We start from the raw sequence: 144,179 nt of genomic DNA, 5'->3' as shown, positions 1-144,179 counted from the left end.
CAAGAATATTTCACATAACCAGAAAGCGAGAACTTATTTTCCTTTTCCTTAGCTCGAAAAACGTCGCGCTATTTTATAGCGTGTCACGTAAGCCAGCAGCGTACCACCAGCCCCACATATATACATGCGTGTCAGCCTCCGCGGGAATTAAAATGCTCTACCATTAATCGCATGTGCATTTTAAATGCACTCCTTGTTCTCCACAAAATTCCCCCATTTTTCGTGTCTTTCATTTTTTCCCCCGTGCCTCTCTGACCACTTAGAAAATGAGCACATTTTTTAGTTTCCGCTCTTTTATGTCTCTAGCCTAGGAGATAATGTATTATGAATACGTAGTTCTTTGAAGGATATATCGTGCGCGGTGGGTTAAGCGGGTGCCGGAATCGCATTTAAAAATGGGGCCCGTTTACGGGAAATATTTTCATGCGTACTCTTTCTTTCCTTGCTATTTTTTTACTTTTTGTCTTTACTTGATGTTTTTGTCTTTAATTTCATTAAACTCTCTCGGGGCTCACCGGTTACTTAATGCATGCGCTGCGCCTGCGCCGAGAACACACAGCTCCGTGTGTGGCTTGCCCTTGTTTCAAAACGGCATAGATTACAACTCGGAAGCTGGCATCGCGGAGGAAAAACTGCCTTCTTGTGCACCAAAGCTTGATTGGGGCCGAATAGTGGTTCGTGTGAAAGAAATCCCTGTTAGCAACAAGAACCCTTAAAATGGCTGCATCCCCTCTTTCGGGGTTAATTGTAATAGTGGCTAGTGTATACACAGCTTGCGGTTGAATACCGTTTCCGAATCTGCGGACCATCTTCGAAGTTTTGGAGTCGGACCCACGTAGTGCTGGCCATAGCTCGGCATTTCGGGCCTCGAAGCTCACGATCACAATCATCTGATAAGGCGCGAGTTCAGGCGTGGCTACGAACTCACGTAAAGGTCGACATGGCGTATCGGTGAGCTCGATCATGCCGCATATTAACGCACTCGCCAGGTCACATCACACCTGCTATGTTTACAAGTGTGATGTTATCCGGTGAGTGCACTAATATGCGGCATAGTCAAGCTCACTGATACCAATGTGGATCTTCATGTGAGTTCGTAGCCACGCCTGAACTCACGCCTTATCAGATGACTGTGATCGTGAGCTTCGAGGCCCGAAATGCCAAGCTATATGGTGATGGCATGCTTTAGTGTTTGCAAAATGTTTGCCCCAACTCTTGTATGCGAGATCCTAATATAGATGACTTTTTTCAAACAGTATGTTTTCACCGCTACTGTCCACTGTTTTGAGTTGACACCCATGAGTCAAAACCTTTTGTCCAGTGTCGCGGTGTTATTATGTTTTCACCGCTACTGTCCACTGTTTTGTGCTGACACCATGAGTCAAAACCTTTTGTCCGGTGTGGAGGAAGTGTTTTATCGCAACCCCGAAAGCTAGGCCCGCTTGCACTAGAGTCACTAGCCTGCACGAATGTTGAGGAAATTGCTGGAAATTGAGGAAAGTGCTTGACGGACGAGCAGCGTTGAGGACTGGAGTACGTGCCCGAAGCACTACAGCACCTACTGAGGACATCAACTGAGGAATATCCTCAACGTTCGTGCAAGCGGGCCCGCTGTAGGTGGCGATAAGCCGGAATCGGTGGAATAGTGTCTCCATCGGTCGAGGAAGCGACGCAGTTGTACTCATTCCCCCAAAAAGGTAAGTGATTGCTGTTACTGTTATTCTTGCGGCAAAGGTAATTTCTTACCGTTACAGGCTACTCGACTAAAAATGTGATCAAGTAACGGCTAAAAAGTAATGCGGTACTTTGACTGTTACTGTTAAGTAATAGAGCTAGATCAAATTATGCACACTTTAACATGCTTTCGAGATTGGAGAAAGGTAGAAAATACAACGTACCTGTAAAGAAATTGTAAGGGAAGTGCCTCAGCACGAGAGCCGCCTATATTTCGAACAGAGGCTGTTCTTCTTTTAGGCACCGTTCTCATCATTGACATGGTATTTAAAGGGTTAGGGATGACGGGGTAAGGATCCGTGGGTGCCGTAGGTCAAGAGCTCGGTGAATAGAAAAAATCCATCCAGCCTTCTACGGCAGAGGTGAACAAGCTGTGTCCGTAAGGTGCTTTGTTGGGGCGCAGAAGGTAATTATGGGAATGAACGCACCTTTACACCAGAGCTGAGGGTTCGTCATCTTCGAAAAGAATATAAAGGAGGGAGGGGGAATGACGCTCAAAAAGAAACGGAACATTCAACAGGATATGAGCGTTTCTTTATTATAGGTAGACACATAATTAGGCAAGAAATTGTTTTCGTCCTGTTTCTTCATCACCATGAGCACCTCCGAAAGTTGCCGGCATGGCGAGAAACGAGGAGAACTCTAGAAAGAGGTAACATTTCCTTGAGTTTTAGGAACACACAATACGAAGAGGACAACGCAAGACTCGTCGACATGGCAGTGTCGAAGTACGGCCGTCGCAACTATACGAACCCTGTGTTCTGCGCATCCTCTCTGCGAATCTCCTGCCAAGGCGTTGACCCTCAAAGCCTCAACAATAGAAGGTTTCGGCCGCGCTCCATTCCTAAGTTTCGAATTTCCAAGTGAGACAATGTCCGAAGTGACTATGACCTACTATACATATACTATAGAGTAGACTGCGGTAGAAAGCACCTGGGCACTGAAAATACCCGTGCAGAACGCTGTAACAATGAGCTTCACCAGGGTAATAGAAGAGCAGATAGGAAAGACAGGGAACTACTGCGGCCTGTCAGTTGGTTTTGTCTAAATAGATAATTAGCCTTTGGCTGAAACGTAACCCATCACTCAGTAATTGATTATCCAAAATTATAATCAGATTATTTGAAAAATTACTTGCTCGCAAAACTAATCGGTTACTCGCAAAGTTGCTTAAAAAGCAACGGATTACTCGCAACGCAGTTACCTACAGTCTGGGTGCGACAAATTTCTGGTCTGGATCTATCCTGCTCAGTGCCGGCCCGCCTGCAGTTCCACTAAGTGAAAAGTCCCTGAACATTCTCTTGCTCAGTCTGAGCAAGCGAAGTACACCGGGCGTGCCGGGTGGCAACGGTATACGCTCAGGACTCTGCACTCTAAGAAAAAAAGGAGTACTTTTACTCCTTTGGGGGGACTAAATGCATTGCCACAAAAAATAGTCCCTTTCGGGAGTAAATGCACGGGAGTGAATGAATGTCACAGAGTGGAGACTGCATTTCACGCGCTGTTCTAAGAGTCCCAAGTAAATAATTCGTGTGCATGCATGAAAATACTTTGATGCAAACCGTCAACCGTGATATATCGAGTGATATAAAATCTTGCTCCATACATAGGGCACAATTTGCCAAGAACGATGCGCTAACTGTTTCTTACTCTGTGTGGCTGGAAAATTGCTACGTTGGCTGAGTTATACAGCCTTATGCCGTTCAAATTGACCAAGGACACATGCTTACGTAGACTGTTGCATTCAGGAGACCATTCGCGAAGTTCAGTGACAATTTGCAGTCGTGGGGAGTAAATGTCGGGAGTGAATGTCGGGTTAGGGGACTAAAATGGGGAGTAATTGGGGGGGGGGGGCAGACTAGGGGAGTAGAAGCTGCAATTACTCCCCGCTTTACTCCTTTTTTTCTTAGAGTGTGCTGCTCCCGCTTCTTCGTTCCCGGGCATGCTGGAATGTCCAGCGATCCAGGATAATGTCATGTCCCTTCGCAGCACATGAATGCTAAATTGTAATAGCATCATCTACCAGAGTCTGAGTGAGGCCTGCGTTACCCACTGCTGCTTGAATGGCCCTTAACCCAGGTCTAGAATCGCTGTAGATGACCCAAGACATAGGGGATGCAAGGGACTCGACTAATTGCAACTCCATGGTAATGCCACGGATCTCTGCCACGGTGGATGACGTGCGTTGAGAATAGGGAGCCTACATACGCGACTCCGTGGTGGTGACATGCCCAGTCGACGTCCCCCAGGCGGCCACCAAATTTGGCGGGCCGCCATGGTGGTGCCCTGCTCTAACAGAATCGCGAAGGGTGTTATAGAAATGAACTTCATCGCATAACACGCTCGTAGCCAACCACCATCTCGAATGATATCGTTATCTGCTCTGATTTGTTGAAAACGGGAGGCGTATACGCCTTTTTTTTGTGGCAATTATGAACAGCATAAGTGTCATACAAAAGGCTTACGCCTCTCGTTTTCAACAAATCAGGGCAGATAACGATATCATTCGAGATGATGGTTGGCTAGGAGCGTGCTATGCGGTGAAGTTCATTTCTAAGAGTGTATGCTCGCTGTATCACGCAGGGGGGCCAGGGAGTGGGGACCAAGATGGCGTGGCGTGCCCGCTGGCAACACTCACATCTGCATGGCGGGCGGTGGCAAGCGGTGTGTCAAAGGCTGACACCACCCTAAGACGGAGTCGCGTAAGTAGGCTCTCTAGTTGAGGAAAGCATGTACATCCCTCAGCGGAGAGCTAAGGAACAATATACGCGCACTCGGATCCTCCTTCTGTCGTGGACGCATCCGTGAAGATAGTGTGTTCTTGATATTTGACTGTGTAAGGCATGAAGACTTAATTGGCGAACAACGCTTGAGAGGTATGTGTCAAAAACCGGAGGAGGTTCAAGCCAGGATGCAATGCGCTGGTAGCTGCTTATGCCGGTGGCGTCTATCCACGGCAAGACATGTGAAACCATGCTCAGTGAAACCACGGGCGATATAGCCCAGAGCAGGGGACACCGACGAAATCGCGTTCTTAGCTGTGAGTAATGGCCGGTGCAGCGATTTTTGTATCCGCAACGTACACCGCGATGGCCGCTTGGATTCGGCTATAGCTACAGGATTACTCGGGTAGGATTTGTGGAGTTCCGCTTCTACACTCTTAAAGCTCTCACTTCTAGTACAAGTAAACAATGTATATGCGTTTTTACCTCTAAGTAAAAGGTGCACTCTTAAAACGGTCCCTTCTCACGTTACCTCTGTAAACGTATAGCTGCTGCTACTTGACGTTGATTGCTGGGCTAGTTGGTACATGCCTTACTGAATCTAAGCGGGAAGACAGCAGGAAGGTGGGACTGTGCCTCTGTGCAAGGCTACATATCGGTCTTTTTTTTTCCCCTCCACTATAGAGTTTTTTTTTCCCACTACTTTCCTTTTCTCCGAGTGATACGAAAACGAGACAACTTTCTCACCTCGCCAGTCTAGTATCTTGCACTTACCTCGTGGAGGAACAGCCAAAACAACAACTACATAAATGATTATGGGATTAGGTGAAAACACACACACACACACACACACACACACACACAAAACGGTATGTAGCCTTGCACAGAGGCACAGTCGCACCTTCCTTCCGTCTCCCAGCAATAAACCCAGTTAAAAGTAGCGCCTGTCCTGTCGTTGCCCCTCCCTTGTGTCTCGTCCTAACCACGCTTAGATACAGTAAGTCCTGCTGTAGAGGTTACATAATGGGGGGTAACGAGCTTAGACGAAACTCTCTGGTGGCCAGAGGTTACAGGCAGCGTCATGATCACCCGCAGGAGTTACACGATCACAATGCGCTTGATGTAACCCGTAATTTTTTTCATTTTGTGTTAGCGCCGCGAAGCAACTGTGGCTATTGTAACCCGTAAACAAACTGTTACTCGTAAATAGGTATAAACAGGTAACGTTTATGAAGGTTTTGTGTGCACTGTGGCAGCGGAATACTTTCAGATTCATGCCACGAGACGGAGTAGTCACATCCTATATTTAATAAATTTCTGTGCACAAACATTGTCGTGTACAGTGCAGAGAAAGAGCACAGTTGAGAATTAATTTCAGTGTATTTTCGGCGTACTTTCGATCTCGACAGCCAACCACATCCCAGTATTACGCGATGTTGTGCAATGCCGTGTCGATTCTCGGTTAACTTGTTAGAGGTTATCCCAGGGGCGGAACCAGACCCTACCCGGTTTGGGGCGGGGGCGGTTCCTTTGTCGGAGCGCGTAGTGGGGAGGGGAGAAAGGGAAATCCAATGTATACACTGACGTTTGGGGGGGGGCGATCCCCCCTCCCTCCCCGTGGGTCCGCCACTGGGTTATCCTATGCCTTCTACTTTTAGAGGTAAAAACGCATACACATTTTTACTTCTATTAGAAGTAACCATTTTAAGAGCGCAATAAATATACTTTCTATAGTTAATTTCAAAGGGTCGGCGATGACCCTATACAAAGTCATAACTGAGGAGCGCAAACAGACGAGGACACATTTTTTTCTTTCTCGCCTTTTGCAGAGCACAAGCAGTACCATACTTTATCTTGCGAAACCCTGTACACTCCTGCAGATAACGTGTGCTTCACTCAAGGCTTTCTATCACTCGCATAACCATCGTTAGCCCTACAGGCAAGTGACGCCATAGAGGTCAGGGGGATAATTGAGGCAGCTCTCCACATGGTCTCAGTCGGCATGATTGCTGCATCAGAAGCCCGTATGCACAGCTAAAATTGTGCACTTAAATTTCTTTGCACTCGTTCCTCTTTCACGATCGGACAGGCGCCAGTTGATCATCCTGCAATTGGTGCACACCACAACACTGGGGCACGATTTTACCAATCACACTGCGTAATCATTCACCAATGTCTTACCCCGGCACCCCTAAATTGGGGACGTTATCAAAAAATCTCAGAACGACACGAAAATGCGACCATAAAAGGCTTCTAGAGAAGCATTCCAACAATGCCCCACAGGCTATGGCTTCGGTCTGCGGTTAATCTAAGAAACTGCTACGGGTAAGAGACAGTTCTTTGATGTCGATAAACAACAGACGTCGACGGAATTTCCAACCAGAGACTGCGTCATATCACATGTGAGTCTTCCACGCATGCAGAAAGCGTGGAAGAGGTGCTCTGCAGATTTCAAAAGCAGTTCGCTGGATATCCAGCCCCTGTGGCTCAGTGCTTATACAGGGTGTTTCTTTTATCCGTTACAGATTTTTTTTAAAAGGCTGTGAGAGCAGCACCGCTGCCATTTCTCGCGGGCGGGTTACGTGGCCATGCGGACGTCCTTTTGGAAAGATCATGCAACGCACGCACACACACACACATAAATGGGATGATGATGTGGTGATGTGGTCATCATGCAACGACTGGACGACTACCTACCTAAAATTAATTAATTAACGTTTTAATTAGACGTTTTCGCGAAAATGCGAGACAGCGGAACTGGAGGCATGCGACCATTATTTGAATCCACCCTCTTCCTCAAAAATTCAGAAACAAGCACGCACTTTGAGACATAACTAGCCAAACTGTAGTATGCAGATGAGGCGAAGTCAGAACTACACAATTCTCCAGCGCACAAAAAAAAAAAAAAAAAAAAAAGGAAAGGAAAGGACGTCCCCGTCAGAGTGACACGTGTTTTGTAGCGATCGAGCTGATTGAAATAAACGCTGATCTGTTGGCCAGATAGACAGCTTTCCGGCCCAGATAAGCCAGCTGTCCTCCTCAGTTCTATGTTCTAACCCTCCGGTTCGTGTTTCCATGCTGCAACATCATGCAACATAAATTTGCACCCACTATATATACCCCGTCTTGTTCCCGTTGTACCAGATAAGCCGAAGCGATGTCGTTTCTGCGCTCGAGAAGTGCTAGCTACCCTTCTTTCCCTGCTGGCCCTTGGTGTGCATATAAGCTTGCGGACGACAGCTGCGTGTGGCGCATAGGGAAACAATGGGCGGTCCTTCAGCGCAGGTTGCAATCCTCTCTGAACATCGCCGCACGGTACCTCACCCAACGAGCAAAGGATGTCCTCAGAGGCTTTTTCTTGCCCCACGAATGTGCCTTGCGAAAGTTCAGCTCAGCCTGCACGGCTGTCCTCTCCGCGGAGTGACCCACCATCCGTTTAGTTGGTTTCACCTTTGACCGAAGTCTCTCGTGAAAGGCAGAAGTCCTCAACGTCAAAGAACGCGTTGCAGCTCGCGCATCAATGTCCTGCGCTTGCTCACAAGCTCTCACTGGGGCGGTTCACGCATCGTTCATCGTCCAATGAAGTCGGCCCTAAGAACGTGTGACTTTCCTTAGAGCATGAACAATGTAGAAGGATATGATTCACGTCATCCACGATAGTGTATGTGGAACAATCTGTGGATGCCCGGTTTGTGCGTTCCCGAGCCTTGTGTAGCACGACATGGCAGAGGCCATACAAAATTGCTTTGTTGATCGCGGGGAAGTGAACCCAATTTGGCGCTTAAAGTTCTGCCTTATCCTAAGCAAGGACGTCTCTCGTGATTCCCATGAGGGGGGTAAATTTCGTCTTAGAAAGGATATAACAATCGCTTTGCATATCCCACCGTGAGACAGATTGAAGGGGATGGATTATGAGATGGGTGGTGGTAAGCACATATACCGCACTCAGAAAACGTAATTTCACCTCGTAACACGTTGAAAGTGCAAAGCATTGCACATAATGTTGTTGTTATCATACCTGATTTGTGGAATTTGCCTTTTTGTGACAATTGTTTATTTATTTATGTATTTTTGCTTTAGTAGGGACGACGCCCCACCAGTCCATGAAAAGAAGGTACTTTAAATTCTATACACGAAATTTCAATCCTGTTTGCGAGCGTTGTGCACTTCTATCAAGTTTTGAAGATCTGTTGACCTCCGCGAGTTTCGATGACGGGAGGACCAGATGACGTCATGTTTCGCCCACAAATTGCAGTGATGTCATGTTCTGGAGAGAGCGCTCGTCTCCCTGCAGCGACGATGGTCAACACCATCTAGATAACACACGGTTTCTTCATGCTGCGTGTGACGTAACGGTAGTTGCCCGAGCCTGATCCCGAGACTGATGGCCCGATGCATGCTGATGCAAGGGTTGTGCAACTCATCACGGTCATCTCTCCATGCTTCTAGAGTCTGTTTCGTGCGATTTTGGCCCGTGCGTCGCGCAATGCATTCTCAGGTTTCTCGCGTGACAGGTACGTCACGCTATAGGTACGTATGCTTTTGGAAAGCTCTATGTACAGCCATGCAGTGCCCGTTAACTGACACTTAAACTTAGCTGCTTCAGGGTTGTGTTGGGTTAGGTTAGGTTAGGTCACACTGATTGCCCCCTCCCCCTGAGCGCGCTTCCTCTCTTCATCTGTCCACACCTGTACGTCATAGCCACAGTTGCTTCGCGGCGCTAATTCGGAAGTAAAAAAAAAAGACATCACGATCTGAAACGGTGCTACTAATACGTGCGGTTTTCCATCTCCCCCGAAACCGAAACAAGCTTATTTAAAGGAGTACAGAGGGTCATCCAAAATATTTTCAAAAAGGGGAAAAAAATAAAACACTGTCAAGGAGCCCGCGAAGAGGGAATCACACACGTAACATGAAAAACGGTTAGGAGCAACTAATATTTATTCGAACAAGAACTTTCGTGCAAGAGACTGCACTTCTTGGAAGAAGTGCAGTCTCTTGCACGAAAGTTCTTGTTCGAATAAACATTAGTTGCTCCTAACCGTTTTTCATGTTAAAATATTTTCAGTTTAAAACATCCGATGAAAGTATATGTGTCAATTTGCCGAACAGTACAAAAGGTTTTGATGCATGCGGTTAAAAAAAAAGTATACAAACGTAGCCGCGCTCGTTCACTCTGGTCTCGCCAGCTGGGGTGTAAGAAGGAGGAGAGGGACGACCTATGACGTCATAACGTCTGCGCGGTCAGTCGAGGTCAGTGCTTGTTTTTTTTTTTCTTTTTCTTTTGTGCCTAAGGGCTTTCTTCTTTTGTAGTCGGCAAACCTGTTTCCTGGAAGTTAAAGGCTGAACGTGTGCATGGAGGAATTCATTGCCCCGCGGGAGCTTCCCTGTGGGCAATGCTCCTTCAGAGCCCTGAACATCGGACTAGCAGACGATACTGTGAACCAATCGGCGAGCGCGGACGATGTGGCGTCAGCGCAAGGTTCGTACGCAAGGTTCGTCAGCACGGCTCGTACTAATTTACACCACCGTTGCGACGGTCGCTTTTTGCGGCGTACTTTAAATTCAATTTCTGCGATAATTATGACTGTGGGGTGCAATACTTCTCACGCTGCATTTTAATGGCCTACTTAACAGTTTTATAGAAAGAAAAGAGGGTGTTAAAAATGACTTCCGTGCTACCTTAAGCAAGTGCAGGCAGCCAGTCGAAGTCATGCATGCTGGCAGGCAGTGGGTTACGTCGAGGGTAGATCCCTACTCTGCAGCAAGCCATGTAAGGGAATTAAAAAAAAGTTTGTCATTTGTTAAGTTGTGCTTTGCTTGTGCTCGCTGTGGCTGTAGTTAATAACGTGACCATTACCCTCCGACCCCAAGCCGAGACATTGCGGGGGGGGGTCCAGCAAATCAAATACCTTCCACTTCGCCAATTCCCAATGCTGTTATGTTTCCTTGTATTTTAATTGGTATTCTTTTTTGGTTTATTTTCAATGTTTGTGTAGTAACTTTTGACGTGTATCTAGCTGAACACTACCAAGGCCGATGTAGTAAGTGTCCGCGAGTCTCGGGCACGAGTCTTTTTTCTTGAGCCAGATTTATTTTGTCTTTTCGTTTATGGTGTGGAGGTTAACCGTTTGGAGGTTAAGCGATTACAGTTTGCAATTTTCGTACTGCTGAGCGCGCATATTAAACACTTTGACGCTGATGTATTCTGTTTACTGTGTCCTCATACTTGAACGGATATGAATGGAAAATCTCGCCCCGCTTGCTGAATCGCTAAATTTCCATTTCTTCTTTATCGTCAGCGTCGCGTTGGTTGACCACTATATCATGGTAATTCGCCTCCCACGGATGTAGCTTGATGAGCAAAGTGTGTGAAGGCGGTCATTTTTTTTTTTTTTTCACAAACTACTGTCATAGGGATGGCTTCCTAGCGAACACATCATAATACTCCATTGGCTAGATCGTGGAAAGATATGAGCCGGAAGAGGGCAACGTGAGAGTCGAAAACCCTTGTTCTTTCTTTTTTTTTTTTTTTTTGTAATCGGGGATTGTTCCAGCCAAAAGTGGGAGAAAACACCGTCCCCAAGCAGGCTGGTGGGACAGCGGGACCACGAGTGCAAAAGCGGGATTGTCCTGCGTAAATCGGGACGTCTGGTCACATTACTGTAGTACTACAGGTCGGGCTGTAAACCACGTGGGATTTGGGCTGGCAATTCCCACACCTTGTGCCTCGCGGTATTAGACCTTGTGGCGTCACAGATAGCTCCGCCTCTATAGGCTTGTAGGGTTTGACGTTCGAATTATTCCACAAGTCATGCCTCGTAGGAGGGCATGCTTGGATTGCTTGTATGATCTTCTGGCACGTGACATCGGCCAATGTCGCCTTGATGACTTCCTCGATGTTCATCGCGCGCGGTACCACCATTCGTGACGGGAAAGGGACGTACTCGTCAGGGAACCTGCTAGTTCGAAACGTGGTATTGGTACGTCCTACGGGGTGCCGTGACATGTAGTCTGAAGGATTTTCTGATCGTTTTTGGTATTGTACAGTGAAGCTACACGGCTGAATTCGAAAACGTAGTCATTCAATCCTCACAGATGGTCGCGAACTTGTACTTGTGCGTATACCACAAAAGGCATACAGGTAGATGTTGAAGTTTGTATGTCCCAGACGGCAGCGAGAGTCTCGTTCTCGACTTGCGAGTAGCGTTCTTCTGCTTCTGTAAGGCTACGGCTGGCATAGGCCACCGCACGAGTTCTGTCACCATCATCCTGCGCGAGGATGGCTCCAAATCCCTTTGGACCAGCTTCAAACATGAGATGCGTGGTTTTGTTCTGGTCGAGGTATACCAGGTTGCTGCTGTGCGTAAGCACATCTTTTAGCTGGTCCAGTGATTTTTGATGTTCTCTTGTCCAGTTCCATTGTGTCCTTTTACGTAAAGGCGCTGTTGCTGAGCTAGGCTATGAATGAACCTGGCACAGTAGGTGACCGATCGTGCGGAGTAGGCTTCTCACTTCAGACACATCTCTTCGGGGTGACACACTTAGAAAGCCTTGAACCTTAGCGGAATCTAGTCTGATGCCTTTCTTTGAAAAGATATATCCAAAGAATGTCAGCTTACGCTGGAAGAAGGAAGGAATTTCTTTGGACCCAGTGTAATTCCGCAGTCGACTAGACGTTTCAGGGTAACATCGAGGGAACTGTTGTGTTCTCTTTCATTCTTGCCATATACCAGGCTGTCTCGCCGATGTTTACCACTGCTACCACCAGGCTAGCTGGTGGGTAAACTCCGTGATAGGCAAACCTGAGCGATGGGCGAAGACACAGAAACAAAACACTGGTTCTGAGCCCTTTTGTTGTGTTTTGTTTCAGTGTCTTCGCCCGTCGCTCAGTCATGCCTATCAGGGATTTTACTTCTGCTTCAGTGTTTGCGAACGAGCAGTTCCAAGCCATTGAACGCAGACGCGTATAGAAGGAATCGATGCTCTCACCTTCTTGTTGTGTCATTCGTCGGAACTGAAACATCTTGTAGTCTTAGTTTACATTAGGCTTGAAGTGATCGTGGAGATTTTTCTTGGCTGCAGCATCGACATCCGCTGTGGAGGCTGCCTCGGATCGTGCTTCGGAGGATTGAGTTACGGCTGTACCTGAGTGCGGCTCCAATTCCAGCGAGGCATATATATACGTCATATCCGTCGTCCCCAATGTAATATAGAAGGAGTGCTTTCTTTTGGGCTGGGCCTGATATTGAGACTAACAAGCAGATTTTAAAATCGATTTATCCAGCGCTGCCAACGGTCCCCAATAAGAAGTCCCGAAGAAAGGTAAAATGGCCGGTAAGGCAGCGGGTACGACATCAATGTTGAATGCTTGTTGAAGCTTATGGTTTGTGCTCGTTGAAGCTTAGTCACGTCTGCCATCTACGAGTAGTTGGACACAGCAGTGGCATGTGCTCGAAGGAGTTCGCACTTGTCGTCAGTTGTTGTGTTGTTTAACATGTAATAGGAGGCTCGCACCGACAGGTTCACGTTCCAGTCTTTATTCCGCCTTTTTGCTAAAACTCCTTGGTTGCCAGCACAATACTACGGCTTGGCTGTGGGCGCGTACAGTGTATAACACGTGGTAGATCGCAAGTCAACCAGTGGGTATTTCATCAAGCTAGGTGGAAGCCCGTTTTTTTCTGGTCCAGTCGGAGACAGTGACAGTGAAGCAACTGAAGCGGAATACGTTTCAGCAGCGTACGCATCACAGGAGGTTATCTGGACCTACATGCATGTACGAGGAAAACCAGGGGGGGATATTTTTAATAGAGAGAAAAAAAAAAGGAAAAGGTTAGCCATACTAGGGGCTTGCTGTTCCCAAAAACTAAGACAAACAAAGAACAATAAGAAGAAGAATTAGGAGTAGCAACGCAGAAAACTATAGAGAAATACAGAAACATACAGCTCCTTCACAAGTCAGTCAGTCAGTCAGACAGGCAGTCATCAGGGAGGTATCAAAGAGTGTAAAGAGCCCAGCTTCTCGAAGGAATCCTAGAAGTGCAAACGTGACCTCAGCGTGCTCAGTATAGCGCCATGTAGCACTAGGAGGGAACGCTCTCGGTAGCCCAGATGAGCGAGAAGGCGCCGGAGATTGCTTCGTACTGCTGGCAGGCAGGGAGAATGTGTTGCACGTTCACTTCGGCATGACACGTGGGTCAAAGAGGATAAAGCAGTTAGCTCATCTTAAACAGGAAGAGGGCCACATTCAGCCTCAGCCGATGAAGCAACGTCTCCTTACTGCGCTGGATGCGACAACGCACAGCATGGGCCATTAGCGGGTCAATGGGTCGCAGGTATTGGTGCAGATAGCTTCTTGCTGAAAGAGTTGCGTGAGAGCGTAAGAGGAAAGACGGTTGCTCAGTGTCGTCGGCACACCGAGATAGAGTGTCAGCACGATCATTGCCTGAGATGCCGACATGGCTCGGAGTCGACTGGAACACTACGCAGTGTTCCAGGGATACAAGTTCGGAGTACAAGGCGACGATCATGGTGTAAGTGTCATTGATGGCTGAATGAAAGTGGCTCTGGAGGCGTTGGCCTCTTACTCAGCTAGAGTAAGAGGCCAACGCCTCCAGAGCCACTTTACTGTCTGTCAAGATGGTCAAAGCCTTTGGTGCCAACGAGGAGACGTGTGTCAAAGCGGCCAGTATTGCGAATGCCTCGGCGTCTGCAGATTACATGAGAGGGAGTTTGACTCCGTGCTCAATTCCGTCCTCTGGGACACAAAAGGCAAAAAACACCCACATCCATAGACTGGAGAATCAGTGTATACTTGAGTTCGATGCCGGTGGTGGGCATGGATGTGGTGCAGGGTCAGCTGACAGGCCACAACCGTTGGCACAGCATTGTTTTTCCGAAGTTGACACACACACACATAAATGGGATGATGATGTGGTGGGTCATTCACCGCCGTTATGGCGGTACACTACCCCATTGCGCTTGTGGAAGGGATGAGAAAGTGATGAAGATGGAAAGGTGTCCTTTTAGAGTTCGTCCATTAGTCGAGTGCTGGAGATGAACTCAGCAATAACTCGTAGGCCTTGCATTTGATGTGAGGGGCCCGACCATGGCCCGAAAATTTTGGCCAAGTCGAACTGGCGTTGATCGACGCGTTGCACAGCCGTTTCCATGAGGGCGCGCTCGCAATCGTACTGCCCGCGACCAGGAGGATGTGATGGAGGTCATCGCGCACCCTACACATGGAATAGAGGCTGGACGCGCCGACACCGAGGAGGTGTTTGAAAGCCGGTGTAAAAGCAACATTAAGTCTGATGCGGTGGAAGACTGTGGTAAAGGAACGTGGCATTCGGCGGGGGAGCGTACGGGACAATGTGGGTTGAACGAAGTAAAGCAGAGAGTGGGTGGTGATGTCATGTTGCCATTGAGAGTGCATCTTGGGGCCAGTGAGGCTTGAGACGAGGTAACGGCGATCCCCCCTAGACAAGATGATGGGAACACGCCGGGTGCACTGATGCGCGCTTGCGGCTGTTCGATCTGCGTCCTCGTTTCCATGCCCACATGAACCGGCATCCACTGGAAGACGATAGAGTGGCCGTGTGCGCTTGATTTCTTATATACTTGCAGAATTTCAATGACCACAGGGCTGAGGGAGCCGGAAGTCCAATAGTTGCCACACACTGCAGCGCAGATCTGGAAACCATAAAAACTACCCAGGAGCGAACGGGGCTGTCAATAATTTTCCGCAGGGCGAAAAGAATAGCATAAAGCTCAGCGCGTGTTGACGATGTTTTATGTGAGAGATGATATTCATCTGAAATTGACTCGGAGGGAATGACAAAGGCGGACGACTAAGTTCCCCTCGTGTTTGGATGGTGAAGTGTCCACATGGGTGCCGCGTAGGAGGCCACGGCCGAAGTTGAGGGGATGGCGCCCCGCAAACGAAGAATAGGGGGTGCACTAAGATGGCGCTTGGTGAACGGATCCGCGCCAGAAATAAGCACATCGACGTACGCCATCATTTGCGTGACTTGGTCGCCCGCAACGTGGTCAGCCTCCAATATTGTCAAAGTAGCGACATGGCAGCAGACGGCCTATAACTAAGCCGCTTCATCGTCTACGACATGAAGCCCTTCGAGTGCAGATGGGGATGGTAGTAGTTGTCAGAGGCGGGGGGGGGGGGGGGCGTGTTCTGGTTGGGCGAAAACGACGATCATGTTTTTTGGGTGCATCCACTGATGCGCACCTGTTCACGTCTGTTATTTTCATTAATCATGCCCAAGATTCGCGGACAAAAACTTAAAGCGTGCTTCGCCTGCATTGCACCCATAGACGCAATGCATGAGAAAAGTATAATTTCATTTTGACGGAAAACGCCGACACGTTTCACTGGTTCACCAATGGATCCTGTGAGATCTATATACAAGGGATTATGCCGAAAAGGAATTATCCGTATATCTATAAAGGCTTTTGTTCCCCCGGCGTTTGAAATCTTACACATTGCACTCAATGGGACAGAAGTAGAATTCCCTTCAACAAGTCTTATACATCAAAATATATCCGCTTTAGGTAATTTTCCACTGCAGTTTCACAATTAGGGGGACCATGTTTGGAACCTACACTGAATGTCTTGGTTTTGTAGCGAGCCAATTTTGTTCCCGAGGGCATCCAAGTGCAACTAAAATGTGAGACATCACACTTAAAGGGGGCTTAGTCTATCGACACCTCCGCATGTAGGAAAGCCGACTGTACATATGAGCACGTGTAAATGGGAGGAGGAATAAAACTCGAAAGGGAGGGGAATTATCAGAGTTCAGCGCGCATTCTCCTCTGATAACCAGCACCGCAAGACGGGTTTGATAAAAACATCTACAAAATTAACGTGTGCTTTCGCGGCTAAAGAGGCTGAAGAACATTTCTAGTGATTTCTGCTTTAACAACAGAAAAGACAAGGCTGCAGATACTGCGTTCCCCTGAGGTTCGCGTTTTGGAAAATCGAACGCTCTCTTCTTCTTAGTATCAGTTTCTTAAACTATTTTTGACGTTGTACTAATGGCGTTAAAAATATGTACAAACATTCTTATGGCTGTAGTGTACCGTTATTGCATTGTGATCTGCCCGCCGACGATTTCCTTTTCATCTTTACCTTATCTGTGACCGTCATGTTTTTCTATGTATACAATGTATGTTTACTTTCATGTTTCACAAACACTCGAGGTGACGTTGTACTTCGCCTTCGACAAAGTACTGCCAATAGCCTAAGATAACGTTACCCCAATATTCCCACCACCATGGCGATAGCCTATCACTCATTCTTTCTTTTTCTTATTGTCCACCAGGGGTGCCGAACTCATCCGTGTCTGCGGACCGCATTGAACCATGGAGGAACCACGCGGGCCGCATACGACTGCTTTGGGGTAGCCTGCTTCTGGTATACAGTGTGTCCCAGAAAACTTGTCATTGAATTCTAATAAAAAAAAAAAGAACTACGCCACCTAGAATCATGCGGTGAGCGCATTTGTTCTTACTTGGTTTTTGCCACCTCCTAATGTGCATGCCATGCAATCTAAGTTTAATTATGTAAATTTTTGCGAAGTGAACTCGGAAATTTGCCAAGTAAAAGTCACTTTTTTACCCCACCAACATGAAGAGCGTGCCGAATTCTGCCGTTCTCTGGGACACCCTGTAGATGCTCGAATTCACTCAGGAGATCACCAAGCCTGCCGGTCCGTGTCTAGTAGCTTTGAAGGCACTAATATTACAAATCGGCCTTGCAGGGTCTGCTCAGAAGTTTGATAGGAGTGTACTAGTAATACTAATCGAGTAAAAATCTGTCGCTGAGACAGGCTTACAGAGTCGTTAGCAAAGACGTCGAAAGCAACACAGAGGCAGACAGGAAATATCGAACTTTCAACTTCTTATCATATGATTAGAGGTTGAAATAACTTTTCATAAGTTTCTGCGCAACGCAGAACGAAGAAATCGTTCGATTGGAGTCGTTTTGATCAGGTAAACGGAAAGATTCCCTGACATCGCATTTGTGAGATCTCTCACGATACCTGTGTACAAAAGAGAGAGAGAGAGAGAAAAACGACGCTAACATGAACCGGTGCACCGTACCAAATCAGCGCTGTTTCCAGAAACGACCCGATCAAACAGCTCGCTTAAGGTGGAGTAATGGCGTGCTTACAGTGACTTGTGCGCTATCACAATATCACCTATGAACCGGCTCGGCGATAATATGAAATAAACTACAGTGATCGGAGGCATGTTTTGTGGCTGGGCTGTCAAGTTGTTGCTGTGGAGCGCAAAGAGATCGTGACGTTGTATGCCGTTCATAAGCAACTTGGTCTTGTAGCGACACTTTTCTGATTCCTTCATAGCTCTAAATTATACTGGTATTGTGGAAGGAGACTGTCTAGACAGGTGGAGCAGTACACCACAGCCGATGTCGCACCTGGGTTATTTCACGCCGAATCAGGTAGGGTTGTCCGGTCGACCTCTCCATTTTTTTTCTTTCAAACATATATTAAAGCCTTGTCCCTAGAGGGCATAGTGGTGCTGAAAGTATTTCAAAAGAATTGGTGGTTATTTCTTAATGAATTATCATTCAGATGTGGGCATTTCGACCATTGCGCTTCCTACGAAGTTTGACACCACGTATCTTCATAACCATTTGACATATTCAGCTGAACTTTTTCCCACGTATAGTCTAGGGTGGGTAGCATTGCATTCTATGTTCTGAGGATTCTAAGGTTTGCCTTTGAGGAGATAAAAAATCGCAAAGTTGCCTCATTTGTAAAATATGGTACGTTTTGGGAACTTCACAACTTCACAACAGTGGAAAATTACCTAAAGCGGATATATTTTGATGTGTAAGACTGTGAAATCACGATGGAGCGCGAATTCTACTTCTGTCCCATTGAGTACAATGTGCAAGATTTCAAACGCCGGAGGAACAAAAGCCTTTATAGATATACGGATAATTCCTTTTCGGCATAGTTCCTTGTATATAGATCTCACAGGATCCAGTGGCGAACCAGTGAAAAGTGTCGGCGTTCTCCTTCAAAATGAAATTATACGTTTCTTATGCATTGCGTCTATGGGTGTAATGGAGGTGAAGCACGCTTTAAGTTTTTGTCCGTGAATCTTGGGCATGCTAGTAAGTATTGCCACCACAAGATAGTTGCTTCCGCTTATTGCCGCCGTTCTACAACTGTGATTCCCGACTTATCATATCTGTAACAATGTCCGAAAACACAAATCCAACTAGCCCACATCGCCATCGTCATGTCCAAAAAGCAGGGGCGTTGGAAGGTGGGGGCAGAAGGGCGGTCGACCACCATGAATTTTCGCTCTGGAGGCCCTGCCCCCTGAACATTCGCTCTGAGGGTTCCGCCACCCCATTTTTCATCAGAGACATCCGAGTGTCATGTGTGTGTCCGAAACATGAGACATCCGAGACAGACTCGGCTTTCAGCTCTGTTACCGCGCGGAGTCAAGACGAACACCTGAATAGGTACAGCTTGGGACAGAAGTTTACGGAACACGGCACTTGCGTATTTCATTATCGGAAGGGCCCCTTGCTAGCTATCAATTACAGATCGAATAAGAAACGGGTGACTGGCTATTATATCCATCTCTCAGTATGTGTGTCCACTCTTGCTTGCTGCTAGGGTGTCGCACCAATAGAGAAATCCGATACCACGGTGTTCCGTAAACTTTTGTCCCAAGCTGTACTATCCACCAAATAACCCATATGACACTGTATGAGCGAACCTGCTGCGCGAAGAGTAGCGACACGCCATTCAGTAGCCTTGCTTAGACTATACAGAAAAACGCAGATTTCGCTCCAGCAAAGGACGTCGACTTGTTTTGGTCAACGCAGGGAAGCATTCGAGCATAGAAAGGGAAACTCTTATCCTGCGGCGAGGACTCCTTAAAGTGTCACTCTGGACCTCGAAAACAGCGTTTATTTTATTTAGTCCTTGAAAAGAAGGTGCCACAACGATTCTATACGCGAAATTTCAATCCTCTTTACGAACACTGTGCATTTCTGTCAATTTTTGAAGATCTGCTGAGCCTCCACAAGTTTCGATGACGTGAGGAGCGGCTGACGTAATCATAAGCCCACAAATTACAATGATGTCGTGTTCTGGAGAGGGCACTCGTCTCCTGGCAACGACGCCGGCGTAGGGGGAGGTCACGTGACGCTCTGATCGAATGAGGGGAAAATGGGGGACATGTCTTCTCCCTCCTTGTCTTTTCTCGAAGGTCCAAGCGGTCTTAGGATATGTCACGTGGGGCTTCGCTAACAGAGTGCAAAAAGTGAGCCCCCCGGAAGACGCGAGGGGAACAACGTTGCCAGATGAGAGCCGGACTCTCCGTCGGAGCCTAACATGACGTCACAGTTCCCAAAATAAAAATTAATTTTCTCTAGCTTCCGCGTCACGTAGAGCAAAAATATTTTGCAGCGCAAAGTGAGACAAGAAGATTTCAGTAAAATAACTTTGGTAGTATGCTGAAGACACGAGATTTAGTCCGTAGTGGCACTCCGCTGGTGTGCTTGATGACTCGTGTAGCATATCTGCTGTTTTTGCCTGAGCCATGACCACAGCACTGGGCAGAGCACTTTTAGTGCAACAATAATGACACCCTATGCAGATGAAACCATTGCGCTTTTGACGAGAGCAAAAATATAAGATAAAGGAACACGCTACCGCTCGCGTTCTTCTATTTGTCTTATCGCACTTAATGAAGCAATCAACCAATATTTCAGTTTGTGCTGCAAACGCCAATTTCTTTTTCGCCTCAAGAACGCGTGGTGACCTTCCCGTATGCGTTACGACCTCCAGATTAATTGGATTGCATGGACGAGTCCTTTCTAATATGCGCATCAAGGCTCCTCTGGGTTAGGTAAAGTTAGGTTCACTTGGGTTAGGTTAGGGCTGCCCCCCCCCCCTCCTTGCCGTGAGGGACTGCCGACGCCCCTGTCGAAAAGTTAGCTCTCTGATACACCTCAACTGAAAATCTAAGGAATAGCCACGACGTATCCGCTCAGATATAACTCGGATAACAGCTGTTCTGTATCACGGGCAGGTCACGCTCAGAACAACGCGTTCTCAGCAATTGTATAATTGGCCAAGACAGAGAAGGAGAACATAACTTGGGTTTTTCTTAACGTTGAATGGTCTAGCGTAAGACGACAACAAAGGAGAAGATGTTGAAAAGATTTTTTCATTTCCATCAATATTTTTTTATATTTGTTACAGGGAACATCTGCCCAATCATCATTTAAATACTTATATACTCGCACTCTTAAACCAAAACTTCACCACACAACACGTTGAAGGCTAAACCATTGCACAGTATGGTTATGTCTGGCATTATGTATGGAGGGCACAGCACCATGGTGTAGCCAGAGCCCGCCAGAAAACCACAGGCGCAGCGGCGATGAGAGGCGGCGCACGCCGACTTCAGTGTTCTTGGTATTAATAAATGACTAGTGAATGGAATGCATAAATGAATAAAGACTTGTACTTCCTTCACTAAAATCCCGCAAATGAGCAAAGGAATCTGAGATCGTGATGTTTTCATGTAAAACATTACGGCTCGGACCGTTCTCTGTTTGTTTGTTTGTTTGTAAGAAAAAAAAAAAAACAAGGAGAAATTGAACTCGTCTCCTGACTTGTTCTGCTACTGCTAACAAAAATTATCACCCCACCCCACCCCCCAAAACTACTTCCCAGGTCCTCTACTCTCAAGTTCGCTATTCACTGTTCACTGATCTTGGGATAATTGTGAATAGTGTTTAATTGTGGACTTCTAGTGAACATGTGGATAGTGGACTTCTGGACCGTTCTCTTCTTTCTCAATGTACTATAGCCTTGTTGGTTGGAGCACCAGCTCCCGTGACATAGTGATTAGGATGATCGCTTTGCACGCCGAGACTGGGAGGTGACACGGGTTCGAATCCAGTCACCGAGTGTGCTGTCTGGGATTTTCTCTAGGTTTTCCGAAAACTTGCCGCTAACACAGAATTAACTAACACAGACGCTAACACAGAATTAACAAAATCAATACCAGCAACAATAGCAGTCGCCATACTATAGGCATACAAACCTTCCGTGTAACATCACGGCTCCATTATTAGCAACAATAACATCACACTCATTTTTCAGCACCACTCCAAGATCATGCACCCATCAGTCTACGTGTGAAACAAATATTGTGGTATACCACAATATTTTCACACCTTTAAAGGTGTAAAATTGGTGTATTCTCATGTATTACACCTATTTTACACCCTAGAATCCTGGCTTGAAAATTTTCGAGGGTGTAACTATGGTGAATTACACCCTTTTATGAGACATTGTCAGGAGGGTGTGATGAGGGTGCAACAGAGGGTGTATTTGGAGGTGGGACAGGCTCCATTACACAGGCTAAGTGTATTCCTGTTCCTGTGCAGTGTTGGAGTGCTTGTGGTACTCGGAACTTAAGCTTGTGATACAAGTTGTGATATAAAGACCAAATGCACAGTTACTCAACATTTGGTACACTGTCATCTAACCCCTCAAGGTTAGATGACTGGAAAATATAAAATTACTACTATGTGATAAAACTGTATTAAGTGATACGTTTGAATACCTTCATGCCTACGTAATGTAGGATATGTATGCTGCATGGCATAATGTCAACCTAATAAAAGCATAACTATTCAGTTCTTGTGATTGTGTCTGATATGTATGATGCCCGCATATACCCACATCAATCACCTATAACATGTGTGTGCTGTGCAACATGTGTCTGCAATGTCCTATTTTTGCTTCACACAGGGTACAGCTGAGTAGTATACATGGAAAGTATTACAAGTTCAGTGTGAGAAAAGTATATTCTTGATTTTTTAAAGAATATATTTGCATGGCTGTGATCGAAGAGTGATGGCAAGATAGCCACAATGACACTCCAAACTACCAAGCATGTGCCTTCTGTAAAAACTAGAAACACTATATTTTCGCAGTGAAGCTGTAATAATTTCCAGCTGCCTATTCTATGGTCTGCAGGTTACATTACACCCTTCCATACAATTACACCCTTGATTTCTTGATGGTGTTCCGTTACACCTTAAAAGGTGTGCGCCATGCACATGTTCTTTTACACCCTTTAAGGTGTAAAATTATTCAGAGTGTAGCTTTCATAGCCTTCACTAGGGACTTTTTTTTTGCTTCTGTCAAGGGAGGAAAAAAGTGCTTTGCACGTTTCTAACGAAGACAGCCCTACGTGAAGCGCGCATACACGCATAAATAAATGTTGCGTGTCTTTCGTCCACATTCATCAATTTCTGCTGTTTATTATTCTCTTATTTTCCATAATTATACGAAGCGGCGCTTTCCCTCCGGGATCTGCAGCACACATATTAAACGTTAATTACTTTGAGAGCGAGATTAAAAGTCCGACAAAGGTGGACTTTGCGCAAGGAAAACCAAAAAGAAACAACATCGCATCGAATGGCAGCGCCGGCACGCATGCGCAGAGAGGGTACCGAGCCCTTAGCAGGGACAGGACGTCTCTTGCGCGCATGCGTGAGCACATAAGCAGAAGAAGGAAAAAGGAAGCGAGTGCAACGCGAGCAGCGGAGCTAGGAAGTTGTTCGTTTCAAATATTCAGTCTCTTGTTTTGCGTTGCTTTGTACTTTTGCGTGTTTTACTTATTTAGATACGCGTTCAGCTAGTCTCGTCCCCGTGTGCTATCCGGACCAGCTCATAAATACGCCGCCTGGTGGCAGGCCATTGGACTTCATGCATTTTGCAGACGACACATGGGCTCATGAGGGACTGGCTGCCACTCGCATCCGAGCGGCGTTAGGCATGGACAACTCGAATAAATTACTGGAAACGCCTCGCCTACATTGAGCTGAGGACCAAGTTTGGGCACTTGCACAATCTCTTTTGCTAGTCCAATAAATACGCGTGTTTATTTGATGTGATGTCGTCCTCAGGTGAAAGTTTCGTTGTGCATGGCCTATAGACACAGTGAGAAATATTTGAAAGGGACGTAGCAATAGGAAAAAAACAAAAATAAAAACAAGATAACATGACGTGCAGAAAGTTGGGTCTGGGAAGAGGAGACCTAGAAAAGAATATTTGCATGGGAAACGCGAGCTTGAGCGCAGTACCTTTCATAAAACAGTAAAAAGTAATGAAAAGCGCCATTGCGCCCTAATCGGAAATCTCAGCAGCACTAAAGTAATACACAACCGCAGATGTTGACTTCTGCGGTAACTAATCTGTAAACACCTATTCTAAGCCAGCAACAGTTGAGTCACATATTGTTATCTTCATTTGTCGTCACGACAATCAGGACTCTGAAACACTTCATGAAATGCGATAAGAGAGCGACAAGAAAGTCGCTTTGAGTCTCTCATTTTTGTCGCTAAATGTTTAAGAAGCGCGCAATAATTTTAAATAGTGAAGGACACGAGAGGGGCTGGGAGGTGGGAGAGGGAAGAGGTGGAGAGAGGAGTCGTCGGCAGTCTTGATGCGGTGTCTTTTCGGCGATGCGCTACACATGGTTCAAATCGTCTCATGGGGTCATTAATTGATTTTTATTAAATGGCAAGTCTGAAGAAAGAGGCTTGTGTAGACATCTGCCCAAAACGGAATAGTGGGTGACTTTCTACACAGAGTTACCGACGAAAGCACAAAAGGCGGTGAAGCAGAGAAGCGGAGTGCTTCTTTGTAACTACACGTTTACAGACACTGAACTAGTTCTAGCTGGTGATTGTTCTGTGATGTATCACAATCCGAACCGAACTGTTATATTGGAACATGAAGCCGAATGGGATATATCGAGCTCACTTCAATTCTTTGCGCGTCGCCAGCAGCATAGAGAAACGTAAAGCGTGCTTCACCGCATATACATTCTTTGAGCGGGAAAGCTGACTGCATGTGCTCATTACAGGTGTGCGCGAAAGTGGTTATATCTGCGGATCCGCGGGGTATCCGCGTGATGTCCTGGTTTGCGGATAAATATAACGTTTGGAGGTCCGCGTGGATACAATGCGGATAAAACCGCATTTTATCCGCGAAGAAGCCGTAGTGTCTATGCCGATGTCTCCTACCCTCTAAGAACAGAACTTCACCGCATAGCACGCTGTGCGCCAACCTTTGCCACGAATGCCAGCCATTCGAAGAAAGAAGAGGCGTACTCCTTTTTGTGACAATTTGGGTCTTTGGTCATTGCCACAAAAAGGCGTACGCCCCCTCTCCCTTCGAATCAGAAGCGATCCACCTATCATTCGTGGCAATGGCTGGCGCATAGCGTCTATGTGGTGAAGGTTTTAGAGAGTAGGTGGAACCAGAATTGAGAGAACGCAGTGAACCCAAAAGGGTGTCGAAGTGTACCGTCCCTTGCATTGCTATGCCTTAAACTACTGTTATTGGACGACTGTGGATGGCATGATGTTTTTGAGCAGTTTGTATGCCGAAAAGTAAAAAATTAAAAATTGGAACATGACATTTCCGTCGTGTAGATTTTTTCCCTACAAATGCAGTGCCCGCAAATGCGCGGATATAATCAATATTCGCGCGGATGTGGACGTGGATACACCTGTTTCAACTAGCACGAACGCAGTCGCGGATACTACAGGTGCGGATACCATGTGGATTCGGACATTGTCAATGTTACCCACGCCCATCGTTGCTGCATAGCTAGTGGCTAACAATGAGAAATGACGCTATGACGCTACGTGGCCAATGACGATATACGCCAGGATCTCTGCCAAAGTTACCAAGGAAAGAGAGAGAAGTGTCTTTTGTTTTTTCAAGGCTGAAACTTGCCGCCTTGGCTGAGCAGGCAGACCTCAGTCTTTTTGATTTTTATATTGAACGTCACTCCGCCCCCCCCCCCCCCTCACGAAGTTACCAAGAACACAAGTCCGGAGAATCTCACAGAGCCTTGGAGAGAGCAGAAAATATCCAGGGTAGAGTCGACGTCCAAGAGGTAGTAGCACAACAAGGTACACACAGTGAAGCTTTCTTGGTTGATTGCATGACACTAGCTTTCATGCAATAGACTACATTTACTCAAACGTTTATAAGTCACCACAAGGTGAGCTCACCTTCATTTACGTCCCGTTCGCCCGCTCGCTGACCGAATCCTCTCTACAGCGATTTATCCAGACCCTCCCCCTACACCCCCATAACAACCCCCAAATGTTTGGCAACTCACCCCCAAACTTAATCTCTTGTGCACCCCCTACAAGAGGGGAGGCTCTGTTCTTTCAGCGTTAGACGCCATGTCGCAATGATACAAAAACATAACTATAATATTAGCTCCCTTCAGTTATTTGCAACCCCCCCCCCCTCCGGTGCTTACGATACTAGGTAAACCACTGTCCCTCTACTTTCTCCAACAGAGTTAACAACTGAAACCAGTTCTAAAACAATCTCTACCCCGTTGCTATGGCACCGAAGTGTAACTCCGCATGATGTGCTTCAGAAGAGTGGCAACACTTTTGTGCTCTCTACCAGCCCAATGTTGCGGTACCTCCCCTCTCTTGGGTGGTGTTATCTTCTTTTAATTTCATATAGCTAATCTTGTAATTTAATAATTTCATAATTTATTAGACTCAGTAGACTTTTAGTATTGCATTGACCTCAAACTGGAAAGCCAAACACAGGGGCAGGCTCCATAAAACGTTTCAAACGGACTTAGGCCATCTGACTTACTGACATATCTGACTGCAAATCCTCGGCCACAACCTATAATCTGGTCAGGAATTGATGTAGTCCAAATTATCTTCCTGCAACAGTCCATACTACGGTGAGTTGCAAGTGGGGTAACGAGACGTGGAATTGGACGGTTCAGAAGTTCGTGAAAAATGTAAACCTACGATGGTCCATTTGGAAGAGTACACTGGATGTCCCTCACCGCCGGCTCGAACTCGACTACGCTTGGAAGTGTCCTCTCCCTGCAAGGAAATCTGCGCTGGCCGTCATCGACGAGTAGCGGATCACCTCTGTTACGCTATACGACTGTACACACTTATACACTGTACGGCAGCGCGCGATCCACAGTTACCATGCAGGAGAACGGCCCGAGAGGGGCTCTGCACAGTTCTTCTGGGAACGGCCGGAAGGCCATATAGCGTTGTGACTATGTATTGACATCAAAGTGTAAGACTATAACTACAGGGACAGGCTAATGTCATGAAGTAGGAGAACTACTTATACAACTCTATTCTTCTATTGAAGACTGGAGGAACAAGACGCAACTCTATAAAAGTAGGGTGCAAGCAAGCTGGTGATAATCTGGACATGACATTCCTTTAGATTGAGGGAACACAACGACGAACAAGAAGCAACAGGACAAGGTTACGAGACTTGACCTGTTGCTTCTTGTTCGTCGGGTTCGAATCCCGGTGCCGGCTGTGCTGTCTGGGGTTTTTCCTGGGTTTTCCTCAGACGCTTTCAGACATATGTCGGCACAGTTCCGTTAGAAGTCGGCCCAGGACGCACATTCCTCCAGGGTGTCAGTCGTGACGTTGCCCACCTCTGTGAGGCCGACAGCGGCGAGCCCTTTCACCATCACTACCACCACCAGCGCTTCTTGTTCGTCGTTGTCTTCCCTTAATCTCAAGGAATGTCATCTCCTCTATACGCGCGTTAGACAGACTGCAAAAAAAAAAAAAAAAATATCAAGCCATTTTTATATTCTCGAGAGAAGTATGTATCGTAAGTGAGATAAGCAAGTAAGTATCAGAGGCCAGCACATTCCGCGATGCTGTGAAATACGAGGGCTGTACCGAAAGTAATGGAAAAGTGGTTATAGTGGCATTAGTTAATAAAGAAGTTATGACCACTTTTGCATTACTTTCGAACATCGGTACAGTCCTCGTATTTCCAGGACAGCAGACGTACAGCAAGTGTTGAAGTCTTGCCCACATCATAGTGAAGGAAGGTCGAATTTACGGAACTTGCTCATTAGCCTCGTGCACTCGTTTATCAACTGCATCATTCTCCTTTTGTTGTTGTTGTTCTCATTAGCTTCCGAACCCAAAACTGGTACGTCGCAGAGCGGTCAGTTTTAAGTGCTCTGATGTGCACAATATCCGTGTGCGCCTAGTCAAATCCAATGTCAACGACTGCTGACAATATCGCACCTCAGAAGTTTCCATATAGCTTATGTCTTACTCCAAGACAATCTCTATGGGTGAAAGGAGTATCTTAAATTATAATTACCATTATTAAACGGTGCTTTGAAGCCACTATGCAGATCTCCCTTTTCGGTCTTCAGAGGTCATCTCTTTGGGAAGACTACCATTTTCAGTTCATACTGGGACTTTTTCCTTGATACTCGTAACATTACATATGCACGAACAGCGGGTATATTTTCAACCTGTCGCTCACGTGATCTTTCCAACCCATAGGCGTGTCGATCTCTCACGTTCGTGATAACGACGCGCTGAAAGAGATGCCTCATCTCTCTCTATTTCAATGGAGGGCAAACGTTAATTTTATTGGCCTACTCATCGAACAGCGGCGCGTACTGTCCGCGATAAAGCCCAATAAATTCTACTCTCAACAGCTTCCTCTGGCGGCAGGAAGGCCAACGAGAAAAATGACGCTTCTGGGCACCCTATGTGCTGTCAGTTTCATACATGGAGAACAGCAGCAATACAACCGAGCGAGATACGATATCAGGCCGCGCTTCTTACATAACAAAGGCCAGGGAAGAGCCTTACTTCCCAGAAATAAAATAGTGAGAGGGAAAAAAAGAGAGAGAGAAGGAAATCTCGCGGATTCTCTCTGATATATCGCGTGACCGGCTTGTTTCACCGATATGAGGAGGACCATACGTATATACACGGAGTCCATAGAGAAAAATAAAAACGTGGCTCACGTCTAAAGAGATAATACACAGATCAACGAGGAAGTGGTGTGAAAGAAGATGAGAGTGTAAGACATAGAAGAGAAAATGTATATACGCCGGGATATATAGGCAGAAGCCTGGCTTTATCTGCTGATATGAAGACTGCTACTTGTTCGCAGCCAAAAGCAATTTCATCTTTCTTTCGGAGGTCTGATCCCTCGGCTCTTTTCCTGGGGGAAAAAAGGGAAGCCGAGGAAGAGGGAAGGCACCAGTGTCACATATGAATAGGTGGGAGGAAAAGGGGGACGAGGAACCAAATTGAAAAAGAGAGGAGGTCTCGGGCTAGGATTGGGCAAATTACACTGCGACCGTCATTAACATACGGGCGGGTCGATAATTCACTCCCATTGGCTAACGCCGTCCCCGCCTCCCTTCCTCTTTCTCCTCTCCTCGTCGCTATGGCAGCGGCTGCCGGTCGCCTGGGCAACGCGCCTGCGCTTTCCTTACGAGTTCCGGTTTCTCCTCACGCATAGGGGAGTGCGTCGACGGGATGTTGCTGGTGAGAAAATGATCGGGAAATGTTTTCTTTCGATGCAAATTAAATCTGAGCGTTTATCACCCGATTTCGGATAAAACGAAAAGAGAAGTAAGGTTAGCGCATTCAGTGCTCGATGGGCATCGCTTACTGCGAAGTTTTCTCTCTTTTGAATCGTTGGTTGGTGAACGCATTTTGCGAGCCTTCCACTGCTGGCGCTGGTGCGCCGTAGAGATTTCTCTCTTTATTTTGTACATTTTATGGAGATGTTGTTGGAATGCCGTTACTGGCTGCACTGCTGTATGTGGGTGGCATCTTCCAAATGAATATAGGAGTGTTGAGGCTGAAGTCAAAGAGAAGGTATAGTTTTATAGGATTGGTTGGATTAAAACGACATGTACAAGAACACAGAACATTACGGAAGTGCTAAGGTAAGATTGACATCCTGACATAACGTAACAGCTCTTCGTATATTACGTATTCACTGAGCGAGTTTTGAGAGGAAACTGAAATGATTCGACGAAAATTGGCACGAAAACACCCATAGAACGATGGCAGTTCTTGATGACGATTGATTGCAATTAACCAATAGCTCTTCATTATAAAAGTCAGCAAGCAAACTGAAGCCAAGAAGAAAATACAGTGGTCACATGTGGCCTGGGACAGTAAGAAAAGGTGACTTGATGTAGTTACTGCGGACACAGACGTAAATTAGAGGGCAAACGATAAGGATGATTTCAAATAACTTAGAGAGTCTCATTAAGTCTCATTTTAGCCTGCCTCGGCTAATTGTCGTTGTTTACTCTCGAGCTGGACTCGCGCCACTTCTCCCTATCAAAATTGCTTGGTCCCTGGCCGAATCCAGCACACCAACGCCCTGCGCTCAAAGCTCTTTTGACCTTTCTATAGACACAATCGAGCTTCGATCCTTATTATGAAGGGGCTCCTTATCTCATTCCCCACATCACCACCAGCAATGGGGTAGAATATCTCCTCCGGCGATGAAATTACCCATTCATCATCTTAAAATAAAGTTGTTGTTGTTGTCGTTGTTTACAAAGATGATTTTGTTAGTATTTGAGAAGGTTAAGAATAGCAGTTTCCGTCCTTCTTGTTGAGCTACAGGAATTGTCTTTTTTGCTTCTTTTTCGCTACTGATTTGGTTCACAATTTTCATCGTTCATTTCGGTTTCTGTTTTCAGTATTTAAAATATGGAAAGTAGTACGCAGTACTATATCGGAAAAACATTAATGTCAAAATGCCTTTGGGGGGAGGGGTCTGTTTATGCGAGTAGCCGAATTTGTCGCGTCCCTAGTATTTTTTTCGTCAACATCAACATCAAAATACCTCTATATGGAATTAGATTAATAATAATAATAATTGTGAGTAGATTTACACGCAAGGCTTAGATTAAGGTGGTCGTCAACGAGGCATATACTGTAAAGTATGTCTCACAAATATTCATCACTGATTCATTATTGACTACTGATTCATTACTGATTCACTATCTATCACTTTCATATATTCACCACTGTCCCTTTCTAAGACCAGATCTTCTGTGCAGCCTCTCCAAAGAACCTCACATCCGAACTCTAGAACTCTTCCTAGCGTCTAGATAGAAAGAAAGAGAACTGCTGTTATGTTTTAGAGTATAGGAAAGCACTGACGGAAAGGCCAACAGGTCGTTCTTTCAAAAGAAGAACAGACCACACCGAGTTCCCGATCTTCTAACAGAGGGGCGTTCTGGATCCTGCGAGGTGTTGTTGAACGAAAAACAGAAAATATATTCCCAGGCAGCACACTTGGTCCATTATTGTCGGGACTCTGGAACTATCGGTCCTATATAAAGGACCATGTTTACCATTATTCTTCCAATAATTGTTGCAGCATGGGAATATTGGTCCAAGGTGGCCAACAAGCGGTTAACATTGACTGGTCATTGGTCGCCACACAGCCAGCAAAAGGGCGATATTGGCTGAAGGCTGGCAATGTGGTGTACATATAGCTGAGGAGCAAACAATATTGTCTGAAAGTGGGCAATGTGGTCTACATATAGCTGTCGGCCAAAGAATATTGCCTGAAAACTGGCTATATAGTTTGCATATAGCCGTCTGACAAACAAAACAATATTTCATGAAAGTGGGAAATAAGGCCTATACATATTGCTGGCGACCAAACAATATTGAATGAAAATGGGCAATATATGGTGTACATGTAGCCGACGGCAAAACAGTATTGGATGAAAACGGGCAATATGATCTACATATAGACGCCGGCCAAACAATATCCCATGAAAGTTCCCTAGGCCCCAGAGCAGGCATATATTGGATAGATGGGATGTTGGCCCAATTTCGCAACTGCAAACTGGTCCAAGGGTGGTCGAGCGTCGGCGTGCCTGCTTTCGGCTCAGACATGGCTACTGTATTTCCCATAGTGTACCAATTAGGCTAGCCTGCACCCAACCTATCCAATATTTGTCCAGCCTGCGGGACTTGTGTTAGTTCACCTTGTTTGGCAGCAGAGTGCCAATACTGGTCCCAGAGTGGCCAAATGTTTGCAACATTGGCCCAATTTTACAAACGAAATCCTGCCGTAGAAGGGCCAACTATTGACATCCCCTCATTCAGCCCCCGTATTGCACTTAAATAACAACAACAACAACTACATGAATGATTATAGGATGAGGTGATTCACCGCAACAATTGCGGTACCATACCTCAGTGCCTGTGGGTTAGTACATGAGTGGGATGACGATGAAAAAGATGAGGCATACACACTCGCACACACACGCACATGACAGGCGCAAATGAGATATCACACACGTGAGTGCGTCGTAACTGATGGGATAGTAGTTCATCCGGTCGGCTACCGGAGATGAAATGCTGTGAAGAACACATCTTCGCATTCATGGCAACAGCTCTGAGGTCACAGGAGTTCAAGCAGGTTAGAAGACGTCAGGATCACATAGAATGAGTGAGCATTGACGGTGCTGCACAGGGTTAGACCAAGGACCCAAAGCTTGCTGCAAGGCTGAGCAGTTTGTTGTTGAGACGGGTCAGTTGGGACTGGAGCATATGCTCTCTCCGAACTGTATAGAGGGCAGTGGATGAGGACGTGTTGAATGCTTGCCACTATGCCGCAGTTGGAACACGAGCTGGTTGATGTATAACCTAGTCCGTGTCGGATCTGCGGGGTGAAGACCACATTGAGGCGAAGTCGATGTAGAAGGGAAGTGAGACAGCGGAGCAAACGGCCTGGGAGAGAAAACGACATAGTTGGATCGATGGCGTGCAACAAGACCTGTCTGTAATGTCCCGGCGATATTGTTGGGATGCCATTGGTAGGATCATCGACGACAAGAATGCCCTCATGTCACCACGGGTCAACATATTCGGTATCACCGCCTGGCATTGTCTGGCAACAGCAGCCACTCTGTCAGCCTCTTCATTTCCGCTTAGTCCACCCTGACCTGGGATCCACTGAAAAGTGATGGAGTGACCTACGTCGCAAAGACGCTGAGCAGCGCCGAGGATGTCCGTGACAATTGGAGTCAATGTAACTCGTGGACCCATGCTCTCTATGCACTGCAGGGCCGCCCTGGAGTCCGTGTATACAACCCACATTCGCGGAGCTTCGTGCAGAGCATACCGCAGAAACGACAAGATGGGGTAAAGCTCTGCGGACGTAGAGGAAGTGCAATGTGCCAGGCGATACCCGTGAGACACCTGGACCGTTGGAATAACGAAGGCGGCCGATGAACTTACAGGTGTGGAAGACCCGTCGGTGTAGACGGCAGTGTGCTCAGCGTAGACGCTTACCATCATGTCCAATGACATCTGGCGAAGGACTGACGGTGGCACTTCATTTTTTTAACGTTGAGTCCCGGAATGCCGGGGGAGATAGAGGGCAGTGGCAGAGACCACGGGGGAGACGAAGACACTGTTGGCTTTACTACAAACGAGGGAAATTCAGGCTTTGCTTCTGCAGTGATTTTGAAGACGTTGCTCTTATTGCACTGCAATTCCTATAGAAATATATGGAAAAACATTTCTGAGTACCTCGGTAGGTAATAGGTCGTCACAATACGCGTGACATATCGAATAAGACACTGAATACTGGGTACTAATGCATATCAAAAGTATTCGCGCCAACAATTTTTGTCAATTTGCTTTTTTGCGAGGGTTCGCAGTCATCACACTGTTACGGGTGCGCTTCGCTCCCTTGTCCCACCCTCCCTTGCACTGAGCTTGTTTTTATGTTTTGTATCTCTTCTGATCCGGTGCCGAACAAAAACCACTGAACCCTGGTGGGTAGTTGGGTAGGTGGGGGTAGGTGGGTAGCGCAGGAATTACAAGAAGCCTGTGGTGTGATACCACACGTGGGCACCCAGGCGCCTTGTGCCAAGGGTTTTGTCGTTCTTTATCAGGCTCTTCTCCGTCTTCGTTTCCTTTTCTTTTATTTATTTATTTTTTTCAGCACGAAATTTTTGAGTTAGGACGTCATAATTCAGTTGATAACCCAATGATAACCCAGTGATAACCCAATATGAGATCATATGAGAGGCCAATATTGAGCTGCTGCCTGCGCAATATGGGCCTTACAAAGGCAATACTGGAGATGGATAATTGCGTACCAATATTAGGCCTTGCTTAGGCCGGGTTGCAATTGTAAAATTTGGCCAACATTGGGAATTCGAGATAGCCAATATAGCCTGGGACCTACATTAGGGTGCTGCCTGGTTTAACTCGCTCTTTTTTTTTTCTTCTTCCGCGTATTACGGTGTATATGATATAGTTAGAGTTATTTTCTGTAACTGCAACTATGTCGTTGTATAAATATTCATTTGCATTACACGAATTACCAGTTTGCTTGACGTATGTAGTGGCTAGGAACCTAGGATAATCGCCTTCCACGCTGAGACTGGCATCTGACCTGGGTTAAATTCCCGGCACCAGTTCTCTTGTCTGAGGTTTTCCCTGGACTTTCCAGACGAGTGTCGGCACGGTTGTCCCTGAAGTCGCCCCAGGACGGCTGCTAACCCCCTGTTCCTCACTCCTTCCTGCTGTCGTCTCTTCATCTGTACACTCTTGTACGCGCTACTCAGAGTCACAGTTGCTTCGCAGCGCTAACGCAAAAAACGCGCTAAAAATCAAAGTCATTGCTGAGCGTAGTTTTGCATGCACGTTATTGATTGAACACTGCACATGTATGTGATTTTTTTTGTATTTTGGTGTGGGCTGCCGCATACGTATACAACATAAAAACAGAACATCGCCAGATAACACGCTGATAGGCCAATCATTGCACAAAGCGCTACTGTTATCACTTCTGAGTTGTGGAAAGCTAGCGGCGTAAACCTTTTTTACGACAACCCACATCAATGAGTAAATTGTCACAAAAAGGCGTATGCCTCCAGTTTTCGCTAAATCAGGGAATAGAACGATATTATTCGGGATAATGGTGACTGAAGCATGGATGCGTTGGAGCTCTGTTTTTTAAAGTGCCAGATGGACCACGCTCTAATTCCCGTTCTCCTCCTCTAATACGTTCCGATTAAAGAGCGACCAACATCGCAACATTGCGAGACGAAAGGAAACGGCACGTATTGAATTCCCTTTGAAACTGTGGCGTTGAAAGAATGTTGGTGAGCCAACGCAGTTCTCTCTTTCGGAGAAGCTTAATCACCGAGGGAAATGGGCGTGAAGTGACAACGTGTGCACCTGCGTTCTGTTGCAGACCACCTCATCTTTCACCTGGAGCCCAACTCCGCGAAACTCCTTCCGAGCCTGCCCAGCCATACAGTGAGTCTTCCCAAGATGTTGCAGCGTTCGTATGTTGGCGTCCTGTGCTTGAACGTGCCCGGATGCTTCAGTGTGGTGGATCATTAGCGTAAATGAAAAGTGCCACAGAAAGGCGTATGCTCCTACTTTCGACGGCCCAGGAAAGAGAATATGATTCGGAATGATGAAGCACCAGAGAAAAACAGATGAAAAACCAAAAGTGTTTTATGTGGGTAGGTTTACATCTAGGGCGTAATCGTGTGCCGCATCTTTGTCTATATATTACAATGATGCATATTTTATTTTAAATCAATTTTTACTTCATCTGAGTTTGAGTTTGATTATAGAAAAAAAAAAACTGGTCGTGCTAGTACAGTAAGGTTGCCTTCTTCCTGGATTTGTTATACTCCAGCTATCTTGAAATGATCTCGATGTAGTTTTCAGCTTCCATTGCGATGTTCCATTGGTGTGTGTGTGTGTGTGTGTGCGAGTGTTTCTTTTTTTTTTTAATTCCATGTTGGCGCCGCGAAGCAACTATGGGTACGAGCGGCACCTGTACAGACGTGGACAGGTGGAGAGAGGACAGCAGGAAGGAGTGGGGGACAGGGGGCTAGTATGCGTCTGGGCCGACTTCAGGGGAACTGTGCCGACATGTGTGCGAGTGTGTACGCCTAGTCTTTTCCATCGTCATCCCACTCATATATTAACCCACATGCACTAAGGTATGGTACCGCAATTGTTGCGGTGAATCACCTCATCCCATTGTCATTCATCTAGTTGTTGTTGTTCAACATTACCGAAGGTGATTCGTAAACCGCATTTCACGATGTCGAAGGTGCTCAAAGACGAGACTTCAGGGACATATATTTATGACAGGCTGTTTTTTTTTTTCTTTGAATAATTATATAAATAATCCTGTATTGGTATATAAATATTATTCTGTGCATGGTGGATCCTGCTGGTGGTTGAAAGGTCACCGTCAACACGGCAATAAATTGGAACACAATGTGACAGACGCATAAAATAATGAGGTAACACAATCATCAGCAATTTTGCGATGACTAATTCGTCATTGATTATGAGAAGACCCTAGTTATTGCTAATCAGTGATGTCCCAGTTTCGGCAGTTTGTTAAAATGAATTATTCCGCGTTGCGCGCAGAACATACCAGACAAAATCGATATTCGAAGTCATGCACATGGAGCCGTTATAATTATGACGCACCTGAAACTTAGCTATATACATCCCACTACACTCTATAAATTCTGACCCATTTGGTGATGGGTTGTTTTACTTTTTATTTTTCATTACGTAGATCTGTCGATGACGTCAAGTTTCAAAGAACAACACGCACCATGTGTATACATTCTCTTTCCGTCCATTCCCTTGCCCCCTTTCATGATCTTGCAGTTTGATACAGTGCGTGCTTTCACGCAGCGTAGGTATATATCAGACTGGAAGGCTCTGGACGTGAACACAGCGTATACACAGATATAAATGCAGTTGTGTGATAGAGAACAAAGCCGTGCATGATCGGCTTCCCTTGAAGCCACTGCAATACCGACGTGAAATATTCTACAAGTTTGTATAATTTGACAACAGCAACAACTTTATTTTAGTGATAATGAACGGAGAGTTTCGTCGCCAGGGGCGATACTCTATCCCATTGCTGGCGGCAATGTTATTAAATAGGATAATCAGTCACCCCACAGGGAGGACTCTGAGGACAGTGAGGACCTACCTGAGGACGCTTGTCGAAAGGACGAAAACGCGCTAGGACGAAATAAAACAGTCCAAAGGACATTCTATCGACCGATAAGGCCGATCGTCAAAGGAAAGAGCAATGAACGCACTGTACGTACTTTGGCATTATGTCATGCACGATGAATACTATCCCAATTTAAATGCGCAGAAGTGCCAAATGTAGTCTGAGAAACAACAACAACAATTATATTTTGACGATGAAGTGGGGAGGTAGTATCCGCAGCAGGATTCAGAAAATGCCCAAGTCGTCATTGCCCAAATTTCGGCGAGGACAGTCAGAGAGTAACCTATTTGGCGGGATGTAGCCAAATCTGGCAACCCTAGTTATGAACAACAACAACAACAACAACAACGACAACAAATAAATCGCGACTATGACAAGGGGTGATGCACCGCTGGAGAGCGGTACGCTCCATTACACGCGAAACATTAGGTGTGAGACCCTGGTTATGAAGGTGTCTGTAGGGCACGCCAAAATATCACTTGTCCTCAACTGCCTGTTTTAAATTCGTTCATGCATGCGGTTATCTCATCAGTCAGTCAGCAAAGAGTGTTACTTAAGCTGAAATTATATGCATATGGACATGATGCAGATTAGCTGGTTGAACGAGCTTTTACATCACTTTGTCCTCGTCGAGCCATTAACAAGGACATTACCCACAACCCTTCAACGGGGTTTACCAACGCGCTATAGTGCTGGTGGTTAGGCATGAGAGTTTCGTGTTCCTTATTCCATCTTGGACACCATTCCGTCATACAAACAAAATTATATAGATGCAGTGGAGCAAGGCAGCGTTCGTTCGTTCAAGGGGGTATTATTATTCATAAAAAAGTGGTAAGAAATTGTCGGAGACACGTGCAAACTTACATGCACGTGCAAAGTGCTTTTCGTGCTTTGCTTTTGCTTTTGCAGAGAAAAGAGAAAAAAGTTAACCAGGGACGCAAACGCAAAGGCAGAAGCAACCGAAACAATGTTCGCACTAACACTGTCCTTTCTTCACCTTTTGTGTATTCTCAGCGTGTCTTATACGTGGAAACAACAACATTACTTTATTTTGATGATGAATGGTAGCAAAACAAGAAAAAAAGAAACAGTCACGAAATTCGTTCTTGATTAAAAGAAAAAGAGTACAACCTTTAAACTTTCGCTGAGCAGGAAGGAAGACAAAATCATCAGGTGTCTATAAGTATAATGTTCTTACTTGCCTCCACCAGCAACAATTTCCGCCGCGATTCTACACACCGACGACCCTTGCTCAACGGATCTGTCTTCCGACGGGCTTCCATTGATTGGCAGAATACGATGCGAACGCCGACATGAACCGGGATCGAGGGAGAAGGGGGGGGCGAAAAAGGGAGGAAAGGGAGCAAAAAAGAGGAGGGAGAGTGCGAAGGAGGAGCTTCCCTATAAAGCGACCACCGTGGGGAACAGCCACTGCCAAAAACATTCAGTGGCCTTTCGAGATCGAACGCTACACTTTTCGAGGGAGTGGTTGATGTCACGAGACCTCGGTCGTATTGTGCACGAAATTTCGACGAAAATAGGACTCTACGACTGCTGTGATGACACCTGCGAGTGGACGTTGCCTTCATTACTTACGAATTCTGGGAGGACAGTGGTACTGAGAGACTCGACTTAGACCGTTCCCTGGTCACGTGGGAAGACAGGTGAAATCACCTGAAGAGAATGCGGCACGTAGTTGTGGATTAGTGTAACATCGAACCAGTTGGAAGATTTGTGGCACGCATTCGTTCGCTCATGTTTACTTTTGGTAAACACGATCAGGAAGCTATTGGTGAAAGACTCGTGAATTGTTCCTCGAACTGCCACGTGCTTGTCTCATATGCTGGCTCGTCGACCATATGGGAGTGAAAGTTTGCGCATCAACGCACTGTGGTAAACATTGTCGAGAGGTCGAGTGATCTTGCAAAGTGTATTTGCGCGTTTCTGGACATCAGCCAAAGTAGGTGGTACAGTTCGGAAAGACAACGACACGAGGCATCTGTGGCTTCTATCTCGAAGATATTGAGACAGGAGTGATGTGGTGATTGTGTAGTCAAGTGTCGTGAAAATCAGGTGCAACGGTGCAGTGTAGAGTACAATACGTAGGTCATAACTGTGGGACGTGATCGTCAGGATGGACTACGGCTACCTGAACCAGGCGGGAGCATTCGAGTCGTGCATGGGCGCTGGCATGGAGTCGTGCCAGCTGTCCTGCTCGTACGCGGAACTGGGTCCTCCCACGGGTTATAGGTACACGTCCCCCGTGCCCAGATCCTTCTCGGCGCCTCCGACGTCCGCGCCTGCGTGCGGGGCTGCGGGCCTCATCGCCCGTGGCGTCCGTCCCGACCCGACCCAAGCGCAGCACCACCACCCGCCGCCACCACCTCCGCCCGTCTTCTCTGCTGCGGCCGCCGCCATACAGAGTAAGTATGCGCAGGAAACACCATATGTACAACCCGCTACGGGTAGTTGCCTCTTGTTTGAATATGTCGGCGATCTCGATATGACAGCACGGAAGAAAACGTCTGTTCTAAACGTATCAATATTTATGCATATTATATCGCTAGTTATTACTACATACAACGCCACAACCGTATGTTTCAAGTGTTGACGCAAGTGTCGTTTAACAACACATGAATGTTTACATAGTTTGATTCACTCTGTGATCGCCTATGGGTTTCATATGGCAATCATGAGGTTATATAGTGGAAATAGGATGACGCACGCTGTATCTCTGGCGGACAGGCGTGTCTAAAACACCAATCTCCTTAAATACGCGAAGCTATAGGGGTAAAATAGAATTTGTGCACATGAGGAGGGGGAGTCCAGATATAACAGAAACTTTTCTTCAGTATCCATTCCTTTGCCCATATCTTGTCTCGGTTTTCATGTGGCCGCACTCAGCATCATCCACAAGGAGCGCAAGTTTTCTCTTTCGTTGGTCCATCCTATGCTACGCAAACGAGACCGGATCTCGAAGACAGAAGCAGAAAAGATAGAAAAACTCACGGCTGTCGGAAAACTGACTCGTGTGAATGCCAGAAGACGTGCCTGTGTCCTCAGACGGATGGTAACCCCGTTTCCCTCAACCCTCTCACTCCTTCCAGATGCTCTGCGGGCAGAAAATTGACTCGTTTGAATACATGGTTGGGCTACTGGGCTGCAAGGGCTCAAACTTGCCCCTGCGTTGCTCTTCCGGAACAGTGGACGCAAACAACAATTAAATTACGGATGGTGATGTCACGGGGCGCTTTCTCCTTTAGGATGCGGGAGCTTACCCCAGTGCATGTTAATTAATCTGATTTGATGAGTTAGCATGATATGCACGCGAAGGTAGCAGGACAACTGCTTAGAGTTCGTCCAGTAGGACTGTGGTGTCTAGAAAAGTCGTAAGTGATCGAAGGGCGCAGCGCTGGTGCGCGTGACTGCGTCAATGTAGAAGAATCTTAGATGTGACTGAGACTGAGAACAGAGGACAAAGGATATATGTTTTATATTCGTTTTTCGTTCTCATGGGTATACGTGCAATTGGCTTTCTCCGGCCGGAAAGCGAATCAACAAAAAACTTTATGACACATATCGCCGAATTTCTTTTAAGCCAAAAGCACTCAACCATATTTAATCTGCTTCCTTAATGTTTCTTTGTCACGCTTTGTGGCCGTTGCATGCTCTGCAGCAAGTGTTTCCGAACCACACGCATTGCGCTCCCTACAGAAGGGGCTACTTGACGTCGTGGGATGGGGTCGCTCCGCTACCCAGTAACCTGCAGTCTGTACAGCCCCACAGACGGCGAAGTTTCTTTAGCGAGCCGCCTTCCCCGCAAGAGACGCGGGATAGGGCCTTCAGAGGCTTCGGTGAATAGGTGGTGATGAGGAATGATAGAGCCCGGTGACACCCTCGGCCAGCTCAAAGGCATGTGCGCTGAGAGATAGCATACTGTTGATCTCCGGTGCATTCGTTCAACGTTGTCGTCCTGAGGATATGTATATCGACAGCTTTACAGCATGGGGGACGACCGCCGCCGCTAAAAATGGGAGCCTACCAGCGTAGATTACCGGACCGTCACGGTCCTGCCTGGAGCGGAAGACCGCCACGGATCTTTGGGGTAATCACGAGAACTGTAGAAAAGGTAACGTTATTGATAGTTACCCACCAACCCCATCAATAGCCATCAATAGCCATTGTCGTCATCAATAGCGGTAATCCCAGATACACTATATGGGCCGCCGCTATCCGTTGACCTCACTCAACTGAGCCAGACACGTGGAGTTTGGACCACTTCTGTATTGTTCTGGCGCCTCCACGTCGCAATAATTTCCCAGGAAAGCGATGGATGTATAACGAACTGCGTCAAGTACAAGCAAGGGCTTGCCAAGGCTATGACATATGACTTCCTTGACTGAACAACAACATATTTGGCGCACAGTACGAAGACAGTTCCTTACCCTGACTCTATGCTTTTGCCTGACACCAAATATCAGTGTGAGAGGAAATTAGAACTGGCCTTGAGGTCGAATGGATCCCTTACAGGCGTGTCATCGCTGTCCACAGGAGGCATGTTTCAAGGCTGAGCCGCACACAGTGGAGATATTTATTGAGCCTCTTCATGTGCATACAACAACACCAACACCAACTGTATGATGGCAATGTCATAGGAAGTTTCACCACCTTCATGTGAGTTGCAGCGAGGGATATGAAGGTTGATTTTATAGAATGTAACCTGCACATAGATATTACGGGACGGAAGCATAGAGTTCATCTAGTACATAGTCCGGTTGAGACTCATAATTGACAGACGAGCATGCGCAACGCTGGTGTACTGAACTGCTCCAAGGTTCAATGACTTTAGGCATAGTGAACGGTCTAGTATCAATGGCTTCTAACTTGCACATAAAGGCCTGTCGTTCCGTGTGGTATCATGAGGATATACTCAATGCTAGCTAGGACACAACAGATTGGGCACATCGTGTTCAACGTGGTAGTGTGACTGGCGCCGCGTGTTAGTGTTACTCAACCTGTGTGGAATATGAAGAGCAAGGACGATGTTCAGCCGCAGTAGACGTATGAGTGACGCGGAATGGCGGTGAAATAGGACTGACATGCAGAAGGACATTGCGGGACGCTAGTGACTTCTCCGTGATGGCCATGGTTGGGTAACCAAGGTTGACGCAATCTCTGAAAGAAGAGATCGACTGTCGTCTCTCGATACTTAACGCTCACACGTCGGTAATAAACGTATGGAGCATCCTGAGATCTATAGAAGGACTTTCTCAACCAGCAAACCCGTAGGTCACGCGATCCGTGTCATTCAAAAGAGAGCTCAAGGACCTAGCAGAATTGGCAAATATGGGTGGTTACAATGACCGTCGTTCAACGTTAGTGCCTCTCTTGCCAATGGTGCACCAATGGATGACGATATCACCGTGACACAATGACAAGAGGCTCTCAAGTACTCAATACGACCCAGCACTGTTGGCCCAGACGAAACGTCAAATCAAGCACTCAAAGTTCTAGGTGATGGGCAACCATGACTCTCTCTCTCCACCTATTCATGCTGGAGATTTTGGATTTTCAGTCAGCATACTCTTTGGGTGGAAACCCACCAGTCACCCAGTATTAAAGGGCAAAGCACGAAAAAAATAATATACATTTAAGAAAAACTGTTTCCGGGAACAGCACCGCTCACGATACTGCTCCGCGACCGTTGGACCGTATTCCAAGACACAGTCCAAGGCAGACGAGGTTAACAAGGGGGTTCTCGCCCTGAAAATACAGAAGAGGCTGTTACAGGACTTAGAGGAAGACCATCACAGCTCGGGACATATTGCAGCCTTCAGGAAAGGCAAGTGCGCACCGAACGAAATGAAACTTTCTCACATTCGCGTCGTATCCTTGCGTCTCTTCAGCGAACCACCCTCGGAGCGCCAAAACAAACTCACGTGGGTAGCATAAAGGGCCTAAACTGGCCTAGGAGTGGGGCCGACGAGTTTGCACGGTGTCCCCACTGGTTCCCATTCCTGTCGTCCCCATTCAGCACCATCTATTGTACACGGAGGTAACCTTGTCCGGCATCCCCAAGGTTATCGGCGCCGCAGCGCATGCGCACGAGCGGTCGTGAAAAAGGTCCAACAAGCATTATGCAGGCGAAGGAGCCGAAGGTGTTTGCCCTTGCTTTGTTCTTGGATGACATTGCGATAAAGTACTCGGTGTGCTTCATGACAATTATTAAAACCAGGATTATTGAAACTTATTGAAACGTCGATAGCATACCCGAACTGCTACTCCGCCATGACGTGAGATAGTGTCCAATGTTTTGCTGGACATCCCAGGGCTAAAAAAGAAGGGCGAATCTAGTCTACCAGAACTGAAAGTAGCTTGAGCAACGAGGAGAGCTGGGCCTGTTGGTACGAGATCATAACTTTAAAGCGCTACAGGGACAAGGACGGAGACGGTTACATTAGAGAGAGCGCCTATATGTTGCGCCCCTATAGCGCTTTAAGTAATGATAAAAGTAGCTTCAAAGAGTCTGGTCTGTGACACTTTTCGTGCACAGAAGTTGGTTTTGTGTTCAAAAAAACTTTGAAGTCGTGGAAAGAAAATTATGTTGCTACGTGTTGTTTCTTTGTGTATACAGGGTGTTTCACGAAAATCCCCTGGCTTAATAATGCGTTAGCAGGTGGCGCCATCGAAGAAATTTCTTTTTGGTAAAGATCCTTGGGACATTGGCCATGAACTGAGTGGGGGGGGGGGGGTATCGTTAAAGAAATAAAAAATAAGAGAGGGCGGTCTGCCTGCCGAGACGGGCGGCAAGTTGCCACAGAGAAAGAAAAAAAGAAAAAGAAAGTCAAGAAGAAAGAAAAAACGGGACACAGCAACTAGACACACGACACATGGAGACACGACACATGACACATGGAGCTGTTATGTTCATTGCAAAGTTCGGTGGCTGTGCCATCTGGTGATCACCTTCGGCTGACACCATACAGTTCACCATAATCACTTTCAGTTGGTCACAGGTTCGTTGTTCACAGTTGTCATAGGTTGTTGGTAACTCAGTTCACCTTGTTGTCTATTTCTTCTTTGCTGTCAGAGAATACCTAGAGGTTACTCTCCTTCATGAAATGGTTTCTGTTACCCGCCGCGTTGACATTGGTCCAGTAGGGTAAATGAGTGATTCCAGAAGGGGGTCTGGGTGACCTAGGTTCCTCATTTTTTCCATTAGGCGTTTCCTTTGGCGTTCGTATGTTCTGCAGTGAAGCAAGATGTGTTCTATATTTTCGTCGACATCACAGGTGTTGCACAGCGCATCTTTACTTCGTCCTGTGATGCAGAGGACGTCCTTAGTCTTGGCGCTTCGAGTTCACAATCTCATTAGAAGCGAAGTTTCTTCCCTTGTGAAACCCCTTGTGACGCATAGGGGGGGGGGGGGAGCTGTTTGCATCGCCGTCCTGGCATCGGGGTGAAAGCGCCATACATGTTCATTTATAGCAGTTTGTGCTTGAGCATTACTTGGAATAGCGGGGAGTGTAGGAGGAAGCCTTGCAGCCTCCTTGGCTAGTGTGTCGGCACTTTCATTTCCAGGTAGGCCCTTGTGCGATGGCACCCATTGCAAGACGATTATATTGCCCCTGATCTCTAGTTCGTTCATTATTTCGAGAATTTGCAATGCAACAGAGTGGTCTTCGTAGTTGTTGGATATTGTTTGAAGGCCGGCTTTTGAGTCTGATAGAATTACCACGGGGCCAGGTTGTCGATTCATTTATCTTGTTTTCATTAGCGCAGCCAGGATAGCGGTCATTTCAGCGTCTCTAGTCGACGTCGTCTCATGGACGGCTTCTGCCACTCTACGTTCAGAGCTGGAATGCAGAAAGCTGCCGCACTAGTCCCAGCATTTCTGTCAATTGATGCGTCCGTGAATATTTGTAGTGAAGCATATACGAACGTACGTAGTACGAATGTATGTAGTCTTCGGTTAGCTTCCGAGCAACTATGTCTGGCGTATTTCCTTTTTTCTTCGTGTATAGAATTGTCGTCTTACAATGTGGTTGGCGTACAGTCCATGGAGCTGGGCTTTTTGGCGGTCTTGCTGTGTGGATTCCGATCAACTTGCGAGTTCTCAGCGTTGTTACAAAGCGAGAGCGTTGCGAGAGCTAGTGATTTGTTGTAGCAGTTGTTTGGTTGCGAGTAGGGGAATAGGCAACGTTGGGACTTCTGCATACGTTGCTACGTTTCTCGTACTCAGAGGAACTCCGATGGCACTTTTGAGTCCCCTCAGGTGAATCCTTTCTAGCACTCTTCGTGACGACTCACTAAGCTTTGCGTACGGGTAAGCGTACATAAGTCTAGCCGTTGTAAGGGCACTATGAACGAGTTGTATAGTGCTCTGTGGACAGACTGAAGTGGGGCTTGCTAGTCTCCGAGTAAGATTGAGCGAGGATTGGCAGCGCAGTTTGATGTCCTTCGTGTACGGTGCCCACGACGTTCGACTGTCTATGGTCGCCCCTAAGAATTTGGTTGTTTTAACCCTCTTTACTGGCGTGTTCTTCAAAGTGAGAGGAGGAAGTCGTCCCCAGCCTGCTCCTGGACCAACTAGCATGAATACCGTTTTTTTTTTTATGTGATAGTTGAAGACCCCTACCAGTTACGTAATCGTTCACAGAGTCGACCCCTCTCTGCACCACTCGTCTTAAAGTACTGGGACTTTTGCTTGCTGTCCATATGCAGATATCGTCCGCGTACAAGTATGTCTTGATACATGGCGTCGTCTCAGGGATGGCTGCTGGAAGTCCTGCCATAACGAGATTGAAAAGTAGCGGGCTCAGCACGCTGCCTTGCGGTAGTCCTACATTCTGTAATCTTGTACTGCTGAAGATGTTTCCAAGACGTACTTTAAAATGCCGGTCCGTAAGAAAAGCATAGACGAAGCGCACTGTACGCCCGCCAATGCCTACTGGTTTTAGTGCGTCAAGGGCGCTTTGTGTTGACACTGTATCCAAGGCCTGTTTAATGTCAAAAAATACCGCGGCAGTGCGTTTGCCGCGTTTTGCTGCCTCATCCGTATTTGATACCAGGTCCAGCAGTGCGTCCGAGGCGCTGAGGTGTTTGCGGAAGCCTGTCATGGTGTCAGGGAGTAGGTCATTTCCTTCCAGAGACCAAGTAATTCTTCGATGCACAAGGCGTTCGGCGAGTTTGGCTATGCATGATGTCAGCGATATCGTCCGGTATGAAGATAACTCGGATTTTGTTTTCCCCGGCTTTGGAACAGGTACCATTATCGATTCTTTCCATGTTTGTGGAAGACGTGAGGTGGTCCATGCTTCATTTGCATACGCTCACTAATTAAATAAACATCCTAACTTTTAACTTTTACTTCGCACACCTACGGAACTTCTTTTACGCATCGGGACCTTCAGCGAAAAATATTGCAAGAAAAAAAAAACCACGTCATTTAGTGATTTTTTCGAGTAATTAATCGGGGTCGGTTTACATATTTCTTGCGCGGAGTAGTGCACCAATGCGCTCTTTGGATCAGCTATCCGGCTGTCAATTTCGTGTTCATCCGCCTGGTTCACGCACGGGGGCGACGGAAGATTAGGAACAGCCGCAAGAGAGGCTTCGTTATTCCTTCTCAAAACGATTGGTAAACAGCACTGGCGGTTCTGTCGTTCCGTGTGTGAGATAGCGTGCTCTTATCATTGATGACGACGAATGCACCGCGAGCGCTTTGAACTAGAGGGATACACTCGTAAAAATTAACTGCGCCGCATCGCATACCCCTAGCTAACTATCATCCTGAATAACAACGTTATCGCGCGATTTGTTAAAGGGAGGGAGGCTGAACATTTTATTTATTTATTTTTCCTTATGTACGGCATCCTTTGTATAAAAAAAGACAGAAAAGAAATGCACGACTCCCATATTCATCAAATCAAGGGAGAGAACGTTGTCATCCTGGATGATGGTTGACTAGGATTGTGCAATGTGGTGAAGTTCATTTTCAAGAGTGTAGAGAAGGAGAAGGAACACCAAAGCATCTCCTGCGGGCTTGCGGCTGTTCCTTATCTTCCGTCACCCCCGTGTGTCAACCAGGCGGATGAACATGAAATTGACAGCCGGATAGGTGATCCAAAGAGCGCATTGGTGCACTGCTCCGCGAAAGAAATATGTAAACCGAAGCCAATTAATTACTCTAAAAAATCACTAAGTGTCGACGCGGTCTTTTTTCTTGCAATATCTTTCGCTGAAGGTCCCGATGCGTAAAACAGAAGTTTCGTCAGCCTGCGAAGTAAAAGTTAAAAGATAGGATGTTTATTTAATTAGTGAGCGTATGCAAATGAGCCGCCCACTACTCAGTTCATGATCGATGTCCCAAGGATCTTTACCAAAAAGAAATTTCTTCGCTAGCGCCACCTATTCACGAATTATTTAGCCGGGGGATTTTCGTGAAACACCCTGTATAAAGGGACAAAAGAAAAAACACGTGAAGGAGGCAAGAACCTTACAGGGAAGATAAAGGGGTTTCTGCATAGCACGTCTCTCTGTCTCTGTCTCTCTGCACGTCTCGAACTCTTTCTGTAATATTATTTTAGCGCGCTGCATGAGAAGATCATGTGCCCAAAATAAATAAATCGGCGGAGACATTACCTTGTATGGAACTTCTCCAATGTCGATGTGAGTGGCAACGACAGAGAGGGCCAACTAACATCTGCATTACGCCCTCTTAAAGTAGGACTCTGCCACAAAGTCACTACAATGGTCGTGGTATATCTGTGCTCTTTAGGCTGTCAGGAACATGTGTACGAAGTATCTCCCTCCAAAACTGCGCAGATTTTATGCAAATGAATTTATTACGAAGCGGGTGCGCCGCCTGTGTGAAGCAATAGTCTCATGTCACCGGTCTCCTTTTCCCGGCATTGCTTCGTTTGTCTTGCTCGTGTTTTCGAAGAAAACAAACACATTTTTCTGAATAACACAACCTAAGAGATTGTTGTGCAATGAGGTGGAATGCAGTGAGGAGCAATACCTTGGGCGCTGCAGAAATGACACGATCGATGATGTCATACAGCACGGAGGCTCCTTCATAGAAAGATACTCGAAAACTCTCAGCCTGGTCCGCTTCCTTCAGGGAACGGACCTTGTGCAAAGACTCTGACAAAGGGCCGTGCTCTGACTTTGCGTTTGCTGCTGATCCCTACTCATTACAGAAAGGGACTCCCTATACTAATCCCGGCGACGACCCACCTACTCACAGGCTTCCAACCTTTGTCATGTTCTTCCCATCTCACCTCGGCTGCAGTCGAGACGCTGAGCACATGGTTGAAGCCAACAACGGCAGGCCATCATCAACCCCGGAGCACGGCCGGATTGTCTGAGAGACAGAGGTTTGCTTTGTCCGGGGCAACGATTAATAAAGGACATGGTGTTCTCTATGTTATTGTATACTCGGCGATGAATGCATGATCCGGCGGCCCGTATGAGCTGGGACGCTTTACAGCCCTAGGGTCTCAGCCCAGGGCGCTCCTAACGGAACTTCCGCCACTGCATACGACGTGGTGGCAATCGGGCGTCTTTGTCGCACTCCGCAGGTCGCTACAAGTGAATTGAAAAAAAAAAAAAAAAAAGAAAACCTTACGAACAGATGAACAACAACACTTCATTTCGGTGACCACATATGGTGCGCTTCATCGCGATCACCCATTGCTAGAGGGACTGTGGTGAAAGGTATGATGATGGATGAGTGTGATTGGAGTGATTGTGAGGATTAGAGTCCAACATTGTCCAGAAAGTAGGGTTGTGCGAATAGTAAGTAGACCGAAGCGAATAGTCATATAACCGAACGCAGACACAGCACCAGGGTTGCGGAATGCGGTCACACATTCCAGTCCAATTCCATTCCCAAAAATGGAGGTTTACGATAATTCAATTCCTTTCAATTCCTCGGAAGGGAAAGCTATGATCAATTAACACTCCAGGAATCACTTGGCAACACCATTCCATTCAGTAAAAGAAGAGGGACCAGTAACCGTACTGGCTAGCCCAACAGTGCTGAGGAGATTGACAGTACCCAGCGTGCTGGCCATGTCACGTCGAGACTGGGAGGTACCCGTGTTCGAATCCCGGTGCCGGCTGTGCTGTCTGGGGTCTTTCCTGGGTTTTCCTCAGACGCTTTCAGACATATGTCGGCACAGTTCCCTTAAAAGTCGGCCCAGGACGCACATTCCCCCAGGGCGTGAGTCGTGACGTTTTCCCACATACGTGAGGCCGACAACGGCAAGCCCTATCACCACCACCACCACCACCACAGTACCCAGCTGTGCTGTCTGGGGTTTTTCCTGGATTTTCCTCAGACGCTTTCAGGCATATGTCGGCACAGTTCCCTTAGAAGTCGGCCCAGGACGCTCATTCTCCCAGGGCGTCAGTCGTGACGTTGCCCACCTCTCTGAGGCCGGCAACGGCGAGCCCTTTCACCACCACCACAGTACCCAGCACGGAAAAAGAGCAAAGTCAAGGTTGATTGATTGATTATTTGAAAGAAAACCAGGGAGAAATTGAAGGTTATTTTGCTCTTGACCGTGTGCAGGTGCAGTGCGTATATGTGCAAATGGCGCGAGGGCAGAAACCAGCGGGTTGAAACCAGAACTACCACCGGGGCACCCAGACCATTCCATTCCAATTCCGTTCCTGCGAAAAAATGCCTAATTACATTCTCATTCCATTCCTAGGACAGTTTCCGCCATTCCATTCCAATTCCATTCCGGGCTCTGATAAATCTGGGATGATTCCAACTCCGCAACCCTGACAAGCACATAAAAAGCCCGTATACAGCATATATGTATGTACTATACGAGTCAGCACTCATTTTATGGTGTGGTGTTGTGAAGTTGCTGGTCTCCCAGTAGTGAGGCCGAAACCTCCATTTTATTTTTCCTTTAAATCACTCAATCAATCAATCATTGTGGTGACCAAAGTGAGCGTCTGGATCCGCCCCTGGTTTTGGGACTTAGGAGTGCAGCTTCGGCAGTATTCGAATACTATTCGGTTTCGAAGACACATTGTGCAATTTTTCCAGTCCGGTGCACCACACACACACATGGCGTGCCACATGGCGTGTCACGTAGGCCTTTTTGTTTTGGCAATTATCATTTTCTAAATGACACAAAACATCGTACGTCCCCACTCTAAAAACACTACTTCATTGCATTGCACGCTGTGCGCCAACCATTGCCAAGAATGGTAGCGATAGCGATAGCGATAGCCCTATCATTCGTGGCAATAGTTGGCACATAGCGGGCTATGCGGTCAAGTTCTGTTTTCGGAATGTATACATGCCGTTTTCACTGCTTCCGGTTTGGTGCCAAAACGATATCCGGTTTCACAGCAAACACGCTCTGCGCCAACCACTGTGCCGACAGCTATCGCTTCTGATTTGAGGAGAGAGAGGGTCGTATACGCCTTTCTGCGGCAATTGAAATTGCCACAAAAAGGCGCACGCCTCCCGTTCTCAACAAACCAGGAAAGCGAAAGATACAGTTCTGCATGGCGACTGGTTCCGAACCTCGTTAGTCGAGGAAGGACCGGAAGATGTGGCGGGGGCTTGTTTATGTTTAGCCGGGAATGTCATGTATAGGTGGTAAATACAGTGGATTAGACCCACACAAAGTGAAAGAGGATATTTAAAAGAATACATCCCCAAAATTGCTTGTAAGTGCGCTGAGGAACCTCGCAGGGGGTACGCTCCTATTAGAAAATAAATATAAAACAGAGCAAGGGAAACCTGGAAGGCGACACGAAAACGAACGAAGCAGCAATTATCGAACGAGCATCCTTCCCGTGGACGTTGAAAATAGATTTCGATTCACACAACTCGGTTCGGTGCTTTCCTGGCGTACTACTACTTTTACTGGCTAGCCATTAGCATTTACTCTTTCGTGACTGTTGACCGTCCGCGCCAACCTCCTCTCTCTTACCCCCGACACGCCCATGTTTACCTAACACGGTCTCCCTCACCTCGCAATCAGGCTGTTAAGAGATTTTATCGGGACCTTATCGGTCGCCTGTTCTTGCGGGCTGCTTTTCCTGCTGGCGTGCCTCTCTTTTTACGGCATGGGTTATAACCGAGTTATCGCCGACTCACGGCGCGCTGTCCGAATTACCGCCGCCCCCTTTCCGACCTCCTCCGCCGCAAATTTGATCAAAGGCACCCGCATGGATGTATAAAATGCTCGGCCGGCCAAACCCACTTTCCCAGTCGACCAGAGTATTGCGCCTAGACGCTCCGTGAAGCGCTACGGACAAGTTTTTCCCCCCGACATCTCTACCTCTTTGGGGTGCGTTTGAAGAAGTTTCGTTTTGAAATGCGTCGTGGGAGTACACAGAAAATGGTCTTTGGAGAGAGCAGACTGTGTTGGTGCTACTCCGCAGTGCACGGCGACGGAGCGCGTTGCAAAACAGTGCTAGGTGCATCGGTGAGTGCGTATTTCATGTCCGTGATTGCATGGCCCTGTAATTTCGAAATTCTCCGTGAGATGACGTTACAAGCAAGACCTTCTTAGGATGTCTCAATACAAGTATTGAGGCACCGTAGGCCTTCTTCGGATTACAAAAGCAGAATCATGAACTAGTATCTGTCGAGATAGCTAGAAGATAACGCGTTATGCTTGCAGGAGTGTTTTGTTAAAGTGCCGAAAATAGAGCCCGTGGCGGCAACCGGAAATGCCTCATGTATAGTGGGTCGAAACCAAGTGTTAATTCAATGTCTTATCAATTGCTCTTACCTGCAATGCTGTTCGAAGGCCGCGGTAAGCTGAGCTCAAGAATTTGCTTATCAATTATACTATTCGTTTTGTTTTTGAGCGCACTCTAAAAAGAGAACACCACCGCGTCGCGCGCTCTGCAGGCGCCAAACACTGCTATACGAATAATAAGGTTGTCGCTTCTGATTTGAAGGCAGATGGGGGCGTACGCCTCTTTATGTCAACAATCATGTTTCTAAATTGACACAACAAGGTGCACCCTCCCTGTCTTTTCGAATCGGAAGCGACAGTGGCGTATCTAGAGCTACCTGCGCCCATGGCAACATGGTTAACATGATGTCCTTGGGGATGCGTTTTCGTGTGGTCCGCACTAGGTTTCACACTACAACCTCCCTAATGGCGGGTGCTTTAGATCATTTATGAATGTGCCAGGTTGAGTGCCCGACCTGGCACATTCACACCCGACCACATAATGGCGCCCCTGTTCACCTGGCGCCCATGGCACCTGTCCACACCTGCCACACCCTAGTTACGCCACTGGGAAGCGATAACCCTGTCATTCGTGCACTCTTAAAAATGAACTTCACCGCATAGCACGCTCCTGCACTCTAAAAACAGAACTTCACCGCATAGCACGCTGTGCTCCAACCATTGCATAGAATGATAGGTATATCGCTTCTGATTCGAAGAGAGAGGGGGCGTACGCCTTTTTGGGACAATTTGGATATATGAAAATTGCCACAAAAAGGCGTACGCCCCCCTCTCTCTTCGAATCAGAAGCGATAACCATATCATTCATGGCAATGGTTGGCGCACAGCGTGCTATGCGGTGAAGTTCTGTTTTTAGAGTGTAGCTAACCATCATCCCGAATGGCATCTTACGAAACAGGCGTACACCTCCCGTTTTCAGCAAATCAGGGGCGAGAACGATGTCATTCGGGATGATGGTTGGCTAGGAGCATGCTATGCGGTGAAGTTCTGTTTTTTGTGGCCAACAACGGCGAGCCTACCCTGCCATTGCTCCCCCCCCCCTCACCTCTGTTTCTTGTATGTTTGTTTTTTTATGTGCAAGCGAAGCGCCACGTTGGGAGGTTTACGCCTTTCTGTGATACTTTTGCGTTTATGTTAATTGTCACAAAAATATCACACACCCTTCGTCCTCTGCAAGTGGGGGGCGATATCGTTTTAAACCACGGTAGCGGTCGAAAAACATAGGGGGGGGGGGGGTCGAGGTAGCTTGCCGTTGTTGGCCGCACTCAAGTGGGCATCGTCACGACTATAGCGAAACGGTCGGTAGCGGTAGCGGTCGAAAAACATAACTTCACAACATGACACGCTGAGGACCAACCGCAATACACACTGTTATCGTTCTCCTTCTCGATGTTTTGAAAATGAATTCGGTTTTGCATTTTGGACATTTGTTAAACTCCACAAAATGGCGTACCCCTCCTCAAATGAGAAGCCATAATTGTATCATTACGGAGTTTTACTACACCGTACGCTATCGCCTTTGCGTATGGAAGGGATAGCGCTGGTGGTACTGCGCACTGCGCGAAGCTCTCTTTCTGCTGTGGGCGTGCGCAGAACCATCAACGCTATCCCTTACGTACGCAAAGGCGATAGCGTACGACGCACTAAAACTCAATTAGGGGCAACGCTTGGCGCGAAGCTATGCGACGAAGTTCTTTTTTGTTTAGTACTTTCACAGACTAGACTGTACTCGTTGCTGCAAGAAACTGTTACCCCTGTACGGACTAGAGATAATTGGCGATGCAGGTTTGAAATATGTTTGAGAGCACAACATGCACATTAAACGTCTTTTATTAATATTATTTTATTTTTATTTATTTTTTGGCGTAGCCAGTACATGAACCGTTTGTTGTGCTGCGAAGTGTAGAGGGTCAGCAGTTGTAAGATAGAGAATTTGGAGTCGGAGAAGAAAGACAACTTCTTTACATTATGAGCCGCGTTTATTTTAGCATCCGCTTCCTTCGGAACCCCAGTACAGACTGCCCCCCTCGGGACGCGCAAACCTGGTGTCAGGTTACACGGCGTCAGAGACACACCACGCATGGCAGGCGATCCCGCGAGTTCGAAGAAATTTACAGCGTCGCGGGTTCACGTGATCGGTCTGGCACGGCGTGTGTCTGTGAAGATGTGGGGGCCGCGAAGGAAGTCGATTTTCGGTAAATAATACAGAGAGCCTGCCGGCTGCTACAAGGGTCCCACTCCTAGTGAACAAGTGAACGACAAAGAAAAGGGTGGTTGTTCAAACTAGAAGGGGAAGACTTTCGGTCCCTCATAGCGTGAAACTGCGGAGAAAACATTTGGATATGCATGCAAACATAGTACATTATGAATAAATACACTATATAGTAAATTCGTACGAATGTTCGACAAAAATCATTATGAAATAATTGAATCATGATGAAATGAATAAGAAATATTGCACTGCATTAAGAATAGTTGAGAGTCATGATGCAAAGGTGTTAGAATGAAGTTGTCAGTTGTGGTGACCAGTGCACACGACGGAGAGTCTGACGGCGGGCAGCTGAGCGCGTCACAATTGTCGTATAGGCGGAGGAGTCCCATGCGGCGTGATGTCCAGGCGCACTGGCTTTAGCCTATCGACGGAGGCTGTGTCTTCGTGACAGTTGATGAAAATGACGAAATGCTTGTCTCGTCGGTGTAGGACGCGGTATGGTCCGCCGTACGGTTGTTGCAATGGCTTGCGGGGCACGAACGAAAACGTGTGTACACGTGTTCAAGTTTTCATCGACGAACACGGTGCGACGGTCTGGTTGTCGTGGGGGTTTCGGTCGAAGATCTTGTAGAGCGGACTGCAGTCGTGTGACGTAGCAGGTGGGGTCGAGAACTGCATCTGATGGTACGGGAACGAAAAATTCGCCAGGTAAGCGAAGTGACGTTCCATAGACGAGTTCGGCCACGCTGCAGCTAAGATCTTGCTTCAGAGCCGAACGAAGACCGAGCAGCACGAGCGGCAATCGTTCCAGCCAGTGGTATCCAGTCAGTAGCTCGAAGGGACGCTTGAGCTGCCGGTGAAATCGTTCCACCATCCCATTGGCAGAAGGGTGGTAGGCTGTCGTGTGGATATGCTTCGTTCCTACCGTCCTACAAAGTGCTTGGAACAGACGGGATTCAAATTGGCGTCCACGGTCCGTCGTGACTGTGGAGGGAACGCCAAAGCGCGATATCCACCCCGACACGAAGGCTTGTGCTACAGTGTCGGCACTGATGTCAGGTATGGGCACAGCTTCCAACCAGCGGGTGAAACGATCGACCATCGTGAGCAGGTAACTGCGTCCGCCAGATGACGGTAGAGCTCCAACGATATCGATGTGGACTTGGTGAAATCGTTTGTCTGGTGGTAGGAAGCGTGACAAGGGTGTGACGGTGTGTCTTTGCACTTTGGACTTCTGACAAGAAATACACGCACGTGTCCAGTTGCGAACATAGGTGTTGATACCCGGCCAGATTTAGCGTGTTGTGACTAGACTCTGCGTTGCACGAATCCCGGGATGCGAAAGGGAATGCAGCGACGAGTCGAGCACTTGGCGTCGGAATGCAGCAGGTACGAATGGACGTGGTGTTCCTGTCGACACGTCACAAATGAGGGTTTGTGTGGACACAGGTAGGGCGACTTCCTGGTAGTTGGTGGAAAGTGAATTTCGGAAGGCTTCCAACTGGGTGTCCTCACGTTGCGCTGTAGCCATGGCAGTGAAATCGACAGCGGGAGACGGGGGAGCAGCGATGGCGCTAACGTCGAGGCGCGATAACGCGTCGGCAACGACGTTGCTACTTCCGTCGATATGCTGGATGTCGGTCGTGAGTTCACTCACGAAGGACATGTGACGAAGTTCTCGTGGTGAATGATTCGAACTGCCGGACTTGATGGCAAATGTGAGGGGCTTGTGGTCAGTAAAGATGGTAAACTGACGTCCCTCCAATAAATGGAGGTAATTCTTGACAGCCAGATACACTGCGAGCAATTCGCGGCCGAATGTGCTGTATCTGGTTTCAGCAGGTTTCATCTTCCTGGAGAAGAATCAGAGTGGCTGCAAATGTCCATAGTCGTCTGGCAGGTATGAGCTGATTTGCTGGCCAGCACCCAGCTCATACCTCCCATGCGCGCCCTTGTGCAATTTCTCGTCTCGACGGACCTGTTTGACACATTGTGACACTCTTTGGTTTTAGTGCCTTGAGACTTCGCTTTTGGTGACCAGCTCGGTGATGATGTTCTCATTTAGTCTTTCAAAGCGTTTCAAAGCGTCGAGGTTAGTGTAGTTTCCCTTTCTTTTATTAATAACGCGTCCTGGAGTAGCCAGTCCCGAGTGGCTCGAGACTACCATCTCCATTTTTTTTCTTTTAAAATCAATCAATCAATCCATAGTCGTCTCGTTGGTGAAGTGCGGCTCTGACTGCTCTGTCCGAAGCGTCAACCACGAGAAACGTTGGTGCGCCAGAACGAGGGTAGGCCAAGCGTACGGCGTCGGAAAGGCCTTGTTTTGCTTGGTCGAACGCATTTTTCGCTTGAGGGTTCCATTCCACGGCACTGGTTGGATTGCGTGAGCCCGTCAAGAGGTTGCGAAGAGGCTCGAGAATTTGGGCGCAATGAGGAATGAACCGTCGGTAGAAGTTCACAAGTCCCAAGAATTCTCGCAGCTTTCGACGGGTCGGTGGTAGGGGAAACTCTTTGATGACGTCGACTTTCTCTGGCTGCGGGGTGTTATGCCGTGTCGATCAATCCGATGGCCAAGGAATTCCAATGCATCTACGCCGAAGATGCATTTAGCGGCGTTGATCACTACGCCGTTGTCCTGCAGTCGTTGGAAGAGCAAGCGAAGGTGATGTTCATGCTCTTCTTTTGACGTGCTGGCGACCAGGATGTCATCGACGTACGCGAAGCAGAAGTCGAGTCCGCGTAACACATCGTCGATGAATCTCTGGAAGGTCTGAACGGCGTTACGGAGGCCAAATGGCATACGGACATACTCAAAGAGACCGAAAGGTGTTATGATAGCTGTTTTTGGAATGTCCGCAGGCTCTACCGGGATTTGGAAGTAGGCCTTGATGAGATCAGTCTTGGAGAACATTGTGGCGCCATGTAGATGAGCCGTGAAGTCTTTCATATGTGGGACTGGATATCTGTCTGGAACGGTGATGTTGTTCAACGCACGGTAATCTTTTCTCCACACGGTCTCCAGTCGCCGGGATTCTTTTTGGGCACCATATGCAGGGGGGATGCCCATGGGCTCGAAGACGGGCGAACGATACCCATCTCTAACATATGGTCGAATTCACGCTTAGCAATAGCAAGACGTTCAGGAGGGAGGCGTCTTGGGCGAGCGTGTACAGGCGGACCGCTCGTCACGATGTGGTGAGTGACGTTGTGACGCGCTGGTGTAGGAGATGGTGTAGCGCGCACAACATCAGGAAAGTCTCGCAGAAGAGATGAGAATCGAGTAATGTCGAAGGGAGGAGAAACGTAGGTCCGATGGAGGAGTAAGAAGATGGCACGCCGAGGATGCTCAAGGTGGTGGAATTGTCCACGAGCCTCTTCCGGCGTACGTCAACGAAGAGATCGAAGAACTTGAGAAAGTCGGCTCCTAGAATGGCGTGGGGAAGATCAGCAATGACGAATATCCACTGAAATGTTCTGCGAAGTCCTAGGTTCAGAGTCAGTGAACGTTCTCCGTAAGTGGCGATGGCAGAGTGGTTCACTGCGCGCAACTTGTACTCTGGAGAGCGCAAACGACGGTCTTGTGGGGTCGGTGGGATGATGCTTACGTCAGCACCAGTGTCCACAAGGAACCTCGTACCATAGCACTTATCAGCAACGAAGAAGAGACGGCTTCCACATTCCCCGGCAGCACCAGCCGTCGTTAGTGGCTGGGAGTGGCATTTCCCGATCTTGCACAGGGTGGGCGGCAGCATTGGGCGGCGTCACCAAACGTGCGGTGGTACCAGCACATGATACTGTTGGCGGCCGGCGAAGTTGAGCGAGTGCGACGGGACTGCGATGGTATAGCCATGGACCGGCAATCCAGAAGATGTGGGTTCGAGTCCTACAGCCTTGCTAACCTTTTCAGTGACTTCCGTCTTTCACCGCGATGGTGTTCGACCGCGTTGGCGTGTCGTACGGCCGAATCCTTGCATACTGGCGACCATGTTTGTCAAGTGTGCCACAGTGCTCTGTAGTTGCTCGACGTTGGTCGTAAGTGCTGCGATGGAATCGGACACTGGCACAACCTGTTGAAGAGGTGGCGTGTGTGACGCACCGGAGGTTGGGCTCGACGCTGCGGCTGCGTCGACCGACGCGATCGGAGACGTTGACTGAACCGAAAGTTCCAAGATGCGGTCAGCGAGACGTGCCTGGTCAACGATGCTGATATCGCCTGCTGCTGTAAGCACCATGCGCACTTGCGATGGCAGGCGCTGCAAAAACAACTCCCGCAGAATGGTGTTGTCCAGTGTGTTGGAGACAAGAAGTTGCTGCATGTGTCGCAAAAGTTGCGACGGCTTCCTGTCACCTAGTTCCTCCGCGATGAGGAGCTGTTGAAGACGTCGCTGCTGTGACGCTGCTGTCCGTCGAATCAACTCCTCTTTCACTTTGTCGTACGGGTTGTGCGGAGGAGGTGACACGATAATGTCGCGCACTTCTGCAGCAATCTCCGGTGGCAGAGCACTAATTACATGTCCGTATTTGGTGATCTGCAGGCAAATTCCACGTGCACGGAATTGTGCCTCGTCTTGGCAAAACCAAAGTTCAGGATCAGACGGCCAATACTGGGGAAGTTTCAAACTCACGGCTTGAATATGATGTTCGTGAGCTGGAGCTTGGGCTGGAGTCTGGGCTGCTGTACCATCGGCGGGTTCGGTGTCACCAGGCATGGCGATGTGTGAGTAGTAAGTAGAAATCGGAAGAAGCCAGGCTAAGTGGAGCGCAATCCAGAATCACAGGGCGGACGATGATGAGCAGAGAAGCGTGTAGAGAAGGTGTACAAAAGTTCCAAGTCTGGAGTCACCGATTTGTTGCGAAGTGTAGAGGTTCAGCAGTTGTATGATAGAGAATTTGGAGTCGGAGAAGAAAGACAACTTCTTTACATTATGAGCCGTGTTTATTTTAGCGTCGGCTTCCTTCGGAACCACAGTACAGACTGCCGCCCTCGGGACGCGCAAACCGGGTGTCAGGTTACACGGCGTCCGAGAGCCAGACCACGCATGCCATGCGACCACGCGAGTTCGAAGAAATTTACAGCGTCGCGGGTTCACGTGATCGGTCTTGCACGGCGTGTGTCTGTGAAGATGTGGAGGCCGCGAAGGAAGTCGGTTTTCGGGAAATAATACAGAGAGCCTGTCGGCTGCTACAGTTGTTTCGATTTCTTTACATATGTTCGAAGTTTTCACTGCTGATTTCGAAGATTTTTGGTGCATAGTTGCATGCATATTTCGGGATTTTTAGTGATGGCCAATCCGGTCAGTGCTTGAATATAAGATTGAAATACGTATAATGTCCATTGAATGAGGCCCCTTATCAAGTCGTCGGCAAGCTGCGCCTGAGTATAGTGTAGCAGTTAGTGCGCTCCGACCGGCAATCGAGAGGTGCGCGGTTCGATTCTCGCCGCTGTCTGGCCTTTTCGACGTCTTGGCACCTTGAAGCTTGCGTTGTGTTCATCTGGTTATGTGTTCCACCTTCAGAACAGTTACTCTCCATCACGTGGCGGCGGCGGCGGCGGTAATGATGTGAACATCTTGCCGCTCTATGAACAGAACGTCACGACGTAGCACGCTCTGCACCAACCATTGTGTCCAATGGTTCAGTTATCGCTTTTCATTTGAGGATATGGAGACGCGTACCACTTTTTGTGAAAACTTTCGCATACTTTCGCATAGTCACAAAAAGGCGCACGCCACCTTTTTTTCAATAAACTACACTCTTAAAAATGAACTCCACCGCATAGCAGGCTCCTAGCCAACTATCACCTCGAATGATATCGTCCTCTCCCCTGATTTGCTGAAAACGGGAGGCGTACGCCATTTTTGTGACAATTATGAACTGCATCAATGCCAAAAAAGGCGTAGGCCTCCCGTTTTCAACAAATCAGGGGAAAGAACGATGCCATTCAAGATTATGGTTGGCTAGGAGCGTGCTATGGGGTGAAGTTCATTTTTAAGAGTGTAGGAAACAGAACTACGACATCCTGAATAACGGTTGGTTATGACCACGCTGGGCGGTGAAGCTCTGTTAAGGCCGTTTTACTTACGGACTCGAAAAGTGCCCTCTGTTCCGTGATGAACCACATGTGTGATAGCATCCTAGCTGGCTGTATAAAGAGGTCGTGTGCCCAACATAAGCTAATCGGAGGTTATCTTGCTCTCCAATGGATCCCGTCTCATGTCGGCATCAGAGGAAACGAACGAGCGGACTAGCTAGCATCCTCAGCACACCTTAGCTGCAGCCCATCCTTACCAGTTCCGGCCGACACCGAGAGGCATATGCCCGTTACGCAGCTAGTTGAAGTGCGTCATCCTGGCATACAGGACATCACGCCAAATCACCGACCTAGGCTGGGTGCATTAGAAAATGGTAACACGTTGAGGTGTGGACTCCGTATTGTGCACGTCATACATGAAATGTGGGTGTCTTCCTGCAAACTGGCTACGGTCGTACAACATCCCAGTTGTACGACCGTAGCCGGAAGACACCCACCAAGGCACCAAGCCCATCAGAAGAATCGCATTTGGTTCCAGAATTCATCAACCTTGCCTGTATAATCGAGGTTTGAGTGAAGTATCTTGGCATGTCACGCATTCCTACTCTCTAACAAGAAGGAAAAAGAAGCGAAAGTAAATTGGAGAGCAATTACGACTTCTAGACCCCTAGATTGCAATTACTCCCAAAAGGACTAACATTACTGCGATTTTTATTTTTTTATATTTTTTTAATGTGCAGCCTCAGGCATCGTTTAGTTTTTCGGAAAATGCCTTCACGAATGTGTCCATACGATATGAGGAGACACTGTTGAATGGGCGTATGCAAAATAAAATGAAATAAAAGCGGCTAAAGAAATTGTGAAGAATAAGGAAGCCACGGTTCCATTCCAACATTGCTTCCTTGTTGTCGGAAGCTATACATGCATGAACCCGAAACCCTGCACGCCTTCCGTGCTCAGGTCGGCTCGCAGATATACTCCTGGAGCTGCGTGGCAAGATCGATGGCGTTGGTATTGATTTTCTTTCCTTACTGCGAGAGTCCGATCCTCGGATGCAGTCTTCGTTTCGAGCTGTTATGAATTCTCGAGAGGCCAAACGTCTGCTCTTGTATGCGTTGGACGAAAGAGGGCGTGCCCTATAAAAGGCTGATATAAAATGTTTGTTTTCTTTTTGTGCTTGTTTTTCGTACAATCCTTCTTCTGTATCTCCAACTCACCCAAAGTGAGGAGACGTACTTAGCAAAAATGCGTAAGCGAAGTAGATTTTTTACACCACAAATGGCGGTATACTCTCCTAAACCGGAACTTATTACCTGCATGACACGCTCCTAGCTAACCAATGAAGCTACGTTAATTGTCACAACCATGACCTACTACTATACTACAGACCTGGACATCTGCAATGCTACCAGCACCGGGGTAGTAGTTCTGGCAATCGCCGCTTGTCTATGGGATTTGGCGCTAGCTCGCACTATTCGTTACCACGTGACTTGTCGAAACCGCGGCGATGTATGGTAGGCTGTGTTGACAACGACGAAGCAGTATAAGAGAGATAATAGCGCGTGCTTAGCAACAGCCTGTGTATCCCTGCGTAGCAGACTAAAGGTGGTGGCAAGGGTGATTCCCTCTCCCCAATAATGCTATGTGGCGCTCACAGCGGTCACTAACGTAACTAACCCGTGACCCGTCTCTCCCATAGGGGATCGCCAGCTGTCCAGGTCTCTAGTATAGAGTAGGTCGTGGTCACAACAAGGCTTGCGCCTTGCGCTTTCAAAAAATCGGGTGCGATAAGCCTGACCAATGGCTGGTCTCCCTTCAGTGTGTTATTTATTTATTTATTTTCTAGTACCCACCAACAGAGACTGTGGTCAACACCACCTAGATAGAGAAAGCCTGCTTACTCGTCGACGTGACGTAACAACTAAGAGTCAGCCAATCGGGATCGTGTTTTCGGCGGCGGTAGCCTATCACGAACGTGCTTTCAGCGGTCGTAGCCATGGAGGAGAAACACCGTCGTCTGCGAGTAATGATTGAACGTCCCGCGTACCAAATGGAAATCTTTAAAATAAAACGCAAAACAGTCCCATATCTTTCTCAAGACTGATTTTCTGGAAAGCGTGTTGCACTTTTTGTCTACCAGTTCAGGTCTGCAGGTTCCAACTTAGCTGCAATCATATATGCGAGTTCTTGAATTCGCAAAACGGCGACACGCAGTAGCAGACAAATTCTGACTTTATATGTCCACGTAGCCAAGGAGAGAGAGGAGGCAATAAGCACGCCGTCTGTACCTAGGTGGCGTTGGTGTGGTAAAGTTGTCTTTTAAGAGTAACGGTCGAAAATGTGTTGTCGCTTCCCAATTATATTTGTAGTACCGATGTTGCGTACGAAAATTTTGTACAGGTGTGTAGCAGGTAACCGTTGCATTAGCTTCTCATGACTTCATGAGCACATCCCCTGAGTGATAGCCTCATACTGTGCTAATACGATTAACGACATCTGCACAAGGATCACCAAAGCGCTACAATGAATTACTCGCCTCAGGCCACAGTGTCTGGTTCCAGTGGGTGACAGGCCATATTCACCTGCACGGGAACACATATGCTGACGACGCTGCGCACCGCGCTCATGCTGAAGGTCAGGTAATTGCATCAGTGCCGATGTCGTCGTCCGCCAGCAGAATTCAGGTACGGTGGCTTACGTTACGTGTGGTGTGTTTGCGCCCGCAACACACTACACTTCATAGAGAATGCTGTGCCTGAAAACACATACCTGCACTCCATCGCCCCGAAGATGGAATACACGATCACTTCTGCGGCTCACCCGAAGGGAAGAAACTATCGTACACCGTTTACGGTTAAACGTAGCCCGAACACCGTCACTGCTATTCAAGATGGGCCAACTGAACCAGACACAGCGCATCTACTATATTGCACTGCAGACGTTACGACACTGCCCGCGACACCCTCAAAGGACGCCTGACTGCTCTGGGACACACACACATAGACCTTTCTGTACTACTTGGCCCTGTGCGACACTCCCGTCAGTGGTGCGTCACTCGAGCTTTGCTCGACTTCCTCCAGACGACAGACCTCATGAACAAATTATGAGCTGACCTTTCATGTCATCTACACTTCACCCCACCCTCGTCATCTTATATTTGGTTTTGCTTCATCATATTTTTGTTTTATGAATAGCAAGCCGACCTTCGGTCTGGCTGACCTTTCCGAAATAAACGTACAATACTGCAGTATTGTACCGCAATGGCTAATAATGCCCCTGCAGCGTTTCATCTTGAGTGTAATGAATAGGTTGGTTAGGGTTTGGCTTGAGTTTTGAGTGAGGGTTTGGCTCCCTCACTTCCGCGCTAGAAGGGTTTCCGTCTTAATATGAGTGTCACATGGTGAAATGTTATTTTGTTTTTGTGTGTGCAGAGGCGGACGTGTGGCCCCGGGCGGATCGGTTGCCCGACTGGAGTCCGGAACGCGAGCGAAGTGCTGCGGCGGCGGCGGCGAGACAGGTGTCCTGGTTCGGGCAAGGTAGGTTACCGACTTTCTATACTACTAATATTCCATTATGCATATCGTCACTACATGCATTTATTGTTGTTGGTGTTGTTCATATAGCGTGCTACATATAACTTTAAATAAGAAAACACCGTTCTCCAAATACCATAGTGCAAAATCCGGAGCCTGGGCACAAACAGAAGGACGACAGTATAACACATTGTCCTCTTCTGTTGGTGCGCAGACTCAGTATTTCGCGCTATGGAGTTTCTCCACCAGCTAGCCTCCAACTACGCCATACTGTCCAATCTGGATATTGTTTACTTATCACTCAAGCTCATTAGCGTAATTTGCGTCAAATATAAAATATATACAATCAACAAGAAAACGACGTTGTATTGTCTTCGCTTTTTTTCTTCTTTCTTTTCTTCCACGCATCTCTGGCTTCTCTGAGAATGGAGCCTCCTACCAGCTTGAATTTATGCCATATTACCGGGCAGACTACATTTTCTCCACATACAAAGAGAGCAGAAACATGATACGTTGTTACCACTCTCGACCGGATATTTTATTTTTTCTGTGTTTTTCTCTCTCTCTCTCTCTTTTTAATCAACCAACCCGATCCATGGGACATACTATAGGATGCCGCGTACAACGCGTACGCTAAGGATTTCCAGGGGCGAACCTATAGAGGGGCGATTCCTGATGTCCTGACTCAGTTGGTGTCTTCACATACTGGTTAATTGACCCTAGATCCCCTATCTAGCATGCTGTCCATGGCTGGACACCCTCCTCAGAAACATCCTGGGTCCGCCCCTGAGCATTTCTAAAAGAAAATAGTGCCATCGACCTGACCTATTCTCTATCTCGGGTCTTACAAATCGTCTAAAATATATTTTAAAGTCCGTTGTCCTTGGGCTACTCCACATATTCCATCTTACGGACAATTGCACATTTTCCCTTGCCATTATTACTATGCTATACACTGCTCTACTACATACGTTACCTTCGCGCTGTTTGTCACGCAGCCATTTTTTTTTACATAAATATTCGTACCTACAATAAAATCAACTTATATAAGCACCTAAACTTATTCTATCGAAACCTTTTCGCTACTTTGTATTAGCGCCGCGAAACAACAGTGGCTATATGAGCGGCGTACACACGTGGATAGATGGTGAGGACTGCAGGAAGCAGTGCAGGGGGACATGTGGGTTATTTTGTGTCCCGGGCCGCATTCTGGGGGAACTGTGCCGACATCTGTCTGGGTAGTCTGCCGGAAGACCCACGGGAAACGTCAGACAGCAGCAGAATTCGAACCCTTGTGAAGCCACGATCGCTATATCGTATTATTTTAAATTGAATCCATAATATTGTGATGCTAAGCATTATGAGGGAGACGTCCGCCCTAAATGATGTTATGTCATAGGTGTCCGTATAACGTTACACGTCGCTTGCAATTTCGAAGGTTTAGTAGGCAACTACAAACACACATGCCTTTACGTATGACATTATAAGTTAGCATAATCCATCCGCCTATTTGCACGTCTGGTATACTGTAGGCTTTTTAGCGTCATTTAGCGTCACTCATTTGAGCGTCACTGATCTGTGAGTCAGTCTCTTAAACGGGCCGTAGAGGTACATGTATATAACTTCACGTACTCGCGTGCGAGTCACCACACGCAACTGGTGCGGTTTGAAAAAGAATATGGCCCAAGTGGATCCGGCTAACTCTAGCACGCTTAGGGTTTTGCTGCCATATCTGTAGAGAGTCCTGAAGAAAGAAATCATAGAGCGAAACACAACTTCGCTGATAAACGACCGACCTGTCGCCGAGTGCTTTTTGTCTTGGTGTCAAGGGCCACGTTCGAATATTTGTGCGCCACAGCTGCCATCCTTCTGTACACCATAAGTGCGCCTTCACCGATGAGCATTCGAACGCGCACACTTACAAGAATTACGCTAACCCTAGAAACCCTATACTAGACGGTGCGTGGATATTACTATGATCCTTGATGTGAACGGCGCGCTCGGTCCTGCGCGGTCGCGATCGAGACGCTCGCCCGGTGAACTTTTGCGGTGCGCTCGCACCTTCTGTGGTGCAACCGAACCGTTTCCTTTGTTTTTTGGGGGCGACTTGCGCGAACAGTAAGGTGCCGATGAAAAAGGTGGTAGCCTGGTACCTACACGTTGACCAGTCGATCTCAAACGACTCCTACGTATCAGGCACTACCCTGTAGCAACAAGTGACGGTGATGCTCGGCCGATTTCGGTGATGTTCCGAGTGAGAATCCCTGGCTGATGATACGCTGCTGAATCCTGAGATCACACACCTGTCTTGGTCACGACACCAGCTAAGCGCTGAATAATGATGGTAACTTATTGTGCATAGTATCGCCCCCTGGCGATGAAACATCCCATTTATTCACCAACATGAACCTGTTATTTGTACCTCCTACATATTGCTTTTTCTTCTAATGATGAGTGTGTGTGGGGGGGAGGGGGATATGTTTATTATATAAAAAATTATATTAAAAAGATAGGAGGGAAATGTTAGCCACCGCTACGGCGGGCTGTGGCTTAGATGAAGCGCTGATAGCTTATACGCGCCGTGCATCTGTGCGTCTACGTATACCTCCGCCGAAAAACCCGTTCTGCTCTTCTTCTTTCATCCTTTTTTTTTTTTTTTTTTCTTAGCCCATATAAGGCTGAGCGTCGAAGGAATGACGCCTTTGGATTGTGGTGCTGGAGAAAAGAATGAACAAGTTCTTCAGCAGACCACTGTTGCGCAGATGGGCAGGACATGCTGTGGTCCACGATGACACGAAGGGACCTGCCCGACTAAACATGCATGCATTGCCTGAATGGCTAGGTGCGATTTTCGTAGGTGGACAATGACATATTCTAAACGCTGGTGGCCTAAGGGCGCCTCATCATCAATCATCACTACAGAAAGCAGCAGAAAAGTTGGTCTCTACCAACTGCAGTTCAAAAACAGAGCTTAATCAGAGTGATGCATACTCAGCGCTTGTATTGCGTCTTTCGTCGCACTTTCGTCTCTGTCGTGTTTCGCGCTGTGCCGTCTGACTTAATCACATAAGACGTCCAAAACCACCCACGATACAGAATGCGATCAACACGTCAGCGGCAAGCCCGAGAGGGTATAAGAAGCATCTGCTTGTTATTGCTAGCCAAGGTCGTGCTGAAGACTGGGAGGTGATGTGTTCGAATCATACCACCGGCTGTGCTGTCTGAGGTTTTCTGTGGGTCTTGCGGCATACTTCCCAGACAAATGTCGGCACAGTTCCCCCTGAAGCCGGTCCAGAATGCATACTAACCCCCACGTCCCTCACTCCTTTCTGCTATCCTCTCTCCATCTGCCCACGTCTGTACGCCACTCATGGCCACAGTTGCTTCGCTTGTTAACTTCCTTGTTAGGCACCTTGTACGTCTTACCTTTTTCTGACAAATAAATTTGACTGTCATTTGAGCAGCATTACGTGAAGAACCTCTACCAGGTGTTCCATTTTCCGCAACTTATGCCTGTAGGTTTTCCGGTTTTCCGAGTTTATTTTTCGGCATATTCGGAAAGAATGATCTGTGGAGTGTATTGTTTTCCAAGAATTCGGAGCTCTTCGCCGTTTATTTTTTGCAAGTCAGTTAATATCGATGTTGAACATAAAAGTATGATGCAAGCGAGCTGGTGATAATCTGGAGATGATGACACTCCTTGAGATTGAGGGAAGACAGCGACGACCAAGAAGCAACAAGACAAGTCTACTCGGAGACTTGTCGTGTTGCTTCTTGTTCGTCGTTGTCTTACCTCGATCTCAAGGAATGTCATCATCTTTTTAATATCCATCATTGGGAGGAAAAGCGGCAACTGTGAAATGACGGACTCGCAAAAAGAATGAGAAGCTGCCTTGAAAAACGCTGTGCGGCAGAACTTGCATGCAGCCAGCACTGGGAAATGGCTCAAATGGCTTCAAAATTCCCTCATATCGAGTAGCGTCACTAGATAGGATTCAGTCAATAGGTCGTCAATTATTCTGACGTCGAGGTGTTGGTTGGTTGGTTTTAAGAAAAAATAAAATGGAGATTTTGGCTTCACCAGTGTGAGGCCCGCAACTCCACATCTCTTTCGCCAGTTACTTTGGTGGAAAACTCCTGTAGTGATGATGCCAATGAAGAGGAGGAGGAGGATGGTGATGATGATGATGATGATTAGTGTCTCTATGCAAGGATGGAGTCATTCCGCGTTACACAGACGCTTCAGATATTTTTAAGTAAAAAATAGTTTCACAGTGGAATCCGGTACAGGAGAGCAGCCCTTCCTTGCAGCGGAAGCTGCTAACCCGCCATACGAGGCAGTCTCGACACAAAACGAAACGAACCCCCCCGTCAAACAGTCATCAGGACATGGCTTTCCTGGCTGAGCTCTCGGTTAGCTGAATTTTTCGGACAAATCCGAGTAACTTTAAATTTCACCGGCGTATGTTTTTTGTAGTCACTCGGATACATATTGAAAAGCCGGAACCCTGCTCATAGGACTATTATACAACAACAGATGCATGATGATGAAGATGACTGGAGGTGTTACCAGCTCGCGTGGCCATGTCACGGCGAGACTGGGAGGTACCCGGGTTCGAATCCCGGTGCCGGCTGTGCTGTATGGGGTTTTTCCTGGGTTTTCCTCAGACGCTCTCAGACATGTGTCGGCACAGTTCCCTTAAAAGTCGGGCCAGGACGCACATTCCCCCAGAGCGTCACTCGTGATGCTGCCCATCTCTGTGAGGCAGACAACGGCGAAATCTTTCAGCACTACCACCACAGGAGGTGTTCCCTGGACAATATAGGGACTTCATCTCTGCATCGATTCTCAAGAAAACGAAGGCACGTTGAGAATAATTGTGTTTTCAGCGGCTGTATCAAACAGAAGGCATAGCGGCCGCGCGTAACATCGCTGCGGGACCACAAGTGTCACGGCACTGGTACATACGACCTAACTTGATGTAAGCACCGTCTAAGGCATAACACTATACTGTTAGAAGATACAACATTACGCCCGACATTAACGTTCACCGCTGCCAAATTAGAACTTGTGCATACGCCCACATTACAGGCTGGAACAGCAATGTCCTCTGCTGCGTACATGACATCGGATGAACGGGACACTGATCCGCAAGTTCCCCGGAATAATCAGGTTGGCGCCTGGACGGTAGCACACCAATACTCTCCTTGCGACAGGGGGAAATGGACGCCATTTTTACCCATTACTGACCAATTAGCGCGAGTGAGATAACGTCGGAGTTGTTCGTTAATGGCAGTCCCAACTATTTGTGTGCCCACTGCCTGGCTTGGCAAGAAAATTATGACACTTTGTGCCTGTTAGTTCAGATGGCAGGAGTCGGTAATTGCCCGGAGCGCGAGAGATGTACTGGAGCAGTAATGTGATAAGGAAAAGCTAGTAAGGCAAAGGTGGGCAGTTCTGCTGGCACTTAGACGGAGGAATGAACAGCTTGGCTGAGAGAGAGAATATCTGAGACGGTGCGGAAGCACAGCTATGTTTTACAAGTGCTATTTGGAGGTGCGCTTGCCTTTTGTGGGAGTGGCTATAGGAACGGTATGTGGCACAACTGGAATGAAACCAAATTATAATTCCACGCGTAATCAGATACATAGTTGTTCTAATTGTTTGGGCGCGACGCCAACACGACTTTCGGTCTAAATCTGCAGGTGCCACTCAGAATAGTCTAATGACCACGTGAATTGACGCTAATGCTCCCTGAGTACTGGCCTCCACGAATATGAGCGATGCGTTGGACGCATTGGTGTGCACACGTGTTCGTATACGACAGCTAGGCGTGTGACACATTGGAACATGGCTTTTCGTTGCTGGTCTAAACAAGCGATGAATATTCGAGGGTGACGACTGTAAAGTATCGGATTGTCAACCTGTATGCCCCTGCGCGGGCTACTCACACCAACAGTTTTTTTTCTTCGCTCGACGCGACCTTATTGTCCACAAGAAACGTCATTCTTGCGGGCGACTTTAATTGTGTTATCGACTCGCAGGTAGATGTCATAGGCCAAGGTCAGAGGCGCCCTGTATGGAATGCTCGGGAATTAGTTCGGCTTGAGGAAACAGTTTCAACTTGTTGACACCTGGAGAGTGGTTCATGGGCCACAACTTGTCAGCGCCACTTGGGGGCGTGGCATGTCTGGCTCGCGCTTAGACCGCATATATATCCCCGATAGTTTACGCGACAAGATAATATCTTGTGACCATCATAGCATTCCTTCGACTGCTAGATACAAGTTTGACCACTCGGCAGTCCTCCTGGCCATCCGCCTGCTTTGCATTGTCCTTTTTGGCGTTTAGATAGAACACTGCTGTCTGATAGTGATGCAGTGAGTGCGACCCGCACATTGCTGTCTGTTCCTGTCTCACCCCTTTTGCGTCACTGGCAAAGACGTAAACGCGATCTGCGTGCCCTTTTTACTGAGTGGGGAAAGTGCCGTTCAAGAGAGCGAACGCGGGAGTTTAACCGTGTGTGCGACAAAATACGGGTCGTTCGGAGGGGTGTTCCTCTCACCATGCAGTCTCAGGATTATCTCGACGGCCTGATTGCTAAAGCGATCTTCTGTTGAGATCCACCTCGACTGCTGCTCAGATGGAACGGGTACGCAGCCGCTCAGTGTCAGGTGTTCATATGTACCGCTTCCTGCAGAAACGGAAAATGCATAAGACGAGCATTCTTACATCCTGCCTGTTACCGAGCGGTTCTGTGACCACTGATCCTTCAACGGTCTTCCAGACATTTAACGAGTTCTACTCACGTGACCTTTCTGCAGGCTGTCCGCAATTCAATAGTGACGATCCCTTTTTTGACATCCTTCCTCGGTTAGACAGCGTGGACCAAGAGATTCTTCGCGCTCCTCTATCAGCACAGGAACTTGACAAAGCTCTAATCCATATGCGTCGCGGTACAGCCCCAGGTCCTGACGGTTTGCCAGTCGAGTTTTATCGAACCTTCTGGAGAGATTTGCGACCTTTTCTCTATGAGTTATTCTCATCCATGATGACTAGTACGAGAATTCCGACGTTCTTCACGTTCGATCGTATTATCCTTGTTCCCAAGAAAGGCGTTGATCTGTCGAACCCGGGCTCGTGGCGTCCAATCACCTTGCTGAACACTGACTACAAGCTCTTCATGTCGGTGTTGAGCCGGCGCCTTTGTACCGTTTCCACGAGCATTATTCATGAAGCTCAAGGCTGTGCAGTCCCAGGCCGGGGAATGTATCCAGCCTTGTCAGGCATTCGCGATTTGCTGGAGTATACTGGTCGGAGCAACGGCAGCGGTTGTGTCCTCTCGTTAGACCAGAGTAAGCATTTCGACAGGGTCCTGCATTCGTTCTTATTTTGCGTCCTTCACAAATATGGTTTTCCCCCGTGAGTTTTGCACTGTAATACAAAATATTTATAAGTCCCACACCAGCAGCATATTCTTGAATGGACGAGAAGGCCCTCCCTTCAGAGTAGCCTGCGGCGTGCGACAAGGGTGCCCTATGTCACCCTTGCTTTTTGTTCTCACGTTGGACATTTTTGTCCAACACGTTCTCGCCCATCCATGCATTCGGGGTCTCCCGATACCGGGCGGTGGGTCCATTAAGGCGTATGCAGACGATGTCACCCTCTTTCTGCGGGATTTGGAGTCTATGCGTAACGTCTGTAACGTTTTTCTCCGGTACTCTCTCCTTTCAGGCGTTCAGCTGAACTAATCAAAGAGCAAGATTATGGTATTGGGTTCTTTCTCTGTGCCAGCCGTGGTTCCGTTCGCTCAGTGTACGGTGCTGCGGGTTCTGGGGATCCTTTTTAACAGGCCAGGGATCCAAGCTGCAAACTGGGACTCCGCTATTACCGTTGTCAATGCGAAAGTGCGATCGGCGCAATGCTTCTCTTTCAGCTTCGCTGAGAGGAGTTATTTCATTCGCTCTCTCCTTTGCGCTCGTTTATGGCACTTGGGTCAGATTTTGCCTCCTCCTTCTCGAATTGTCATTCGCTTGAATGCCATCTTGTTTTCGTTCTTTTGGTCTGGAAGGCAAGCAGTGGTTAACCGCCCAACGTTGATGCTTTCAGTTTCTTTGGGCGGCTGGAGCATACCAAACATCTCGGTTGTCTGTCAATGTCTGGCTCTTAAGGTTCTGTTAAGGGTACTTCGTGATGTCACGTGTGCAGCACACCCACTGGCATTGTACTTTTGTCCTGAACAGACGCGCTTTCTGCCAGGTCTTCCTCCACTGGACAGTCAAGTAAGCGCTGAGAGAAAGCAAGAAAACAAGTGGACGTGAGTGAAAAGCGAATTAAAAGTAACTTGGAACTTAGCTTAAGTTACTTTGGCAAAATTACCTGAAAAAGAAACGAGTTCCTCTGAAAGTTACCACGACGCAAAAGTAGCGAGTTAAGTTATAGGTTACCGAAAAAATGAACTTAGTTACAGTAACGAGTTGCCTCGAACTCTAGTTGAAAGTGTGTATTTGCATGCAAATCTAGCCTCTATGAATCATGTTCCCTACTTAAGAGTTTCAAGCGAAGGTTGATGATTGGAATCAGTAACGCATGAAGAGCACCTTAAAGCTGCAACTAGTCCAGTGTATGAAAACACTCCTGAATTACGCATTCATATGCAGTTAAAAGCCACTCCATATAGGATAGGACGGTACTAAGATGGGCAAAAGCACATAATGAAAAAAGTATTGCATGAAAATTTTGCCTAACGTACAAACTCGTATTAGTGGGACATACAAACATACCAGCCACATGTCTCTTTGGTGCGTTCCAGCATGTTTACTTTACTTAGAGAAAATAAATAATTTTTCAACCTCGAATGTCTACTCTTTATTCTCCCTGCTTAAGTTTGCGACAACATATGTTTTGATGCAGCCCAAATGAAAACAATGTGATCCGACTGATCAAAGAAGTTTCCCAGTGCTACAGCAGTATCGGACTGTACCACCTTGCCAAGGATTATACAGAGAAGGTGACAGCCGGGCCTCATGTGCGAAAGAAATTCTCAAGGTTGATCATATTCAACAACCAGTAATGCACTCTGCCCACTTACCTGGTTGACTGCTTCAAACTTGCTCTTGCAACTGGACTTGTGATACCTTGATGTTGAAGCTTTCACCACAAGACCTTGCTACTTAGTCTTTTTATGACTCATTCACTCTACCTCTAGTCATTTTGAACTGTCTTTACCGCCATTTACCTCCCCAGTGCACATATTTGTAGTCGATATGTTTTTACCGTCATATAGCCTTTATATCACATACTTAATATCATATTCTAGTCCTTTGGAAGTGCTTTAGTGCCGTTCGGCATTTCGTGTCATAACTAGTCATATCTAAACTTCCTGTGCAAAGCGTAATGTCTATACTCAAGCATATTAAGGTGGTTACATAAACAAACGTGCCAAACATTGCTGAATGCCGTGAGTCAATTCTGAGAATACTGCTCCCTGGCATTCCACACCCCCGAGCAGAAAGGAAATGGGAGAAACATGAGAAGCAACACGCTGACAAGACGACAAAGGAAACGTAACAGAACAAATACAACACCACACAAAACCAGAAATAACATAATCGAAGTTCAAAGTACAAAATTGGAAAGACACGACCTCACACGAGTACAAAATAGACAGGAAATAACATGTGTGTGACGGGATTTCACACAAAAAACGTAAGGAACCCAATCACGAGGGATTTCTGCAGCGATCCGTGGCAAAATTTTAGCGAAGCAGCAAGGGAAGCGCTCACAAACAGCAAAACTTGTCACAGCTTACATGCATTCCTATGGGCTGTAGTGGCACTTTTGAGCACCGCAATATGGCGGCCGGTTGGCGTTCCCTTTCCCGCGATACCCTCACCCATCCGCTATCCAGCCTTTATACATAGAGATCAGTGGTTTAGCCTTCCTTCCTTCGTGCCAAAAGTTATCAAATTCGTGATAAAATATTGGAGTACAACTTTTCATTCGTTTTTCATTCTTTCGAACGGTTTATCGTTCTTGTTTTTGCTACCGCTCTACTGCGAGGGTACGCTGTCGGTGCGAGAGGGAAAAGCGAATGAATCCAGGGAACTCATTCCCATTTGATTTCACTGTGTGACACGAAACGAATGTCATTCAGTGCGAATACCATTCGCTGGGAATGACATTCAATTTGCCGTGTGTCAGGGGTATTACAGTCCATGCGTACGATAGCATTATGCTGAACTCATCAAGACGCATGAATACCAGGTTGTTCAATGATCACCTTCTCCATGTGAAGTTGTTGATGGGAGGGGTTTGCTTTTCGCTTGCCGGCCTTGCTAGCCACGTCTTGCTCTGCAACGCCACGACTTGCGCGAGTTGGAGATAATGACGTAGCCAAACGTGACGTAATGGAGATAATGCCGTAGCCAAAGCGATCAGAGCGAACGCTCCTCGCATGCGAAGAGTGTGACGTGATCCGTACTCCAACCCTTGCTGTGCAGTCTGCTGGTTGTTCGCACAAAGGATTTTCAAAAAACTGTTAGCGCTGTTCCCAGAAAAAGCGAGTGAGCTCACCTAGCAACCCATATAGATGGGATCTCAATTAGCGTCACATGTGAGGCAGCACGGCCAGACTTGTGCGTAACGCGTTACTAGTAATTGCGTTACTTGTAATCAATTACATTTTTGAGTAATTTTTCGAGTAATCAGTTACTTTGCTGTCAAAGTAATTTTTCCAGTAATCAATTACTTTTCTGAGTAATCGATTACTCAGTAATTGATTACTTTTCCGGCAGAGATTAGCTTATGTTTCACATGTTCTGCCCAAAGTCAAGCCCCTGGTGACATCAGCCTTTGTTGGGCTGTTCTACTATAGCAAGCTGAGGTCATTGTAATACTGCTCTGGAATTTCAGAGTCTCTCTCCCTAATCTCTTCCTACACCAGTGTGATGGTACCTGAAGCTTTGGAGGTTTAGTGAGTCATGGGGAAGTTCCAAGCAATGCTCTTCCACAATCGGGTGAACGTCTTCCCGGTCGTACAGATCTCCTTGTCCTACGTGTTTTTGTTTGTCTTGTTATTTCAGCTGTTAACGCTGTTGAACTTTTTTTTTTCTTTTTTCTGAGGCACACAAAGACGGTTAGACTTTGCGTGAATGCAGAGTAACGACAGAAGTAACGCGTTACTTTTCTACTCGTTACTCAATTACATTTGAAGTCGAGTAATTGGTAATGGTAACCAATTACTTTTTCCACAGAAGTAACGGTAACGGTAATCAGTTACTTTTTTTGAGTAACGGGCACAAGTCTGGCAGCACCTGAGGATGATGAACATGTGATGAACCCATTAACAGTTATTGAACGTAGGAGTAGCTATTAGACATTCGTACGGCGCGTGCTCCCGATCATCTCTCTGATATCATGGCCAGTTCCCGTGGCCTTGTGGTTACAGTGATGGCACTCCACGCCATGACTTGGGGTGGCCCGGGTTCGAATCCGGGCGACGGCTGTGCTGTCTGGGTGTCTTTCCTGGGTTTCTCTCAGACTAATGTCGGCACAGTTCCCTGTGAAGTCGGCCCAGAACGCACCCCCCTGCGACTGTCGTAACGTTACCCGCACAAGCATGACCGCGGCCATGGCAAGCAGTTCAATCACCACCCCCACCGCCTCTGATACCGAACTCGTCGTCTAAACTGCTACAAGCATATTACGCCTCCTTGCACTGAAGCAGCCTATATTTGTCTTGAAGACCATGTCCCTATGTTTATATCATGATCATCTAGTGTAAACAAGGCCTGCTCAATACTCAACGTGACATGTCAGCAGAAGGCGCGCCAATCACGTCCACCCTTCTGGGCACGTACACGCGCAAATAAGCCGCCATCAGTTGCACAGGCGGGAACACCCCTAACCGCAAGCTTCTTTATTTCAAACACGGTGAAACGAAGCACGGGAGAAGTAATGTGGCGGTTCCTCCTGTCACGAAAATGGCGGTTGCGCAAGGGATCATGGGAAGTTGTCTCGCCAGGTTTCTCGCATCGTTTCCAGGATTGCACTAGTCAACGACAACAACAACTTTATTTTATGATGATGAATGGGGAGTTTCATCTCCCTTTTGTTAGGCAGTTAACCAATAAAAGTCTAGCCAAAGTCAATACGTCTTTGACGTCATTTGGGATATCTGGAACTTCTGGACAACAAGTATTGAAACGGCCTGCTCTGACCGCGTCGGGACTAGCATACTACGCGTTTTTCTTTTCTCTATCTATAGTCTAATCTTATCTGCAACAAGCTTGCAGCTTTGGCTGAACAGGATGATGATGATAGTGATGACAGATAGAATTTAAAAAAATGGGTAAGTGAGTCGCGACTAAGTCGGACTGGCTACCCCAGTGCACCTACGTAGTAAGAAAGAAAGAAAAAAAAGGAAAGGAAGGGGAACGGCTGTAAGCAGAGGAGTTCCGTCGGCGCAAGAAGACGAAGAGCAGAGCGTCAAACACTGGTGTGAGTCACAAAATAGTTCCACGGTTGTCGGTAGACAATCACAAGACACAACGTACAGACACAATAGTCCCGTAGTCCTAATATATAGAAGTCGCAAGTTGCAAAACACAGATCAACTTGGTTGACTCAAGAAACTGCAGCAGAGCCTGCAATGCGACCGCTTGGTGGCGTGCTGGCCAAGGACCTCAAATTTTCGCAGCGTCCAAAGGGCGGGCATCCAGACAAGCCAAGCTCACGTCTGGGGCCCCGCGACTGTCGGCGTATTTCTAATAATCGAGGAGAATGTGTTCCGAGTTTTATATGACACCACATTGGCCGCAGTCGCGGAAAGCACACTTACCCAGTTTGTGCACCAAGCGAGCGCTATACGGGACGTTCAGTCGAAGCATATGCACAAGGGACGCAGCAGGGCGAAGGGGGACGGAGGCGCTTGGAATAGGAGCTCAGAGTCGACCCTGTATAACAACGAAAACTGTGCAGATGGAGAGGCCCAGGAAGTTGTGAACATTTATTGTCTGAGCCTGTGAAATAACACTGCTCGCGTCACTCATGGTGAAGCAAATGAGCCTCAGCTGTCCGCGACCGTGGTGAGCAGCTCGGCATGCAGCAGCATGCGCAGCCTCGTTTCCTGCGGCCACACTGACCAGGGATCCATTGAAACTGTATGTCATGCCCCGCTGAGACCGCAATCCCATGCATGTGCAGTGCATCTTGCACCACAGGTTCGAGGGATCCCGCAACAAACAGAGACCAGGGCCTCCAAACCACAGTTTGAGTCACTGTAAATGAACCAGCGAGAGCTGTTCGGCTGAGTCGCGAGGAAACTATGCTATATGCATCCCGTGCAACAACAACAACAAATAAATTAATGATAATGAATGGGGAAATTCGCCACGTAAGGTGCGGCCCAGGTGCATCCCGTGCAGCTCAGCTGCTGAAGCTGAAGTATTAATAACTTGGGGCTTTACGTCGCGAGACACCTGCGATCATTTACGAAGTCACAATCGTCGTGTCTGTGAAATATGAAGCTGAAGTGACGTGCGACAGACGTGCATGTCTTTCAACATCCAGCTCCGGAATTACAAATGCACAGGAAGAGGCAGACGGCGTGGTTGATGCATCAGTGAAAACTTGTCTGCCGAACTCTCGAGGAAATCAAGGCTAAACTGCCGAATGACAAGGGAAGAGAGATCTCTCCCGCTTGGCAAACCCGGTATCTTCACCCTCACTGCAGGAGGGTGCAAGGCCTACTTTGGCACAGTCGGGCAGAAGCGGTGCTCGTGTTTGGTAATAAGTAGGGGTGTGCGAATATTCGAGTTCTCGAATTCGAATCGAATATCAAACGCTCGAAGTATTCGATTCGCGAATCGAATATCCAATATTCGATTTTTCGAATATTCGACTATTCCACGAATATGAACGACACAACCCGAAAGTGGGCTTCACCTGATGCTTCCCTGCATAAGGTGAAGCCTGCTTTGCGAAATTGCCCTTGCTGCAGGACCAACACAGGCGGGACTGTGTTTAGTTTAAGATAACGTTATCCAAAGTTAGTTTTGTAGACATCGCCTGTGGAAGAAGTGGCGCCCCTCCCACATGCAGTTTAGCGGTGCCGACGAGGGACTTTGATTTGATGTCTGTGAGGTTGCCTTTAAAAAGTTAGGACTCTGGAATAATGACTACAGCCCACTGAACAAGAAGGGTGTCCTAAAGACGTCCTTTACGTCTAAAATTTCAGTAGTGTAACTTTCTAGGGCGAGTGCAAAGAAACTACAGGGTGTTCATGGCAAAGCTGAGGCAGGATGCCAATTCGTTTGTTTCACAAATGGCCTGTGGTTGTCTGAAACAATTACAGCCCCATTCGTATAACATGCTACTGCCTGACATAAAATTTTGAAATGAAGGTAACCACTCCAGTACTCCAGTAAGTGTGGGCTCACCTGAAAAGCAGGAAGCAGTCTCATGTAAAATTAAAGAGTAGGGGTTTTTATCAGACGAATTGCACGTCTCTCTTGTGACACTTAATGCCAGAAAAATTACACTAAATCCATGGGCTACAAAATGGAAACTTTTAGTGCGAAAGTCGCATATTGTAAATTTTGCACGAATATTCGATATTCGATTCGGTATTCGGAATTTTTTCCTCCATTCGATTCGATATTCGATTCGACTTAAAACATTCCGATTCGCACACCCCTAGTAATAAGACAACGTTGCAGCTGAACAGCATTAGTGAAAACAGAGCTGGTGCGTCGTGAGCTCGAAGTAAAGAGGATGGCGAAGGTGACGTGTAGCTAGCCACTGGACAGGGTTTCTCATGCATTTCCTTATTTATTCCATTTTTCCTTATTTCCTTATTTTCCTTATTTTTCTCATGCATTCCATTTGAAGTCATCAGCTAGGTATCGTATGTTATATTATCCGCAGACGACACCGGGATCCCATGCGACCGCATAGAGAAATCAGAAGAGGGTGCATCGAGCAGGCCTCCATTAGTGTACTGTAGACAGTGTTGGTCGTGCACAGTTCAATTAAACATTAGATGTAATGCATCTAAGTTCAAGCCCTAGCAGAGGCGACACGTTTTTTAGTCTGTTAGTCTGTCGACGGTCTTTTAGTCTGTTACCGAAATTACACGTCGTCATCTAATGACATTTCGGCGTTAACCCTCAGCTAAAGGACAACTCTCCCTCTCTACAGTGTAGTGTTATCAATATAAACGAGGCACAACATGAACGCCACCCGGATAACTTGAATCCCCATTGTAAACGCAACAAAGGATGGTGCAATTCATCAACTAAAATGCGTCCCTGGTAGCGCGCACAAAGGCTGAGGTCTCCTCCACTCCATGCATGACGGACTCGCTTGCCTGCGCCGCAAAATGCTCATATCGCAACTTCCCTATCCTAGGGTGCGGGACTGTAAACTTTGGGGTCACTACTGCTCGGTAGCGGAGAAAGCTGGCCGGTCTTTACTCTGCATTTATTTTTGTATTCGACGTATTTCATAGCTTCACGTTTGCATGCATTGGTCGTGCTGTTCAATTAGTGGAGCTTTTGTCGTTAATTTTACGCATATTTCTCCTTTGAAGAGTATTCCTAAAAAGAGCCAGCATCTACAACACAAGGAAAGGAAAAAAGTCAATGCTGGGCATCTCTGACCCTTGCTCTTCTTGTTTAAGAGTTTTGTGCTTCCTTTACTCTCGCTCTTGAAAGATTCACTTTAACGCGAAGAGCGGAAACACGCTCTGAGAGGGTGTCTAAATATAGGGACATGGCCTTATAGAACTTTTCTTGTACTTGAAATTTATTTTGCGTTTCTTAAATTTTTCTTGTTGGCCTTCTGTGACACTCATTGTCGTGACATTGGGACTTACTGATCATAAGTTCCCTTTCCTATTCCAGATTTAGAAAAAGGTTAACCACACACGTGACACCGTTGCCAAAATCTAAGCATTTGCGCGACAGTGTGATCATAAATTGAGGGCGTATCAGGGAGTGTCTTAAAGGGACCATGAAAGGATATTTGACAAGCCCACGATCATTTTTAGTTTGTTCCCCTATACTAAAGCATTCACCCTGTGAAATATGAAATTGAAAATGGTTCAAATAGCGAAGATATTCTATATTAACCACGGGCGTGAACGGCAGCTGCTACGGCCCGCCTCCGAGGCGAACTGGCCGTGACATCATACACAGAACATGTTGCGATTCGTGGACGGGCTTTTGCGAGCAAACTGCAAAATTTGCAAACAAGCTTGCATACCTCGCCATGAAATAAGTTTTAATTTTACCTGGAGACAAGATTGTATCTAACCGTTGACACAGAATCCTACGAGAAATGTAATATAGCCGTTGACTGTCAGCATGGTTACCGGAGCACGTTTTCCTCTTTGAACTTCTTCGTCAGAACATACCTCCGTCGGTGGCATTTTACGAGCTGCTAAGTACCGAACGATCTATAGGCGCAGTGTGTGTCGCATAATCTCTTCCTCCATTGTTGACAATTTGCCTTTCGCCATATTTCAAGTGGTTTCGACGGCAGATATACGATGTCGTTGTTGTCCAAACCGAAACCATGCACCCATATGGTCCCGCGGGGTGTGTCCTTCTCGTCGTTCACAGTTGGCTGACAGAATTGGATGGCGATGACGTAAGCCCGCTTCGAAGGCATATATCCAGCGGTCACGCCATGCTATTTTTGTCTGATAACTGCGCCCTCGTTGTACTGAATACGGTTAAAAGTCGATGTGTGTACGATAGTGAGGGATCATGAGAACGGTTTCCTGCAGAGCACTCGGAATTCGCGAAAATCATTTCATGGTTCATATCAGCCGCAGATTTTGAACATCACTGACCGGTAAAAAACGAAAGAAAAGGAAAGACGGAAAAGAGAGAGAAACAATAATAGAAGAGTGAAGTGACAAAGGGAGAGAGGAAGCAGAAATACAAGCAGAGAAAAATATGACACTGCTCTTTCCGCCAGGGCAGTTTTTACCCTTTTGAACAATTTTATCACGCACCTACACCAGATTGCCAATTATCACACATAAAGAAAAAGAAAGTTTCTCAGTGAGAAGAATCTTACACTGACAAAAGAGTTAGATATTCACTTCTGTTTCTTTTTGTAATGAAAGATGGTGGTAATGCGAGTCATGTTACAATTAAAATGACTTGGGACACTGACTATTGTATCCTCCACTTTTCTGCGCAAAAGCATGTCACGATGAAAGCTGCCACGATGAAAGCAGCCCTCGAGATGTCTCCCATCCAAGGACCGTTTTTTCTACCCTTAGAACAGCGGTCTCAAACACGCGGCCCACAATCAGCTATTCTGCGGCCCCAGGGCGCTTGACCAGCGAATAGAATGAAGCTGCCCTGCCTCTCAGAAAATTTAAATTTAATGCAGAATTAGGAACGAAACTAGATTTGCAGGTATATTTTTACCCTTGCCTGTGTAGTGACGCCCCTGTCCAGGCTGTAGGGGAAAGGGGGGGGGCAGGTTGAATTTTTTTCAGAAAACAGTCCTAATTCGAAATGTACCTCGAGGTGTAGGCGGTTCAGTGCACTAGCTGCACCGTTGATCCCTCTGGATACTGTGTAATACAAATGACGCGAATATTTCATGACAATATGACCAAAAACGTTTAATATGCAACAGGAGGCAGGGTGTTTCAATATGCCCCAACCTCTGGGCACGTAGCAACAGGCTACGGGTATGTTCAAACAATTGGGTATTGCATTAGGCAGCAATCACGGATTTGCCGTGCAGTCATGGCAAACGTATAATCGGTATTTGTTACTACAATCCCAATATGACCAGCCTTAGCAAACCTTGCACTGAACCCCCTCCTGGTTCGCTTCGAACTTCTCATGTCACACCAGACAGTAATATTCTATGAAGTCATCCACAACAGTATTTTGATGCCGTTTATTCCTGGGCGTCTTAGGCTTTGCTATGCTCAATGTTTGCTGTGTCTTGGTTTTCTCTGCGATGTACATACCGCCTTTACGTTTCCAAGTTGAAGCACATGTTGCAATATGCCCCATAGCGGCATGGCGCCGGAAAACGCGCCATTTTGCCGCCGAGGGAAACGCGCCAGAGTTTAGGAAGTGAAGACTGCGAAAGAACAACAACAACAAATAGATCATGACTATGGCCTGGGGTGATTGACCTCAGGAGAGCAGTACACTACCCCATTACACGCGAACCATGAAATGTGAGATATGAAAATGAAGTTATCTGCCAGTACAACACTTCGTCTACAACACTTCGCGCTACGTCACACAAAAGGAAGGTGAAGAAAGAAACACATGAAAGAAGGACCTCGAAGTGCGTCCCAACTTTCGTGCTTCTTAGGCAAGCATTCTTGAGCACACAGTCAATAAGTGTTGTTAGAAAAAATTTGCTTTTGAGGCCAGGAACCACTTTTTGTTGTCTCGGTGGCGATCCGCTCTACGCAACACCGTGACGCTGTTCTGAATGGAGCAGAAGTTGATGTTGATGTTGATGAAAAAAAAATGGAGCAGAAGTGTGGCACGATGCTGCCGTCGAAAAGTGGAGCTGCCTGTGCCAGAAGAGGACCAGAAAAGTTGACTGTTTCAGTGTAACCCGTGTTTCAATGTGCCCTCCTTTCCCCTACTACGTACATGTGAGCATTTCTCAGTGTGGCTCATGAACCTCAACAACAAGTCACGGTCGCAACAGCCTCGCCTTTGCGTGCACGTTGGTGAACTAACACTGTAACTATGATATGAGGATTAAAATTGGCTCACCTTAATCCTGTCACTAAGTTTATAAGCAGCAGCCTCTCCGAACGTCAACCGCGGCAAATTAGATAGGAACAGAGATGTGTAGAGCATGACGCTGTCTAAGGTCAGTGTGGTTCGCGACTCGATTTCAGTTTGAGGCCCCAGAAATTCCCGTTCGGCAACGAAATCAAGTTACTATAACTTTTTGATCGCTCGATATGCGAAGAATACGTTTCCGTCTTTCGCAATCCTCTTTCAGAGCGGCCTCTGCAAGGCCCCACGTGGGCGATAAAGGAATTGATTTTCCCGTCTTGCCCCACAGCTTCCACTACGTCTTTTGTCATTCCCTGTACCAATAACTGAAGCTCTTTTCTTGCACTGGTCGATATAGGTTCTGGCTCTTCTGCGAATGCAGAGAGGTGATATTCTTCCATGACGACTATACACGGATGACGTCTACACTCAATTTCAGAGCGAAACGGACTCCAGAACCAGTGTGAAGTTTCACGTGGGCTGTCGACAGTATATATATATATATATATATATATATATATGAGCGACCATGACCCATGACTATATATATATATATATATATATATATATATAGTCATGGTGAAACACTTTTCAAATATAACCTCTTTTCTAGTAGAAGGATATTCATTGAAATGCACGAGTTTGAAGTCTTCTTTACTGTTGGAAAATGTTTCTTCAGGCTCTGAGGCGCGTGACGCCACAAGTTTTATCTCTTCATAAGTTAATTCGGAAAGCGCACATTGAGGGTTGCAGTTGTGTCGTTGCCGTCAATAAACCATTCTCACGTGATCACAGAGCGTATGCGCTGGTCTCCTGGTGTGCCCGTATAGTTGAAAACAAACCCGCAGTTTTGCCTTGGTTGCTGTAAGGGAGCGATCTACGTTTTGTTAGTCAAATATTACTTGAATGGGGTCCCAGTCCCCATCAGATTTTTCACTTTACTCTGGTAAATCGAAAAGGGGCTCAAGCAGTTTGGTGGATAATCTGTTTACTCACAGCATGTGGAATTATGTCTAAACCAGAGATGGGGAAGTTACTCGACAAAAGGAACGCGTTACCAGTTAAGTTCCTGTGCAAAAAAATTTAACTAATACTAACGAATTACGGGTAATGAAAATGAACTTGAAGCTCTTAAGCTACTTTGGAAAAGTAACGAGTTACTTTCAAGTTACGTCCTACCTAATATACACTTTTTAGCTACTGACCTTTGTATAATTAATTTAGATATTGATCTCGCCATCTGCGGTATGTGCAAGACGTTTTATAATAGTTATGATATACGGAAACTATACCAATATCTAATATGACGAAAGAAGTCTACCTTTATGTGCTTCTTTAGGAAGGGATTTGATGATCTTGATCCCGTAATAAGGTTCTTGAACGAAGCACAAAGCAGGCATTGAAAGTGAAGGTTCCATGAGTTGTCCTCTACGCACATGTCGTAACCGCGCCATTATAAATATAATAATTTGTCATTATAAATACGCTTTGTCGTTATCAATACACTGCCCGTCGCTGTGATAGGCGCCACCTGAGCCTCCGCTAATGTATAAGGCCAAAACAGAATTTGTAAGGTTCACCGTGTAACAACAAGAGAGTCAGACACGCCGTGCACGTGGCTAGCGTTTCACCAGGGAGCGATGTTGGTAGACGAGAATGGAGATGTGAGCCCGCTCACCGCGGGACAATGCCCTACAAATTGAGGGCTATTATGAAAATTAAACTAAAAATTCCCATATACGAGTTACTTATCTTTACCCTGATTCAACTTTACTCTATTGTTCTTAACAGCATCAACAGCGACACGCCCAGTTCCACAACAACAATAAATGAATGAATGGTGATAACATGAGATGTCTCCCCACGGTTGTCGCTGGAACCCTCCCGGTCTTCGAAGAGGCTAATATCATAGGGTGAAATTAAAGGGGAGAACCGAGGGATGGGTGATGCGGAAAACCGAAGCGCGATAGCTATACACAAAGAAACAACACGTAGCAGCATAATTTTCTTTCCACGACTTCAAAGTTTTTTTGTTTTTTTTTGTTCAGACCTTAGTCGTAGTTCACGCAACTAATTGCACGTACATAAAGATAGCACTCAGTAATATGTAACGAGAAGCGGTTGCCCGTCCGACGTCGAGGACTGCTTCGCGTCAGATAGGCGGCCGGATGTGCCATGCACGCAGTCAAAGCCCGGCTCGTGTTTGCAGACGCGATTTTGATGCAGGCCGTGGCTGTTGACTGGCTCCCTGCAGAATGAGTAATCGGAGACCCGGGCGATAACCAGATTAGGCCTAACGCACATCTCCTTCTGTTTCTTGCTGCTGTTGCGTATGAACCACCGTTGGCCCTGTTTTGCCTCTCGTCCGACAATATCATCTGGAGATCCCTCTTCTTTTTTCTCTTTTGTTCCGAGAGGTAGTGGCGGTTTCCCCTTTTCTGGGATGTTGTTTATCCTTATTGGTGCATAATAATGGCACGTATACACCACTTTGCCTTTGGCCAAAAGGATATTTGTGCTCAGAATGCTAGATTACATAGGCTGCCAGAACAGCGCAAGGCACAAACATTTGCAATGCAGTAGCGAATGCCATAGCAAACAACTTTTCAAAAATTGAAGTAGAAGCTTCAGGTCGTGAGCCTTGTAACGTCTTACAGTTCTTTAACGCATAATATCCCGACTCTTGCTAGTGATGAAGACAGTGCCCAGCAGCTTTGCAATCCCCACTTCCAGTTCCTGTACAAAATATTGGCGAAACATGATTGGTGGAGAACGGGAAGCGTACGGCCTTTTTGTGGCAATCAACATATATCCAGATTGTCCCGAAAAAGCGTGCGTCTCCCATTTTCAACAAATCAGAAAAGAGACCAATTGAGCCTTTGTATGCAATAAGGGGATAAGTCGAAACATCTCCAACCAGAAAACTTCAAATGAATATTTAGTAAGGTAATTGCAGCTCTGTTTCCTAGAATGACGCAAATGCAAAATGTGTAACATATACAGGGTGTCCCAGAAAACGTGCCATTGAATTATAATAAAAAAACTACACCACATAGAGTCATGCGGTCAATGGCATTTGTTCTTACTGGGTTTTTGCCACCTCTTCATGTGAATGTCGTGTAACGTAAGTTTAATTATGTAAATTTTTGCGAGCTTAAGTCGGAAATTTGCCTAGTAAAGGTCACTTTTTTACCCCACCAATGTGAAGAGTGTGCCTAATTTAGTCAAATTAATGCTAATTGACAGGGATATTCAGGAGCTATCCCATCGAAAAAAATAGCCGAACATCATGCTCTACGGAGGTCGCACAGAATAGCGCACGATGAATATTTCAGCGCAATCTTTGTCAGTCCGACGAAAGGAGGTTGGAAACCCAGCCCTCCCCGATATCGCAGAAAGAGATAAAACAGGCACGGCTTATCACGTCCGACTTTCGCTGGGATAACGTTTTCCCTCTCCCAATTTTAGGAACTGTTGCTTTTTCTACTATCACTCTGTGGGCTGGCTTCGGAACCTCCTTTCGTCGCACTGAGAGCCATTGCGCTCAAAAAGTCATCGCGCGCTATGGTCCGGTGCTCCGAAAAGCATGATATTCGGCTATTTTTTCCGATGAGATAGCTCGTGAATATCACTGTGAACAATCATGAATTTGAGTGAATTCGGCACGCTCTTCATACTGGTTGGGTAAAAAAGTGACATTTACTTGGCAAATTTCAGAGATCAGTTCGCAAATATTTACATAATTAAACTTGGAGTACATGACATTCACATTAGGAGGTGGCAAAAACCTAATAAGAACAAATGCTCTTGACCGCATGATTCTAGGTGGCGTAGTTTTTTTATTATAATTCAATGGCACGTTTTCTGGGACACCCTGTAGGTATGTGCCTACTCTACAGCAAGCCACAATAGCGCAGGCTAACATTTCCCTCCTTTTTTATGAGAAACATATCCCCCCCCCCCCCCTGTTACCATCGTTTCTGGGTGTGTGACTTATGGCGATTTCGGGTGATGCATTTGGGGCACTTTTTTCTGCCCCGAACCCGAGCGGTAAATTCGGGTGGTGCGGCCAGAGCAAGAGCCGCGTGTTAGGATGATGCACTACGGAGCAGTTCGCTCGCCCCAAGAGCACTTTTTTGGCTCTTGCTGCGAGAGGCCGAGCCAAAACCGCTCTCAACTCTCTTCTTCCGCTCTCGACGGCGAGCATGCGCATATATGTGCCTGGCGAGTGTCGTCTGCCACGTATTGCTCTTGCGGCTGTCTTCCTGTCATATGGCCAGTCATCTGTTTCTTTGTTGCGTTCACCATTGACGGCATGGATCTTTACGAAAGCGATGAAAGTTCCATTGACACCGATAATGCGAATGACAAAGATTATATGACCTGCTTCCCGCAAGCTATGCTTGTTATTAGGTGAAAGTGCTCGACGATGCCAACGACATGCCGGAAGTTCACGAACACAACTAACGCACAATGCGTTGCGAGCGCAGCGACCCTCGCAGAAGAGCGTCCGACAAATTCGGGTGATGACTGCCCCAGAGCGACTCCCGTGTAGAGCATGCACTGGACCTGGGCGCTCTCGCTCGGATTACCAGGTGCATCACCCGAAATCGCCATTAGCAGAAATTGAACAAAGTCGTATGACATATCCACTTTTTCAATGTAACCCGCATGCACAGGGCTATCGTGCAGAAAAAAACACAAAAGTTTTCACGAGTAGGACTTTGGTTGCTGAACAATGGTGATGCCAAGTAGTGTAAAGTCACCTCCCAGTAAACCATCTACGTCCAAGAAATATTAGGTTCTGGATATCCACTGGAGTTTCGTGAGCATCCATCCGACGCCTAATGAATATCCATAGGGGATGCACTTTAACCCTGTTTTGGTATCCAAGAGATGTCTATACGATTTATTTCATGAATATGTGGATGTATCCTGGAGGTTAAAATACTGCGCGCCTGGTTGCTCCTTCGAAACACCATGCTACATGCCTGGGCTCTACGATGAGTCTGTACACTGTTCTCATTCTACATTTTATTTTAAAACCAGGGCCAGAAAAATATTAGAGATATATGGAGTGTTAAAAATACTGTCCCACAAGTATACAACGCTGGGGTTAGAGCCCTGCACCATCCGCGGATGGAAGCGGATATCCGCGGATATCCGCAAGATACTTGCGGATTCGGATGAAGATTTAGCACTTTCTGCGGTGTGCGGATCGGATGCGGATGGCGCGAGGTCGGATGCGGATACGAAGGCAGCGGATCGGTAGCGGATCGAATGCGGATATACCGCGTGCTGTCATTTTTCCACCAGCAATTTATTTGTATTGCGCGCCGATAGCCGACAGCGAGCGCATGTTCGGGTTCACCTTTGACCATGCACGGCGGCAAGACGGGAGAGGAGGCATTCTGGCGTCTCGAACCGCGCGAGCACCGACGAGGTAGCGTTCCACGCGTTCCAGAAGTCTCTCCATATCGCGTTTGTTGAAAGGTTTACCTTTGCTTGTCGTCATGACTGAGTCCTTCCGTGACAGCATGGAGGCACCCGAAATTATACCAACATGCTTCCGGCGGTCTTTACGCGTCTTTCGAAACGTGCGGATTTTGCGGATCGGATGCGGATGATGCGTTTTGCTCAGCGGATCGGATGCGGATGTAAACTGTTGTGTATGGTGCGGATGCGGATAACGTGTGCGCGGATGCGGGTCGGATGCGGATGCCAAAAATCCCATCCGCGCAGGGCTCTAGCTGGGGTCTCAGCCTTTGTGGTTCAGCCTTTGTATTGTCTACTGTAGAGCGTTCTTGGAGGGAGGCCACTTGGGCGTCCCTCAGTAGCCTCTCTTGGCTTACTGGATGGAACATATACAGAAATGCAAATTGTCGGGGCACGGGATTTGTTGTTGTTGTTGTTGTTGTAGGGTAGCGTGGCGTAACACGTTTGCAACGGTGACGAGAATACGGCCTTGCAATTATCCCGTACATCGGCAAAGTCAAAGTGTACGAGCTGATATTATCGACATCCCTTCCTCTCGGGTACCGTGTTTTTAATTCAGACTGTCGTCTGTAGCATGGTTGCATCGTGTGTGGAGCCATAAAGCCGATAGGTTTCCCCTGCAATATTTTGCAAGAATGCGGCACGGAAGGATGGAAATATCTCCAATATGATAAAACAGGCACAATCAATTTTCGCTTGCTATTATTTGACACCTAAATAGGAAAACCCTAAAAAGAGCTGTTGACTATAGTGCACAACTAGCATTACGTGCACATACGGATCGTGACATACGGGGAAACGTACGGGTCGTGAACCACGTTTTCTCACAAAGAAACATGTTTATATGAGAGGACGCACACTGTGTGTTGCCCTCCAAACACCACTGAAACGCTTTAAAATTTCCTGTGTCACGATGAAAGATGAAAGATGAAAGTCACTGAAAAGGTTATCCAGCTGTAGGACTCGAACCCACACCTTCACATATGTTTGCCTCAAATGAAGAAGAAGAAAAAAGGAAGAGGGTAGCACTTCATGATGGCCCATCGAATAACCTCTGAAAATCCCCACCGAATATCTTGCAGACATATCTGCCAGGATAATGTGTAAAGTTACTTTGTGGATATCGCCAGGATGTGCATAGGACGTATGCGATGTCCAAGATGTTCCCAACTTATTTTGGATATCCCTGGGAGATTAATGGTTTACTGGGCTGTATGTTGTGGGGCAGCCTGGATCATGCTTATCGTGCTGCTATACGTGTACAATCTTGAAAATAATGTCCAGATGACCAGCATAATATGAATTATTAGCTTAGTGCTCATGTTTTTTTCCTATTACTATTACTAGGTTACCATACTATTACAAAGCTCAGTGGCATTGCTGACATGATCACGTGAGGTATAGGAAGAATGTGTTTTTGGAGTGGAAGTCGAAGTTCATTGCGCATCGTAGCAAAATCTAAGCTACACCATTTGTATGCGTGTGTAGAAAAGGGGCCTGATCTTACTGTCCGTCCCATTGACGGCACATGCATACCCATTTCTTACCCTCCTGTAGCGGGTCAATAAATTGCAATACGGTCCTAAATTTTCTGTGGTAGGTATACTCGTATGTAGATGTCATCGCAACAAAAATGCCGAAAAGGGGTAAGTCGACTTATCCGCTTATTGCATACAGAGGTTCAATTTCATTGTGAAGGACGGTTGTTTCTCGCCGTGTTATGCTGTGAAGTTTTGCTTTTTAGAGTGCGTAGGAGACAACACAAAACAGATTCAGGAGATGAGAGTAAGGAACCTATACGAAGCTCGTAAATGTAGTTTGCTTTCCGCCTCTCTTTCCGCGATTAATTCTCATTGTTGCCAGCGTTGCTAAAACCCAATTTCTTGGTCACCGATAACGCAAACTCGAAACATTTTCCCCCATTTCAGCTTCTCCCGTCGTAACAAATGGTTCGGCCCGAAATTAAACGGCAAGCGGCTCACCAACGCATCGCTTCGCGCAACTAAAAAAGACGAAGAAAAAGTACAGGGACGAATAATTTTCCACCACATATTGCATTACAAGCGATCGGAGCGCGATAGCTATAGGCTGCCGTGTTCGCACACCTTTGATCAAATTAGAGTTGCTTCGACCGCGTGTGGAAGAATGCCGAACTTACGAGGCTGAAGGTCGTAAGCATAAAAGCAATAAGAAACCGTTTACGTAAGTTTGTGAGCCATTTTGTTTAATAATCAAATGGAATCTGTCTCCCCGTTTTAATATGACAAAGCAATAAAGCGCCGTTAAAGTTGCATACGACTGAGGCGCCTCGAATGAGCCTCGAATGCGAAATGATTGTGGCATTTGACGCATGCCAATTGTTACGAGAACGCTTCTTCTGCTTTTTTTTTTTTTTTGTGTGTGTGTGTGTGTGTCTGCATGCAAAGTAAGCGCACGAGAAGTACACTTTCGTAAATAGGATTCGCTGATTGTTCCCATGTTGCGCGCTTTCAACAAACGGGTCGTCCGCAGCCATAAATATTCATTTGATGTTTGCTTTTCTTAAAAGGTATAAAAAATGCATTCGCAGGCACAGACCAGGGAGGCCGCAAATAAATTTCCATTTGAGAATAATTTGCCGAGCGTTTTTCTGCGGAGAGGGTACAATGGGTGCTTTTCTCCGTCTTTTGTGGGTCCATAGAGATTGAAAGCGCAGTGATGCTTTCTACACGTTGAAGGAAAAGTTTTTGTACTTTCGTGTCACGCTCGTGCGGAACGATTGAAAAGGGTATCCATGTATTAGCTTTTTTTTTTTTTTTGGAGGTGTCGATGCCGAAGTGTACAGGGTTAGAGAGAACCCATTAATGTGTTACGGTGCTCATTGGGTCTACATGAGAAAGGGGGTGTCTGGTGAGGCGCTGTCCCCGAAGCACGAGGGAAAATTGATGTATATACTTCGGAGTCTGCTTCCTCTGGACGATTGGGCCACGTCAAAATGTAATAATCACGTATCGTTATTTGTTAGTGTCCTTCTACAGGGTGTTTCAAAAAACGTGTTATTCGGACTTTATAAAAAAACGGGGCGACGGAAAAATACGGGGTAAACAGCACTTGTGTGGCAACTGAATTTGCCACCTTGTAAAAATATTTTAATTTGATTTTAATTAAAAGAAATTGAATTTCTTTAATTGAACTCCAAAATTTCCCAAGTCAACCTAACGTTTTTTTTTACAGAATTAGAGATTAGCGAACTTAGTCAGATCCACCAAGAAATTCGCTGGATATTGCAAATGGAACTGCCCCAAAAAAGTCCAGAAATTGAAGCATCAGAGTTTCGAGTATTCAACACCCTAAAAACAGAACTTCACCGCATAGCACGCTGTGCGCCAACCATTGCCAGGAATGATTGAGTTACCGCTTATGATTGAACGAGAGAGGGGGGCGTACGCCTTTTTGTGACAATTTTCACATATCCAAATTGCCACAAAAAGGCGTACGCCCCCTTCTCTCTTCGAATCAGAAGCGATAACCGTATCGTATCATTCGTGGCAATGGTTGGCGCACAGCGTGCTATGCGGTGAAGTTCTGTTTTTAGAGTGAACGGCGCACAAAATCAGTCGCGAAGACACGCGGAGAGCGGGACATGCTCCTACCCCCACGAAGCTAGAACAATTTATTGCCGAACCGGCGTGCAGCACAAGACGTGCCGATAGCAAGGCGGTTGACATTCCACCATACGTTGATAAGCGGCAAATAAAAATGATTCCGCCTCTTTTTTCCCGCCCTCTTTTTTTTTTCGACCTTCTATCTTTCATGGGGGCAGGATGCTCTCCGCGCATATCTTTGCGACTGATTTGAGGCGCCGTTGAATACCCGAAACTTTGAAGCCTCAATTTCGGGACTTATTTTGGGCACTTCCACTTGCAATATCGAGCGGATTTCTTGGCGGATCTGACTAAGTTCGCTACGGGCTCTCTAATTCTGTAAAAAGAACGTTAGGTTGACTTGGGAAATTTTGGAGTTTCATTAAGGAAATTCAATTTATTTCAATTAAAATCAAATGAAAATATTTTTGCAAGATGGCAAATTCAGTTGCCGGACAAGTGCCGTTTACCCCGTATTTTTCCGTCGCCCCGTTGTTTTATAAAGTCCGAATGACACGTTTTTTGAAACACCCGGCCTGTAGGTAGAATTGCTTTATTTTCCGTTTTAATTTGAAAGCGCGCGTATATTGATAAAGTGAAAGCCGATGATTGTCCAGGTCCTGTCTGCGCAAAAAATTGTGCTATATAGAAACCTAACATAAGGAAAACCCTCTGCCACAGCCTTGATAGTGTGACACACCTTACGTGTAAATCTATTCGTGTGTTCGGGACGAGCTTAATGAACGTGTGCTTAAAGCAGTCGAGCTGCGCTAAAGGAGTTGTTGAGTTGAGCTGAAAGAGAGAAAAAAAATTGAGAAAGAGGCACTCATTATGAGAGCCGGCTACTCCAGGTCACTTAGAAAAGCAAAAATGGCTAACTACAATAAGAACAGTGTGAAACAACATTCGCTAAACGAAATTGCTTAAGGTTAGGTACCTCGCACAATTTTGTGCAAACTGGCCATGGACTTGTTTGACGTTAATCATCACTGTCACTTATCTTTACGGCGATCGCTACACCTGATCTTCGAAAATGAGTTTTCTTCGTTTCGACACGTTCGATTGAAATATTTTCGTTGTCTTACAAGTACGTTTCCGATTGAAGAAACTGGACATTATTTTCTACCTATTACTTATACTCCTTCTTACACTGGAGATCGCAATAAGGGCGCAAGATTTCGATTTTTGAAAAACATTATTTGTTCAAAAAATGCTTATGCTTTCTATTTGAGGAAAAAGTGTAAACATTTACACATTGCGCCCAAAATTGAACGGTAATCGGTGGATGTCCTTAGCAACTCTGATAGCACACAACTGCGCTTTTGACGATTTTTTTTACTATAGTGTCGCGATATCGCTGCTCAATTTCGTCAACGGTGCGTCGAATTCCTTCCTCGAGTTCAGGCATTATTGTTGGTTTGTTGGTGCGAAAGTGGTCTCCATAGATCGCGGTAACCGCGCAATCAAGGCCACCAAAACTCAGTTATGTTTCGATAGCGAACGCCATTCACTGTCGGCGCAACGCATGCCGGGCCAAAGCCTTCCTGGCAGTGAGAAGGCAGACGGGACAGCACTACACGCTCACCATATCCCACACTACGATATTGTCCATAGAGGACCACCGATCTCTCGTTTCGACTATATCCGCTACTATAGGAAGATGAAGGATAAGGATAACGATGCCTTTTTGGAACTGCATAAGTGTTCCAAAAAGGCGCACGCCTCCCGTTTTCAACCAATCAGGGGACAGAACGATGTCATTAAGCGGCGCAGCTCGCGCCGCCTCGCCTGCACCTCGCCAGCTCGCCGGCGACGCAGCTCAAGCGGGTACAAGCGGCACGTAAGCTGAGAAGAGAAGAAACAAGGAAAGAGGCACGGGAACCTTTCTAAGTCACGCGAGGATCGTGTTTGGCCGTCCGCGGCTGCATTCTCCGACTGTTTCTGTAATTTTGATTGCGCGGTTATAATACACCGCGAAAATATTTTGCATGGTGGCTCCCTAATGGACAGCTTGACGAATGAGACAGGGTTTCGAGCCACGTTACCACGTAACCACGTTAAATATCACCTCATCGCTCCTTTAAATTTTTCATTCTTATTGTTGGCATGAGATACGCCGTATTTGTCATTTACTCCGTAACTGCAAACCTGAGCGGGGCAAAAACAGATAGAAAACACAACACAGCAGCTCAACTATATAGTCTTTTACTCCTTCGACGATGTCGTGAGATTAGCTCACGCTGCTCTTAGGTGTCCTCGTTCCCTGTAGAGGTCTTGACCTCTTCAACTGTTTGTCCCTTACTTAGTCTGTGTTCCTCCTTCAGTGTTTTAGCCAGGATAACTCTTCTGTCTCGTTTCTTTTTATGTGTTGTTTTCCCACACCACATGTCCCGGAGAAGACACTCCTGACCCCAGAATAAGCACTCCGTGCTTTTCTTTTTCCCTCTCAGCTAGCCCAAATGTACAACGTACCTGTAATTAAGGCCCCTCGATGGAATCCCGTATTATAGATTTAGCAAAGAGCTGTGCTTACATATACAGCTGTTGATTACAAAAGAACTTAACCAAGCGACATGCATAACTACTTGAAAAGGTTCTTTCTTTACTATGGACTATACGTTTTCATTCATGTTCGCAAGGTATAGCTTTGGTTACAAATTAGAATATGCTGGTCCTTTAAAGGGACGGTCGCATCCAGAAACCCATATGTGAAACCCATACCGCCCATACGAAACCCATATGAAACCTGGCTAACCTTTCCTTTCTTTTTTTTTCTTAATAAACATATACCCCCCCTCCCCCTAATGAAACCCGTCGGCCGATGTTCGACATCGGCCGACAATCTATACTTGGCAAATTTTTTTCGTCCGAATAGTGCGTAGATGTTAAAGGGACTGTAAAAATGAGCGCTGCTTCCGCGGCCGCAGAAGCTCCGGCGGCGTGACGTCAGCTGACGTCACCGTGGTCAATGCTCCAGGACGAATAAAATGATACCATAGTTTCGAAATCGATTGGAAAGGACGCGACTGTCCCTTTAATAAGCGATCCTCCTATATTGGAACCGGAAGCCTTGTGCCCTGCCACAAATAGCATCCATGACTTGAGAACCCGAGACGAGGTAGGGACGATAACAGACAAACATAAACCCGATCTCAATGTTTGTGCTGCGAGTACGCTTATTGCGTTACAGTGTTCATGTTTCGTCGTGTTGCGATGAAACTCCCCACTGATCATCATTCAAATAAAGTTGTTGTTATTCATGTTTGCTGCTTTGGGAACGTTTTGTAAGCAAGCACTACGTTGCTTTCCAGGTGCCCTTCCCTACAAAGTGTACACAACGGCAGGAACCCCCGAAGGTGTTCTCACAGAGAAGAGGAAGCAGCGGCGGATTCGAACCACTTTCACTTCGGCGCAACTCAAAGAGCTGGAAAGGGCATTTCAGGAGACACATTACCCTGACATCTACACTAGGGAGGAAATAGCTATGAAAACGGATCTCACGGAGGCCAGAGTTCAAGTAAGTGACATTTTCTCGTTCCTGTCGTTATCACGCATTATGCAATCGCGCAAGAATGAAAAGCGAATGGAAGAGTGTTGTGGCGAATATCATACAGGCAACCAGTATCGCAGGAAACTTTGTCGTGTCAGTCTGGATACACGAGTACGTGATAATGGTCGCGGTTCCCAAAGTGCCTTTCTGAATTCCCGTCAGTTTAATGAGTCATCGACTTCAAAGTACGACCGCAAGTTTGTTCGTTGCTACTTGCGAACGATATTTAGCCCGTGCATTCTTCGGCACCTCCCCATGAAACAATGACGCAATCAGGGATCGGAACCGGAACTAAACCGAACCAAAATATTATTTTTCTCGCGTTGAACCGAACCGGAACTGAACCGAAATAAATTTAGGCAGTTACCAGTTCGCGAAACGGTTCAGATGTAATGTGCGTTGTGAGAGATCGGAAGTACGATTTACACGGTGGATTGAGCCGCGTTGCCAAACAAACACGAAAGCGACGAAAACAAAACTGCAACCCAAGTGTGCTAGGTATTTCCTCCTTGCAGCTATTGCGTTCATTCAGTTGTGTTAGGCCTTCCTTTTGGCAGCTGTAGGCTTCCTTCCGTCATCACCACCACCACCACCTTGTACGCGGATTTTGTATTCCAGCAACCCCACGTTTTCATTTTGCGCTGTGTAAACAACGGCCAGACCCTGAGGAAGTCGTAACAGGGTGTATACGGTGAGTGAACATATAGTACCGTAACGTTGCACCTGAAATGTAGATCTGTAACACAGTGTTGAGGGGAACCACTGTTGTGTCGGAAACAACAGCAAAAAAAGTACCGTAATTTCACGCGTATAAGCCGCACCGCAGATAAGCCGCAGGATCCGTTTTTAGGAACGTTTTAAAAATTTTCTGGCAGATAAGCCGCACTCGCAGATAAGCCGCGGACAATACGACGCGACTGATCTGTGCTATAAGGGAGACCAATAGAGAAGGTCATAAACCCTGTGGTCCGTACTCCGGAGTCGGCATGGTGTACAAGAAGGGCGAAGCGGTTCAGTTCTAGTGTTCTACCCGGATCGGATTGTGCCCTTGTTGCATGTTTTTCATGGATCGCTGGGTCAGTGGTACTCCAGGAGACACCAGGAAGGTCAATCTACTCGAATGTGGAGGCGCCACTGCTACGTACTGTTCGTGCATCGGCAGGGCGGTGCTGTCCCAGAGACACTGTCGGTTCTTTCGTTAAAATCGGTGCATGGGGAAACTACATAGGAAAAATAGTGATCAGATATGCCGCACCTGTGAATAAGGCGCAGAGCGCCCGTTAGAAAAAAAAAATCGCGCATAAGCCGCGGCTAATACACGTGAAATTACGGCATATTGTTATTTGAGAATCGAAAGGATGTGCATTTGCTTTTAGCCCATGGCAATCTGCTCAAAATTCACTTTCCTGAACCGGTTCGAACCGATATTTTGCGCTGCTGCGGAGCTGAACCCGAACCGAACCAATATCCCTGAACCCGAACCCCAACCGAACCGGAAAAAATAACGGTTCCGATCCGTGGTTGCAATGCATAAAGTCACACAGCTTCGATTCAGCGTCTCAAGAGTATAAGACTTCGTGGTTACATTATAAGGTAGTGGTCTATTTGGCGACAATACGTTGACGATACGAAGGCATACATATAGAAGCTCATAGTGCGTCTAGTGCATGCTATCAACGCGCAGAAAACAATGCCTTTTGTGCCTTGAGACAGTTGTCAAACAACGACAGGTCTGCGGTACATTCCTAAAAACCCCAACGGAAGTGATAACCGTAATGCTGCTGCTGATTTAATTCAGTCGCCATAATCACCGTCCTAACACAAGGGCGATCCACTCGAGCTGCCATCTAATATCTCAAACATGATCCACCCGCTTAACTATACCCCCATCGACCACATGGATCATTAACCCCAGCCGTCGCAGGTGCAGAAATCACTTCCCTTCTGTAACCCCTGCTCCCCACGAAAAGCACAATGCGCGCACAAACTGAAGTGGGGGAGAGCCTCTCTCTTCTCCGCTGGATGAGGAAGCAATTATGTGGCCAGCCCTCGCTGTCAGATCGCGAGCTCGTCGTCATCGCACTCCATGACCACTAGCCCCGCCTTACTTCCAGGCTGGGGAGCACGACTGATGTTCAGTTTTCATTTTTTTAAAGGGATCGCCTTTATGCGTGTGCGCACGGATGGCATCATCGCACGGCCTGCAGTACGCGCTACGGTGGGCACTTTGTGCGTGCTTGTTGCGTATATGGCGCACCTTTGGTGTTTGATGTTTACGAAAAAAATATTTGGGAGAGATTGAATTCGTCACACCGCCGTCACCTTTGTGGTTTCCAACTCCCCTTTCTAAACAGAAGCAAATCATGTGGTGGCTGAAAACAAATGTTTGGATGAACCAGAACGAGCAGTTCAACTATACATACGGTAGTTCATCCTCCCATCTTAGCCGCCAATAGTAAGCTGGTGGCATTGCACAAACTACTTACGAACGGCGCCATCCGCCAGGTGCGCTGCACGCGTTATGTGCTGGGTCTTCGGTGCGTGCTAGAAACTGCAGGTAGACAAAAATTTGGACAGTATTTTTTTTAGCGTATTTATAATGGCTAACCTAAACGAAATGTCCACGCCCAAGTAAGGCTATCTCATCAGACGATATCCTGTCCCTTTAACTGCACAACCTTCGGAGTTTGCCGGGGTACTGGCGTCATTTTCGACCACCCAATGCTAACATTTAGTAATGTTGGAGCGGGGCTTTCTTTTCTCCAAACTGCTCCAAAGTGACCATCATCCTTTCTTCCCATCCCATCCCATGGTATCGGACACCCTTTCCAGCGAAACAAGCCATGAAGGGCTTGCGCACAACAAGAAGGAGAAGATAAAGCGGCGGTAATAACGCAACAAATGAGGCGCCAGAGACAAGGCCCACGTGACCAACGAGGGTCTCTCCAATCAAGGAGAGTGCTCCGTGACGCGGACAATGTTTGATGCTCTCTTTTCCATTCTACGCGACACAGCAGGATAAAGGGGAACGGTGGAGGGGTGGGTACAAGCGTTGGGCTATAACTGACATCGGTCGGCGACACGGTCTGGTTATTAAAGCATCATTCGCCGTCACAACGCCACAGTTTCTCAATGGAAACGTACACAGCGACGCGTGCGCCATCTGTTGAGGTCCCTATATAGGGTACACAGAACGGGTGACAGGCCTGATGTGGGAGCACTTTTATTGGCATCAAGAATAGAAGACGGTCTGATATACATGCTGGTACACTTGCGCTAGCATATGTGAGGACATACAAGACAAGAAGAAGACACAAGAATACAAGGACCTCTCAACAGCTGCGGAACTCTATGCCATCCTTTTCTTTCTACAACACATCGCTGATTTTACCCCGCGGGAATGGTCGGTCTTCACAGACTCCAAATCTGCACTTCAAGCTATTGAAAATTCCGGCATACGAGGCCCATCCGCACTCCTAGTCACAGATGTGTTAATGGCTTACCACACTGTCTACGCAGCAGGCCAAAGGCTATTGTTCTCCAGTGGGTTCCAGCCCATTGTGGTGTCGTGGGGAACGAGCAGGCCGACAGCGCCGCTGAAGCAGCACTCTCGTATCGGACATGGACCAGTATTGCTCTGCTGAGAGGAGACCGCCGTTCCATTCTGCGACGCCTCGTGACACCACTGGCTTCCCGCCAATGGACAACCGACATTCTCCCCCCATCTATGTTGAGCAGAGTTGATCCAACGCTCGCTTTCCGCATGCCGCGAAACGCCTCTCGTCAAGATGTTGCATTAATCCACCGAATGCGCCTCGATGTGGCCTTTACAGCTCAGTGGCGTTACCGCTTGAGACAAGTTGACTCTCCCACCTGCTGTGCTCTGTGCTCTGTGCCACTGTGGTGCTCTTGAGGATCTGGAGCACATTCTTCTTCATTGTCCCCACTAGCAACATTCCCGGACCGCACTCTCCGAGTCTCTTAGTCAGCTGGACTCTCGCCCCTTCTCCATATCGAAATTGCTTGGTTCCTGGCCCAATCCAGCCCAGCAACGATCTGCGCTCAAAGTTCTTTTGACATTTCTGGACACCATCGGACTTCGGTGAAGGGGCTCATTATTTTATTTCCACATCCGCACCAGCAATGGGGTAGAGTATCGCCTCTGGCGATGAACCTCCCCACTCTCCATCTCAAAATAAAGTTGTTGTTTGTTTACAAGGGCCTCACCACACAACACGACCAAGGACAACCCTTGCGCAGAATGATAGCCTTATCGCTGCTGATTTGCGGAAAGCGCAGGGCGTGCGCCTTCTTATGACGATTAGTGACGATAACTGCACAACTGCCTCGAAAAAGACGTAAGCTTCCCGTTTTCAATAAATCGGAAAAGAACACAATGTCATTAGGGTTGGTGGTTGACTAAGAGCGCGCTAAGTGTTGAAGTTCTGTTTTAAGAGATGTACACTCTTAAAAATGAACTTCACCACATAGCACGCTCCCAGCCAACCATCATCTCGAGTGACATCGTTCTCTCCCCTGATTTGTTGAAAACGGGAGGCGTCCGCCTTTTTGTGACAATTAACATTTCTACATAAGTGTCACAAAAAGGCGTACGCCTCCCGTTTTCAACAAATCAGGGGAGAGAACGATGTCACTCGAGATGATGGTTGGCTGGGAGCGTGCTATGTGGTGAAGTTCATTTTTAAGAGTGTAGGGTCTACTGTTGGCCATGACGTACACATGCAGTACGGACGTACACTCTCAAAACAGAACTTCACCGCATAGCCCGCCGTGCGCCAACCATTGCCACGAATGGTTGTGTGGTCGCTTCTGACCAAATCACTTCTGATTCGAACCGAGAGGGGGGCGTAAGCCCTTTTTGTGACAATTATCATATATCCAGATTGCCACAAAATATGCCCCCACCCCCCGTTCTTTGAATCAGAAGTCATATCCCTGTCATCCGTTGTAATCGTTGGCGCACAGCGTGCTATGCGGTGAAGCTCTGTTTTTAGAGTGTATATATAGCTGTCTTCGCGTGTTATTGCACCTTGCACTGTGCAGTCGCAACTGCTGGTATCAGTTCATCCATCAGTACGTGTTCGATTTTGTCTGTTCGGTTGCGTTAACGTCGCTCATGATAACCCGGTGATTTGTCCATGCTTCGTGTGAGCGGTAGCATCACAGCCTGGCGTCTTAACCACACTCTAAAAACAGAGCTTCACCGCATAGCACGCTGTGTGCCAACCATTGCCACGAATGATAGGGTTATCTGATTCGAGGAGAGAGGGGGCGTACGCCTTTTTGTGGCAATTTGGATATATGGTAATTGCCACAAAAAGGCGTACGCCTCCCTCTCTCCTCGCATCAAAACAGATAACCGTATCGTTCACGTTAATGACTGGCGCACTACGTGCTATGCGGTGAAGTTCTGTTTTAGAGTGTGGTTAAGACGCCAGGCTGTGATGCTACCGCTCACACGAAGCATGGACAAATCACCGGGTTATCATGAGCGACGTTAATGGCTTACCTTGGCACAGCGCAACTCTATCACTTCGCTTCTTCTTCATCATCATCATCATTGTGCATTTTGCATCCTGTTTCCACTGCGCTCACCCCCGGACCATTTTAAGACAAACTCTGCATACTGTGTGTAAGCCCGGGTTTTGCAGCACACGGGCTTTTGACAATACTCGACAAGTCTTCAATTTCAATTTTTTTCAAAACTCTGTAACAACTGCGCAAATTATGGCAGTTAAGTAGTTCATGCCTTGCCTCTCTTTTCATAAATGCTAATGCTAAATGGTAATAATAATGCTAATGATGATAATGATTCAATAAACGCTAATCAAACGGCGAGTGTGACAGCTTCGTCCTCCAACAAGCACAAGCGAAATACTCAACCAACTAATGTCTTTGATGTACATATAGAGACGGAACACATGGCGGGTTTGCACACAACAGACGCGATAAGGGTATATGAGAGATGTCCACTTGCACAGCACGCATCGTATCACTATGTACTCACGCCCTGGTGGGTATATGTCGATCAGTTTAAATATTCTGTCTTTGGAGTTTCCCTGCAAACAAGCACAGAAGCGGCAGATGCAGTCACCAAAGTCCACTTAAACCTCCGTTAAATGCTAACACAATTGGTCGCTGGCACGTCACATGTCTGAGCCCTGCCCATTAATCAAACCTGGTGATGGCGCACGACAAAACACGTGTCCGACAAATTTCGGGCTTTCGCAGAAGAGCAACCGCATTGGACAAAGCGGCACGTGTCCGAAGGGGGGTCCGCGTGGCGCGTGCCCAAGAACAGCACGTGGCCTCCTACAAGGGGACTTCTGATTGTGGCGCGTGTGGGGCCATCTGCCGACACAAGAAGTTCTGGTGCCTATGCTTGGTCTGTGCGGGCTCTGTGCCTGGGCTACGTTTGGACACTGGTACTGCTAGAGTTGTTGCAACCCCTACTTCATAGTCACCAACCACAAGAAAGTTTCGCGGCGAATTGTGGCGTACGGAAATAAACGTAACCACAAACAAAGAACACAACGATAAACAAAATAAAAATATACAGAAATGCGCGCGTTAACCTAGGTAGGTTAGTAACAACAAAAAGTATTCAAAGTTTTGTGCCAGAAGCGCTACCTTTCCACAAGTTGTTGAACGGGGTGAGTGTTTGTTGCGCACATGCCGTCGCCCTCATTCCAGTAATTCCATAAATCTCATGATAGCCCATTGCTGCCTAGCTCCTGCTGGCCACGACATACTGTTCCAATGAAACATATGCGAATGATGCAGCGCGCAGAAAACATAAAGTGAATGCTGCTCAATACACGTACTGCTCAAAGCCTATACTACAAAGCATCCATTGGGCATTCTGTGTCACCGAGTGACTAGAAATCAATATGGTTCACAGGCGTCACGCAACAAGAAGCAAAGCAACGTTCTCCTGTACATATAGCTTACCCTGCAATCTTAAAAATGAACTTCACCGCATAGCACGCTCCTAGCCAACCATAATCTCGAATGATATTGTTATCTGCCTTGATTTGTTGAAAACGGGAGGCGTACGCCTTTTTTGTGACACTTATGCTGTTCATAATTGTCACAGAAAAAGCGTACGCCTCCCGTTTTCAACAAATCCGGGCAAATAACGATATCACTCGAGATTATGGTTGGCTAGGAGCGTGCTATGCGGTGAAGTTCATTTTTAAGAGTGTATGAACAGCATAAGTATCACAAAAAAGGCGTACTCTCCCGTTTTCAACGGGATAGACAATCAGGGCAGATAACGATAGCATTCGAGATTATGGTTGGCTAGGAGCGTGCTATGAGGTGAAGTTGATTTTTAAGAGTGTACGTCATTCGAGTGATGGTTGGCTAGGAGCATGCTATGCTGTGAAGTTCATTTCTAAGAGTGTAGGTTAGACGAGGAGAGAGCATATCTTTCTATTCTGCAGGTGGTACAACATCAGTATCATTTTCAGAGAGCTTGAGCCCAGCAGAACAACGGAGCTCCCGATGTGAATGACATGCAGGAAATCGGCCCGCGATAGCACCAAGTTCTTTCCCCAGCGCCGTGCATATGGGGCGCGTTTCGTTTAGTCAGTGGCTTTTTCCCCTCCTTCTTCCCTCTTTTTTCCCCATAATATTTCTCTTAGTATATGAAAAAGAGGATAGCTGGAATGGCAGACCGTGTTTTTGTTCTGGCACAAAGAAACCGCATGTTCCATAAGACCATATCTGCTATATACACAACAAAATGTATTACCTGCATCAATGCACGAAATTATATGCCTTCTCCCTTGTACAAAAATCTCTCTAACTGTAACGGTCGTCGTACGCATCTGTTTGTCATGATCCCTCTGATTTACTGATTTACCCGCACGTCGCCATAATAAGGTAACTTTCGTTCTAACTGGGACTATATCGAGCAGGAGAATCTACACTTACAATCGGCGCATATAAATCAAAGCTATACGGGAAACTGGCCCATCAAGAAGACGTTCTCCGCAGGGAATCTCCGCGAGACCGCGTACCTTTTATGCACCGTTATAGGAGACAGGGACGATCTATTTGCACGGGGAACTCACACTGCACGATTGATGACGATACCGATTAGGATCGCCCGCCTTCTCGCTCCGCAGGTCATCACCGTCCCCGTTCGGTCAGCTGCATCGGCCGCTTTGCAAAACGCGTTCCAGCCCCGCTTTCCGTCGTCCTTCGCATACGCGGTGCCAGATGTGTCGGAGTCCTCAATAGAGATTATAGCCGGGACGAAGCATAGAGTAGAGCACAAACAGTGTCACGAGTGCGTTCCTGCCCGCCAAACATTGAAAACGGGGGAAGTTCATAAAACAATGATTAACCGGACTTCTCCCTTTCTCCGTATATTTATATACAGTGTATACCGTTCTTTGTACTTTGATGGAGCGGGGAGAACTTTTTGTCGCGTAACCGTGACATATGTGGCCCGTTTTGTGAAAGATTAACACATGCGCGGCTCATACAGGCGACCGGGGACGTGCGAGGGGCGGAGAAGAGCTTCATCCGCAGCGCCGCTTAACCATCCCTAAGTAAGTCGTATAATGCGTTCCCCCGCGCTGGTTTTGCGGGTTCGTCTCCGCGTGTGTGGTTTAGCTCGGATTTTGTCATCGCCGCAGGTGGCAGATGTGACGAGTATGTCTCGCTTGCTGGAATTAAAAAAAGAAGGGGGAAGATTCGAAATAATATCCGTGACTGGGTAATCGCATCTGCGAAAATGTATTCACCTGCTGCTTTCAGCTTTTATTGTTATTCCCAATAAGCTTTTTTTTTTCTATCTCTCCTTTCGTGTCTTCTTTTCTTTTCTTTTTTCGTAGCTATACGCATGAATGAGCCCGTGATGTGAGCTCCTTTGTGCTCGTGTTGGCATTAACTGTGCCATGAAAAGAAATGGCGCGTGTATGGGATCCCGTTGTTTCCCTTGGCATGTTACGGAATACACGTGGTAATGGTAATCTCTTGTCTATGATATTCCTCTTTTAAATCGTGTCGTTCCTGGTGTCGTTCCTGGTGTTTTATTGTAGAGACCAGCTCGCACCCAGTCTGTGTATTATAAACAGAAAACAATGTTAGCCAACAGATGAAACATGAGCAAATAAATGAGTGCCTATGTTGGTGTCGTTCTTCTTCCTCGCTCCCTGTTTGTACTGCGTTCATTTCACTAAACGAGACGAAGCTTGTGTCGAAGGTCTGCTGAAGATTAACCGGATGCGACAATACCCTGAAAAGGAGAAACAGTTTTTTACCCAAGCAATACACGCGCGTCAATATATGAAGGAATCCAGATATCCTGGCAGTGTGCGGCTTACCCAGACATTGACCCCGCAGAAAGAGCTGATGTAGCTGTACTCGAGTATCAAGATTTTGCGGCAGTGGGTCAGTTGCTTTTTTGTGTGCACGTCCCGCGGTCATCAAAACTTAACGCACGTCTCTTTCGTGATCAGCGTGCATGCAGAACAAAACGTTACCTGTGCCTGTGCCGCATAATACAGAAATATCAGAGAGGCTGTAGCCAGGAAAGAGGGGGGAGGGGGGTTCTTCTTGTCAAACCCCCCGAAATGGTACCTTTGGTAGTGCATTTGGGAGAGGGCAACGAGGGTGTAATACTCCGCTCATATGTAAAGTCGCCATATAGAACCCCTCCCGAAATATTTTTCTGGCACGCCACTACAAAGCTTTACTAAATACAGTGACCAACGGAAGGACCACCTATAGGAACAAAGCCTGATCGCCTAATGACGTGACGTAATAATTACGAGTCCGCCAATCACGACAGTGCTTCGGCGGCCGTATATCCATGGAGACGAGCGCTCCATGAGCCACATGGACAGCCACTGGTAGCCACAGAGAGCCAGTGTTCGCAATTGTGAAGGTGCCCCTATAGGCTTACAAAATGACTTCGAGTCAAGTGGATTGATTGATTGGCAAAAGAAAAAAAAAGATGTTAGCCCCGACCTATTCGGGACTGGCTACTCCAGTATGTGCTGTCTAGGGCTCATTATACGTAAAACAAATGAAGGAAAAGAAGAATTGAAGAAAAAGAAGAAGAAAGGGAAAACTATACCAATCTATACATTTGGTGACGCACACTTGCCCAGACGCCAGTGCGGAAAATTAACTCAATCACGTGCGAAAGCGCGAAAAACTCCACGCACGAAAAACAAACAAAGAGCGTCATAGAGTGTGAAAGAGGTGCGTCGAAGCGAGGAATCGCACAAGGGCACGTATGGCAGGTATGAGCTGATTTCCAGGCCAGCAACCAAGAACCTTTTCGGTGCAGTATGAGCAATTATCCAGGCGGGCCAGCCATGACAAAAGGATACGACGTACCGGATACATCAAGTAGACCACATACTCCAAGACCAAGACCACATACTCCAAGACTGCTCATGGGCAGTCTTGGAGTATGTGGTTCACGTCTTCCGCTACACCACACATAACGCAGTTGAGGGGAGAAACCCTGCCGAGTACAGTAGTCGGCCGCTGCGTGGCACGTTGAGACGCATCCTGCATCCTATATCCTGCTGTGAGCGACATGATGGGTCGAGGAAGCGCTGACGGCATATAAAAACGGGGTCCACCTTGAGCAGGAATGACGCAGCAGGGACACTTCTTCGCCAGAGTTCATTGCACAGACGTCTCGTGAGTGTACAGATTGCTCCTTCGCGTCCGCTTGGGTAAAATACGCAAACGCCAACCTCCATGGAGGGAATGTACAGCGAAAAGGCGGCGAACTTCGCTCGCGCATCGAACGACCTGCGCGAGGCGCCAAAAATGCGAGCGTCCCCCGGCGATCTGCCCTATGGAGTCACTAAAGTTACTAAATGATCTACGCAGCTTATTTAGTGACTCTAGCTCACCTTACCATGGTGTTGGTGCCGCCGAACAACTGGCGACGGAACGCGTGTGGTAGTCTGCCGTGCGAACTTCGTTGCCAAAAATTCGCTCCACGGAGGTTGACCTTAACCCGCGTCGGTACACCACGTGTGAGCTAATCTCGCAACTAACAGCTTCATTCGGCGCAATGTTTGTTTTAAGTCTTCTGTACAGTGTTTCCACGCAATACCGAGGCTACTGTCCCTTTGTCGTGTCACATCCGCTTTTATCGAATTCCTCTCATATACACTTTTTTTGTGATCCTGTTCACTTCGTTATAACGAGGGCTTACTGTATGTTAATTTCCACAAATAGGCGTACGGCGCTCTCTCTCCAAATCAGAAGTGATAACGGCTTCATTAGGTGCAATGTTTGTTTTAAGTCTCCTGCACAGTGTTGATACGCAGTACCTATGCTGGCTGTCACCTTTCTGGATTCCCATCCGCTTTTATCGAATTCCTCTCATGTACACCTTATTGTGATCCTGTTCACTTCGTTATAACGAGGGTTTACTGTATGTTAACTTCCACAAATAGGCGTACGGCGCGCGCTCTCTCTCTCCAAATCAGAAGCGATAACGGCTTCATTCGGTGCAATGTTTGTTGTGTTTTGTCTCCTGTACAGTGTTAATTGCCACGCAATACAGAAGCTGGCTGTCACCTTTTTCGTGTCCCATCCGCTTTTATCGAATTCCTCTCATATACATCTTTTTGTGATCCTGTTCACTTCGTTATAACGAGGGTTTACTGTATGTTAACTTCCACAAATAGGCGTACGGCGCGCGCTCTCTCTCTCTCCAAATCAGAAGTGATAACGGCTTCATTCGGTGCAATGTTTGTTGTGTTTTGTCTCCTGTACAGTGTTAATTGCCACGCAATACCGAGGCTGGCTGTCACCTTTTTTGTGTCCCATCCGCTTTTATCGAATTCCTCTCATATACACCTTTTTGTGATCCTGCTCACTTCGTTATAACGAGGGTTTACTGTATGTTAAGTTCCACAAATAGGCGTACACCGCTCCCTCTGTCTCCAAACCAGAAGCGATAACGGCTTCATTCGGTGCAATGTTTGTTGTGTTTTGTCTCCTGTACAGTGTTAATTGCCACGCAATACAGAAGCTGGCTGTCACCTTTTTCGCGTCCCATCCGCTTTTATCGAATTCCTCTCATATACATCTTTTTGTGATCCTGTTCACTTCGTTATAACGAGGGTTTACTGTATGTTAACTTCCACAAATAGGCGTACGGCGCGCGCTCTCTCTCTCCAAATCAGAAGCGATAACGGCTTCATTCGGTGCAATGTTTGTTGTGTTTTGTCTCCTGTACAGTGTTAATTGCCACGCAATACAGAAGCTGGCTGTCACCTTTTTCGTGTCCCATCCGCTTTTATCGAATTCCTCTCATATACATCTTTTTGTGATCCTGTTCACTTCGTTATAACGAGGGTTTACTGTATGTTAACTTCCACAAATAGGCGTACGGCGCGCGCTCTCTCTCTCCAAATCAGAAGCGATAACGGCTTCATTCGGTGCAATGTTTGTTGTGTTTTGTCTCCTGTACAGTGTTAATTGCCACGCAATACAGAAGCTGGCTGTCACCTTTTTCGTGTCCCATCCGCTTTTATCGAATTCCTCTCATATACATCTTTTTGTGATCCTGTTCACTTCGTTATAACGAGGGTTTACTGTATGTTAACTTCCACAAATAGGCGTACGGCGCGCGCTCTCTCTCTCCAAATCAGAAGCGATAACGGCTTCATTCGGTGCAATGTTTGTTGTGTTTTGTCTCCTGTACAGTGTTAATTGCCACGCAATACAGAAGCTGGCTGTCACCTTTTTCGTGTCCCATCCGTTTTTATCGAATTCCTCTCATATACATCTTTTTGTGATCCTGTTCACTTCGTTATAACGAGGGTTTACTGTATGTTAACTTCCACAAATAGGCGTACGGCGCGCGCTCTCTCTCTCCAAATCAGAAGCGATAACGGCTTCATTCGGTGCAATGTTTGTTGTGTTTTGTCTCCTGTACAGTGTTAATTGCCACGCAATACAGAAGCTGGCTGTCACCTTTTTCGTGTCCCATCCGCTTTTATCGAATTCCTCTCATATACATCTTTTTGTGATCCTGTTCACTTCGTTATAACGAGGGTTTACTGTATGTTAACTTCCACAAATAGGCGTACGGCGCGCGCTCTCTCTCTCCAAATCAGAAGCGATAACGGCTTCATTCGGTGCAATGTTTGTTGTGTTTTGTCTCCTGTACAGTGTTAATTGCCACGCAATACAGAAGCTGGCTGTCACCTTTTTCGTGTCCCATCCGCTTTTATCGAATTCCTCTCATATACATCTTTTTGTGATCCTGTTCACTTCGTTATAACGAGGGTTTACTGTATGTTAACTTCCACAAATAGGCGTACGGCGCGCGCTCTCTCTCTCCAAATCAGAAGCGATAACGGCTTCATTCGGTGCAATGTTTGTTGTGTTTTGTCTCCTGTACAGTGTTAATTGCCACGCAATACAGAAGCTGGCTGTCACCTTTTTCGTGTCCCATCCGCTTTTATCGAATTCCTCTCATATACATCTTTTTGTGATCCTGTTCACTTCGTTATAACGAGGGTTTACTGTATGTTAACTTCCACAAATAGGCGTACGGCGCGCGCTCTCTCTCTCCAAATCAGAAGCGATAACGGCTTCATTCGGTGCAATGTTTGTTGTGTCTTGTCTCCTGTACAGTGTTAATTGCCACGCAATACAGAAGCTGGCTGTCACCTTTTTCGTGTCCCATCCGCTTTTATCGAATTCCTCTCATATACATCTTTTTGTGATCCTGTTCACTTCGTTATAACGAGGGTTTACTGTATGTTAACTTCCACAAATAGGCGTACGGCGCGCGCTCTCTCTCTCCAAATCAGAAGCGATAACGGCTTCATTCGGTGCAATGTTTGTTGTGTTTTGTCTCCTGTACAGTGTTAATTGCCACGCAATACCGAGGCTGGCTGTCACCTTTTTTGTGTCCCATCCGCTTTTATCGAATTCCTCTCATATACACCTTTTTGTGATCCTGCTCACTTCGTTATAACGAGGGTTTACTGTATGTTAAGTTCCACAAATAGGCGTACACCGCTCCCTCTGTCTCCAAACCAGAAGCGATAACGGCTTCATTCGGTGCAATGTTTGTTGTGTTTTGTCTCCTGTACAGTGTTAATTGCCACGCAATACAGAAGCTGGCTGTCACCTTTTTCGTGTCCCATCCGCTTTTATCGAATTCCTCTCATATACATCTTTTTGTGATCCTGTTCACTTCGTTATAACGAGGGTTTACTGTATGTTAACTTCCACAAATAGGCGTACGGCGCGCGCTCTCTCTCTCCAAATCAGAAGCGATAACGGCTTCATTCGGTGCAATGTTTGTTGTGTTTTGTCTCCTGTACAGTGTTAATTGCCACGCAATACAGAAGCTGGCTGTCACCTTTTTCGTGTCCCATCCGCTTTTATCGAATTCCTCTCATATACATCTTTTTGTGATCCTGTTCACTTCGTTATAACGAGGGTTTACTGTATGTTAACTTCCACAAATAGGCGTACGGCGCGCGCTCTCTCTCTCCAAATCAGAAGCGATAACGGCTTCATTCGGTGCAATGTTTGTTGTGTCTTGTCTCCTGTACAGTGTTAATTGCCACGCAATACAGAAGCTGGCTGTCACCTTTTTCGTGTCCCATCCGCTTTTATCGAATTCCTCTCATATACATCTTTTTGTGATCCTGTTCACTTCGTTATAACGAGGGTTTACTGTATGTTAACTTCCACAAATAGGCGTACGGCGCGCGCTCTCTCTCTCCAAATCAGAAGCGATAACGGCTTCATTCGGTGCAATGTTTGTTGTGTTTTGTCTCCTGTACAGTGTTAATTGCAACGCAATACCGAGGCTGGCTGTCACCTTTTTTGTGTCCCATCCGCTTTTATCGAATTCCTCTCATATACACCTTTTTGTGATCCTGCTCACTTCGTTATAACGAGGGTTTACTGTATGTTAAGTTCCACAAATAGGCGTACACCGCTCCCTCTGTCTCCAAACCAGAAGCGATAACGGCTTCATTCGGTGCAATGTTTGTTGTGTTTTGTCTCCTGTGCAGTGTTTCCACACAATACCGCGGCTGCTGTCACCTTTGTATCCCACATCATCATCATCCATTCATCTATGTTGTTGTTGTTGTTGTTGTCACCTTTGTCGTGTCACATCCGCTTTTATCGATTTCCTCTCACATGCACTTTTTTGCGATCCTGTTCACTTCGTTATAACGAGGGCTTACTGTATGTTAACTTCCATACACATCGCTCTCTCTGTCTCCAAATCAGAAGCGATAACGGCTTCATTCGGTGCAATGTTTGTTTTAAATATCCTGTACAGTGCTTCTGCGCAATACCGAGGCTACTGTCACCTTTGTCGTGTCACATCCGCTTTTATCGAATTCCTCTCATATACAGCTTTTTGTGATCCTGTTAACTTCTTTATAACGAGGTTTGCTATATGTTAACTTCCACAAATAGGCGTATGCCGCTCTCTCTCTCCAAATGAGAAGCGATAACGGCTTCATTCGGTGCAATCTTTGTTTTAAGTCTCCTGTAGAGTGTTTCCACGCAATAGTAGGCTACTGTCACCTTTGTTGTGTCACATCAGCGTTTACCGAATTCCTCTCATATACACTTTTTTTTTTGTGATCCAGTTGACTTCGTTATAACGAGGGTATACGTGAACTTCCACAAACAGGCGTACGCCGCCTCTCCAAATCAGAAGCGATAACGGCTTCATTCGGTGCAATGTTTGTTTTAAGTCTCCTGTACAGTGTTTCCACGCAATACCGAGGCTACTGTCACCTTTGTCGTGTCGCACTCCCTTTTATCGAATTCCTCTCATATACACTTTTTGTTATCCTGTTCACTTCCTTATAACGAGGGTTTACTATATGTTAACTTCCACAAGTAGGCGTACGCCGCCTCTCCAAATCAGAAGCGATAACGGTTTCATTCGGTGCAATGTTTGCCGTAGGTCCCCTTTATAGTGTTTCCGGGGCTTATCGTGGCTTTACTGTCACCGTTCTTGTGTCACCCCTGCTTTTATCGAATTCCTGCTCATAATATAGATTTTTTCCGATCCTGTTCACTTCGTTATAACGAGGTTTACTCTATGTTAACTTCCAGAGAAATGCGTATACTCTTACATATGATGCTAGGTGGCGGTACTGCTGAAAACGCTCGCCGCCGTCGGCCTCACAGACATGGGCGACGTCACGACTAACGCTGTGGTTGAATATGCGTCCTGGGCCGACTTCTGAGGGAACTGTGCCGACATATGCCTGAGAGCGTCTGAGGAAAACACAAGAAAATTCCCAGACAGCACAGCCGGCACCGAGATTCGAACCCTGGTACGTCCTTGTTTCGACGTGATATGGCCATCAGGCTAACCTCTCAGCCACGCGAGCTGGTCTCTTAAAAATGAACTTTTCGAAATAGCACGTTCCTAGCCAACCAACCACCACTAGTGATATCGTTCTTTCCCTAGAATTGCTGAAAACTGGGGGGCGTACGCTATTGTATTACGCATTATCAGTTGTATTATGCAGTTCATAATTGTCACAAAAATGGCGTACGCCCCCCCCCCTCTTCATCAAATCAAGCGAGAGCAAGTTGTGATTTGGGATGATGGTTGGCTATATAGGAGCGGGCTATGCGGTGAAGCTATGTTTTTAGAGTGCGCGCCCCGCTCCCTCTCCGAATAAGAAGAGATAGCGCTTTCATTCGGTGCAATGCTTCTTTAAAGTCTCCTATGCAGTGTTTCCGCGCAATTCCGTGACTCTTAGAAATGATGGTGGTGGTGGTGATGGTGAAAGGGTTCGCCGTTTTCGGCCTCACATATGTAACGTCACGACTGACGCCCTGGGGAATGTGCGTCCTGGGCCGACTTCTAAGGGAACTGTGCCGACATATATCTGAAAGCGTCTGAGCCTCTTAGAAATGAGCGGGGGGGAGGGGTAATGGCAGGATCGGCTCGCCGTTGTTGGTCACACAGAAATGGGCATCGTTCACAATTATGAACAGCATAAGTGTCACAAAAAAAGCGAACACCTCCCGTTTTCAACAAATGCTTTCATTCGGTCCAAAGGTTGGCGCGGAACGTGTTATGGGGAGGGGGGTTCTGTTTTTAGAGTGTAACAGTATTATCTCCTGAAAGGCTCAGCCACTGCATATGCTCACGTGAGCGTAGATTCGCAGTGCGCATATATGCAGATTTTTAATAATTACCAGCCTCGAGAATGCAAAGGGACGAACAGCGTGATTTAACGCATCAAAATAATGGCGTCTATTAGGCGACATAGAGACGTTCTCTCCCAATATGACGGGAAAGAAGCAACACATGCGAAGAAAAAAGTCATTTGTCGTTCTCAATAGAGAGACGAAGCAAAAGGCCTGTCCCGTTTCCTCATTCTTCTTCACGATTACTCTTCGCTTTTCGCGATTTTCGGAGAGATCTATTCTCTGAGAAGCGCTATTGGGTACGAGTGAGTTTGGCCTTTAATTTCCCAGTAATGCCTGCCGCCTTAATGGACTGCGCCCCTTTACTTATTCATCTATCACTTGCTCCGGAGCGCACTCCAACGACACAAGTACAAGTGCACGATGCTCCAGCAATACTCGGCGGAAAGCGCCTCGCGATGCCCGCCATCTTTGATCTTTTTTTCTTCTCCTGCGAGTCTGCTTAGAGGGGTTCATTCGCAGTGAACGTTGTTGCGAGGCTCTTGTTTACGTAGGCGGGGGTCTCCTAACATTAGCGTTTGTCATTTGGTGCGTTTTGCTGTTCACGCCGTGGAAACTGATGATTGTTCGAGTTAAAGGCGATCTGGCACGCTCTATATTCTGTGCCGTTTTCCCCATTTTTTTTCTCTTTTTTTTTTTAATGTTGACGTTGAGTGTCGGGGAGGAGATTTCGTCGACTGGAGTATGTACATTGTTCTACCGGACTCTGTGGATCAGTCCAAAAGTGAACTGCATAACGCACTCCTATAATCAATCATCATCCCGAATGACAATTCTGTCCTATGACTTGTCCAATACGGGAGGTGAACGACTTTTTCTGACACCCTCATGAAGCGGCGTTTTGGCCGCCTTCTGTGCTACGTTATCGTAATGCCAATTTAGTTAATTGAAATGGTAATGTTCTATATGGTGAAGGTCTGTAAAAGGGTGCGCTGCTCCCACTGTTGCGGATTCGCATCCAGCCGAGGGTGCCAGCAACTTTGGTAGACCTTAATCAGACACGTCGCTTCGCGATGCTGCCAGATATGACGTCGTCTGACTGTTCAGGCTCGCTTTACACATACGACAACGGCGTACGACTACGGCAGTGGAAACGTGCCGTCGTCGTAGGCCGTCGTTCATGCCTCAGTCCTGCCGTTGTCGCGGGATGTTCCGGAGGTCGCGGGATCTTCCTTTCCGCGACAAACTAAGTGCATGTGCTAGCAACGACGGGAGTGGCTCTGCTTCACTGTTATTTCTGTGAAATTTTCTGCTGTTTTACGTCAGTCGGAAGGTAAACGCAGAAAAGAGCCAGAAACGCCGAAGGTTCTGGGATCGCGTCCGTCAGTTCGGTCTTGAGTTATTAAACAGCAGGCAGAATACATATTTTCACGGATGCATCTACGGCATCATCCGTCTCCTCGTGTGCGTTTGTTATCCCGGAGGCGAATATCGAAAGAGCGGTGCGGCTGTCTCACGTCACCTCTGCTTCAGCCGTTGAACTTCATGAGGTCCTCTTGGCACTGTGTTCCATCCACTCCCGATCCTCAGATGCTCGCTGGATCAACTACGGCGACTCAAAGTGTGCGGTACAGACTCTTGCTTTCATGTTCACTACGGGATCTCTGGCATCAGCAGTACAAAATGTATTGCACACATACCATGCTGCAGTTCTAAAAGGTCATGATATCCAATTGCAATCGATCCCTAGTCATTGTGGTATTGCAGCCAAGAGGATGCGGCCGCTGCTGCACGCCAGGCTCTTCAACCCTAGTGCGTACAACGGATGCCCGTTATTTAACCAAGGGTGAGGCGGGGCGAATGCTGAACGAGCTTAAGCAACAAATGTGCAGCTCCTCCTGGCGAACAGGATCTGCTCGGGATTCGGTTTTGTACAAGGTCGATCCAGAGTTACGCGTTCAAGTACCATCTTCCTTCACACACAACCTATACGACTGTCATACATAGGCTACGGCTCAATGTACCGTTCAGCGCACGTCTTCTCTTCAAACTGGGCAAGCGTGACTCTCCTAACTGCAGTGAGTGTGGCGTTGTAGAAGACGTAGAACACATCCTTCTCAGGTGTCGGAAATACGTTGATACTCGAAGGGTTTTATATGTCCATCCCATATCATCGTCATCATGTACTTCTCTCTCTCTCTCTCTTTATATGCGAGACTGTCTCGTGTGAACACCCGAGCCTTCGACATCGCGAAACTGTCCTCAAACGTTTCTCAATCGTCCGACAAGGCGCTGAGGGCACTTGAAGATTTTCTACGTACAACCGGGCTGATGGACATTCTATGACTTGCTGAATGTGTGCTGTGTGTGCCTCCAGTGATTCTGACATTTTACACTCACTTGGTTGAAACTTTTGAACTACATGTTGAACTACATCACTTTAACTCCTTCATCTGTTTGTATTTTCTCTGTGTAAGCGGCATGGCGTATAGCCAGTTCGAATTCGTCGTGACTCACATCCCCTTTGTTTTTTCTTTATTACGTCACAACAACAACAACAACAAATAAATATTGACTATGACTTATATAGGGTGATCACATCACAATCATCATCTGAGTTTGCGAAATTCATTTCCAGTTGGTCAGTTTAACGTAAGTGAGGTCGCGGCACGGCGAATGTTGGACATGTCTCAATGTCCTTTCGCTGAGGAGCGGAGGCGATAACGGCGTCTATACGGCGAGAGAACGGCGCGATTTGCCGTGCCCTACACAGATGCCGTCCGCCGTTGCCGTACGTGTGAAGGGGCCTTTAGACTGTTAAAACAAGGGGGGGGGGGGTCGAAGTAGCTTGCCGTTGTTGGCCGCACGCGAGTGGGCATCGTCACGACTATATCAAAAAAAAAAAAAAAAAAGAAAGGGAGAAGAGAGTTGATGAGTTCAAAGTGAGGCATAGGCAGGATGAACGATACTGATGGGATGGGATGTTAAAACAGAACTTCAACACATAACACGATTATGCACTCATTATAAACTCATTATGCACTCTTAAAAATGATGGTGGTGGTGGTGGGTGGTGATAGGGCTTGCCGTTGTCGGTCTCACGTATGTGGGCAACGTCACGACTGACGCCCTGGGGGAATGTGCGTCCTGGGCCGACTTCTAACGAAACTGTGCCGACATATGTCTGAAAGCGTCTGAGGAAAACCCAGGAAAAACCCCAGACAGCACAGCCGGAACCGGGATGCGAACCCATTTTACCCCCTACCCCCCAAATGTATGGCGACACCCCTAATTTTGTCCTGCACCCTTAAAACAGAGGGGGGGGGGGTGATGGCAGGATAGGCTCGCCGTTGTTGGCCACACAGAAGTGGGCGTCGTCACGACTATAGCCAAAAAAAGAAAAGGAAAACGCATAGCAAAACAAAACACAAAGGAAGGACGGACGGATGGAGGAGGTTGAAGGATGGGATGCGGTGAGGTGCACGAGTTCATCGGGGAGAGTTCAGTATTCCTGCACCCTTAAAACAGAACTTCACCCCATAGCACGCTCCTAGCCAACCATCTTCTCGAATGATATCGTTATCTGCCCTGATTTGTTGAAAACGGGAGGGTACGCCTTTTTTGTGACACTTATGCAGTTCATAACTGTCGCAAAAATGGCGTACACTTCCCGTTTCCAGCAAATCAGGTGAGAGAATGATGTCATTCGAGATGATGGTTGGCTAGAAGCGTGCCATGCGGTGAAGTTCTGTTTTAAGGGTGCAGGACAAAATTAGGTGTCGCCATACATTTGGGGGGTAGGGGGGTAAAATGTTGGCAGCACTTCTGGTTGCAAAGAGTGAAGAACATATAGAAGTAATCCCTACATGCGACAAATCAGATCAGGTTGTATGGTGACACTTAGGCTGTTCATAATTGTCACAAAAAAGCGTACGCCTCCTATTTTCAGCAAACCAGGGTAGATAACGATATCATTCGAGATTATGGCTGGCTGGGAGCATGCTATGCGGTGAAGCTCATTTGTAAGAGTGTGCTCCTAATTTATTGAAAAGAGGAGGAAGCGCCTATATTGGGAGCGCGCTCCGTCCACTCTGTCCCTCTCGCTCTGGAGCCTCTGCCAAACCGATTTTTGGGTCAAGAGAGCGTTGTGTGTGCACGTGATGTGTGTACGTTGCGTGTGCAAAGCGCCTAGGCCTCTGCATATTACTGAATGTTGTTTTCCGGTAGAGCAGTCTTCCGATCCGGCTCTCTGCAGCCTTATAAAGATTAATTAAGGTGAGGTGGGTTCAGACGGAGAGGAGGGTGGCGAGCGCGAGAAGCACTCCGATTTGTGGGTAGGATCGCGGGAGCGTCACGCTCCCGAAAATGGGCGACGCCGTTTAGAAAAAGGAGCGAGCTCCCTGCACTTAGGAGCCCTTGGACTTGCTTGCTGTGTTCAATTTAGGCACCTCTCTCATATCTAACCACACAGTACAGGCCCGCGGAATGTTGATGTTTCAAAGTTCATACGAGGTCCGTCATCAAACTAAGAACTTGTGGAATTCAATCGCTAGTTCTTCAATGGGAAAACTTCGTTACTTGTCCGCGTATATAGATTTTCGTTCGAGCGATGTTCGCCCTTCAAAATATTAGTAGATAGTTTCGGTTTCCACAGTGTATGCAATTTGTGTTATCCAGAGAGCCAATCTTGTATAATTCTAATATAGTGAAAGCGCTTCCTGTTCGCAGCCTAGAGAGGTGACTTCACCGCATAACCCGCTCAAGGCCAAGCTAGCATTCAGAACGATATCGTCCTGTCTTCTGATTTACTGAACAGGATGAGGTGGTGTACGTATATATGGTGCTACAGAAAAGGCACACGCCAGCAAATCAGAAAAGGAGAACGATATCCTATATGGCTGTATATGTTCTGAGCGTGTTATACGTGTGGGGAAGTTATTGACACAGAATGTGTTTATACGCCGGTTTTCGTCACGCTTGACCGTCACACTTGACGGGCACGCTTAAACCGTCACGCAAAGACATCAGGAATCTCTCATTGGGAAAAGCCTCAGAAAAAAACTGAACACCGATTCGACCTACGCCCTGGTACTGGAAGCACATACCGTTCTATAGCACGATGAATCGACATGACATTTACCAGAAAACTATAGCATCGAGATATTATAGCATACATAAATTACTTCAGCTACCAGAGCACACCGGCCGTCCAGAAGCCCGCTTAGTACAAAGAGGTGCCGCTTCCAGTTCAGTGGCTTCCAGTCAGACTTGTGCCCGTTACTCAAAGAAAGTAATTGATTACCGTTACCAATTACTCGGCTCCAAATGTAATTGAGTAACGAGTAGAAAGGTAACGCGTTACTCCGGCCGTTACTTTGCATTCACGCAAAGTTTACCCGTCTTTTTGTGCCTCAGAAAAGAAAGAAAGAAACAAAAAAGAGGTTCAACAGCGTAACAGCTGAAATAACACGAGCAATAAAAACGCGTAGGACCATGGTCACTGGTAGGACAAGTACATCTGTACGCCTACTGTATTTATCGCCCGTGAAGACGTTGACCCGATTGTGGAGGGAACCGGAAAAAATGTTCCCGGAAAAAATGTTCCCGGAAGAAATGTCCCCTCGAAAAGATGTCCCCGGAAAAAATGTCTCCTGAGAAAAACATCCACTTTTGGTACGCGTGGAATTGTTGCGAAATCCCCGGTTGGTATTAATATTGGCAGTCTTGAAGTGCTCAGACTCAAAATAAATACTAAAATACCTAACCACTTACTAAGTGTTTTTGACTTGGAAAGCTTGGGCCACTTTCACTTATGATTTCGCGTAGGGAATACACTGCAATCAATTGTCATGCTTGTTGATACAACGTGCACACTTGGCTGGGGTATTCTTAATTTGTTTCTTCTTATACTAAGAAGTATATCCTGGTGTCCAATCAGAACGCCGGGATTTTGCGACTGTAGATTTTAGGCCTGATGACACAGCTATCCTTTCAGGTTTGAGGGAATTAAGAGCGGGACGTACATTCTTTCTGTACATACTCACGTGGAGTAGCGGTTAGGATGATCGCCTTTCACGCCGAGGCTGGGTGGTGGTACGGGTTCGAATCCCCGTACCGGCTGTGCTGTGTGTCGTTTTCACTGGGTTTTCCAGCAGACTTTCCAGACAAATATCGGTACACTTCGCCCTGAAGTCGGCCCTGGGCACATACTAACCCCCTGTCACCCTCCTTTCCGCTGTTCTCTGTCCACGCCTGCACACCGCGTACAGCAACAGTTGCTTCGCGGCGCGCGCTAACACGGAAAAGCATTTTCTTTGCGAATTAACACAACTGTAAAGTGTCACAGAAAGGCGTACGCCGCCCAGTTTCAAGGAATCAGGAGAGAAGATGTCATTCGGAACGACTAGGAGCATGTCAAGTTCCTTTTTAAAAATGCGCGGATCGGCGTGCAGGGTGATGTGTAAAAAGTGTGTAAAAATTGTGTAAAAAAAATAAAATGCCGGTGGAAAAGCAACAAAATTGACAGGCAAAAATGTATTTCAATATGTCTGGCGGTGTCACGCGTTGCGTCTCGGGAGCCCCATGCACTGTACAGGCCGCTTTAGTGCAAGAAACAACAAAATAAATGCACCAAAACTGACCCTGGTCAGCCACAGCGACGCCCTAGGCAACGAAATGCTATGTGTGAATAGTCATTTTAAAACGGAATTGAATACGAATAAATTAAGCGACTCGTTGAATAACCGTATCGGATACATATACAGTGAACCCTTGTTATTATGACCACGGTTGTTCCCGGAAAGTTTGGTCATAATGCGGAATTGTCATATTAACGGGAGGGATTTGCAGAGGTTTCACTGCATTGTTCCCCAAGAGTATGGTCGTAAAGCGCGTATGTCAGATTATCGAGGGTCATATTAACGAGGGTTCACTGTACAGCATATGTTGGAATATACACATGTACGGTATATGTAAGTGTAAGTATATAGCTGATATAGCGCTCACTCTGTTTTATGCCCTCCATGTGCCGGCCTTACGTGTGCAGCTTCGGGACAATTCAAATATATTCGGTTTACAAGAAACATCAATTCGATTCGGAATTCGAACATTGAATTCCATATTTGATTCGGATATGGAATAGGATATACGATTACTCGCTTCGGTGTTCCAAAAATCCAAATATTCACACCGTCCTAGTAAAAAGTCAACGTCCGAAGTCAACCAGTCCACGCGTACCAAAAGTGAATGTCCCTCAGGCGACATTTTTTCCGGGGACATTTCTTCCTGGACCCGATCGTGGGTGAGCATTGCGTGGAACTTCCCCATGACTCACTAAACATCCAAAGCTTCATGTACCACCACACTGGTGTAGGAAGAGATTAGGGAGAGCGACCTGAAATTCCAGAACGTCAACACAATGACCTCCGCAAGAACACCCCAAGACAAGAACACCCCAACAAATGCTGACGGCATGAGTGGCTTGACTTGGGGCAGATCATCTGAAAGATAGGTTAATCTCTGCCGGAAAAGTAATTAATTACTGAGTAATGGATTACTCAGAAAAGTAATTGATTACTCGAAAAATTACTTTGATAGTAAAGTAACTGATTACTCTATGCTACGCTATTACTCTATGCTACGCTATCTATTACGCTACGCTAAACACATTCTGTGTTACGAGGCCTTTGTCGGCATGACCATGATTTGCTTTTTTTCTTTTTAGGGTCCCCCCCCCCCCCCCCAGTGTATACATATATTACAAAAAAGACACGAGTTAATTTTTGAAAACTTGTCCCCCCTTTTTGGTTTGTTGTTCTTTAGATCTTCACTGCGGTTGTTAGCTGAGACACCAGCAGAGCAAAATTCTACCACGTTTCCAAGTCGGCAGCCGTAGAAAAGACAATCCACATCCATTTGTCGCTGTGAAACTCATCTCATTGAAAACCTCCATAGGAGATCTTCATCGTGGTGTCCGTTTGTCTTTTGAGTCGTCGTCTCGAGTGAGATTTGCCATTTGAATCACGTTCCCCGCGGAAAGGCGTTTTCGCCATTCCTCTATTTGGTCTCGGATGGCCTCTCCCTCTACTGTTTGACGGCACGAAAGGACTCGTCCCGCATCGATCGCCAACTCGCTCTTTTCGCCATTGGGGAGAAAACTGTCAATAGAACGTCTCTGTGTTTCTCCAACCAAGTGCAACGCTAACCCATTCTCCCGAGCGCAAATGTCTGGGAATCGTGAATTTAAATATATACACATAGTATACTGAAGGAATTTGGATAGAATTGTTTGCGCTTTGCATTTCGCTCTTGTATGTTACGCATCACCCGTGGCTGTTCAGTGACGTTGAAGTATGGAGTGTACGTTTGAGAAAGTAGCTTCAGTATAGCGAGGTACTGAGGTGCAGGTGAGTGAGCGGTGTTGCCGAGGCGGTGTTGTCTCACATGAGCAGTCTCGGAGGCTTCGATGGCGAGAAAATGCCTCCGTGACTCGCAATGCTCTCGACTTCCGGTCGACCAAGTGTCAGTTAATAAAAATCCCAACGACAGCTGTACATGCCATTTTCACCACTTCCGGTTTGGTGCCAAAACTACACTCTTAAAAATGAGGGGGGGGGGGGGGGGTGTCGAGGTAGCTTGCCGTTGTTGGCCGCACTCAAGTGGGCATCGTCACGACTATAGCCAAAAAAAAAAAAGGAAACGAAGGTGGGAGAAAGGGGAGTTGAGGACTTCAAAGTGATGTAGAAGCAGGATGACCGGTACTGATGGGACGGAAGCACACTGTAGGTGAGAGGTGCACTAGAGTGGTCTCTCCGCTAGGCCCGTTGCTTGGAGAAAGCGCACGAGGCCGCGAGTTTTTGAAAGTCGTTCCGCACAAGAACCTTCGGGGAAGAGGACGTCCGTCAGTATACCAGGCCTGGCGTGGGGAAGATGGGTTTCCCGCATGGCATGGTATGCACGGCATTCTGTCAGGATATGCGCAATTGTCTCCGGATGATTACAGTGTCCGCAACTGGAATCCTCCCTGGAGCCGATCTTGCACAGTTGAGAGTTCGTGAACGCAGATCCTGTGCGTAATCGATGGAGCATTGTCTGCATACCACGGGGAAGATCTTTCGTGGGGAGAGAGGGTCGGTGATTCTGCATGATGTCCTGTATGCCAGGGTGACGCACCTCAACTAGCTGTTTGACGACCAAGAGCCTGTCAGTGTCGGCCGGGACTGCTAAGGATGGGCTGCAGCTGTTGTGTGCTGAGGAAGCTAGCTGGTCCGCTCGTTCGTTGCCTCTGATGCCGACATGAGATGGGATCCATTGGAGCGTAAGCTCACCTCCGGTTAGCCTATGCTGGGCACACGATCTCCTTATACATCGGGCCAGAATGCTACCACACATGGGGTTTATCACGTTGTTGAGGGCACTTTTGGAGTCCGTAAGCAAGACGGCCTTAGGTAAAAATGAACTTCACCGCATAGCACGCTCCTAGCCAACCATCATCTCGAATGATATCGTTATCTGCCCTGGTTTGTTGAAAACGGGAGGCGTACGCCTTTTTTGTGACAATTATGAACAGCATAAGTGTCACAAAACAAGCATACGCCTCCCGTTTTCAACAAATCAGGACAGATAACGATATCATTCGAGATGGTGGTTGGCTAGGAGCGGGCTATGCGGTGAAGTTCATTTTTAAGAGTGTACATCCTGTTTCACAGCAAACACGTCTGCGCCAACCACTCTGCAGATTGTTACAGCCTCGCTACTGATTTGAGGAGATAGAGAGTCGGATACGCCTTTTTGTGGCAATTCAAATTGCCACAAAAAGGCGTACGCCTCCCGTTTTCAACCAATCAGGAAAGCGAATGATATAATTCTGCATGGCGGCTGATTCCGAGCCCCCATTAGTCGCCGAAGGAATCGGAGGGAGGGGGGCTCATTACAGTTACGTCATAAGCGCTTTGTGTATCATTACTGACACGTAACTAATGCTGAAATAACACTGGCCCCCTTGTAACCGCACTCTTAAAAATCACGGTGATGATGGTGACGAATCAAAAATGAACGAAATGAATGAATGAATGAATGAATGAATGAATGAATGAGTGCTTAAAAATAAGGTGGTGGTGGTGGTGGTGATAGGGCTTGCCGTTGTCGGCCTCACGTATGTGGGCAACGTCACGACTCACGCCCTGGGGGAATGTGCGTCTGGGACTTATGCAGTTCATAATTGTCGCAAAAATGGCGTACACTTCCCGTTTCCAGCAAATCAGGGGAGATAATGATGTCATTCGAGATGATGGTTGGCTAGGAGCGTGCTATGCGGTGAAGTTCTGTTTTAAGGGTGCAGGACAAAATTAAGGGGTGTCGCCATACATTTGGGGGGTAGGGGGCTAAAATATTAGCAGCACTTCTGGTTGGAAAGAGTGAAGGATATATAGAAGTAATCCCTACATGCGACAAATCAGATCAGGTTGTATGGTGACAAAAAATAAAAAAAGTAAAAAATTGAGGCACAGAAATCACCCTCTTTGCGTCTCACATTGGAGCGCCTTATGTATAGTGAAGTTCTGTCGTCACGCACCACCGCCACCACCATCTATTTTAATAGAACACTCTATACCTACCATCTTCGTCAAAGTCACGTCTTACCGGCTGCAAATTTGTCATCGATCTTCTTGACCCTTCAAGTGACGATCTCCTATAGTGGTCAGCCCCCAACACGTCACTCTTCTAGGAGAGTGGTGAACCTGCGATGAGTCCGAATCAGTTTATCGAGTCGCAGTGTCGTCGGATTTCGGTTGTCCCCGAAGTTACATGTAGCGAATGCGGACCTCTCTGTTCCTTCATGGAGATGGTGTTGCGAAGTTGCTCTCAAGCACTGGGTTTTCGAGCATCTCGTGGTACTGGGCGTCTGGAAGTCAATTATTCCCAAGTGTTCGATGCCGGAAGTACGGCCAAGCTCTTCAAAGTCCACTGTCACAATACATACAGCTGTCTCAATTTGCACACATCGTCCGCAGAGTGGATCGTTGGAAACTCTAACAAGTGACGAGTGCTCCGAAACGAATCGTTCTCTCTGTCTGGATCTCTATATGCTGCTGCCGGGGATTTTTTGTTGGCGAGATCAACAACTTCGATAGCCAACTCGGCCTTGCCATTGACTATAGACCTCAATAAATGAGCTGCCGTCCAAAACCTGCGTGATTGTCTTGACGAACACCTTGAGGAACCCTTCACCCCCGAGGGCACACCTTGCGGACCCCCGTCGGAAGTCTCTCACGGCAGGGGGAGCGGGCTCTAACCTGACCAAACATAACCTAACCTATAGAGGAGCCATTAATGTGCTTATTAGAAACAACTCGTCCATGCAATCCGATGACTCTCGAGGACGTAACGCACATGGGAAGGCCACCGCCTCGCGTTCTTGTTTACCTTCAGGCAAAAAAGAAATTGGCGGTTTGAGCGATTGCTTCGATAATCGATATTTCGATCCGTCGATAAGACAAACAGAAATATAAGCGAGCGTTGGCGTGTTCCTTTATTTTTGATTTTTGTTCTCGTCAAAAGCGCAGTGGTGTCGTCTACAAAGGGTGTCATTATTGTTGCACTAAAATATCTCTGCCGAGTGTTCTGGCCAGGACTCAGGCAAAGACAGCAGATGTGCTACACTTGTATGTCATCAAGAACACCAGCGAACTCGACCCCTCGCGTCTTCACGAAATCTGCGTTTTCTAGTATCGTCTCAGCGAGGCTAGACTGAATGGCGTCTGGCTACTCTTCGCGCATCAGGTCCGCACATACAGTATCACATAGGGTAATTTGGTGGATGGTACCTAGTCCTCGGTTAAATTTCGTCTTCTACCTTTTAAACGGGTGCTCGTTTTCGCTCTGCGTGGTAACAGAGCTGAAAGCGCGCGAGTCTGTCTCAGACGACAGCGTACAGAAGAAAAATGGCGCGACGGGACCCTCAGAGCGAAAGTCCAGAGGGGGCAGGTATCCCGGAGCGAAAACTCAGGGGGAGGGGGCGACCGCCTCCTTTGCCCCCCTCCCCTTGATGGTTCACCAGACCTGCATCGATGCGGCTTCATGTAATTTTGCAAAAAAGTTCGGTGGCTCTCTAAGATATCGGATGTATCCACCTCTAACGTCGAAACAGTGCGCTGTAGCCATATGAAGAAGTCATGCGATGCTGCGCGTACTTATCCGTGCAGCATGACATGCCTTATGGTATTTGGCGTGCGTGCAAAGCTCTGTGGCAGGGATCGATGGTTGGCGCTGACAGGCCAGCGTCGCAGCGCCGAAAGTCGGACACGTCTGCCTCCAAACCCTCTGCGCTGCCGGCTGCGAAATCGATCGACGCTCGCTCGGCGCGATACCGACGCCACGATCGATATGAATTGAGTAGGCGCAGCATGTGTCTTCTATAGTATTGTGTAGCAACCGTGTTTCTGGTCATAGGCTACCTACCAAGTTTCCTGTGACTTTCGGTTGTAACCGTATGACTGATTCCTAGTTGGTTAGTAATGGAGCGAAATTCGACAGTCTGGGATCAAAAATTGAATGATCGCACATTTGGATTTGAAAGGGTAATGCACGCCTTCTTATTGAAAAATTTGAAGTTTAGTGACGTCTCCCAAAAGACAACTAACTCCATGACACATTCAACCAGGGTTTGTATAAAATGTGCGTGTTCTCAAATCAATCAATTCCCATTCTTCACGCCGTATAACGAAACGAAGCAAGATGTAAAGTAAGAGGTTAAGCTACATATATGTCTACCAAATTGACACACACACACACATAAATGGAATGATGATGTGATGGGTCATTCACCGCCGTTATGAAATTGAATTTCTTATTGAATTTCTCGCTTACTGGACACTGCACTGCACTTATCTGGTATGAATGCTGGGCGGTTGCACATGTGTCACCGCTATATGTAAAATGTTAAGTTCGTGTATTTGAAATGGTATCGATGCGTAGTCGGATCCGCCTGGGGCATAAAGTAGGGAATCTTGAAGAACATTTGACACTATGGCTATTTTCCTCAGGAGTGCTAATTTAGTCCCGTACCATCCGTTGCATTGTGTTCTGATTTTCTTACGGGCATTGTGTAGAATCTTAAAAATGAACTTCACCGCATAACACGCTCCTGGGCCAACCGTCATCGCGAATGATATCATTCTCACCCCTGATTTGTTGAAAACGGGAGGCGTACGCCTTTTTGTAACCATTATGTAATGCATAATTGGTACAAGGGGGGGAGGGGGATCCCGAAATAGCTTGCCGTTGTTGGCCGCACACGAGTAGGCATCCTCACGACTATAGCCGAAAAAAAAAAAAAAACAGGAACGGAAGAAGAAACGTGAAGGGTTGAAGGTGCGGTATGGACAGAATGAATCACACTGATAAGAATGAAGTGCACTGTGGTCTGTGGATGAGAGGCGAACTGGTAAAAAAGGGCGTACGCCTCTGTTTTCAACAAATCAGGGGCGAGAACGATATCATTCGGGATGATGGTTGGCTAAGAGAGTGCTATGCGGTGAAGTTCATTATACATACAGAGTCCATTGCTGCACAGCCTCGTGAATACGCAGATATTCGCTGAAAACTGGGACTTGTAATTCGCATATAAGCAATGTAGCGGTTATTACCGTTTGAAATGTAACTCTTTTTGCACCACAGCAAGCTCAAGGGAAGAGTCCACGCTCTTCCCCTGTGTAGTACGTGCTTATGTGCCCCTCGAAGTTGGGTCACCGAGACGGATTGAGAATGACAATGTACCATCCGCCTGTGCATGCATCGAAAGCCATACCTCAAGTCTTCTTGACCAGATTCGCAATTAAAGGGCAGGGTAACCAGTGCAACATTATGCTATATAGTTCCACGCGCTATTTTCGTTCCACACCTTATACAATAACTTTTCTGGCGGCATTTTGTCACATAATCAAACAAAAAAGGACATCTTGAAAGCATCTTTAAATTTCCACGGTTCAGTGGTCAATGCATTTCAGAGTTGAATGAAAGATTCACGCGATAGCTCTTTGTTCTTTGCTATAGATCGTTCGACCCTAAATAATACAATGTACACGTAATGAATAATACAAACATTTGTGCAGCAAATGCATAAATTTGTGGCTCCCGCCGTACCTTCCATTTGCGGAGTGAACGTTCACAACAGTATACGCTCTTCGTCTTCTCTTTCATCTTGTTCTCCTTCTTCTCATTTTTCCTTCTTCTTTCTTGATTTCTTCTTCTTCTTCTTTTTCTTTTTTAATCCAGAGTGTTGGCAATGCCATGACGGGCCTTCGTCTTTCTGACCCACCACCAACAGCAACATTGTTTTGGTGATGGTGATTGGAGTGTTTCCTCTCCACAGGCGAAACTCTGTCCCATTGCACGCCGTAATTTGGTCCCATCATAGCAACACACCATGCGGCTCCCTCAAACCGTGCTGCAAATCGCTATTGAGACCTTCTGACACACAGCGCAACAGCGCCTTTGAACGTGGTTAAAGGGGGTCCGCGGCGTGCCATCACGTGATATCAGGCGGCATCAATCGATCACCTTTCTGGAATACGATCGCCAGCACGCGAGATTCTCTACGAGCACGTTCCCACTTGCTCCGTTAGCTCCGTTCTTCCCCAGAAGCGACCTCTCCTTCCCTACGTCACCTCACGAACATCTCAGATGAGGATAGCGGGGGATGTATGCGGAATGCGATAGGAATGGAAAGGGAGTAACACTTGAAAGACACGGAGATAAAGGAGGAAATTGGGGTTGGCGACTGTGGCCTCATTTCAAACGGACGATTGGAAGCTACGAATGTGAGGGCGACTTTTCTTTATTGCCCAATGGAAGAGCGACAACTGTATGCCTTGGAGCGCACTTGTAGCAACGATTCCCGTTCACATAAAACCAGTCGTTTGGTGTCAACAATACGCGTTTGCGTTTCCTGGAGTGGCACTTTCGTCAAAATAAGAATAGCTATAAGGACAGAACGGCACGAAGGTACGTGGTGTCCTGTATCACGAACTGTCACCCGGTGATAGCGAGCCAGTCCGCAAGGTAGCGTGCGTGCGAGGGTTCCTGGTGGCCAAAGGCATGTGACCGTGTCTAATATAGCGCGGGGAGCATTTATTATGATCATAGCTGTCCCCTCCCTTCGACACGACGGTCCTCCCTTCTGCTGCCCTTAGGGATCACGGCTCCCGCGCATATATTATGTACATTGTTGCCTCTCTTGCTAGTGAGACCGGAGTTTTAGTAATAAAATCGTCTTTTAAGTGCGTGGAAGGTTGTGCGAAATTGAGTCAGCCCAACGAATGAGGCAAATATTCCTTGCGAGTACAACACGCACAAATGCAAAAATGTGGATTGACCAGCAAGGTCAGAAGGAGCCAGTCGAACATTGGTGGTGTCCAAATTAGAATCTGTGTAAGCGAGCTGGAGCGCTGTAGAAAGAGGTAACATTTCCTTGAGTTTGAGGGACGCACAAAGAAGACAACACAAGGCTCCATGAAGCCTTTGGCGCGCGCTTTTTTTGCGGCACTTAAAACAGTTATGTCAATTGTCACAGAAAGCGTAGACCCCGTGCTTTCCACAAATCGAGAGTGATAACGGTATCATTACGAGCAATGGTTGGCCATCAACATGCTATGTAGTGAAGTTCTGTTTTAAAAGCGTCCGTCCGTCCGTCCTTTCTTTGTGTTTTGTGTCCTTTTTTTTTTTTTTGGGGGGGGGGGGGGGGCTATAGTCGTGACGACGCCCACTTCTGTGTGGTCAACAACGGCGAGCCTATCCTGACATTACCCCCCCCCCCCCCTCTGTTTCAAAAGTGTGCTGCTTGTAAAGATTCGGGCGTACGCCTTTTTGTAAAAATTAACATTACCGTATGCTACCCTAGTACAGACAGCCAACCTAAGTCTGTTAGCGGAATGGCCGTTACTTCGCCTGTTGTCGAACCATCAGTTTGAATGACATCGTTACCTGCCCTGATTTATTGAAAATGGGAGACGTACACCATTTTCTTACAACTATGCCGTTCATAATTGCCACAAAAAAGTCGTACGCCTCCTGTTTTCAACAAATAAGGGCAGAGAACGATATCATTCGAGATGATGGTTGAACAATATAGGTGAAGTAACGTCCGTTCCGCTAACGGCCTTAAGTTTGCCGTCTCACTAGGGTATAAGTGGTGGCAGTGATGAAACTGGACTCTTAAAACAAAACTTCACCGCGTAGCACACTGAAGGCCAACCATTGTACAGAGTGATACCTCTATCACTCTTGATTTGCGGAAAGCGCGGGGCGTACGCCTTTTTGCAACAATTAACATTTCCGCATAAGTGTCACAGGAAGGCGTACGCGTCCCGTTCTCAAGAAATCAGGGGAGAGAACAATGTCACTCGGGATGATGGTTGGCTACACTCTTAGAAGTGAGCTTCACCGCATACCACGCTCCTAGCCAACCATAATCTCGAATGATATCGTTATCTGCACTGATTTGTTGAAAACGGGAGGCGTACGCCTTTTTTGTGACAATTATGAACAGCATAAGTGTCACAAAACAAGCATACGCCTCCCGTTTTCAACAAATCAGGGCAGATAACGATATCATTCGAGATGGTGGTTGGCTAGGAGCGTGCTATGCGGTAAAGCTCATTTCTAAGAGGTACCCGGGTTCGAATCCCGGTGCCGGCTGTGCTGTCTGGGGTTTTTCCTGGGTTTTCCTCAGACGCTTTCAGACATATGTCGGCACAGTTCCCTTAGAGGTCGGCCCAGGACGCACATTCCCCCAGGGCGTGAGTCGTGACGTTGCCCACATACGTGAGGCCGACAACGGCAAGCCCTATCACCACCACCACCACCATCATTTCTAAGAGTGTAGGAGCGTGCTATGTGTTCATTTTTAAGAGAATGCTTGCCGTAGTTGGCCTCGCATAAATGTCACAAAAAGCTGTACGCCTCCAACCGATCAGGAGAGAGAACGATAACATTTGGAATGATGACCGCACTCTTAAAAATGAACTTCACCACATAGCACGCTCCTAGCCAACCATCATCTCAAATGATATCGTTATCTGCCCTGATTTGTTGAAAACGGGGGGCGTACGCCTTTTCTGTGACACTTATGCTGTTCATAATTGTCACAAAAAACGCGTACGGCCCCCGTTTTTAACAAATCAGGGCAGATAACGATATCATTTGAGATGATGGTTGGCTAGGAGCGTGCTATACGGTGAAGTTCATTTTTAAGAGTATAGGAGATGCGGTGAAGTTCTGTTTCATGCGTGCGGGACTGCAGGTGTACGAACACAATAGGCGTAACATATGCACTCAGATGGTGGATACACTTTTACGATATACTCTTGCACATAGTCTCCTAACACCTGCCAGTATTACGTAAGAAAGAGAAGGTTTTGCTTCAAAGGACGCGACAGAGCAATTTGAATCGTATTCTGATGTGCATTGTTCAATGACATTTAACGGACAAAGTCTCACTTTCAGCGCTTCTTAAATGTCCCAGCTCAATACATTTTGTGATACATTCAGTACCTTCTGGCCTGATTGCTTTGACTCACTAAAGGGAGGCATGCTGTCGTGGTTGATCTTTCTTTTCGAGTTCGAAGTTGTTACCTTATTAAACGTTTTTACGTTTATAAAGTTATAATGTAGAATTTCATGATCGAGCTTGTTGACGTCAATTCGCTTTTACATCGTGCGTGTTTGACTTTCTTACGTCATGCGCTCAACCTTGCATTCCTCACATTTTCACAAGTTTTAAACGCAATATTTTGTGCGTAACTTTAATCTATGTCTTGTTCTTACTCACCTGCCCCGTTGTATTTATTATTATTGTTGTTTATTTTTCAAAAGGAAGAGATAAAAATATGCGCACTCTCAGAACAAAAAGATGGGGGTAATGTCGGTATTGGCTCGTCGTTCTTAGCCACACCCGAGTGTCATCGTCACGACTATAGGGTGAGGGGTGATGATGAAGCAGAATTTCACCACATAACACCCTCCTAACCAACCATACACTTTAAAAATATAGCTTCACCGCATAGCATGCACACACCTAACCAACCATCATCCCGAATGACCACGTCCATTCTTTCCCTTGATTTCACGAAAACGGGCGGGGCACGCCATTTTGTGGCAACTGTAAAATGCAGAAAGTTGGCCTAGTTGGTGGGATAGCATACTGTAATATTTGGGGGCGCGAAAGACTATGACATAAGGTACACACAAAACAAGCGTCACTCACAACTGAAGTGTATTGCGGGAAAAAAAAAAGGAGGCATAAATACACAAACTGGTATCAGGCGACACGTGCCGACATTCAAGACTTCACACATGCGGAACGACGCATCGCTCCCAATAGTGTGTAATTAACTGTTTAGGAAGGCAACTTCTTTATCAGACAGTGCTGCATAAACTGTATAATGCCACAAAAATGGCGTACGCCACCCGTTTTCAGCAAATCAGTGGAAGAGCGATGTCACTCAGGATGACGGTTATGAGCGTGCTATGTGATGAAGTTCATTTTTACAGGGGCAGTAAACAGATATACAAGGTGCATTTTTTCTAATGCAGTGTGATTGGTGGTCTACGATGAACGTTTTCCAAAAGTTGTTGTCGCAAAAAGGTAAATAATGACTCTAAACTGATCGAATATTCACTGCACTCTTTCGCGCTCCATGCCCCGCCCCGCGATGCCCTGGCGAAAATAGCCGCACGTCATTTTAACGTCGCGCACCATCAACCATTCAAAATGCGAGACGCTTATACATTGATTTTGCTGTAATATCAGGAAGTTACGTCAATTCTAAACAACTGTCCACTTGTCAACCCCAATGTCGCCAGATCAAACGGTACTAAAAGCCCACAATGTTCAATTTTTTAGGGTTCCGTTTTTAGGGTGTAGCGTGTGTCCCATTGTACGCCACCACTACGGTCCTTCCGGTTAGTCGTCGTTACAGAGGGCAGGAGAGCGATGCCCGTTGTTCAGTTTTATGCTTTCGTACAGGCTCATTAGCATGGCACTCAACTGGGCATGTTCTTCGCTCGGCACAAACAAAACAAGGGTAAAAGCACCATCGACTCTCTGACAACATGCGAACAGACGATGACGGGCCGTTAAAACTGCGTCTACTGCACATGATCGTGCCGCGAGCGAAACTTCCTCGAGGAAAGCCAGCCCTCCAATTCCCCAATGCACCCTTTTCGGGGGACATGTGGGTTGGTACCTGGGGCTCCATCCGCCGGTCTCACTACCCCGAACCTCCCTTTTCTCTGCGCGTATTGACGAAGCTCTAATTAGAAGTAATGCAATTACGATAATCGAATCAGCGGGCTCTCCCCCGCGCGCAGACTGTCCCTCGAGCGGTTCTTCCGTACCTTTCCTCCCTCAGGGTTCAAAACCTTCAGCGATCCGACCAGGGTTTCAACTCGAGTTCTTTGTTTCGACTGTCGGTGGAGCAGAAGAACTGTGGCACAAGAGCAGCACTAGAGGAAGAGCCTTATACACACGCGGCGGTGACTGGGTGGAAATTGATGGTTTTTGATTGCGCCATGTGTTTGCATGGCAAAGGCGAACTCTCTGATCCTCGTGTTTTTCTTTTTTTTTTTTTCCTTCTTGGATTCTCACAAAACATAGCTCTACGCTAACCAATAAAACGCGAATCGTGAAAATGTTCGAGAGAAAAAAAAGACGTTAATACGTCCATCCAAAGAACATCTGTGCTGGAGAATACAAGTCTTTCTATAGCCCATCGTATCGAGTATAGGGTAATGGGAAAGGGCCGCTTTTGAAGCGAGGAAATAGAATTCTGAAATAAACGATATGAAACTCTCATTTAAGAACTTCGGCGTGAAAGATAAGCAGTGTTTCGTAGACAGAAAATGTGAGTTAATAATAATTGGGAGCAGATTCACACGGAATCGACACGCACCTGTGTGGATACAATACAGGCTGCACGTGCCACAGGGTAGCACTGTCTATATTTCGACCATGCATCTTCGCGATATGACGGGCCGTTACAACTCGAGTAAGCCAAGGTCAGCTTTCATCATAATATTTGTACCCGTGACGCAGTGGGTAATGCACGCATCTGCATATAGTGCAAGACGTCCCACCTACTTTATACAGCGCAAGACACAGTGCGAAGACACGACCACGTGATCTTCAGCTGTTTGAATGAACTTTCACAAAACCAGCCTAACTCGCTACTTGAGAACTTTACACTCGTCCACGAGTTCCTACAAAAACACCCTCAGACGTATTTCGCGCGACGCAAATGAACCCTTTCAAACGAGACATGGTGTTCCGTATATGTGGACACAGAGAGTCACTTCTCTCCTGTTCAACTCACACTGTAGTTTTCAAGGGGAACTATACGGCCTCACAACTGGAGAGGAGATATGTGCACCACTGTCTATATAAACTACCGCTGAAGATAAGTTCCGCTGACAATGACTTTTAAGTTGGCCTTCTCCGAGCCCAGCTCTGTAATTCCATTAGCGCAACGAGCGAGAGAAAGATTTGCGCCGCGAATATTACGCTGTTTTGGGAGAAGCTTTATTATGTGGAGACACTGCAGAGGCCTTTCTTGTTATGTGCGCACGAAAGCAGCAGTGCGGAAGTTTCTCCCCTGTAGTAATGCGCGTCTCGATGGAGGAAGTTTCCATGTAAGAGGGTGCAAGTTGGACGACTGAAGGAAAGGGTGGCGCGTTCTTGAGAACCGATGGACTCGGTGAGCTGAGATATAGATGTACACTATGTACTATGTGGTGAAACTCATTTTAAAGAGTGTATGTCCCCTATGGAAATTTGTGCCGACGACGTATCTAACCTAATCCGCATTTGTGGACTGGATACATAGCTTCGATGAGAGAATGCTCTGCTTCAGTTGCTATTTCTTGTAACCCAGTAAGTTCTCTTTGTTAAAAACGGGAGGCGTACGCCTTTTCTGTTACAATTATGTCCGGCATAATTGTCACAAAGAACCGTACGCCTCCTGTTTTCAACAAATCACGGGAGAGAACGATGTCATTGGACATGATGGTTGGCAAGGAGGTGAAGTTACTGCCATTCTGTTTAATGCATTACGTTTGCCGTGCAGCTGCACTTTTAAAAATGAACTTCACCAGATAGCACGCAGCTAGCCAACCATCATCCCGAATGTCATCGTTCGCTCCCCTGATTTGTTGAAAACGGGAGGCGCATGCCTTTTTGTGACACTTATGCAGAAATGTTAATTGTCACAAGGTTGTGGTGGTGGTGCTGCTGATGAAGGGGCTCGCCGTTGTCGGCCTCACAGAGGTGGGCAACGTCACGACTGACGCCCAGGGGGAATGTGCGTCCTGGGCCGACTTCTAAGGGAACTGTGCCAACATATGTCTGAAAGCGTACACTCTTAAAAATGAACTTCACCGCATAGCACGCTACTAGCCCACCATCATCTCGAACGATATCGTTATCTGCCCTGATTTGTTGTAAACGGGAGGCGTACGCCTTTTTTGTGACAATTATGAACAGCATAATTGCCACCAAAAAAGCGTACGCCTCCCGTTTTCAACAAATCAGGGCAGATAACGATATCATTGGAGGTCATGGTTGACTAGGAGTGTGCTATGTGGTGAAGTTCGTTTCTAAGGGTGCAGGAGCGTGCTATGCGGTGAAGCACCGTTTTTAGAGTGAATCATGTTTTTTTTTTTTTTTTTCCTCTTCTTTTTCGTTGAAGTTGGCTCATTCGAGATGATGGTTGGCTAGAAGCGTGTTATGCGGTGAAGTTCATTTTTAAGAGTGTATGAGGAAAACCCAAACGCCTTTAGACATATGTCGGCACAGTTCCCTTGGTAGTCGGCCCAGGACGCATTTTGTCACAAAAAGGCATATGCCCCACGCTTTCCACAAATCAACAGCGATACAGATATCGTTCTGTACAATGGTTGGCCTTCAGTGTGCTATGTGGTGAAGGTTTGTTTTAAGAGTACAGGGTATAAGCGAACTTGAAGGGCACTCACTCCATTATAACAGCAACATTATACTTCTGCTCGCTAAGGAGAGCCAGGAAGAGAAATATCGCTCGGTTGTTTCTCCTGCGAACAGTGTAGCAGTGCAGTAGAAGCACGATTTACAGGAGACCTCTACGGGCGGACCACGGGCGGACCACTGACGGACGTTTGACTTCACTCACTCATGATTTGTGCAATGCATTCTGCCATAAAACCGGCGATTCAGTAAGAATAGGTTGTGACAAAAGCCTTCTGTAAAAAGCCTCCAACGGAGGACACAGGACAGAGGACTCTTCTCGCAATATACTCGGGCAGGAATAGTCCTTCTATTCGAAATATCATCCTGACCAGAACGTTTTCTTCTAATCGTCAAACGAGGGAACTGAATCGCGGAGACATATACTGCTGGTGTAAACGTGGTACCCCAAAACATAGTGTAGCACATAGGCCATTACTGTGTTGTGTCATGTGTGTGTGCTTGTGTGTATGTCTCATCTTTTTCATTGTCATCCCACTCATGTATTAACCAACATGCACTGAGCTATGGTACCGCAATTGTTGCGGTGAAACACCTCATCCCATCGTCATTCGTGAATTTTTTTGCTACTGTTGCTGTTCACACGCAAAGGGGGGAAATTTATTAAGACGCGCGAGTATTCAGCTGAGTTCATCGCAGTTCGTCGCAAAAATTCAGGTTGGCGTTGGTTGTTGTTGGAGACTGCTGGTGCACATTGAACCTGTGATCAGCATTTTGTGATTGTGCAACTGTATCGATGTCTACTATTCAGCTCTCAAAGGCAACGAGGCCTCGTCGCTCATTAGGGGAATATTATACTTTCAGCACTAAAACGAATTCTACTGTCGCGGAACTAACTCAATATTATGTGGAAATGTATGAAACACTATTTACACGCATACACGCACATTCCACAGAACTGTTTACGTACAGACATTATTTACAATTCCTCATGACCAGCCAACGCGAAATGTACGGCGGGGGGGGGGGGGGGGGGGCTTTGCGCAAGTAAGATGCCTTTAGGCAAGACGCATGGCTATGCACATATGAATGACTACACACACGTGTTGGTTGTGTGCAGCTATGCGGTGGAACGCCTGCGATGGGATAACATATGCACCCTGGACGTCAATGGAAGGACTAGCTTATTTATCATGCGAGGAGGACCTCTATCTAGGGATATGTCGTAACAGAGTGGGGACAAAATAAAAAGCAGAGCAAGATAACGGATTCACAATTTCACAACTAGCTTTCGGGACATTGTTCTGGAAGAGGTTCAAAGCCTTTACGAAAAAACGTTCCCCATAGCGTAGGGCGACGTATTTTAGTGGCATCCATTTTCTTAAGGATGGCAGAAAAAATATTTTTTTCCTTGTAAGAGGTTGATATGACTTTGAATATTGATGAATGCACGCGCAATTCTTTGTGCACGCTTATTATAAGAAGTCTCTCGAATAGGTGCGAAGTTGCTTTTCTTTTCTTTTTAATTTGCTGCACTTTCGAAGGGTTGACAAAGAAAATCAGGCGTAAAAATGAAGGACGTGCTAGAGGCCAGAGAGTAGGCTTTATCACAGCGCCTCTCACCGCACTTTCTACTTCGAAAGTAGTTCAGTTTTATATTGGATATGGACATCAAATACGTAGCGTCCAGTTCACTCCCCCTACGAATCTCCTAACTTTTCTATTAACACAATATGCGGAATACCTAAGACCATGTGCGTACCAGATCTATGTGAGCGATATTCTAAGCATTGTACTTGCGGCGCAGGTGTGGTTCCAGAACCGTCGGGCCAAGTTCCGCAAACAGGAGCGCTTGAACCAACAGAAGCAGACGTCCACGTCGACATCATCGAGCGGAGATGCTGGAGTTACAACGTCGCCTATCAGTACAACAGCCGACTCGACGACAAACGCGTCGCCAAAGGACTCCAAAGACGTCAAGATCCTTCTACATCAGGACGTAAAACACCTTAACGGTACGAGATGTATATATATACTTTGACTTTCGTTGTCGTTTCGACGTCGCGACGCCGTTTCACCGGTTGCGTTGTTCGTGATTTATAAGGGAAAGGGACCCGTAATTTATGCTTTCCCTCTCGCTCTCCTTTTCGAGATGCGAAGATGCCTCGGATTGGCCCCTCAAACGATCTCCCGCGATGATTGGACAAATCGTTTGAGGAGACCAATGAGAGCCCGCTCCACATTGTCTTCTTGAGAAGGAGAGGTAGAGAGAGAGGGGGGGGGGGAAGCGTAAATTGCGTTTTTCTTTCTTTTCTTTTTTTTCTATCGATAATCAATCACAAACTGGGCAACGGATGCATCCTGTTGTTTTGTTTTGCTGTTTAAGTAACGCCATCTTTAATTCCGCCAGGAGAAATTTTTCGCACTTTAGCGCCCCTTTAAAAGGTTTCGAGAGAAATATAAATAAATAAAGTGTTGCGCATTCCGTTGAAATCTCCTTTGCCATAGTGGCCTCTTTGGAACTTTGAGTTTTCATGCTCTTTTGCAAAATTTTGAGACATTCTACGATCTAACACGGGTGTGAATGTGGCTTGATACTCTCTCAAAATATCAAAGAAGCGAGATGTTCGAAATGCCGCGAAATCAGGGCTGCACCTTTGATTGTCATTTAGTGGTCCACAGCGACCTTCCGAAAGTTAACTTAACTACACCGGTGAAGGCGGAACGGACATTGCATGCATATCTCTCTAAAATGAGTTACAATGTTGATTTCACCGAGTAACATTCCATCTAGATTAATAAAGGCTCAGAATGATATATTGTGCATAAATGATTTACGTAGTTGCCTTGCGTCATCCAGTTTCTATACTCAGGGCTGGGGTAACCGATTGACAGCTATGAGGCACTAGTGGCTAACGCCAACACATACCCACATTCTGCGCACCGTGATGCAAGTGATGGCGTGTATGACATCCAACCACACACACATACATTGGATGATGATGAGGTGGTGGGCGATTCACCGCCGCTGATGCGGTACACTGCCTTATTGCGCATTGGGAACGGATGAGGAGATGATGAAGTGGGGAGCACTTTTCAGAGAGCCGTCACCTGACCGGTGGAGCGCAAGTACTCCGCAAGAAGACGGAGGCCTTGCATGTGGTGGGCAGCGTTCGGCCATGGTCCGAGGATCTTCGCGACGTTGAACGGCCGCTTGTCAATACCTTGCATAGAAACTTCCATCAATATCCAACGGAAACTAATATTGAATGCCGCAAATGATGCGAGACTACGGTAACACGATTTGGGAAAATTTTGTTTGCTACTACGATGACAATAAGACCAACACACAGTCATCAATCGCCCGTGGAACATACACAGCACGCGGAAGCTGTGAGACAGATGGAGAAAGCAGCCAAAATAATTATGTCTACCAATTACGTAGGCGATTCTATATTCTGGCTATGAAATCAGAGCATCAAAAACCATCTTAGCTTACACACAGCTTAGGGAAAGAACGGTGCCTTCTCTTCAGAGAAATACCTGATTAAGGCCTGATTCGTTACCATGTTTTGAATGCCTTAGTACCAACTTCAAAGAAAAAGAAGAGGAAAAAAAAAACACATGATTCACTCTAAAAACGGTGCTTCACCGCATAGCACGCTCCTGCACCCTTAGAAATGAACTTCACCACATAGCACACTCCTAGTCAACCATGACCTCCAATGATATCGTTATCTGCCATGATTTGTTGACAACTGGAGGCGTACGCCTTTTTTTTGGGGGGGGGGGCAATTATGAACAGCGTAAGAGTCACAAAAAGGGCGTTCTCCCCCCCCCCCCCCCCGTTTTCAACAAATCGGGGCAGATAACGACATCATTCAATATTATGGTTGGCTAGGAGCGTGCAATGCGGTGAAGTTCATTTTTAAGAGTGTATGGACTGCAGTGCTGACGAAGACGGCACCACATGGCCTCTTAGCCTTTCTCCCACACTGGCAGGCGTAGTGCATTAGACTGTGCGCTGTTCGTGGACAAAAAAGTATCACGGCGTATAGATACAGTGAACTTTAAGCGTATTCGAACTTGCAAATGTGCTGTAAAGGTTGCTACCCCGCATGAACTAACACGGTGCGGGAAAGCACGCTTTACCGAACCACCGTCAGGTTCAGGCTAGACCTGTAACTATTCACAAACCTTGCGTTTATTTTTTCTTTTAGAATGTATCTCGCCTACATATTTCTTACAGCAATGCAAGACATTCTTTGCATATGTATCCTACCCTATATATTTTTACACGCACAGAAGGAATCTTCGTCATAAGACATGTTATCAGGAACAGAGACTTGAAGGAGCCCGTGCTAAAATGGCGAATTCTAAGCACACTTCTAGGCTTCAAGCCTATGAATACTGGATACCCAAACATTTTATCTATCAATGTACATCGGGTGTAAGACGTCCAGAAGTACCACCATTTCACCAGAAATACTGAAAAGTCTTGAACAGAGCGACGGCCTAGTGACTGCACATGGATGACCCCATTCCCCCTTACCTATATGGAGACGTTGGTGATTTGTGACGCCGCAACGCGTAGCAACAAGAAAGTGGTTCTCCTCCCACTTGGATTTCATTTGACTTCTCAAGTTCGAAGCTTACAAACGGAACAGGCTTCCTGCTTGTGTTATGTAGTCTATTCCCGATTTCTCGCTTCTAGTACAATTTATTTATTTAGCTCTGAGATACGATACGCCCTTGGTGTACCCCCCTCTTTTTTATGCCACCGAGTGGAGAAGAAAATCAGACTGCAATAACCTAAATTCACTAATACTTCCACAGCGCAGTAACCGTCGCCTTCTTTGCGTCAACATAATATCTGCAAAAAGCTTTTTCTAGACCCAAAACAATCATCTCACCGACAAACAATCCATCCTCAATTTTGTTCCATTCAACCCCAGCATCTTCCTCTTCTTTACACGTCCTAACCTACATAAAAAAGGGGGGTGGAGGTTGCCATAGCTGCATCTCCGGTTGCCGTCACTGGCAATCAGCGTTCGCTCCCTTCGCAGACATCACCCTCTCCACGAAATTGAAAGCGGTCGGCCCCAACAAACATATCTCATTCGAGGCCCCAACACCAAAAAATGCTGACGTCACCCCCGTCTTCAATTCTGCAAATGGCGGCGAGGGGTTGGCCATTCGGCGGCAGTGGTTCTCCCGAGTTGCTGCTCATCTGTTTCCATTAGTGTCACTCACGGGTGGAAAAGAAAACGGACGGATCACTGCGGAGAGCACCATCTGATCCAACGCCATCTTGTGGAACGCCTCGGAGCAGAGCTTCACACAGCACTCATGGCTAATGGTCAAGCAAAGAAAGAAGCAATATGGCTGACGGCCAGCCGATTCGTCGTCGTGTGCGAGTGCCCTTCGCTATGACGGCTGTGCACAACCATACTGCGAGGGGGATTTGTTTCCACTCTGTAGCCGCGTTTGTCAGAGCGGTAATTAACGATCGCTGACGATGAGGCAAAGCAAAGGGCTTTCCCCTTCGGCATCGCAAACGTTGTGGGCGACGTCTAGCGCCGTGCTGTCATCCATAACAACAAAAACACTATGCTAGAAACGACTGCAGATCAACCATGGCTGCACACTGTCAAAACAGAACTTCACCATATAGCACGCCGAAGACAACCCACGTTCTAAAAACAGAGCTTCACCGCATAGCGCGCTCCTAGCCGACCATCATCCCGAGTGACATCGAAACAGGGGGCGTGCGCCATTGTTGTGGCAATTATAAACTGCATAATGCAAAAAAAATAAAATAAAATAACGAAGAAGCGTACGCCCCCGTTTTTAGCAGGTCATGGGAAAGAACGATGTCACCCGGGGGGATGATGGTGGCTACACTCTTAAAAATGAACTGCACCGCATAGCACGCTCCTAGCCAACCATAATCTCGAATGATATCGTTATCCCCTGATGTGTTTAAAACGGGAGGTGTGCGCCTTTTTTTGTGAAAATTATGAACAGCATAAGTGTCACAAAAAAGGCGTACGCCTCCCCTTTTCAACAAATAATGGCAGATAACCATATCATTCTAGGTGATGGTTGGCTAGGAGCGTGTTATGCGGTGAAGTTCATTTCTAAGGGTGTAGGAGCGTGCTATGTGGTGAACTTCGTGTTTAAGAGTTCATTGCGCAGAATGATACCGTTGTCAGTGCTGATTTGTGGAAAGGAGGTGCATACGCCTTTTTGTGACTATTAACACATCCGCATAAGTGTCACAAAAAAGGCGTACGCAATCTGTTTTCAGCAAATCGGGGGAGAGAACGATGTCGTTCGACCTGCTGCTTGACTAACTGCTGTCTCAAGTGCGTGCAGATACATTCCTCTCCAGGAAGTACCCATGAGAGCTCATCCAGCATTTTCCTTCTTTCCAGGCAAGGTACCAGCCGACAGCCCATGTAGCCAAGTAACCAGTGGCAAGTGGAGCAGTAATACCAGTTCCTGCGCCCAGCCGTCCTGTCTGGGCCCATATCCGTACGGTGGGCTGCCATCCGTCGATACCAAACCCAACCTTTCACCGCAGATTTTCTGAAGGCGTTGATCCCACAGGAGGACCAACAGCAACCACAGACTTATTTGAAGTGTTGCGAACAACTCTCTCGGTGCTTCGATAGAAACAGTGACTTGAGACTTGCTTGATGAACGGTGTGCCATCCGAGCCATACATTCCTGAAGACGCGCCAAATGGATCGTCGCTGTGCCGAAAGATATGAACTCCGTACGATTTTGGCGCTTGCCGAATATTCTATAGCGTGTAAACCACGATGATGCTTCATGATGGTGTCGGCCATTTCTGTGTCTTTCACAGCCAATGTTGTATTGCCGCGCTGCATGGTATAATGTGCTATTTAGCCGTGTTGCCGTCGAGCAGCCATGATTTCATCGACGATGTATAATTTCGCGGGTCTGCTTCCAATATGCGATCAGTATAATATTTTTACTGTTCTTTTTTTAATTATTATTAGAGTAACTATGGTGATGGCGTCCATAATATGTGGCACAGTTCGCTGTATTCGGAGTAATGGGGTTGATGTCACAGAAGCGCGAATGCTGAAAGTCTGTAATTATTTGATGCAGCTCTGACGAAAGAAATGATTTTACAAATTACAGAATAAATTTGCAAATTTTGAAGTCACGAAATATGCCCACCTTTTTTTTTTCTTTTTTCTAACCACTGTAAAGTAAAGAACAAAGACAGCAAGAGGGAACATAGGGAATCTGCAAATGGGAAGTATCAACGTGGCTGGGAGAAGCCATGTTCCTTCTCGGCGTCCGAGTCGAAACCCACAGCCTCACCTATACGCATCGTCCCAGGTGTGCCTTTTTTTTTTTTTTTTGCCAGTATTCGTTTATCAACACATGCGCGTCAAGCGAAGCTCTGGGGAGACGCGACATGAATTTATGTAAACGGAAAAACGCACATGCATGAATTGCGGGTACTGTTGTTCCCGCATTGGCTTAATTTATTCCCCGCTTCTTCGACGATATCGCCCATTACTGCAATACAGCTAATGGGTCTAAAATTGGCTGTACGTCCGCAGTTTATACTGATTCAGTTATTTAAAAAAGTGAACTGTGCCTCTGTCTGGAACGTCCAAACGAGTTAGGAATTATTTTTTCGTTTTTATTACCTATCACCTCGGTTTTATTTAAATATGTTTTTTTTTTTGTCTTCTCGAAACTATAGATACAACCATGCGGTGGTCTCGACACTGTGGTCCACACATTCCGAATATTTCTAAAATCCTACACAGAAACTGCCACAATGTGTTGACCTCGACACCGTGTTCGACTGTACAGTTCACACATTCCGAATAAGTTGGAATGTTTTACACATCTCATGTCGCAGATGTGTGAATCACAGAGAAGGGTAGATGTTGCGCAACTTGTGAAAATGGAGAGCTTAGATAAGTAAATGTATTTCCAAAATTACCTTCAGAGTGTAAGCTCGGTAGCCGCGAGTAGCGGACGCAGCGAGCGATGACAACGATGCGCCTGCGTACACACTGCTCCGTATATCGCATGAAACAGCTTGCCCTCCAGGACATTCTACCATCGTTGATCAGGGTTCATAAAAAGGGACACAATCTCAACAAAGTTGAAAGCCCGGTTTGTTGGCAGAGGTGCCACTAGGGTACGCGGACACCCAGTGCGGGAGCTCTTTGCGTCACCCCCCCCCCCCCCATATAATCGATCCCTTTCCACATCAGACGGTATGCGATACATAACAATATCTTAACACAGGCACACACAAAAAAATGTCGCGTGCTCGCTGAGGGTTCCTCATGCCGCCGCAGAGAAAGAGAGGCAGTGGCGGATCCGGGGGGCTGGGGGGATCGCCCTCAAAACGTCAGTTTATACGTTGGATTTCCCTCCCTTCCCTCCCCCACTACACGCTCCAACAAAGGAAGCGCACCCCCCCCCCCCCAAAACCGAGGATCTGGATCCGCCCCTGAAGAGAGGTACTGGTGCAGTGCGTCACCCCCTTCCGTCGCGTCACCCAGTGCGGACCGCACCCCCGCACTCCCCTAGTGACGCCACTGTTTGTTGGTACTAACTTGCGCGGGGTGAAAGACGGGAACACGAGAGAGAACGCAGGAGACAGGCGCAACATCCAGCACTTTAATGGTAGAATACACAAACAGACAACAGAAACCGGAACAGGGAATATACTTGTCAAGCCACTAGGCGGTGCGAGCTATACAACTGCGTCAGGAATGTATTTATTTATTTTTATTTATTTTTTTTTCGTAAGAGAGATAGAGGGTGTACAACTTCGTAGACCTCAAGTGTTCGTATAGTTGCGCAAGGCAGACAAACGTTACGTGTAACATCACGGCACCATTATTTATAGTTGCGCCAATCCTGTATTCTCTCTCGTGTCCCCGTCTAGCTTTCACCCGGGGCAAGCTATCGCACACCATCTCACCTTGGTGACGAACAGCACCAGTCCGGTAAACAATTCGTCCCTTTACGATCCGAAATTCGACATTTTCACAGGAGTTGTTCCAGGATATATGAAAGTGCGTTAGATCTCTCGCAAAATGGCGGTGGTGCTTTCGACCCCTTCGGTGTGTCTCGAGGGATGGGGGAATATTATTTTATCGAATACAACTTTCCTTCTCCTCATTCACGATAGTTCCAAAGGTGCCGTTGACATTTGTTCCATGTATGTACAAATAACAACACCAGAACATTAAAGTATTCGGAATGTGTGCACCACTAGAGTTACTCAGCTTATAGTGACTCTATGCATCGCCACCCTATTTGTATAACTTAACGAAGTTGATCTCGTGTTAGTCTATAGAGCACATGTAAAAATGTGGGCCGCGGACTTCCTATTGCATTCAGTCTCAACTTCAACAAACAAACAGCGGGAATTTCAGTTAAATTCCCCTCGCCTCCAACAGACGAAAATATGGCAGTTGCTTTTCTTTGAGCTATGTGGTTCTTTTCAGTTACAACATCGCAGTAACTTCTGGCGCCAGTTTAGTTCCAATATTTCTCTTTGTTTCCTGTAAAACTCCAATGTATACTTTTCGGTACGTTGACGCTGCTCACACAATTAACCCACAGATTTCATAGTTGATATACAAAGGCTCACTTTGTGCACTCTAAGAAGAAAAGGAGTAATTTTAATCCCTTTCGTGACGAAATGCGTTGCCCCAACCTTTAGTCCCGTTCGGAACTAAATGCACGGAGGTTTGTATGAAGCCTACACTCTTAAAAATGAACTTCACCGCATAGCACGCTCCTAGCCAACCGTAATCTCGAATGATATCGTTATCTGCCCTGATTTGTTGAAAACTGGAGGCGTACGCCTTTTTGTGACAATTATGAACCGCATAAGTGTCACAAAAAAGGCGTACGTCTCCCGTTTTCAACAAATCAGGGGCGAGAACGTTGTCATTCGGGATGAAGGTTGGCTAGGAGAGTGCTATGCGGTGAAGTTCATTTCTAAGAGTGTAGGAACTACTATTTTCTGTGCTTGGGAGTAAATTTCAGGGTCAGGTGGTCAAAGTGGGGAGTAAACGCAATCTGAAGGACTAGAGGCGTTATTGCTCCACAATTTACTCCTTTATTTTTTTTAGAGTGATAGTGGCAAATGTCGCTATTCGGTATATAGGGATGCCAATGCTTTTAAGTGTCATACATACTATGTGAAATAAGTGACGTTTGCTGCCTAATGCGCATGTGTTAACAAATATTACACACGGACTAGCACGGACCAGGTAACAAAAATACTGTTGCGTTGGCATTATCTCCAAAAGACGTACTATTTACCTTAGGCAAAATAACAGCGTTAGAGGTTATGCCTCAAAGTTAGCAGCGGCAATGTCACGACAAAGTTGACTATGGAACGAACCACGTTACCAGACACTTGAGGCTTAGCAGTGGTTATGAGGAAGAGGTTTCTTAATCCTCGCAGTGGAAAAGAGCAGAATTCGACCTAATTCTAATTTTGTATAATTTCTATTGGCGCCTTGTACGTTGTCCATTGTAAGTCCAAAAATTCGAAGTAGTCTTGCCTTTTGTTTACTTATGCTTTCTCAGATATGTACA

The 144,179-nt window shown here is 46.8% G+C and overlaps 1 protein-coding gene across 1 annotated transcript; it reads left to right on the top strand.

Annotated features, from left to right (window-relative positions):
• The first annotated feature begins 38,526 nt into the window (after window positions 1-38,526).
• On the top strand, window positions 38,527-140,391 carry LOC135394483 (paired mesoderm homeobox protein 2A-like). The gene is made up of 5 exons (XM_064625242.1): window positions 38,527-38,835; window positions 62,831-62,935; window positions 94,149-94,354; window positions 135,361-135,568; window positions 139,991-140,391. The coding sequence occupies exons 1-5, from the start codon at window positions 38,547-38,549 to the stop codon at window positions 140,146-140,148; spliced, it is 966 nt and encodes a 321-aa protein (XP_064481312.1). The 5' UTR covers window positions 38,527-38,546; the 3' UTR covers window positions 140,149-140,391.
• The last annotated feature ends 3,788 nt before the right edge of the window (window positions 140,392-144,179 follow it).

The sequence above is a fragment of the Ornithodoros turicata genome, chromosome 5 (genome assembly GCF_037126465.1).
Source record: "Ornithodoros turicata isolate Travis chromosome 5, ASM3712646v1, whole genome shotgun sequence".
In the NCBI taxonomy this organism is placed as follows: Eukaryota; Metazoa; Arthropoda; class Arachnida; order Ixodida; family Argasidae; genus Ornithodoros; species Ornithodoros turicata.
The sequence above is the reverse complement of the archived record's forward strand: the minus strand, read 5'-3'. Positions and strand labels throughout refer to the sequence as shown.

Bases quoted from the DNA above. Each gene is read 5' to 3' on its own strand.
- LOC135394483 (XM_064625242.1), top strand. From the start codon at position 38,547: ATGGACTACGGCTACCTGAACCAGGCGGGAGCATTCGAGTCGTGCATG. The intron at 38,836-62,830 runs GTAAGTATGCGC...TTGTGTGTGCAG, and splicing joins TGCGGCCGCCGCCATACAGA to AGGCGGACGTGTGGCCCCGG. The intron at 135,569-139,990 runs GTACGAGATGTA...CCTTCTTTCCAG, and splicing joins GGACGTAAAACACCTTAACG to GCAAGGTACCAGCCGACAGC.